Source organism: Aotus nancymaae, unplaced genomic scaffold (assembly GCF_030222135.1).
Source record: "Aotus nancymaae isolate 86718 unplaced genomic scaffold, 86718_ANA_hifiasm-v0.15.2.pri h1tg000014l, whole genome shotgun sequence".
Lineage (NCBI taxonomy): Eukaryota > Metazoa > Chordata > Mammalia > Primates > Aotidae > Aotus > Aotus nancymaae.
The window spans coordinates 39,717,379-39,833,061 of record NW_026988425.1 but is presented as its reverse complement, the minus strand read 5'-3'; the positions used below and the strand labels follow the sequence as shown (position 1 = coordinate 39,833,061).

Here is a 115,683-nt window from a genome sequence, read left to right as displayed (position 1 = left end):
GAGTCTCTTTGTTGCCAGGCTGGAGTGCAGTGGTGTGATCTGGGCTTACTGCAGTCTCTGCCTCTCAGGTTCAAGTGACTCTCCTGCTGCAGCCTCCCGAGTAGCTGGGATTACAGGTGCGCACCACCATACTCAGTTAATTTTTGTAGTTTTAGTAGACATGGGGTTTCACCACATTGGCCAGGATGGTCTCAATCTTCTGACCTCATGATCCACCTGCCTCGGCCTCCTAAAGTGTTGGGATTACTGGTGTGAGCCACCGCACCTGGACTTATTTTTGTGTCTTTATATGGTGGGAGTATACCCTGGTACCCCAGGATGAAGACTTGACCTGACCCATATATTTTTTTGATTACTTACAGATGACAAAAAATACCTTCATTGTGATTAGTTGCGAAAACAGTTTTATTTCAGTAAGTAAAATGTAGTCCTATGTAATCGTCAGAACATAATCAATAACTTATTCTTCTAGCTTGGGCTTGCTTCAAACTGCAAGCTGGCAGTGGAGAGGGTGATTCCTCTGATTTCAGCTTTCTTCTTATACTTCTCTGGAGCTGTGAGCTGCAAGTTAACTTCTCAGTGGGATTAAAGTGTAGACTGGAGGTACGAAAGGTGAGGTGAGGAGATGGGGTGGTTCTTCTTGGCTGACTGGCTTCATAATCCCTGGACCCCGACTCTCAGGCATTTGTATGATTTTTGGAGGTTCCCTACTGGGTTACCTCTCCTGTACTTCCCTTATATCTGATAAACCCATCTCAATTTAAAATGGTCTTCTGGGTGTGGAGGCTCATGCCTATCATTTCAGCACCAGAGGTGCCATTCGCTTGAGCCCAGGAGTTTGAGATCAGCCTGGGCAACCTGGTGAAACTCCTCTACTAATTAGCCAGGCATGGTGGTGTGCACTCTAGTCCCAGCTACTCGGGGCTGAGGTGGGAGGATTGCTTGAGCCTGGGAGGTCAAGGCTACAGTGAGCCTTGATTGTGCTACTGCACTCCAGCCTGAGTGACAAAGTCTTCCGTAATTCCTTCCTAGCCCCTGGTATCCAGCCTCTGTCCTGAGGTTTTTCTTTACCTTTGAGGGCTATTTTATGCTGGCTCTCTCCTGAGTGTCCCACATCTGGTCCTCAGGAAACAGTCCCACATTGCTAACCTGAAAAAACTGAAGTTCAGCAGACCTCTCTTGGCTCCCCACCTAAATGGTTGTAGGGAACACATTTCAAAGCTCTCTGAAAGGTTTCCTTGAAGTTCCTTTCACTGGGTTTCAAAGTAGAAGGTAGTAACTCCTTTGTCCAAAAAGGCTGAATTAAGCACTTAGAATTCTCTTTAAATAAATTTCTTCATTGGTCTCTATCCTGGACCCCTTCTGTATCGCTGATATGGCTGAGGATTCTAAAAGCTGACTAGACTTATATGTGAGGGCTGGGATCTAAAAAATAAAAGCTGGGCGTAGTGCCTCACACCTGTAATCCCAGCAATTTGGGAAGCTGAGGTGGGTGGATCATGAGGTCAGGGATTTGAGGCCAGCCTGGCCAATACAGTGAAACCCCGTCTCTACTAAAAATACAAAAATTAGCTAGGCGTGGTGGTGCGTGCCTGTAGTCCCAGCTACTCGGGTGGCTGAGGCAGAAGAATCACTTGACCCCGGGAGGCAGAGGTTGCAGTGAGGCGAGACTGTGTCACTACAGTCCAGCCTGGGTGACAGAGCGAGATTTGGTCTCGAATGAATGAATGAATGAATCATAAAAACTGAAAACTATGACCACATTCTTGGATATGTTTTCTTGGAGGTGTGTGTGACTGTTTTGGTAGTTTCCCAAAGCAGGAACAATCCCATTCTAATAGGCTGTTTTATTTACGTAGCTCTGCGAATAATCATCTATCAAATGTAAAAAGTATTTTCTTTGCCATCAAAAATGATTAAAATTAATTGAACTGAGTGGTGTTCTATGAATAAAAGTTCATTTTTTAAAAAGACAACTGGTAAAACAGGATACAGGAGAAAGGCCAGTTTCCTCAAGTGGGGACAATTAGAAGTCACTGAGAAGCGGCTGGGCGCCGTAATCCCAGCACTTGGGAGGCTGAGGCAGGAGAACTGCTTGAACCCAGGAGCCAGAAATTACAGTGAGCCAAGATCCTGTCACTGCACTCCAGCCTGGGCGACAGAGTGAGACTCTGTCTCAAAAAAATAAGTGACCGAGGAGGAAGAGGCCAGGTGGCAAATGGAACACAATCACCATGGGTGAACAGGACTAAGTCCATGTAGTATATGGTTCAGCTACCTCAGTGTGGAAAAGGTATAATTATGGCAGAAACTATGGTCCCTGTGTTACAGGGAAGCAACCTACAGAGAAGCAGCGGATCCCTAAGGGAGGAGAGAGAGGAAAAAATAAGTCTCAGAACAATTGTCCTATTAGGGATTGCTCTAGAGAGAGAAACCTCTGGGAACATACCCCTGTGAGGCAGCACAGCACAGCACAATGCTTTTAGAATTGTATGAGACTTGATATGCCCCATTTATTTTGGAAAGGAAAAAACTAAGATACAGAGAGATTATTTGTTAAAGGTACGTATTTATTTGGTAATAAAGATGCTGACAGTGTTGCTAGAATGTATTCCTTTAATAAAGATACTGTATAATGAAATACTACTTTTGCAGCAAATTTGTCTTAAATAGAATCCATACTAGGATATGGCCTGGATGTGGAATCACAGTGCTAATCATACACCATAAAGTACAGATATCTGAGACACCATTCACACGTATAATAATTTTAGCATTGGATTAGCTATCTAAAAGGTAATAACAAGCCATTTTCCGGTAACTTTGATTAGGTCAAACCTGCCCTTTTCTGATCCCACCACCACCACAAGAAAGGTTCTATAAGAGCACATATTGTGGAGTCAAATCCTCAAAAGTTTAAAAATTTTAGAACAGTTAAATAGATTTCATATTTATCAAAGAGACAACTCTTGGGGTCTGAATAGATGAACTACCTGGCGATTTAAAAGTATCACATCCTGCCTTCTGGCATTTTTCAATGTCTTGAGCTTAGACCAGTGTTCAAAATCTGCAGATGCAACATAGGCAATATATGTATGTAGTGAACTACCATGTTTTAGTCCAATAACCAAGATTTTCTTTTCTTTTTTTCTTTTTTCTTTTTTCTTTTTTTGAGATGGAGTTTTACTCTTGTTGCCTAGGCTGGAGGGCAATGACACGATCTTGGCTCACTGCCACCTCTGCCTCCCAGGTTCAAGTGATTTTCCTGCCTCAGCCTCCTGAGTAGCTGGGACTACCACACCCAGCTAATTTTTTTGTATTTTTAGTAGCACAGGGTTTCTCTGTGTTGGTCAGGCTGGTCTTGAACTCCCGACCTCAGGTGATCCGCCTGCCTCTGCCTCCCAAAGTGTTGGGATTATAGGCATGAGCCACCGTGCCCGGCCCCAAGTATCATTTTAATACAGCTTAGAGCTTGCTATGGTTTGTATATTTGTGTCCCTTTGTCTTAGTCTGTTTTTTGCTGCTATAACAGAATAACTGATACTGGGTACTTTACAAAGAATAGGAATTTATGCTGATACAATTTTAGAGATTGGAAGTCTAAGATCAAGGTGGAGGCAACTCGTGTGGGCCTTCTTACCGCATCTTCACATGGCAGAAAAAAGAAGGGCAAGAGAGGTGAAAGGAGGCTGATTTCACCCCTATTTATTCCACTTAGGGCAGGATCACCTTTTTGTTTTGTTTTTGAGATGAGTCTTGCTCTGTCACCAAGGCTGGAGTGCAGTGGTGTTATCTTGGTTCACTACAACCTCTGCCTCCAGGTTCAAGCAGTTCTCCTAGCTTAGCCTCCCACGTAGCTGGTACTGCAGCACATGCTACCACACCCTGCTAATTTTTTTTTTTTTTTTGGGCAGAGACAGGATTTCACCATGTTGGTCAGGCTGGTCTCAAACTCCTGACCTCAAGTGATCCACCCACCTCAACCTCCCAAAGTGCTAGGATTACAGGTTAAGCCATCTTGGCCAGCCAGATCACTTCTTAAAAGTCGCAGTTAAATTTAATGACGATTAAATTTCAACAAACATTTTGATGGAGACAAATATTCTAACAATAGCTCACTCCAAAATTCAAGTGGAAACTATCCTAGTATTATAGCGGGGGGGTGGCCTTTAGGAGGTAGTGAGGTCATGAGGGCTCCTCCCCATGAATGCAAATAAGGACTTCATAAAACAGGCTTCACACAGTTTGGCCCTGTTTGCCCTAAGGCCTTCCATCACATAAGGAAATAACATTTGTCCCCTTTTGTCTTTTTTCTTTCTTTTTTTTTTTTTAAAAGACGGGGTTTCATCATGTTGGTCAGGCTGGTCTTGAACTCCTGACCTCAGGTGATCGCCCACCTTGGCCTCCAAAGTGCTTGGATTACAGGCATGAGCCACCGCGCCCGGCCCCCTTTTGTCTTTCTATCCCTTCCACCATGTGAGGACACAGCATTTGTAAGGATACAGCATTCAAGGCACCATCTTGGAAGTAGAAATGGCCCTCACTAGACACTGAATCTGCCTACACCTTGATCCTGGACTTCTCATTTTCTAGAACTGTGAGAAATAGATTTCTGTTGTATACAATTGATATAGTTTGAATATATAATATTGTTTGAATGTATGTCTCCACCAAATTTCATGTTGAACAGTAATCCCCAATGGTGGAGGTGGGGCCAGGTGGTAGGTGTTTGGGTCATGAGGGGTGGATCCCTCAGGGCTTGGTGCCATCCTCTAGTGAATTCTCATGAGATCTGGTCGTTTAAAAGTGTGTGGCACCTCCTACTACACTCTTGCCCGTTGTACCATGTAAGATGTTTGCTCCCGCTTTGCCTTCTACCATGAGTAAAAGCTCCTTGAGGCCTCCCCAGAAGCTGAGCAGATGTTGGTGCCATGTTTCCTGTACAGCCTGCAGAACTATGAGCCACTGAAACCTCTTTTATTTATAAGTTTCCAAGTCTCAGGTATTTATAGAAATGCAAGAATAGCCTAACAGAACAATCTACCCAGTTTATAGTATTTTGTTACAGCAGCCCAAACAGACAGTTTTATAACTTGCCTCAGTGGTTAATCAGCATATGATTAATCCACTCCCAATGAAAACTTGTTTGAACTTTATTTATTTTTTCTTTTGAACTTTGGTTTGCTAATGATCAAAAACATAATTGTCAAACAGGCAGAATATTCCTGACACACACTTTCTCTCAACTCTAAAAGGTTATCTTATTTTTGTTTTCTTAAGGAAGCACCTTTCTGTAGCTTACATGAACTGACCAAAAAGGGAAAAAAAGTAGGGAATCATTAACACAGAGCTAGTAGCTAAGGCACATTGTTTGAGATCAGACATACATACTGCCTTAGAACACAGCCCCACATAGCTTGACTGACTACATGATACAGTTGATGCAAGTGGGCCTGGGCCTGAAACTAAACCTAATTCCTAGGAGGAAATGTTGGGAAACATTGGACCAGCATTCCTAACTTTAAACATGTGCACTATCACAAAGACACAATGTTTAACCCATGGAAATTTGTTGCTGATATTTTATACTTCATTTTATTTTCTCTTTGAGACAGCCTTGCTCTGTTGCCCAGGCTGGAGCGTAGTGGTGTAATCTCAGCTCACTGCAACCTCCGCCTCCCGGGTTCATGCAATTCTGTCTCAGCCTCCCGAGTAGCTGGGACTACAGGCATGCACCACCACACCTGGCTAATTTTTTTTATTTTTATTAGAGACGGGGTTTCACTGTGTTAGCCAGATGGTCTCAATCTCCTGACCTTGTGATTTGCCCGCCTCGGCCTGCCAAAGTGCTGGGATTACAGGCGTGAGCCACCGCACCTGGCTGCTGTATCATTTATAATACAAGAAAGTAGAGCAGCTGGATGTGGTGGCTCATGGCTGTAATGCCAGAACTGTGGGAGGCTAAGGTAGACAGATTGCTTGAGCCCAGAAGCTCAAAACCAGCCTGGGCAATATGGCAAAACCCACCCCCACAAAAAATACAATATTTAGCCAGGCACCGTAGCACATATCTGTAGTCCTAGCTACTAGGAAGGCTGAAGTGGGAGGATTGCTTAAGCCCAGGTGGTTGAGGCTGCAGCTGTGAGCATGGCACTGCACTCCAGCATGGGTGACAGAGTAAGACTCTGTCTCCCTAAAAAAAAAAAAAAAAAAGAAAAAGTAGAAAAGTAAGTAGAAACAACTGGCCTGGCATGGTGGCTTATGCCTGTAATCCCAGCACTTTGGGAGGCCAAGGCAGGTGGATCACTAGAGGCCAGAAGTTCAACACTGGCCTACCCAACATGGTGAAAACTCCCATCGCTACTAAAAATACAAAAAATTAGCTAGGCTTGGTAGCGGGCGCCTGTAATCCCAGCTACTTGGAAGACTGAGGCAGGAGAATCGCTTGACCCCGGGAGGCAGAGCTGCAGTGAGCCGAGATTGCACCATTGCACTCCAGCCTGGGCAACAAGAGTGAAAAGTTAAACACCATCTCAAAAAAAAAAAAAAAAAAAAACAGAAAAGTAGAAACAACTAAATCCCCTTCATAGAGGTTGAGTTAAATAAATTATGGCACATCTTGACAATGGAATAGTAAAGCAGCTCTTTGAACAAACAAATGAAAACAACCAAGGCTTTACTATAAAGCTATGGTAGTCAAGATAGTGAGTATTGGTGTAAGAACAGATATATAGATCAGTGAAACATAATGGCGTCCAGATATAGGCTCACACATATATGGTCAACTGATTTTTGACAAAGATAGTAAGGTAATTCAAGAAAGAATCATCTTTTCAGCAAACGGCGCTGGAACAACTGGACATCCATATGCAAAAAATAAAAATAGAGTCTTTGTTCTGAGACTTAAATAAAATAAATAAATAGAATCTCTGCATGGAACTGCAGGTGAAGAGAAAAAACTTTTAATAAAATTAAAAGATTTTTGGCCAGGCGCGGTGGCTCACGCCTATAATCCCAGCACTTTGGGAGGCCGAGGTGGGTGGATCACGAGGTCAAGAGATCGAGACCATCCTGGTCAACATGGTGAAACCCCATCTCTACTAAAAATACAAAAATTAGCTGGGCATGGTGGTGCGCGCCTGTAGTCCCAGCTACTCGGGAGGCTGAGGCAGGAGAGTTGCTTGAACCCAGGAGGCGGAGGTTGTGGTGAGCTGAGATCGCGCCATTGCACTCCAGCCTGGGTAACGAGTGAAACTCCGTCTCAAAAAAAAAAAAAGATTCTCAAACCTTGCCTTGTACCACTAAGTAAGGATGGAACAAAGATACAAATGTAAAACCTAAAATTGTAAAAACCTGTAAGAAAAACAGAAGGAAATCTTTGTGACTTTGGGTTAGGCAAAGATTTCTTACATATGACATAAAAAGCACAATCTGTTTTTTAAAATGATACATTGGGCTTTATCAACACTAAACCCTCTGTTTTTCAAAAGACACAAGAAAATAAAAAGACAAATTTGGAGAAAATATATACATACATATATAATAAGCAACTTATATTCCGAAGAACTAGATTTAACAAAAATGCAATTTTAAAAAATTTTTATTATACTTTAAGTTCTGGGGTACGTGTGCAGATTGTGCAGGTTTGTTACATGGGTATACACGTGCTATGGTGGTTTGCTGCATCCATCCCCCCCGCCATCTACATTAGCTATTTCTCCTGTTAGCCCTCCCCAATGCCCCCACCCGCTGCTATACCTCCTCTACCCTCCCCAACCCCTGACAGGCCCTGGTGTGTGATGTTCCCCTCCCTGTGTCCATGTGTTCTCACTGTTCAACTCCCAGTTATGAGTGAGAACATGCAGTGTTTGGTTTTCTGTTCTTGTGTCAGTTTGCTGAGAAGGGTGGTTTCTAGCTTCATCCATGTCCCTGCAAAGGACATGAACTTACCCTTTTTTATGGCTGCATAGTATCCCATGGTGTCTATGTGCCACATTTTCTTTATCCATTCTATCCTTGATGGGCATTTGGGTTGGTTCCAAGCCTTTGCTATTTTGAACAGCCTGGCCAACATGGTGAAACCCCATCTCTACTAAAAATGCAAAAATTAGCAAGGCTACAGGTGGCACACGCCTGTAGTCCCAGCGACTTGGGAGGCTGAGGCCCGAGAATTGCTTGAACCTGGGATGCGGAGGTTGCAGTGAGCCGAGATCCTGCCACTGCACTCCAACCTGGGTGACTGACAGAGACTCTATTTTAAATAAATAAATAAATAAATAAATAAAGTATCCTGGATGGGATCCTAGAACAAAAAAAGGACCTTAGGTAAAAACTAAGGAAGTTAGGATAAAGTGAAGACTTTAGTTATTCATAATATATCAAGATTGATTGGTTCATCAATCGTAACAAATGTACCACACAATGTAAGGTGTTGATAATAGGGAAAACTGTGTGTAGGGTATATGTCCACTCTATTAGTTTCACAATTTTTCTGTAAATCTAAAGCTGTTCTAAAAAATAAAATCTATTTTCAAAAAGCATTTGGGAAGGCCAGGAGCAGTGGCTCATGCCTGTAATCCCAGCACTTTGGGTGGCCGAGGTCAGGAGTTCGAGACCAGCTTGGTCAGCAGGGTGAAACACCATCTCTACCAAAAATAGAAAAATTAGCCAGGTGTGGTGGCACGCATATGTGATCCTAGCTACTTGGGAGGCTGAGGTGGAAGGATCACTTGAGTCCAGGAGGCAGAGGTTGGAGTGCTGGGATAGTGCCACTGCACTCCGGCCTGGGTGACGGAGTAAGACTCTATCCCTCCAACCCCCTAAAAAACAAAAAACAAACAAAAAAACCAAAAGCATTTGGGACACTTAGAGAATAATATCCAGCAAAATAAGTAATAAATAAACAGGCAAATAAGGAAATTATGGGAAGGAAAATAAGATAAAACCAGGGATAAGGTTAGAATACTAAAATGCATGCCTTTGCCACTACATCTTTGTTAGAGGTAGCTGTCAATGTGAGTCAGCTGAATTGAAAAAGCTTTGCAGATTTGTTTCTTAGAGCATCACCCAGGGCATTCCTCCCCTGAGGCTAGAGGGCAGCAGCAGGAAGTTGGAGGGAGCTGGGCCAGCTGCACAGAAGGTAATCTGTAAGTGATATTATATACCCCCGAGGCCTGAAAACATCACTAAAATTTCTATTTATCTGAGCCTCTTACCTGAGCTCTTCTCAGAGGGATTTGGCTAACCAGAACTACTTTGACAAACCACTTGGTTGGGGCGGATAAAACTCCCAAACCCACAGACCCACTTAGATGGCCTGTTAACTGCTGTCTAAGAAGTCTGGGTCTGGTTACCACAAGATCTTTGTTAGCTGGGGCACTGCTCCAGCAGTCCTCTCTCTGCTTTTCCATTCAAATAAATGTTGGACAGATTTTTAAAGAATTTTGTTTTGAAGGAGACCAAATTCCTGGTTTGAATGGAGAGCCAAATAATTAGCTTACTAAAGGCATCTACATGTTTATCAGCTCTTTGTACTACCAAAGTATAATTCAGTAAAAGCAATTCTAACAGTTACCAAAAAACAGGACATATCACTCTCCCTTGCTGATGGTCTCAAATGATTCAAGGGTACAGTTTAGACTATCAGCATATCCTTCAGGTGCCCATGCAAGGATATACTTTCTCTTAGCTGATAAGAACAGGGCACCAAAGAGTTGAGTTACATCTTCTGGCAAATGGACATACTTTGCACTGCTGATTATGTATAGATCCATACGTCTGATAATCAGCAAGTCAACTGAGGGGTGGGCAGGGTTGTTATCTTCTTATTTACACTAAGGAATCCAACCAAGACTAACCCATCACATCCACCTGGAGATGGGCCAACAGAGTCCTTGTGAACAATGCCAAGATCTTTTCTAGAAAACAGTTCTGGGCCTGGGCATGGTGGCTCACGCCTGTAATCCCAGCACTTTGGGAGGTCGAGGCAGGGGTGGATCATTAGGTCAGGAACTCAAGACCAGCCTGGCCAACACAGAGAAACTCTGTCTTTACTAAAAATACAAAAATTAGCAGGATGCAGTGGTGTGTGCCTATAGTCCCAGCTACTTGGGAGGCTGTGGCAGGAGAATCACTTGAACCAGGGAGGCAGAGGTTGTGGTGAGCCAAGATGACACCACTGCACTCTAGCCTGGGCAAGAGAATGAGACTCCATCTTTAAAAAAAAAACAGTTTGGGCTTGTTCTACAAAGGTAACTGAGCTTAAAATTCATCACCACAAAGGGGTTGCAAATAGCCTAAAATAATTTCAAGGTCCAGCGCGGTGGCTCCCACTCCGTCGCCCAGGCCAGAGTGCAGTGGCACTATCCCAGCACTCCAACCTCTGCCTCCTGGACTCAAGTGATCCTTCCACCTCAGCCTCCCAAGTAGCTAGGACCACATATGCGTGCCACCACACCTGGCTAATTTTTCTATTTTTGGTAGAGATGGTGTTTCACCCTGCTGACCAAGCTGGTCTCGAACTCCTGACCTTGGCCACCTAAAGTGCTGGGATTACAGGCATGAGCCACTGCTCCTGGCCTTCCCAAATGCTTTTTGAAAATAGATTTTATTTTTTAGAACAGCTTTAGATTTACAGAAAAATTGTGAAACAAATAGAGTGGTCATATACCCTACACACAGTTTTCCCTATTACACATCACTTTAAGAGGCTGAGGCAGGACTGTTTGAGCCCAGGAGCTGAAGACCAGCCTGGGGAACACATTGAGACCCTGTCTCTACAAGAAATTTAAGAAATGAGCTGGGCATGGTGGCACATGCCTGTGGTCCCAGCTACTCAGGAGGCTGAGATGGGAGGATTCCTTTGAGTCCAGAGGCTGAGGCTGCAGTGAGCCATGATCATGCCACTGCACTGCAGCCTGGGCGACAAAGCAAAAGCCTGTCTTGAAAAAGAAGAAAAGGCCAGGTGCGGTGGCTCATGCCTATAATCCCAGCACTTTGGGAAGCCGAGGCGGGTAGATCATGAGGTCAAGAGATAGAGACCATACTGGTCAACATGGTGAAACCCGTCTCTACTAAAAAAAAAATACAAAAAAATTAGCTGAGCATGGTGGCACACGCCTGTAGTCCCAGCTACTCGGGAGGCTGAGGCAGAAGAATTGCTTGATCCCAGGAGGCGGAGGTTGCGGTGAGCCGAGATTGCGCCATTGCACTCCAGCCTGGGTAACAAGAGCGAAACTCCGTCTCAAAAAAAAAAAGAAAAAGAAAAAAAGAAAAAGAAAAAAAGAAAAAAAAAAAAAGAAATCAAACCTGGGTTACAAATCATCTACTTTAGCTAAGGGGAGAAAATTTTCCACAAGCTAATTTTAATCACTGTAATGTCTTGGGGAGCTTCTAATATAAATGGACTGCTGTTCTGTCTCTTTCATAGGTTTGTATTGCTTCAGGATCCTCTTAATTATCCAAGTTTTCTAAGTAACTGCTTTGTCTTTGGATCCCTTCAAAAAGTGCAGAGACCTCATCCATACTCATTGCTGTATTTCATCTGCCACATATTCCGTGATGACAAACAATCTATAACACTGGACTGACTTTTAAAAGAAATTTAAAAGTTTTTTTTTTTTTTTTTTGGGATGGAGTCTAGCCCTGTCGCTGAGGCTGGGGTGCAGTGGCATGACCTCAGCTCCGGTAGCCTCCACCTCCTGAGTTCAAGCTGTTCTCTGCCTCAGCCTCTTGAGTAGCTGAGATTACAGGCGCCTGCCACAATGCCTGGCTAATTTTTGTATTTTTAGTAGAGACGGGGTTTCATCAACTTGGCAGGCTGGTCTTGAACTCCTGACCTTGTGATCCACTCGCCTCCACCTCCCAAGGTGCTGGGATTACAGGCGTGAGCCGTGCCCAGCCATTCAAAAGTATTTTATTGATATATAATATTTCTACATATATATGGGGTACATGTAATATTTTGTTTCATGCATAGGATACGTAACAATCAACTCAGGGTATTTAGGATATCTAGCACTTTGAGTATTTATTATTTCTATATGTTGCATACATTTCAGATCATCTCTTCTAGCTATTTTGAAATATGTAATACATTGTTAACCATTAGACTGACTTATCTTTGGAGCTATAGACCTGTATTACTAATATCATCATGGATATCTTACTTGAATGACTCTGATGTCTTTTTTTTTTTGAGATGGAGTCTCGCTCTGTCACCCAGGCTGGAGTGCAGTGGCGTGATCTCAGCTCACTGCAACCTCTGATTCCTGGGTTCAAGTGATTCTCCTGCCTCAACCTCCTGAGTAGCTGGGACTATAGGTGCGTGCCACCACGCCCAGCGTAGAGATTGTATTTTTAGTAGAGATGGGGTTTCACCGTGTTAGCCAGGATGGTCTGAATCTCCTGACCTCGTGATCTGCCTATCTTGGCCTCTCAAAGTGCTGGGATTATAGGCGTGAGCCACTGCACCCGGCCTCTTCGATGTCTTAATGTTATAAATATTCATTATTTCAGTTGAACACCCATTTCCCTAAAATCCTGCCAGAAACCTTGGAGGTAATTAAGATTCCTTCCTAATTACACTTTATGAATTAGGTCTTGAGGTTTTCCTTTTCGTATGTGGTGCCTGCCTCACTTCTTCATTAGGTGATTGCTAGTTTCCTGATTTACCGCTGGGTCTTGTTCTTCTCTAATCTATATCCTCCACAATAAAGTCAGAGTTTTTAGAAAATTTTCCTAAAAGTTAACTTTTTTGATTCTATAAATAAAAATTTACAAAGGATATACAGAGAAAAGTCTGCCCCTTGCCCCTGACTCTTAGTCACCTAATTTCTCTTCCCAAATGTACCCACAGCTACCAATTTTGGGGAAAATAATGTATTTCTAAAATGCATCTACTTCACATCTTTCTATGGCTTATCACTCTACACAAGATAATGTCCAAACTGAGAAGCACATAAGGCATTTCAGGATTTGGTCTGTTTAACTGTAGTAGGTTTACCTCTCATTTCTTTCTTCTAACAAGTCCCTCTGTATATCAGATTCCAGCCCCTGTAACAATTAGCTCTTCCCTAAACAGTCTACTTCCCTCTGTGATTTTTTTTTTTTTTTTGACGTGGAGTCTCACTCTGTTGCCTAGGCTGGAGTGCAGTGTTGCGATCTTGGCTCACTGCAACCTCTGCCTCCTGAGTTCAAACGATTCTCTTGCCTTAGCCTCCCGAGTAGCTAGGATTAGATGCCTGCCACTACTCCTGGCTAAATTTTGTATTTTCAGTAGAGATGGGGTTTCAGGCTGGTCTCAAACTCCTGATCTCTGGTGATCTGCCCACCTCAGCCTCCCAAACTGCAGGAATTACAGGCATGAGCCACTGTACCCTACCCCCTCTGTGATATTATATCTGCTCTTTCTCCTACCTGGAATGCCTTCCCCAAGTTCCCTACATCCCCCATGTAACCTGTTCCTTTCTTTTCTTTTTTTAAAATTTTTATATTTTTGAGAGGATCTCACTTTGTCACTCAGGCTGGAGTGCAGTGGCATGAACACCACTTACTGCAGCCTTGACATCCTGGCCTCAGATGATTCTCCCACCTCAGCCTCCTGAGTAGCTGGGACTACAGGCATGCACCACCATGCCTGGCTAATTTTTTGTAGAGATGAGGTCTCACAATGTTGCTCAGGCTGGTCTCGAACTCCTGAGCTCAAGTGATCCTCCTGCCTCGGCCTCCCAAAGTCCTGGGATTACAGGCGTAAGCCACCTTGCCTGGGCGGCCACCCTTTTTTGTGTGTAGAAAACATTATCTCTTAATACTTCTCCATAAACATATTCAAGTTAAAGCCTTGGCAGACCTCCATAGATAAAGGTTATACTGACCTCTCATGATGGCCTTTAGCAGCATGTATGTGTTATTTATTTATTTATTGAGAGGGAGTCTCGCTCCATTGCCCAGGCTGGAGTACAGTGGTGCGATCTAGGCTCACTTCAACCTCTACCTCCCGGGTTCAAGTGATTCTCCTGCCTCAGCCTCCTGAACAGCTAGGACTGCAGGCACATGCTACAACGCCTGGCTAATTTTTGTATTTTTATTAGAGACAAGGTTTCATCATGTTGGCCAAGATGGTTTGTTTATTTTTTAAGGGATAGGGTCTCACTCTGTCACCCAGGCTAGAGACACTGGCATAATCATAGCTCACTGCAACCTCTATCTCCTGAGCTCAATTGATCCTCCCGTTTCAGCCTTCAAAGTATCTAGAACTATAGGCACGCACAACCAGACCCAGCTAATTTTGAATTTATATATTTTCTGTAAAGATAGAATCTCACTACATTGCCTAGGCTTGTGTTTTTTTAAATTTAAATTAAATTTTTTTTTTTTATAAAGATGGGGGTTTCACCATGTTGGTCAGGCTGATCTTGAACTCCCGACCTCAGGTGATCCTCCCGCCTTGGCCTCCAAAGTGCTTGGATTACAGGTGTGAGCCACCACACCTGGCCTAGGCTTGTGTTTTTATTATAGTACCTGTAACCTGCTTTGTCTCTTATCAGAAGGCAGAACCATGTTCCTTTGTTTTTTAAGTGCCTAGGATCTAGCAAACAGCTCAATACATAGTGTCTGTTTAATAAAGATAAAATATTAGTTACAATGTAACTACAAGTAAGCTAAGGAAATATTAGGCAGTATTTTTTTTTTTTTTTGAGGCAGAGTGTTGTTCTTGTTACCCAGGCTGGATGGAGTGCAATGGCGCGATCTCGGCTCACCGCAACCTCCGCCTCCTGGGTTCAAGCAATTCTCGTGCCTCAGCCTCCCGCGTAGCTGGGACTACAGGCGTGCGACACCATGCCCAGCTCATTTTTGTATTTTTTAGTAGAGATGGGGTTTCACCTTGTTGACCAGGATGGTCTCGATCTCTTGACCTCGTGATCCACCCGCCTCGGCCTCCCAAAGTGCTGGGATTATAGGCATGAGCCACCGCGCCCGGCCCATATTAGGCTGTATTAATAGCAGTGTAGTACTCAGAAGTTTTAGTTCTGGAAATAAACACTGGAGAAGTGTAATATCCACCTGGCAGTGTAGAGTCTAGTAATGCTGTGATGACCTTGAGAAGAAAAGACTCCAAGGAGGCACTGCTCCCTTACAATGTCTAAAGGGCTAGAGAGGAAGCAGCTAACTACTAATCACACAGATCCTCCATGAGACAGGATATCACCACAGTGTTGGTATGTCTTCATTAGCGCTGAGACGTACTGTAACTTATTTGTACTAATAAAAGCTATAGTACTTAAGTTTGCAAACACTTTACTCCCCCGCCACCCCATTTTTTCTTTTTTTGAGATGTTTCACTCTTGTTCCCCAGGCTGGAGTGCAATGGTACAATCTAGGCTCACTGTAACCTCTGCCTCCAGGTTCAAGTGATTTTCCTGCCTCAGGCTCCTGAGTAGCTGGGATTATGGGCACATGCCACCACACCCAGCAAATTTTGTATTTTTAGTAGAAATGGGGTTTCTCCATGTTGGTGAGGCTGGTCTTAAACTCCTGACCTCAGGTGATCTACCTGCCTCAGCCTCCCAAAGGCCTGAGCCACAGTGCCTGGCCTGCTTTTTTTCCCACTTAAACTAGAAAGGAGTCAAGTTACTTCTATAGGCCAAGCGTGGTGCCTCATGTCTGCAGTCCTAGCACTTTTGGAGTCTGAGGTGGGAGGATCGCTTGAGGCCAGGAGTTCTAGACTGGTCTCCGTAATAGAGGGAGAAACCCATCTTTACCAAAAATGAAATTAAATAAAAATAGTTGGGTGTGATGGTGCGCACCGTTAGTCTTAGCTACTCTCGAGGCTAAAGTAAGAGGAATGCTTGAGCCCAAGAGTTTGAGGTTACAGTAAGCTGTGATCCAACCACTGAACATTAGCCTGGGCAACAGAACAAGTGCCTGTCTCTTAAACAAACAAAGAAAAAGTAACTTCTCTAATGTAACTCCTGCCCACTTATATTCCAGTAAATTTTACTGAGATGGGGTAGAGTTACAACAGATGTCAGGAAACTGGGTATAAGCCACAGTCTACCTTATCTCTGCTTCCTCCTGGTAGAATGTTGAGCATGTAAGTATTCTCTCTCCTGGATGGGTGGGGGATGGTGGAATATAGAGGACTGCCACTGTAGACAATGAGCTCTTTCAAGGTAGGGACCATGACTTTTCATTTTTTTAAAAATTGAAGTTTTCTATAGTGTCTGGCAGTTAACAAAAGCTTGAAGAATGAAGGAAGTGAACATTTGGGGATAGATCAATGGGAGAATGAAAGGAAGAGAGGGTGGAAGAAAATGTGACAAAAAATTTAAAAAGGTAATGAAGAGAAAAAACAAGGAGGCTTCTTAAGACAGTAGTCTTACAAACAGTGAATTGGATTCAGTTTTTAACTCAACATGAATGGAAAAGAAACAAAACCAAAACTAAAAACATTGAGCAATTAAAGCTGCTTCAGAGACTACGGGAAACTGGATAAGATGATGCCTAAGTTCCTATCCAATTTTTTGATCTATAATTCTAGGATTTATCTCCCCAACAATGCTTTTAAGTGTAAATGCCATTTAATGACTATTTATTAAATAGAATTACAGTCTACAATAGCACAAAGCAGAAACAAATAAACCGATGTTTCTACTAAAAAAAAAAAAAGGTTATGTTACTTTCTTGAGTTTTCATAGTTTCATGAAGAGATTGGTAAATGGATTTGCAAAATTTAGCTTCAGTTTGTTCCCTTGCAACATGCTCAGTGGTACAGAGCTGAGGTACTTTGCTATCATTTCCTTTTTTTTTTTTTTTTTTTCCCTAGGGGTACTATCTCTCCCAGCCTTGGGCATGAAAAGAGATGTTGTCAGAAAGATCTTTTTCTTTCAGGTTAGAAGAAATGGTGGAACTTTCCTGGGTTAAATTCTAGCCATAATGAAAACTTAAAGTAATTTAAGATGCTGTTTGGGGAGGCAAGGGAGTTTAAGGTTCCCTGGCCCCCATGGGAATCCAGAGAGCTACTTCTGCTTTACAGAGATCCCAAAATCCGCACTTGTAGAAACTCACAAGGCAAACAGATAAAAGTGAAAAAACCAGACACCAAAAGTTACAACAGTAACTACCACACCATCTGCTCCCCAAATACATCAGTAATCAAAGATTTCTAAACTTTTTTCCCTTAAAACAATGTGCAGTCCCCAATACAGTAGGAACTTGATTAAGGCTAGCTGGGACTGTTCCCTGTTTATCTGGTGCAATACTAAGATCAAAGGCAGAAACTTTTGCTTCCCCTGCAATAACTTCCTTGGAACAAAATATTGCCTAATGCATGTTTGATTTCAGAAACAGAGAGGAGAAAATCAGGAGAGTTGGGTAATTAATTTTTGTTGGGATTTAAAATGACATTTTTAGTTTTTTAGTTTTTTATACTCTTTTCATGAAGGTACTTTTTTTTTTTTTTTTTTTTTGCCCATTGACACTGGCCCAATGCTATGACATTGCAAAATTGAGAGAATATAACAAAACACTTGACTTTGCCTACTAATTAGAAGGTGAAATTGAGTAACGAACTCAAACATTTTATTTAAAATATGCAGACTTTATGCTGTGGTATGGTTCCCTTTATGTTTATGTAATGAACTAAGTATTACTAATTGCAAGTACAATAAGTATTTGTTGATCTGATTGATGTTACCTTAAGCCTCGTTCTCAGTCCGGTGAACGTAAAAATTTTACTGATAATCTAAAAGTATTAATTCCTATACACCAAAAGTTCTGCGTATCACCCCCCTCTTGGAATACACATTCACTTGCACATCTCCCCAGCCGGTTCTTCGCAACAGAGCTTGCTTTGGGGAGGAAATTTCAGGATAATCTCCAGAAGAAAACAACGACAGCACTCCTGGAGCCGTCGTGGGGCCCAGTAGCAACTTACCGGCTCAAAGCGAAAAGAGACAGCAGGTTGAGGTGGGGGGAGGGGGGAGGGGGCGAGGGGCGGGAAACTCCCATCACAGACGCAAGTGAAACTGCAGCTTCTAGATTCCAACCAAGAAAGATGAGAATCAAGGTTAGAAAGGAGTGGCAGGGCGGTGTCCCCTGCCTTGCTTTAATTCTCGCGGCCCTCGTAACAAGCTGCGGATCTGCATCACCCTAGCGGGCGTGATGACTCCAGTTCTTATCTACCCTCTGGAGTCACCCAGAGAGGGGGTCTTCTCCGATCCCCAAGTGGTAATTAGGGGAGATCACAGCGGGCAGAAACTCCGCCAGAGGAGAAAAGAGCCAGGGGACGACTGTCCGCTTCAACGTTCCAGGAAGCCCCTCCGCGTGCCAGTGGGCGGGCACCCAGGCCAGAGGATGCAGGGCGAGGAGGCGGGTACCGGTGCCACTCCCGGCGGCCCTCGCCCGCCCCGCCAGGGGGAGCGTCTGCGCCCGACGGCGGCAGCAGGGCCTAGGCGGGCGGCGCAGGGCGGTGGCTCGGCTCGGCGGCTGCCCTCCCGCGTCCCCACCCCCTCCCCGCCCGCCCCCGGCGCGGCCCTGCCCGCCCCCTCCGCCCCCTCCCGCGGCGCCATGCGCAGACTCAGTTCCTGGAGAAAGATGGCGACAGCCGAGAAGCAGAAACACGACGGGCGGGTGAAGATCGGCCACTACATTCTAGGGGACACACTGGGGGTCGGCACCTTCGGCAAAGTGAAGGGTGAGAATCCCCGGGGTTAGGCTCGGCCCCAGGTGGGGAGCCGCAAGACTTCCGCTTTCCGCACCTCTTCATCCTCCCCCGCCCCCTACGTCCCTCCTCTCCGGGGCTGGGTAGCCCCTGTCCGGGCTCCAGTGAGAGCTCTTTCCGGTTGCCGCGGGGTTGCGGCGCGGCCAGCCCTGGGCGGGTGGGGGTGGGGTGGGGACCAGTCGCCATGGCGACGGCGCCGCGGCCGGAGGGGCCAGTAGTTGCGAGGGGCGGGGTTGCGGAGGTGCAAACTTTCCCAGGTGGGGCAGGCGGGCGGCGAAGCGCGCTCTGGGTGTTGGGAGGGGGCGCTGGGCGCGATCCTCGGGGAGGCGGCCAACTGCGCGCCCGGGTTGTGCTCCCATGGCTCAGGGCCAGCCCATCGCTCCTTGGCGGTCCTCGGCGTTGTCCGTGTTTCCGTCGTCTGTAGGAGGCTGTCGATTACCGGCCCCTGCTGTTTCCCGAGTGTGAAATGTGTTTCCGCAAAAATAAGATTGCTTTTTGGGTAGCCTACATCATTTTCTTTTTAAAGGCCATCTCAGGTTTTCTTCTGAGCGGTTAATGAATATAAACTGGTTCAGTATTTGCGATGCATGGTTTACATTCTGAATGAGACTCTGCCTTTAGTGTTTCTGAATTATCAGGAGTTTCTCTGTGCGAAACTTGGTTGTTAGTGCAGATGTTGCCTCCAGATAGTATTCATTACTTTATTAATACAGTTCGTTTCCACTTATTTTCAAAGGTTTTTTGTATTTTAATAAACGATTTAAGTGCATATCATTTGAACTTGTGTTTAAAGAAAGATGTACTGGGTGCATTGTACACCATTCGGGTGATGGGTACACTAAAATCCCAGACTTCATCACTGTGCAGTTCATCTGTGTAACCAAAGGCCACTTGGACCCCTAAAGCTATTGAAGTTAAGAGAAAAGTGTGGACTCTTTCAAAACAATATTCTGGAAGTAAGCTTGTTCTACAGTCCACCAATTCTGGCAAAAAACGTTTAATTGCAGGCTTTGTGAGGTATGACTCTTTTTTTCTTTAAAATATTTGACTTAGTTATTATAAGGGATGTAGAGAAAGGAGGTTTGGAACTGATAAAAATGCATCATGCATTGGCTTTGGATAAATAATAGACTGACTTGCATATAGTAAGTTCTTGGTAAATACTGACTTGAAAGAAAAAAAGTTTGTGAAAGTCTGTATGATAACTTAACTGAGACTTGCTCTCCCAGAGCTAAATAAACATTTTCTGATTTTGTCTAGGGTTGGAAGAGAAGAACCTTTTCTTCTCTTGCCATTTTCTGAGTCATAGAATTGGAAAATTGCTGTATATCCCACAGGGAAGCAACTGCCTGAATCTTCTTATGAAAATCGGCAAGGCCGACAATGTCAGGAGGAAGTAAGAAGCAAAATGCCAGAATCTGGTAATAACAGCTGTTAGGACAGGTCCATATAAGGCCAGTAAGATGTTTTTGTGCCCTGGAAGTTTTAAATTTATTTTTGGCTATGATATTTCTTGTTAGCAATTACAAACTGCTTTTTAGTTTACAAGTATTTGTAAAAAAAAAAAAGTTAATTTTTGCCCCCACCCCTTCCCAGAGTTCGGATTAGATTAGGGTGTTCATTAATCCCCCTAATATAGACTTGAATGAAGCCAGGTATGGTTTTTTCCCCCTACAAGACAGAGTCTTGCTCTATCACTCAGGCTGGAGTGCCTTGTCATAATCTCGCTCACTGCAACCTCTACCTCCCGGGTTCAAGCAATTCTGCCTCAGACTCCGGAGTAGCTGGGATTACAGGGGCACACCACCATGCCCAGCTAATTTTTGTATTTTTAGTAGAGATGGGGTTTCACCATGTTGGCCAGGCTGGTCTTGAACTCCTGACCTCGTGATCTACCCACTGTGGCCTCCCAAAGTGCTGGTATTACAGGTGTGAGCCACTGTGCCCGGCCTGATCTATTTTATTTGCTAAGTGGTTTTTGGCATGGGAGGTAGTAAAGCAAGAAGAGATTTTTCATCCTCTGCATTTGATCTGTGGTATGGTTGTTACATGAATGTCTCCAGTGACTTTGCTGTTTCTTAACCTTCACTTCTCCACCCACATGTACTTCTCTTGGAGTACCATACTCTGTTAGAGTCAACAAACTCTCCAAATGTACAAAGGCCAATATTAGTCCAAGGATCATGAGTTTTATAGATATGTTTAGATTTGTTCATAATCACATTTGTTGATGTTGATCAGAATTTTTAACCTCTTAATTTTTAAGTTATTTAACAGTTGGGATGCTTTTTGCCAAAAGTAATAGAAAACCCAGCTTAACCTAGTAAAGAACTTACCTGTGGTTCTTTCTCCAGAGCAAGGAAGGTCAGCATACCTCTTAGGAGTCTTATTGTCTCATCCATTCCCTCTGGCTAGAAATGCCATGTGCCAATTGGCTTATGCTGGTGTTCATAAGCAGGCATTAGCAAGGGGGATGGCATTACCGTTGAAAGAATATGACCCACCCTTTGATGTGTCAGTGAGTGGGAGACATCTTTTTTTAAATTTTATTTTTAAAAATTTTCCATAAGTGATTGGGGTACAGCTGGTATATAATTACTTGAGTAAGTTCTTTAGTGGCGATTCGTGAGATTTTGGTGCACCCATCACCCGAGCAATATACGCTGCTTCATATTTGTAGTCTTTTATCCCTCGCTCCCCTCCTTCTTTTCTTTGCAAGTCTCCAAAGTCCATTGTGTCATTCTTATGCCTTTATGTCCTCATTGCTTAGCTCCCACTTGTCAGTGATGAGAACATACGATGTTGGTTTTCCATTCCTAGGTTACTTCACTTAGAATAATAGTCTCCAGTCTTACCCAGGTCACTGCAAATGCTGTTAATTCATTCCTTTTTATGGCTGCGTAGTATTCAATTGTGCATCTATATACCACAGTTTCTTTATCCATACATTGATTGATAGGCATTTGGGTTGGTTCCATGATTTTGCAGTTATCAATTGTGCTGCTATAAATATGCATGTGCATATTTGAAAGATACTTATCTTTTTCAAATAACGACTTCTTTTCCCCTGGGTAGATACCCAGTAGTGGGATTATTGGATCAAATGGTAGTTCTACTCTTAGTTATTTAAGGAATTCCACACTGTTTTCCATAGTGGCTGTACTAGTTTACATTCCCACCAGCAGTGTAGAAGTGTTCCCCGTTCACCCTTTTCAACAAATGGTGCTGGGATAATTGGCTAGCCACATGTAGGAGAATGAAACTGCATCCTCATCTCTCACCTTATACAAAAATCAACTCAAGATGGATTAAAGACTTAAACCTAAGAGCTGAAACTGTAAAAAAATTCTAGACGATAACATTGGAAAAGCCCTTCTAGACATGGGCTTAGGCAATGATTTCATGACCAAGAACCCAAAAGCAAATGAAGCAACAACAAAAATAAATAGCTGGGGCCTAATTAAACTAAAGAGCTTTTGCATGGCAAAAGGAACAATTAGCATAGTAAACAGACAACCCACAGAGTGGGAGAAAATCTTCCTTATCAGTATATCTGAAAAAGGACTAATATCCAGTATCTACAAATAACTCAAACAAATACTAAGAAAAAAACAGTGCCATCAAAAAGTGGGCTAAGGACATGAATAGACAGTTCTGAAAAGAAGATACACAAATGACTAACAAACATATGAGAAAATGCTCCGCATCATTAGTGATCAGGGAAATGCAAATCAAAACCGCAATGCGATACTACCTCACTCCTGCAAGAATGGCCATAGTAAAAAAAATCAAAAAGCAGTAGATGTTAGCATGGATGCGGTGAACAGGGATGACTTTTTTTTTTTTTTTGAGACAGAGTTTCGTTTTGTCACCCAGGCTGTAGTGCAATGGTGCCATCTCAGCTCACTGCAACCTCTGCCTCCTGGGTTCAAGTGATTGTCCTGCCTCAGCCTCCCTACTAGCTACGATTACAGACATGTGCCACCATGTCCTGCTAATTTTTGTATTTTTAGTAGAGATGGAGTTTCACTATGTTGGCCAGGCTGGTCATGAACTCCTGACCTTAGGTAATCTACCCACCTCAGCCTCCCAAAGTGCTGCGATTACAGGCATGAGCCATTCCTGGCTGGGAGACATCTTCTAAGTATTTTTGCATAGTGTCGGGGGACAGGATAGATACCTACACATAAATGGGTGTTGTTAGGAGAGAGAAAGGGGGACATGGATACTCAATGAACAGGCAGAAATGGCCACTATAGTGGTGATGTTGATAACAAACACAAACAGCCTTAATTATGCAAGAATTCTTGAAAATAATAGGGTTAGTCATATATTTAGACAATTTGGATTAAAGCTTTTAAAATTAGTTATGCATATTGGTATATTTAACATGAAAAGGGATCTAATAAAAGATATGATGTTGATATGCAGAAAAAGTCCCAGTTTGATATTCCATGCTTACAGGAAATTTAATTTTGCAGGGAGAGTAGGCTGGAAATCCAGAGTGATTGTTTCCTGTTACAGGCTAAAAAATTTGTTGTTACTTAGTGGTAGCATTTTGAGAAGAAAGTTTACAGAAAACTAGGATTATTTTGCGATTATGCTTGAATCATCTTTATTGTTTCCAAGGTATCTTTTCTTTTCCCCCTCTGGTTATCAAGATGTTAGGCTTCATGCCCTTGTGGTCTTCCCAAAAAAAGCATGGATGAGCAAAGAGTCATTGTATTAAAATGGCAGTTTTGTTAGTTTTTCTAGAGAAGATGATCTTTTTTGGTGGGCTGGGTGTGTCTTTGGCAAATGAGTTGTTTATATATATAAACTATTCAGTTGGTAAGTCTTTTCTTTTCTTTTTTTTTTTGAGATGGAGTTTTGCTCTTGTTTCCCAGGCTGGATTGCAATGGCATGATCTTGGCTCACTGCAAACCTCTGTCTCCTGGGTTCAAGCGATTCTCCAGCCTCAGCCTCCTAAGTAGCTGGGATTATAGGTGCCCACCACCATGCCTGGCTAATTTTTTTTTTCTTGTAATTTTAGTAGAGATGGGGTTTCATTACGTTGGCCAGGCTGGTCTCAAACTCCTGACCTCAGATGATCCGCCCACCTTGGCCTCCCAAAGTTCTGGGATTACAGGCATGAGCCACCGCGCCCAGCCTAAGTTGGTAAATATTTCTGTGTAAAACTGCAGTTTCAGCTAAATAGATAACTGTACACTGTGAATGAATTGTAGTATTTAAAAATTCCTTTAAGTAAAAAATATAAATCTGAACTAGTGCTATATATATCAGTGTGAATGAATCTTAATAATATAAGGTTAGAACTCAAAAGCAAGTTGTATAATATGTATAGTCTGATCTTATTTATATAAAATTTAAAAACATACAGAACCACTCATACAGTGCTGGTGGGAGTATAAATTGCTATCCTACCTCTATATGAGAATGTGACAGCATTTATTAAAATTAACCTAACAATTCAGCTTCTAGGAATTATTCTATAGATGTACTTGTGTATGAAATAATGGGTTATTCATTGCCATATTGTTGTAAATATTAATATAAAAGTTTCAAAGTAACCTTTCTAATAGTGTAATAGTTATGGTTTATTCATATAGTCAAATACCTTGCAAACATTAAGGAAGGAAAAGGGAGGAACTTTGTATATTTTAGAGAACAATTTCCAAGGTTTATTTTTAAGAGGAAAAAGAAGTGTGCTTAATATGCCTACCACTTATGTATAAAAGGAGGAGTAAATATGTATCTTAAGTGATATATATATATATATATATATATATATATATATATGGTTACATTAGTTGCTCAGTGTAGGGGACTAGGTTTAGGAGGACATTGAGTTGCACTGTAGATGCTTTTGTACTTTTGAATTGTGTATAGTGCAGTTATTTTGTTATCAAAATATATACGATTACATTTGTAAAAATAAACACAAAAATAATGTTACTATACTTTTTATGGATTCATACACATGTAAAAATATATAAGCATGTGGGAAACACAAACACCAAATTCAGGATAGTGGTTACTTCTGAGGACAGATGAAGGATAAGGGAATCTGGGAGGAGTCATGCAGGGCTCGAGTTGTATCTTCAATGTTTTATTGCTTAAGCTGATGGTGGCTCATGGGTGTTTGGAATGCCCTTGGTATGCTTGAAATGTTTTGTTTGCTTTCTTAAATTTCCATCTATAGCTTTTAAAGCTCACCCTTCCTCAGGATTAAGCTATTTCCTTAACACTTTTTTATTCGTTCAATTTTATAGTGGGAATGAAATGGTTAGGTGTCTAGAATAACTTCAGTAGATATTTCTATCTTTGCTGCATCTCTATCCTATTAAAATCCTCTCTTTCAAAGTATGATCTTGTTTCACTTCAGGATTATATGTCTAATTAGAAGAGCATTTGGTACAATGTTATGCAGTTACACAAAGTTCCCTTTCCATAGCAATAGCATGGTTGTTAGCTAATATTTAGTTGACTAATCTGCTATTCTTGTAAGGGAGACTTTGTGAATGCTGGTAACCTTTGCTCTGAGTGACATGCAAGTCTTCCATGGCCAAAATATCTGTGTTCCATTTCACTTAAAAGCAAAACCTTAGCACTGTTCTAAAACCCGACAGTCTAAAGTTTGAATTTTGAAAAAGGGGGGAAATCCCTTAGTAATGCGTATGCCTGACAAAGTCTATTTACTACATTCATTGATTTATTACGGAACAGCGTTTAGTTTGGCTACAACTGAGTTTACTCAGTGGGGAGAATATTTAGCCTGGTTTTGAGAAAACAGTTTAGTTTCTGATACCGTGCCAAGGCTTTTGTCCCTCTCACTGCACAGTGATGGTGGGGAGTATAGATAGATCAAAAGACTTGAAGTCAGAAGACCTGTCCCAACTGATCACAATAGCTTTACTTCCACAGCTTATAGAATCTTTTTTGTGCATCAGTTTCTTTCTCTGTAAAAGATAATACCTCCATCATAGGTTTATGCTCAAATGTGATAATATGAGTGTCTCCTAAGCTGTTAGATGCTATGTTTTAAAAAGTATTATGCTACTGAAGGCTGGTGTGTTGGCTCTCGCCTGTAATCCATCACTTTGGGAGGCTGAGGCGGACGGATCAAGAGATCAAGACTGTCATGGCCAACATAGTAAAACCCCGTTACAACTTTTTAGTAGTACTTAAAAAAAAAAAAAAATTAGCTGGGCGTGGTGGTGCGCCTGTAGTCCCAGCTACTCGGGAGGCTGAGGCAGGAGAATCGCTTGAACTCGGGAGGTGGAGGTTGCAGTAAACTGAGATTGTGCCACTACACTACAGCCTGGTGACAGAGTAAGACTCCGTCTCAAAAAAAAAATATATATTATGCTACTATGCTACTGAAATTTTGATATTGAGGTATGTTGGTAATTGGATTCAAGGCAAATATTTCTGTTCCTTTGAGTAAGGAAAACATAACAGATTATAATATGATGGCCTTCAATTACCAAGATTTTGCTGAGACGAAAGAGGAAGGAAAAGAATGGGTAAGGTAGAGGGGATATAATGCCTACCCTAAAAGAGAACATTTTAGAGTCATCAGTGTTGGGACATTATTTCAGAATCTTAGAGGGAAAAATTTGTTTCAAATTAGGATCAGAAATAAGTTATACAACATTTAAGAGGTTTCTTTACCATAGGATTTCTCAGAGCTTTAACGTGTTAATAAGCATAATGAGTCTACAAAAGGAACTCACTGTGCTTATTATTAACACATTAAATAATAAATGTGGCTGGGCGCAGTGGCTCACATCTGTAATCCCAGCACTTTGGGCGGCTGAGTTGGGCAGATCAAAAGGTTAGGAGTTTGAGACCAATATGGTGAAACACTGTGTCTGCTAAAAATACAAAAATTAACTGGGTGTGGTGGCGGGCCCCTGTAGGTAGCCCCAGCTACTCGGGAGGCTAAGGCAGGAGAATTGCTTGAACCCAGGAGGCAGAGGTTGCAGTGAGCCGAGATTGCACTTCTGCACTCCAGCCTGGGCAACAGAGTGAGACTCCATCTCAAAAGAAAAAAAAGTATACTTCCTACAGGATGGAAATATACATCCTTTCACAGACTTAATTGATTATGAAATCTTTTTCCATGGAGAGTTTTCAGTTCTAGTATTTTGTAGAACATACTTAAGAAACTTTATTCTAACAGTTTTATCATTTTTCTAGCCCATAGGAAATTAGAATCCCTATGCAGAACATTGGAGAGGAGATTTAAGAGTTGAATCCTGACAGGCTATGAAGACTGGGTTACAAATTCAAAAAGCAGAAAACCACAGGAACTAGAACATTCTAGGCTGGGAGCAAAAAGCCCTATCCAGCTAATAACACCCACGACACTCAGCTAATTTTTGTATTTTTAGTAGAGACAAGGTTTCACCATGTTGGCCAGGATGGTCTTGATCTCTTGACCTCGTGATTCACCCACCTTGGCCTCCCTACGTGCTGGGATTACAGGCGTGAGTCACTGTGCCTGGCCAGCATTTTTTTTTTCTGTTCTGTGAAGGATAACATTGGAATTTTGATAGAGATTGCATTGAACCTATAAATTGCTTGGGTAGTATGGATATTTTAGTAATATTAATTCTGCCAATCCATGACTATGCGATTTATTTCAATTTTTTTTGTGTCATCTTCAGTTACTTTCATTAATATTTTATAGTTTTCAGTATACGCATCTTTTACTTCCCTGGTTAAATTTTTTTGGGTGCTATTGTAAATTAGATTGTCCTTAATTTCTTTTTCAGACAGTTCATTTTTTGTGTGTAGGGACACTACTGATTTTTTTCTTTTTTAAAAAAGTTTATAGTTTTGGAACACATATGCAGGATGTGTAAGTATTTTACATAGGTAAACATGTGCCATTGTGGTTTCCTGCACTTATCAACCCATCACCTAGGTATTAACCCCTGCATGTATTAGCTATTTATCTTGATGCTCTCTCTCACCACCCCTGACAGGCCCCAGTGTGTGTTGTTCCCTCCCTGTGTCCATGTGTTCTCATTGTTCAGCTCCCACCTAAGTGAGAACATGCAGTGTTTAGTTTTTTTTTCCTGTGTTACTTCGCTGAGGATAATGGCTTCTAGCTACATTCATGTTGCTGCAGAGGACATGATCTTTTTCCTTTTTTTTTTTTTTTTGAGATGGAGTCTCACTGTCGCCCAGGCTGGAGTGCAGTGGTGCAGTCTTGACTCACTGCAACCTCTGCCTCCCAGGTTCAAGCGATTCTCCTGCCTCAGCCTCCTGAGTAGCCAGGATTACAGGTGCCTGCCACTATACCCAGCTAATTTTTTGTATTTTCAGTAGAGGTGGAGTTTTATCGTGTTGGCCAGGCTGGTCTTAAACTCCTGATCTTGTTATTCACCTGCCTTGGGCTCCCAAAGTGCTGGGATTACAGGTTCGAGCCACTGTGCCCAGTTGATCTTGTTCCTTTTTATGGCTGCATAGTATTCCATGGTGTATGTGTACCACATTTACTTTATCCAGACTGTTATTGATGGGCATTGAAACACTAGTGATTTTTGAGTGTTGATTTTATACCCTGCAACTTTACTAAGTTCATATATCAATTTTGACAGTTTCTTGCTAGAATAGTTAGGATTGTCTATATTTAAGGTTGTGTTATCAGTAATGTGGCAGTTTTACCTTGATTCCTTTTTGGATGCTTTTTATTTCTTATTCTTGCTTAGCTTCTCTGGCTTGGAATCTAGTACCATTTCTAATAGAAGTGGTAAGAGTGGGCATCCTTGTCTTACTCCTGGTCTTAGAGAAAACAGCTTTTCACTGTTGAGCATTTTAGCTGTAAGCTTGTCATATATGGCCTTTATTGCATTGAGGAACATTCCTTTTAATTTCTTGTGAATTTTTTTATCATGAAAGAATGTTGAATTTTGTCAAATGTTTTTTCTGCATCCTAAATAAAATGACCATATGGTTTTTGTTTTTCATTCTGTTAATATGGTTAATCATTTTTATTGATTTGTATATATTGAACCATCCTTGTATTCCAGGGTTAAATCCCACTTGATCACAGTGAATGATCTTTATAAATGAGTGGTTGAATATGGTTTGTAAGTATTTCGTTGCCAGTGTTTGCATCTATGCTGTGATATTGGTCTATAGTTTCTTTTTTTTTTCTTCTGATTATTGTATTCTTATTATTTTCTTTTAGTTTTCTTTTCTTGTGGCATCTTTGTCTGAATTTGGTATCAGGGTAATGCTGACCTCATAAAATGAGTTTGGGGCCGGGCGTGGTGGCTCACGCCTATAATCCCAGCACTTTGGGAGGCCAAGGCAGGTGGATCATGAGGTCAAGAGATCGAGACCATCCTGGTCAACAAGGTGAAACCCCGTCTCTACTAAAAATACAAAAATTAGCTGGGCATGGTGGCGCACGCCTGTAGTCCCAGCTACTCAGGAGGCTGAGGCAGGAGAATTGCCTGAACCCAGGAGGCGGAGGTTGCGGTGAGCCAAGATCACGCCATTGCACTCCAGCCTGGGTAACAAGAGTGAAACTCCGTCTCAAAAAAAAAAAAAAAAAAAATGAGTTTGGAAGTTTTGTCGCCTTTTCAATATTTTGAAGAGTTTGAAAAAGAGTGGTACTAGTTCTACTTTCAATATTTGGTAGAATTTAGCTGTGAAGCCATCTAGTTCTGGGCTTTTCTATGATGGGAAACTTTAAAAAAAATTATTATTATTATTATTATTATTTTGGGATGGAATCTTGCTCTGTTGCCAAGGCTGTAGTGCAGTGGCATGATCTCGGCTCCGTGGAACCTCTGCCTCCTGAGTTCAAGCAATTCTCCTGCCTCAGGCTCCCGAGTAGCTGGGACTACAGGCATGCACCACCATGCCTGGCTAATTTTTGTATTTTTTAGTAGAGACGGGGTTTCACCATATTGGCCAGGCTGGTTTTGAACTCCTGATCTCAAGTGATCAGCCCTCCTCGGCCTCCCAAAGTGCTGGGATTACAGATGTGAGCCACCATGCCTGTCCTATGATGGGAAACTTTTAATTACTGATTCAGTCTCTTTACTCGCTATTGATCTGTTCACATTTGCAATTTCTTTGTTATTCAGTCTTCTTCTTTTTTTTTTTTTTTTTTTTTTGAGATGGAGTCTTGCTCTGTTGCCCAGGCTGGAGTGCAGTGTCACAATCCCGGTTAACTGCAACCTCCGCTTTCTGGGTTTAAGCGATTCTCCTGCCTCAGCCTTCTAAGTAGGTGGGATTACATGTGTGTGCCACTACGCCTGGCTAATTCTTGTATTTTTAGTAGAGATGGGGTTTTGCCATGTTAGTCAGGCTGGTCTCGAACTCCCAACCTCAGGTGATCCACCTGCCTCGGCCTCCGAAAGTGCTGGGATTACAGGTGTGAGCCACTGTGCCTGGCCTGTTAGTCGGTCTTAGTAGGTTATATGTGTCTAGGAATTTATTCATTTTTTTCCTAAATGATCCAATTTGTTGGCATATAATTGTTCATAGTAGTCTTTTATGACCCTTTGTATTTCTGTGTTATCAATTATAATATCTCCCCTTTCATTTCTGATTTTATGTATTTGAGTCTTCTCTCTTTTTCTCTTAGTGTAGCTACAGGTTTGTCAATTTTGTTTAGCCTTTCAAAAAATCAACTTGGCTAATTTTGTATTTTTAGTAGAGATAGGGTTTCTCCATGTTGGTCAGGTTGGTCTTGAACTCCCAACCTCAGGTGATCTGCCTGCCTTGGCTTCCCAAAGTGCTGGGATTACAGATGTGGCCACTGTGCCTGGCCAGCTTTAACTATTTTTAATAGTTTTGTCTATTAACCTTTATACTAGATACATAATTGATTTACTCACCGCCATTACAGTATTAGTGTGTTTTGGGTTTGACAGTATACTTACGTTTTCCAGTGAGTTTCATAGGTTTTCGTGTTGCTCATTAGTGTCCTCTTTCTTCAGCTTAAAGAATTCCCTTTAGCATTTCTTTTCTTTTCCTTTTTTTTTTTTTTTTTTGGAGACAAAGTCTCGCTTTGTTGCCCAGGCTGGAGTGCAGTGGTGTGATCTCAGCTCATTGCAACCTCTGCCTCCTATGTTCAAGCGATCCTCCCACCTCAGCTTCCTGAGTAGCTAGGATTACAGGCAGGTACCACCACTCCCAGCTAATTTATTTTGTATTTTTAGTAGATACAGGGTTTCACTATGTTGGCCAGGCCAGTTTTGAACTCCTAATCTCAAGAGCTCTGCCTGCCTTGGCCTCCCAAAGTGCTGGGATTACAGGTGTGAGCCACCATGCCTGACCACTGTTTTTCATTCTGTATCTTTTTTCTTCCTCAGATTATATGATTTCCAGTGGCCTGTCTGCTGATTACTAATGGTTTCTTCTGCTTGATGTAGCCTGCAGTTGAACGCCTTTACTGAATTTTTCAGTTCAATTGTACTATTTCTCAGCTCTTTGATTACTGTTTGGTACTTCTTTAGAAAATCTAGTCTTCAACTGATGAATTTACTACATCCATTTCTAGGGTTGTGGTAACAGTGTCACAAACTCAATGACTTACAGCAACAGAAAGTTTTTCTTTCCCAGTATTGGAGGTCAGAAATTTGAAATTAAAGGGGCATCAGGGCCATGCTTCTTCTGAAGGCTCTAGTGGAGAATCTGTTTCTTGCCTCTTCCAGCTTCCTGTGGCTCCTGATGTTCCTTGGCTTGTGGTAGCGTAACTCCAGTCTCTGCCTCTGTCTTCACATGGCTGCACATGCTCGCTCTCTCTCTCTCTCTCTCTCTGTGTGTGTGTGTGTGTGTGTGTGTGTGTGTGTGTGTGTGTGTGTGTGTTTTCTCTCCTCTTCTTGTAAGGATACCAGGCATTAGATATGTTAAGATTTCATCTTCAAATCCTTCACTAACCACATCTGTAAAGATCCTATTTCCAGATAAGATAACAATCTGAGATTCTGGGTTGACATGGATTTTCTGGGGACATTATTTACTCCACTACACTTGTTTTTGTATTTTATATACTTTTAGTTTTCTGCTTTCTTTTTTAGTTTTTGAGTAACTTTTAAATTGGTTTGATAGAATGTGTTAATTAAATGTCTGGAATCCCAAGATACTGAAATTGATATGAGGCAGGTTTTCAGTAAACTGGATTTAGGAAAGAGGTTGTAGTAGCAGTACCTGGCACATAGTAGGTGCTGGTACTCAGATTATTTCTTGAATGAATGAATTTGTATGAACAAATGCATTTCTGGAATAATTCTTACTAGTATGAGGAATTCAGTCTATTCTTTTCAAAACTGTATATACATTAAGAATTTCTCTGATATTAACTTCTGTTTACGTTTTATTAAAAGAATGTATTTTACATGTCTTTAACTTCTGTTTATGTTTTATTAAAAGAATGTGTATTTTACATGTCTTTCTGAGGATTATCTTTTTTTTAAAAAAATAACATATTTCAATTACCATGTTTGGAAAAAGCATAACTTTTTGAGTCTGACCTGGGCTGAAGTTTTGGCTTTTCCACTCATTAGCTGTGTAACTTTGGGCAAGTTATTTCATCTTTCTGTGACTCAATTTCCTGTAAAATGTTGCTAATAATAACAAATCTCAGGTTGGTGAGGGTTTGTCAGTATGTTTGGGTACAAAGTGAGTACGTTGCAAATATTAACCAGTAAGTTTTATACCTTAATTATATATTGTGAAGCAACTAGATTTATGTTGTAAAAAATTGTTTCTGTTAAAAAAACCCTTGTTTATTAAACTCACATCAAATTAAGCTGTTTTTTTCCTCTGTGTTCTTCTATGACCAAACAAGTGTTCCTGTAGTAGGTGAAATCACTGTCAAGGATTGATGTTATGTGTATATATGTCAAATAGTAATCTGTTGAACATTAACCAAAGTCAGGAAATGAGTTGAACTTTGGAAGGTAGAAATCTGAGGATTGGTGGTAATGGTGATGGGGTACTGGTGGTGGAGCGGGTTGGAGGGATTGAAGCATATGGGAATGGGAGCTAGATACTTTAAAATGACAGCTGTTATTTACTTAACACTTAGGTACCTGGATAAAGGAATGTTAATGAATCTACACGGATAGGGAGCACCAATCAGAGCTGAGATAAAACTGGCTATCTGGCTGTGTGCTTTGGCTCACGCCTATAATACCAACACTTTGGGAAACCAAGGTGGGTGTAACATGAGGTCAGGCACTTGAGACCAGCCTGGCCAACATGGTGAAACCCCGTCTTTACTAAAAATGCAAAAAATTAGCCGGGCGTGGTGGCAGGTACTTGTAATCCCAGCTACTCGGGAGGCTGAGGCAGGAGAATCGCTTGAACCTAGGAAGCAGAGGTTGCAGTGAGCCAAGATCGCACCACTGCACTCCAGCCCTGGGGACAGTGCAATACTCTGTCTCAAAAACAAAAACAAAAGTAACAACAGAACACATCTGGCTATTCAGAGATTAAAACAAATAATTCAGGCTTATTAGATAAAGATGGGGGAACAGGTCTGGAAGCAGTGGAAAATACCCTAAATAATAATAGCTGCCATTTATTTATCGATCACTTCCTATGTGCCAGGCATTGTGGAAAGTGCTTTACAAACACTATTTCATGTATTTATTATAGTCACCCTTATGGAGCATGTGGTATTCTTATTTTACAGATGAGTAAATAGAAGGTTGAAGTTTTTGTTAACTTGCCCAAGTCAAACATCTAGTAAGTACCTTCAAACAGGAATAAAACCGAGGTCTGTGCAACTATAAAATCTATGCTTTGTGTGCCTATTGCTTTCACATGTGCAACTGGAATTAGGGGTCTAACCCTAGTCAACCCTACTCCCAAAAAAGGTGAATCTACTAATACTTGTAATTGTTTTTTCCCCTTTGGAATTTTTTTTTAACTGATAAGAATACAAAACAGCAAGTAAAATTCAAAAAGGATTACAGTGGAATAACTTTTTATTTTAGCATATTATCATTTTTATATAAATTTTTTTGTGTAGCTAAAAAATGTAAAATGTATATAAAATTTATTTTTCATGTTTATAAGAACACTTTCCGTAGTCTTCCTATGAGAGTCTGTTAGGTTGGGATAACAGCGTATTAAACTGTTCTCTGAAATTGGTCGCCTTTTGTTCTTACATAATACACTGTAATGAACATATTTATGCACATTTTTTCGTCGGCTTTAAAATCAAATTCTTAGAAGGAAAACTACAGATTAAAAGCAATCAAGATCTTACATGTAATGTGTGTGTGTGTGCGCGCGCGTGTGCGTGTGTGTATGAATTTGAATTATATCTTGACATTGCTGTCAGGGCACTGCCCCTCTTCCTGCCACTGTGATACAATCATATTTTTGTGATTTCTTCTATTACTTCAAAAGGGAAGAAGTTATACCACTGTACTTTAAAATAATTAATTTGTAATTTGATGAAATGCTTAAGTATTAGAAAAAAGTTTTATGGTATACCTTGATTGGTTATGGATTTTGTTCTGTTTATTGTGCCTTCTTTTGGGTTGGGGGGCTTGTGTTATTTACAGGTGGATTCATATTCTGCTCCCTATTACTCGTGAGTTAAATTATACTCAATTCCCTTTTCTGTAGTTACCACCTTCCCTCCTATTCTTGCTGATTTCTTCCTCATTTTTTGTTATATGTTCTATAAAATTTGCCATCACATTATTTATTGCTACAACCTACTGTTTTCTAAATGATTTTAATTGTATTGTTGTAAAATTGTTCTTGCTCTGCTCTGATTTCATACCTCCTATGTTTTCTTATTACTCTGAAAATAGTTAATAAATTTTGCTAATACATTCTTGTATTTCATAGATGAGTTTAATTTCTATTCATTTTTGTTTTGGTCTTTTGTGTTAGAAGACTTTTTGCTTTTTCTTACTTTACTGTTATTTTTGTCATCATCACAGGCTGGGAAGATCCCATAGCCCAGGCTGCTTTTGGTCAATATTGTTTTCCCCAGCAGCATTAACTAGCATGTAGGAGATACTCAGTACATAATGCCAAAAGAATGAATTTGAGAGAATGCTTTGAATTCCTATTCCAGTTGCTTCTTAAATGACAGAATATATGTCCAGAGTTTTTGATAAGCTCCATAGTTTCTTAAAGTTAATTGGGGTTGAAATTCAGTTGAGCAGGGTTTCACAGGAGATTGGTTGGTTTATGATGGTTTGGGAGTTCAGGCCCAAATGGATTCTGTCTTACTGTTCTTTACAAGTCTGAGTCCATCAGTATTGTCCAGTATTATGGCTATCTCCCAGTCCTGTTTCAGCTGAGCAGCTATCAAGAGAAAGTCTGTGCCAAGCCAGAGCAAGGAGATTCTTGGAGAATGTTCTAAGAAAGAAGGTACTACCTGAAGCAAGCTTTAACAGTCAAGTTTGCTGCTCTTAATCATATCTAATTAGTACTGGAGATTGAACAAAGCCTTACTAGAAATTAGAATGTGCTTCAGTTCCACAGTTGATTTCAGCTGTGATTATAGTGTTGTCTTCCTTCTTTCTCTTAGGCATTTCATACTATACCCCCATCCTCCTAATATAGTTCTATCATACTTTGAAAACAACCTATATTTGTTTTTTTCATAATTGTGGCTGTGTAAATACTATTTGCTAAGTCAGTATCTATGACTATGTTTTCTTACAAAACTTTAATTTTTACCGGCATTCATAAATTGTCTCATTTTTTTGTTTGCTTAATTTATTTTACCTCAGGCTTAGTTTCTCACATCTTCCAGTGCCTTTGTTAAATCTCTCTCAATCTGATAGTGTATATTTCTAAACTTGTTAGATTATCTCCCCTCCTACTCCCAGAAATAACTCTCTTGGATTCTCTGTCACATTCTTTCTGGATTTGTTGCCTTCTACTTTGCTTCACCATTTTGAGATTCTCTTAGATTTTTTCCTATATTGGATCCCTTCTTTGTTGGATTCCATGCCATCTTTCTTGAGTTTCTTCCTGATTTTGATGGAATGTATATTCTCTGGTAGGTTCCTGAAAAAACTTACACAAAGGTTAAATTTTTGGAAATTTAGCCTCATGACTATCTAAATTCTACTGGTGCCGATCATAACTCTGAAAGACACACTCCCTAATGCCATGATCCCAAATGTTGAGATAAAAAGATAAAAAATCTCTAAAAATCAGAATCCCTAAATTCTAAAAATCTCATACATCTAAAATCCTGAAAATCACAATCATGAAAGATTAAAATCCCAAATGTTGAAGTGCCGTAAGCCAAAACCCGAGGAAGGGATGAGTGCATATCTGGTTGTATGAAATATAGTTGCATCATTTTAGTTGCATCATGTTAGGTGGAACGATTGCCTTTTTATTGTATTTATTTGGAAATTAAGTATGGTTTAAGGAGTTGCATATGGGTGCTGAATTGACGAAGGGTGGATTTGTGGATTTAATTTTAGGTGTCAACTTGACTGGATTAAGGAATACCTAGAAATTTGTTAAAGCATTATTTTGGGTTTGTCTGTGAGGAGATTAGTATGTGAGTCTGAGTGGGCTACGTGGGGAAGATCTGCCTCAATGTTGGTGGTCACCATTGAATCTGCTGGGGGCCCAGAGAGAAGAAATTGTTGCCTTTCTGAGAGCTGGAATGGACTTTTCTTCTGCTGTATTGGAAATCAGAACTCCAGGCTTGCTGGCCTTTGGACTTGAGGACATACACCAGCAGCCCCTTGGGTCCTGGGCTTTCAGCCTCAGACTGAGACCTGGTTTGGCCTGCTTCTGAGGCCTTTGGACTGAGCCAAGCTACTAGCATGCCAGGGTCTACAGCTTGAAAATGGCCTGTTGTGGAATTTCTCAGCCACTATAATTGCATGAGCCAATTCCCCTAATAAATCACTTCTTATATATCTCTCTGTGTGTGTGTATCTATCTATCTATCTATCTATCTATCTATCTATCTATCTATCTATGTTATCTGTCTATCTTATTGGTTCTGTTTCTTTGGAGAATGCTGACTAATACAGGTTTGGTGTTGAGAAAGCCAAATCTCATTCCTTCTTACTGTATTCCTTACAGCACAATGGAAGAGAACTGTGAAATTGTTCCGTTGCCCAAAGGTTGTGATAAATTAAGTATACCAGGCTACTTAATGATGAAAGAGAAAAGTTTAAAAGCTAATTATTATTGGCATTATGAAAACAAAAAATCACTTAATTTCAATGGCCAAGCAATAACCAGACTTCCGAATGGTCAGCATATGCTTATAAAATTTTTAGACTACAACCACTCTCTAAACACAAGTGAATGTTTTGAAGATCACAGAAGTGAATATGTAGGTGAAAAATGTAAGAAATCTCCCCTGCCAAATTTTCAGTCAGGTATGACTTCTGCCCTTTCACACACAGTACCATTTGCATCATTTCTAATACTGCAGGTATAAATTCTATAAAGGCTTTTAGAGAATTCTAACTCATTTTATGCATTTTTTTGCATATTTGACTCCATAAAAGTGCATATCACTGTGAATTAATGTGTAGGCATTGTGCATATACATAAAAATGTTGAAACTTGCTCAGTAAATGAAGAGATGTCCTTTTTGTTCATCTGTATTTGTGAAAGATAAAATTTCTCAAGATCTTAGCTCTTTGGGTGACTGTCTTGCAGTTTTTGTGCAAGTGGTAGTGACCCATTGCAGCATTCGATTGATCTTGTCAGAAGATTCAGGTTGTCTGGTATTTCAGATGAGCGCAGTTACAAATCTGGGTGCACCTAATTACCAACCATAGTGATATGTGTCTATGCATTTTGCTTTTTAATCCATGTCTTCATGAATACAGTTTATCTGTTCCTGTTATACCTATGCAACTGTCGTTAGTACATCTGAGTGTTTATGCTTGCAAAAGTATGTTATTAGTGCCTATTTTATTGTGTGAAGGGGTCTATTAACTGTTCTGTTGTGTTTTTATGTTTCTCAAATAAATCTTTTAAAAATGGAAATAGGCCGGGCGTGGTGGCTTACGCCTGTAATCCAAGCACTTTGGAGACCAAGGTGGGCGGATCACCTGAGGTCGGGAGTTCAAGACCAGCCTGAACAACATGGTGAAACCCCATCTTAAAAAAAAAAAAAATGGAAATAAGTGTCTTTTAGAAAACTTTTTACAAATTATTTTTTCCAGAATCTTATTTTTAGGATTTTGTTATTTTGGGTTTGTGATTTTTGGAATTTTAGATTTTAGGGATTTTGATCTTTTGGGATTTCAACATTTGTGTTTATGGCATTTGGGATTGTGTCTTTTGGGATTATGGCCTAAACCCAAATTCTGTCACCTCTGAATGTCTGGTGATAGCGTTTAAAATGGAAAGATAAAATGACTTTATTTTTTATTTTTAATTGCAATTTAAAAAAATAGAGGCTGGGCATAGTGGCTCACATTTGTAATCCTAGCACTTTGGAAAGTTGAACCTGGTGGATTCCTTGAAGAGCAGTTTGAGACTATCCTGAGCAATATGGTGAAACATCAATTCTACAAAAAATGCAAAAAAATTAGCTGGGTGTGGTGGGGCCTGACTGTAGTCCCAGGTACTTGGGAGGCTGAGATGGGAGGATCACCTGAGCCTGGGGAGGTTAAGGCTGCGGTGAGCCATGATTGTGACACTGCACTCCACCCTGGGTGATAGAGTGACACTCTGTCTCAAAAAAAAAAAAAAAAAAAAATTAAAAAATAGAGAAGCCAAAAAAACTAGAAACCACATGCACATGAACCAGAATTTAAAAGGTATAAGAAGTTATGGATGGGGAAATGTGTCTATGGCATGAGAGAATCTTTTGGAATGATGGAACTGTTCTGTATCTGACTATATAATACTGGTTACACCAATTTCCATATGTTTTAAAATCCATAGAAATGATACTAAAATAAAAATTTCAATCTATATGTCTGATACTTTAAAAGGTGAAAAATTAAAAGAATTTGAAAGTACAAAAAGGTCTACAGCAAAAAAGAAGTCTCCTTGCTTGCTTGCTTGCTTTAGTCTTCTAGCTTTCTTTTCTGGAAGAAACCACTATTACCAATTTCTTATGTATTCTCTTATGTAATCACTCTTAAACATCTGAACATTTGGGGTGAATCCAGCAAAAGAGAAAAGAACTTACATTTGTTTAGCTATTTTCTGAGAATGCTAAATAACTACTCTTAGAATATGTCTAAATATATTATTACTTTTATTTTTTTGAGACAGTCTCAATCATTGTCCGGTGGTGCGATTTGGGCTCACTGCAACCTCTGCCTCCCAAGTTCAAGTGATTCTCCTGCCTCACCTCCCAAGTAGCTGGGATTACTGGCTTTTTTTTTTTTTTTTTTTTTTTTTTTTACTTTTTTTTTTTGCAACAGAGTCTCAATCTTTATCACTCAGGCTGGAGTGCAGTGGTGCAATCTGGGCTCACTACAGCCTCTGCCTCCCGGGTTCAAGTGATTCTCCTGCCTTGTCTCCAAGTAGCTGGGATTACAGGCAGCTAATTTTTGTAATTTTTAGTAGAGATGGGGTTTCAACATGTTGGCCAGCTCTGGTTTTGAACTCCTGACCTCAAGTAATCCACCACCTGGGCCTCCCAAAGTGCTGGGATTACAGGCGTGAGCCACCGTACCCAGCCAGAATATGTATAAATATATTATTAATCATACTTAGTACTAATTTATTAAAATTACTTCCTTTACAGTTGGCAAACATGAATTAACTGGGCATAAAGTGGCTGTGAAGATACTCAATCGACAGAAGATTCGGAGCCTTGATGTGGTGGGAAAAATTCGCAGAGAAATTCAGAACCTCAAGCTTTTCAGGCATCCTCATATAATTAAACTGTAAGCTCTGTTTATATTAAATATAGACCAGTCATCTTTTCATCTTTTTTGTTAACCTACTTAATGTGACAAGCGAGAAAAATGACTGATACTTTTTGTTTCATGAGGGTTTTGAAAAGTTTCTTCCTAGGCCACGTGCAGTGTATGCCTGTAATCCCAGCATTTTGGGAGGCCGAGGTGGGCAGATCACCTGAGGTCAGGAGTTCGAGAGTAGCCTGGCCAACATGGTGAAACCCCATCTCTACTAAAAATACAAAAATTAGCTGTGTGTGGTGGTGGGCACCTGTAATCTCAGCTAATCAGGAGGCTGAGGCAGGAGAATTGCTTGAACCTGGGAGGTAGAGGTTGCAATGAGCTGAGATCACGCCTTTGCACTCCAGCCTGGGCAACAAGAACGAAACTCTGTCTCAAAAAAAAACGAAGTTTCTTCCTTTGCATGTAGTCTTCTAACCCTCCTGATCGTCATTTAATCCTGTGTTCATGTTTTGCCCTTGTGCTTATCAGCTATTATTTTCTCATTCTTTCCTGTCTTCTGGAAAGATGCCCTTTTGATAATAATGTTTGGCGCCCCATTACTGTAAAATCAACAGTGATCTGCTAGTAAAAACTTTTGACCTTCAAATGCCCACATGATGTCAGTTAGCCTCACTAGCGAGAATGCAGTAGAAAGGGTTTTTCCCCGTTCTGCTTATACCTGACCATACAGATAACAAAATTTTAGGAATCTAATATTTCAAAAGAGCAGTAATCTTACTGTTGTTTTATAGTTGTCGGTTGTAGAGTCTATAAATAACATATTTCCTGCTCAACTTCTGTTTTGTTATGCAGGCAATAATTTAAAGCTGCTGAACTGGCTGACTCAAATTTGTTTCACTCTCACCTCTTCTCATTTGTTGAGGTTCCATGGTTTTAAATACCATCCATATTCTGACCACTCCTAAATGTACATCTCTTGCTTTAAGATCTCTTCTTACTCCAGACTCAAAATGCTCACTGCTGACTTTACATTTCCATTTGGATGTCCGCAAGGCATTTGAAACTCTACTGGGCCCAAAATGAAATATTACTCTCCCAAACCTGCTCTTCCCACAGTTTTCACCATCTCAGCTAACAGCCAGTTACCCAGGGCTAAAACTTAGGAACCATTTTTAACTTCCCTGTTTCTTTCACATCTCTTCCTTCAAAATCAAGCTAGCATGTGACTGCTTCTCAGTTCCTTTATCACTGTCAACCTGGACTTAGCCACCTTTATCTGTCTTATGAAATCCTGAAGTAACCTCCTGTATCTACCTTTACTGTCGACAGTTAATTCTTTACACTGCTGCCATAGTTTTCCTTTTAATATGCCAGATCACATGACTGCTTAAAACAAATACGATAGCTTTTTTCTTTTTTTTTTCCTTTTTTTCTTTTTAGCCCCTCTCTAAGACAACGATAGCTTTTTTCATCTTCCTTGGAGTAAAAGCCAGAGCCTTATGGCTTATAAAATTCTGTGTCCTCTGGCCTGCAGTTAACACCTTTGATTCTACATCCTATTTTTCTCTCCCAGCTTACTCTGCTGTGCCCTTACTATTCCTCGAACATGCCAAGCAGGCTTCTACCTGGGGACATTTGTAGCTGCTGTTTTCTCTCCCTGGTTCACCTTTCTCCTAGTTAATGGCATAATTTGTTTCCATTCTTCTTTTAGGATCAGCTCAAATGTTACTTTATTAGAAGGCTTCCTTGAGCACTCTGTATAAAAACATTCCCCTTAGTTTGCTTTATTTTTCTTCATAGCATGTTCTACCATCTGAGATACTGCTTATTTATTTAGTGTCTGTTTCCTGGCTTCTGGAACATGAACTCCATGAGAGCAGATAATTTTTTGTTCCCTGCAGTTTTTCTAGCTCCTAGCATGGTACCTGGTATACTATAGGTGCTTAGTAAATATTTATTGAATGAATGAATATACATGTTTTAATATTCGTAGACAATTTTTTCTCTCACCAGGTACCAGGTCATCAGTACACCATCTGATATTTTCATGGTGATGGAATATGTCTCAGGAGGAGAGCTATTTGATTATATCTGTAAGAATGGAAGGGTAAGCTGTTCTGATTTAATTCTGTATGTATTTTGTAACTCTCCTTTATCCTTTACTAGCACCAGAATGTCAGCAAGCAATTTTAAGAGGTCTATTTAATAACCAGTTCCCTTAGTCATATATTTGTTTAGAATCATAAGCCATTTAGAACTAGAAAGGATCTTAAAGATTACCTCCTTAGCCTGTTTATACAGATATGGATACTGAGCCTTATGGTTGGTATGTTTGCTCATAGTAACGTGATTTATTAATGACAGAATTGGCTTGAGATCTCAGAACTCATAATCCTCAGACTTATGCTTCCTCAGGGTATACAAATACTTGGAATATGTATCTTAATGTAATTAATACTTAGAAAATATATTATTACTTAACAATCTAGGCCTTGCTAGTCAATCCTAGCCACATTTAAATTGCATTCATTTTTTTGGTTTCAGAAATCTAATGTACCTGGAGTAGTAAGAACAGGCTCCATGAAGGAGGTAGGAATTAGATATAAAGAACTTAGAGCTGGAAGGAACTTTAGAAGACATTTTGAACACTACCTTAAGTTACAGATAGAAACCTCAACACTGCCCTCTGCCCATACTTTTTCTCATACCCAGGTTATGTGGTATGCAAAAGCCCGTTTGTGGGAGAGCTGTATCTAGCCCTGAAAAGAAAGCTTTTCTCACTCCCAGTCTTAAGTTACTTACATTACTCATTCATTTGTTCTATATAGCATGTCTGTTTACTTTCAACAGAATCAAACTTTATTAACTAAGTTAATTTTGATTTTACTATTTCTTAACATGATTAATTTCTATTTCAGGTACTCCCCTTCTTCACTCCCGTTTCTCCTCACCAAAAAAAAAAAAAATAAAAAAATAAAAAAAATGTTCTGTCTGGAGAAATGGAAAACAGGCACAACTGATATACTTTTTTTCTTATCTTTTCTGTTTTTCATTTCGTGGTTTTACCTTGTGGGTATTTCTTCAGTTTTACCAGTTGAATATTAAAATTTCAGTGACCATATTTTCTATTTCAAAACTTTATCTTCTGAAATTTTCATTTCTTTAGTCTGCTGTTATTTGCTCCACAGATGTAATAACCTAGTCTGAGGATGACATTTAAAAAAAAAGTTTTCCTCTGTTCCATCTTGTTCTGTACCTTCTGTGCTCTCTGCTCCTCATTTTTTTCTGTTCATTTTTGTCTTTGATGCATGGCCCTTTTTCAGATATTTGGTGATTCTTGGCTGTCCACTTAATATTTAAGAATAAGATACTAAATGTCAGGCTCATGTGGGTAGAACTTATTGATTGCTAGGTTTTCCTGTATCTTGAATAGGTAGGGACTTGTCCATTTTATTACTGTACATCAAATGCTAATAATAGCCAATATGTTTTCTTGTATCAGATATTTCAGAAGAAACCTTCCCATATCCTTAAAATCCTTAGCTTAGCTGGTAGTGCTCCAGGAGCTGAGTGTGGGAAAAGAGATGCAAGTCTCAGTAGTTAGTATGTTGACTTCTCTTAGCCCCCATGTTTTCCTCAGCATGGCTTATATCTGCCTTAGTGTCCTTGAGAGCAGAGCTGGTTTAGCCTTACTAGAGGAAATTATAGGTCTTATTCCCCAGTATGGGTGAGTTTAAAAGCTTCTTACTTCAAGTACTTGTCCTGTTTTCAGCCCCCTATGTTTGTAATTTCTAAGGCTTCCCAGGGCTTTGTGTGCAGACATTTATTTCTTAGTGGCTTCTATCCCTGTAGGCTTAGGTTTCAACTTTTTCTTGTAGGGTTAGTCTTTATTACTGTTTATCTATTGTCCTCCTTGGTGACTCCTCTTGATTACTGTTGTATCTTTTGTTCTTTTTGTCTTTATATGCCTCTTTTATTGCTGATGTCATTTTAGTGATGTTTCAAGAATTGGAGACAAAAGATTTCATCTGCTGTGTTTAATGGGAAATGTATTTTGACTTTTCTGATCTTCCTTTATAGACATCCCTTTCTCCATCCTTTGTAATTGTATTTGTTATGAATATAGTATAATTTTCATTTTTGTAGCCTTTCTAGTTACTTTACTTTTTATATTTTGTTTAATCAAATTTTCTCTTATTTTTTCATATTTGAACAGATAGCCTTTTTTTCCCCATGAACCTACAAATCTTCTAGAAATAAAAGTATTAGATTGCTAAGGGATTAGTATTTTTCTAGAGGAACAGAATCTTATAATACTTTTTTATTTCAAAATAAATTACTGATTTGTCTCTTCTCCCAGACTATCCATGCCCTTTAAGATGTAAGTCTGGTATTAGAATGCTAATTTGTGACCTGTGTTAGAGAATTGCATATTTTAGAGTCCTTCGCCTAGAGGATTAGTAGCTTATTTATTAAAAATGATTTCTTGGGAGCAGGCATGTCCAAATAATGGTTGTTATTTATGTTGAAAACAGTGATAAGAATATATGGATACATAGAGAAGTTAAAAAAAACATACTTCAGGCTGGGTGCAGTGGTACATGCCTGTAATCCCAGCACTTTGGGATGCTGAAGTGGGTAGATCGCCTGAGCCTCAGGTGTTTGAGACCAGCCTGGGCAACATGGCAAAGTCCTGTCTCTATCAAAACTACAAAAATTAGCCAGGCATGGTGGCATGCACCTGTGGTCCCAGCTACTCAGGAGGCTATGTTGGTAGGATCACTGGAGCCCAGGGAAGTCTAGGCTGCAGTGAGCCGTGATGGCACCACTGCACTCCCGCCTGGCTGACAGCGAGATCTGGTCTCAAAATATAGATAAAAAATTTAAAACCAAAAAATGTAGTTTCTACATAACGATGTTTTTTTTTTTTTTTTTTTCCAGCAAGCATATTAAAGATAAAATGTTATGATATTTTATTAAATGAATTAAGGTATTTCTTGTTAAAATGTCTTATACTTGAGGACATATAACAACATAGTTGCTTGCTAGTTTATGAACAGTGCTTAATTACTTCCTAATGGTCTAAAATAGTATCCCCCCACCCCAACTTTACTTACTATACCCGTATTTTGCTTTTTCTTCAAAACAGTATCACTTCTTCAGACTATATTTATTTGTCTATTTTTGCCAATTAGAATAGGGCCTCTGTTTTATTTATTGCTATGTAATGAATTTCTAAAACAATGTATAGCACATTGAAGGTATTCAGTAAATGTTTGTTAAAAGATTGAAAGATTAAGCATTTCCACCTTTAAGAGAAAATATGTCAAGTTTCAAGTAGATGTTGAAATTATTTGAAGTAACTCATGAGATATAGAGGAAGGCAAGCTAATGTAGTCATATGCAAATGACAATATTAGAAACTTGAATTACTGATTTGGATTCCAAGACCATCTTAGCATTTCTGCTTGGTGCTGTAAGTGTCTCCTCCCCATGGCAAAAGTATCTCATAAGTGAAGTTCATTTGGAAGATTTTCATGTATTTTGACAATTTTATAGCTTGGAGAATTATAGATAGGACAATTTACTTTGAAAGACACACCTTTAAAATGCGTCTCTACTTTTCTTAGCTGGATGAAAAAGAAAGTCGACGTCTGTTCCAGCAGATCCTTTCTGGTGTGGATTATTGTCACAGGCATATGGTGGTCCATAGAGATTTGAAACCTGAAAATGTCCTGCTTGATGCACACATGAATGCAAAGATAGCCGATTTTGGTGAGGATAATTTTATTGTGTCCTATGTTCATTTCTGATGGCCTTATTTTCAATAAACCTATGTAGAATTATTCAGATAACTGTAAAAAATTACATAAAGTAATAGACTGAGTATATCAAAGTATCCTATTTTGTCTATGAACATACAAAAAGAAGAAATGCTAAGAAATCTCATGTTCTTAGCTTTAAATGTCTTTATTATTATTATTATTTTATAGAGACAGGGTTTCGCTTTGTCACCCAGGCTGGAGGGCAGTGATGTGATCATAGCTCACTGCAGCCCCAAACTACTGGGCCAGGTGACCCTCCTGCCTCAGCCTCCTGAGTAGCTGGGACTGCAGGCGTGCACTACCATGCCAGGCTAAGTTTTATATTTTGTAGAGATGGGTTCTTGCTATGTTGCCAAGGCTGCTTTTGAACTCCTGGCCTCAAATGATCCTTCTGCCACAGCTTCCCAAAGTATTGAGATTACAAGATGTATACCACTGCACCTGGCTCTTAAAATATCTTTAAAATTAAATTTTAAACAACTTAAGTTGGTAGCATTAGAGAGACCATTCGAAAAGAGAGTATTTGTGAAGGAGAAGGTAGCAGCCTTATTTCCAATATGTTCAGAAAAATCAAGTATGGAAAAGAAGAAAAGTGAGTGGAATTATTTAAACTTTGAAAGCCAGAAGGTGAACTATGTGAATTTTAATTATTTAAAATTATTTGAAACAATTTTTTAATTAAAACAAATTTTTATTTAAAATTATTTAAAAATGTTTTAAATGATAGTAAACTATAATTTGTTTGAAGAACATTTTGATTGTTAAAAATGAATTTATTTTGGCTGGGCATGGTGGCTCACGCCTGTAATCCTAGCACTTTGGGAGGCTGAGGCGGGTGGATCACCTGAGGTCAGGAGTTTGAGACTAGACTGGCCAACATGGTGAAACACCATCTGTATTAAAAATATGAAATTAGCCAGGCATGGTGGCCTACACCTGTAGTCCCAGCTACTTGGGAGGCTGATGCAGGAGAATCGCTGGAATCTGCGAGGCGGAGGTTGCGCAGTGAGCTGAGATCGAACCACTGTACTCCAGCCTGGGCTATAGAGTGAGACTCTATAAAAAAAAAAATTTATTTGTTCTATGTTTCCTATATGAATTGCCATTGACCTTACTAAATCTAAGAACAAAAGGAATCTCTGTAATTCTTTTCTTTAGGTTGGTTTTAGTTCAAATCAGATAACTTCTGTTTTTGAGACAAACTCTCACTCTGTCACCCAGGCTGGAGTGCAGTGGTATGATTTCTGCTCACTGCACTCTCCGTCCCCCAGGCTCAAGTGAGTCTCCCACTTCCACCTCCCAAGTAGCTGGGACCACAGATGCGTGCCACTATACCCAGCTAAGTTTTTTGTGATTTTTGGTAGAGATGGGATTTCACCATGTTGGCCAAGGCCGGTCTTGAACGCCTGAGCTCAAGTGATCCACCTGTCTCAGCCTCCCAAAGTGCTAGGATTACAGGTGTGAGCCACCATGGCTGGCCCAGAGAACATTCTTTTAAATATTTTCCTAGTTTTGACTACATCTATATATCTCTGTCTAATCTATTTAAATGTTTAGAGATTAACTGAAAAATGCCAATCAAACCTGAGCTGGTTGTTTTGGTGTTTTGTTTTTTTTTTTAGTGACTGGCTAAATTATTTGAATTTCTTATTCCTCAGTTGATTATTTTTATAGGGCGTGTTTTTGAGGGAGCAGCGGTTTCTTTTTGGAGTAAAACTATGAGGGAACTTTGAAATTCAAAATTATTTTTTTTAAGGAATCAGAACAGGCTTAATAGGAACTTTGAATTTTAATCCTTCTATTCATCTGTTACAGATTACTTTCCCTAGCAATTTCTGTATTAATAAAATTTAAGTCTGGGCGTGATGGCTCAGCCCTGTAATCTTAGCATTTTGGGAGGCTGAGGCGGGTGGATCACGACGTCAGGAGTTCAAGTACAGACTGACCAACATGGAGAAACCCCGTCTCTACTGAAAATACAAAAATTAGCTGGGCAGGGTGCTGTGTGCCTTTTATCCCAGCTACTCAGGAGGCTGAGGCAGGAGAATCGCTTGGACCTGGGAGGTGGAGGTTGCAGTGAGCCGAGAGCATGCCATTGCACTTTAGTCTGGGTGACAGAGCGAGACTCTGTGTAAAAAAATAAAATAAAATAAAATAACCAAAGAAACCTTAAACATGCAACGTTTTTTCTAATAAGCAAAATAACCAATAGCTTAATATCTTTGCATTAAACTCTAACAATGCATTAACTTTAAATGTTGAAAGAGATTACACATTTTAGAGCATAATGGCAGAATATTTTGCTACAGTAGACCATAGGATTTTGTTGAAGCAAATAACAAAATGATGATTTATCATTTTAATGTAAACTCAATTTTATTGTTTAATGGGGTTTTAATTTTTGTCTTTGGGAAATCTTTTGAGTAGCTGATTTTGTGCACTTTCAGGTCTTTCAAACATGATGTCAGATGGTGAATTTTTAAGAACAAGTTGTGGCTCACCCAACTATGCTGCACCAGAAGTAATTTCAGGAAGGTAGTATTTGATACCCTGCCACCCTCAATACAAATTGTCTTTTTCTCCTAGATTTTGTTAGTCTATAGTTCATATTTAATTCTAATGAAAGGAAAGAAATATAAGGCTTATTCTTTTCTTAACCACGTTATAAGAGAATGAGGGTTAAGGACTACAAGTCAACATTATGTTAGAGTTGTTAGAAGAGAGTACATTACTTTTTTTCCCTGGTAGAAGAAATGGAAAGTTTAAAGCTAGGGTGTTTAAAAGGTAGGTAAGACCCTGGAAACTTGAATAATACAGAAATATCTAGTAGGTAGAAGTGGTTTACTATTTTCTTCGAGGAAAAATTCAACATGTAATACGTAGCTTTAATTTTTTACATAGATGGCATTTTGTAGTACCTTTAAGTTTCATGATAAAATGTCTTGGGGAATTGGGTTGAAGTAATCTTTAGACTTGATTTATGATGAATCTTTGTTCTTTAAACCTTTTAGAAACTGCAATATTATAAGAATTTTAAACTCAGTTTACTAACCACCAACATTCAGAACATGAAGATATTTGTACAGTATAGCTTTTTGAATAGTTTGTAAAATAGGAGAATTTAATATTTGTAAGAGTAACTCTCTGTTCTTCACTGTACTACTGAAATTGAAAACAGAAGCTCAAGTTTGCTAGTTTTTATAATGAACTTCAATAATGTTTTACCAAACCATGCTTATTTGTGTGAGTATTCAGCATCTTGATTAATTCAGAATGCAGAAATACTGTAGTATTTTCTTTCTGTTTTCATAAGCTTGTTGGCCTAGACTGCCCAAAGAAATGAGATTTGTGTAAAAACATGGCTATGAGTGAGACAGGAGTACCTAATTTTAGATTTGTCAAGTTTCATCTTTTTAAAAATATTAATGTCAAAAATTATTTTAAAAATTAAAAAAAATTTTATTGTCTATCTTCTTTTAGTTAGAAAATAATTCAGGACATGGAGACTGTGGAAAGTGTTATTTAAATAAATAAAAAGAAATGTTGTAACTGTGCATATATGCAGTGAGTTATTACTGAAATTTATTTTTCTAATTTGGATAAGGTCTTTCTTCAAGTTCTCAGTATATGAGAACTTTTACTTTCTTCTTTTTTCTTTTTTCTTTTTTTTTGAGATGGACTCTTGCTGTCACCAGGCTGGAGTGCAGTGTCAAGATTTCAGCTCACTGCAACCTCTGCCTCCTGGGTTCATGTGATTCTCCTGCCTCAGCCTCCTAAGTATCTGGGACTACAGGCACGCACCACTATGCCCAGCTAATTTTTGTATTTTTTTGGTAGAGATGGTGTTTCACCATGTTGGCCAGGATGGTGTTGATCTCTTGACCTTGTGATCTGCCCTCCTCAGCCTCCCAAAGTGCTGGGATTACAGTTGTGAGCCACCGGGCCCAGCGTGTTAACTTTTACTTTCAAAAGGATATTTATTGATCAGTTCAGCAATATATAAATTTAAAGAGATCCTTTTCCTGAATCTAGACTTTGAATTGGTGGTCTAACTAGTCTGCAGCTAGTTAAGGCAGTTGACTAGAGTGCACTGCAAATAGGATTTAAAAATCTTCTGTGAACCGCTTGGCTTTCTTCCACAGCCTCAGGATCCTTTCACCTTGGTGTAAGGGGTCTTGGGTTATTGGGATTGTGGGTTCAGAGTCCATTACTAAAGAATATTCTCAGTTAATGAAATACCACTTAATCTCTTCTCTGTAACAAAAACCAATGGTTTTAAATTGAATTGTGATATGTTTGTTCAAGTTTTGGCCCTAGTAAATAGTAAGAACAGAATTTTAGCCACGGTGTGTAATTTACAAAACTTCTTGACTTTTGTTTTCAAAGATAATACTGTTAGAATTAAGTGTAGCATGTAAGTAGTGGCTATAGAAACCAAATTCTGCTTATGAATTCTTTATGAAATATCCATATTTGAAATTTTTGATTAACAGATTCTTAGGTTAAAATGGTTCTTTAATCCAATTGTTATATTTCCTGTTACAGATTGTATGCGGGCCCAGAGGTAGATATATGGAGCAGTGGGGTTATTCTCTATGCTTTATTATGTGGAACCCTTCCATTTGATGATGACCATGTGCCAACTCTTTTTAAGAAGATATGTGATGGGATCTTCTATACCCCTCAATATTTAAATCCTTCTGTGATTAGCCTTTTGAAACATATGCTGCAGGTGGATCCCATGAAGAGGGCCACAATCAAAGATATCAGGTAATAAAGCAATTTGGAAGTTATCAGATCTAATAGTATCCATGATAAAAGTTAAGTGAAAAAAAAAGTTGTAGAACAGAATATATAGTGTAATCCTGTTTTTATGTGAAAAAATAGAGTGCATAGACATTTTATTTTGGTATTAAAAATACATAGTAAACTGGTTACCTGAGGGAAGATTAGTAAGAGGGAGGAGCTTTCATTTTTTACTTACACATTTTTGTTTTGAAATTACATATAATATGTAATATATTTAAAATATGATAATATTACATGTTAATATAATAACAGTGAACATTATATTACTTTTTAAATTAACAAGCTAATGAAAGGCTGGTGCAGTGGCTCACACCTGTAATCTGAGCACTTTGGGAGGCCGAGGGAGGAGGATCATGTGAGCTCAAGAGTTTGAGACCAGCCTGGATAACATAGTGAGGCCCCGTGTGTGTGTGTGTGTACATCTTTCATTTTTATTTATTTATTTTTTTGACACAAGGTCTTGCCCTGTCACCCAGGCTGGAGTGCAGTGGTGTGATCATAGCTCATTGTAGCCTGTAACTGCTAGGCCACGTGATCCTTCCATCTTAGCCTCCCTAGTAGCTGGGACTACGGCATCCACCACCATGCCTAGCTGCCTTTTTTTTTTTTTTTTTTGTAGTGACAAGGTCTCACTATTTTTGCCCACGTTGGTCTTGAACTCCTGGCCTCAAGTAATCCTCATACCTTTTCTTCCCAGTGTTGGGATTACAGGTGTGAGCCAGTATGCCTGGTGTTAGGATTAATACTTTTCAGTAGTAAATTTGTGGTTTGCTATTTGATTTCCTATCTCATGAATTATTGTATTTTTTTTCCTTTTTTTTTAAATCCCAAGGAATGAGAAAACTTTAATTTAATTGACATGTTTTTCCTAGTAGCATACATTCAATTATATGCAAAATTCCTGTTTTGTAGGTAAAAGTCAGTATTACCAGTTTCATCTGGTTCAACCTAGTAGTTTAAATAAGACAAAAATGATGACAAATTTTCTTCTCAAATTTGGGTGAGCCATTTCTGATGAAGACTTAAACAATTTTACTGCAAGCTTTGTTTCTTCTTTTTTTTTCCTGCATGGAAATTTTGCTCTCTTTGGTCTTCTAACGGCTAGACTGCACATTTATCTGAGAAGGAAGAAAGAAATCAGATATGGATCTAGAAATAGTAAATACGAAAGCAGCATGAGTGTAATGAAGAAGAAGGGAAGATTATATGTAGAACTTGAAGCTTGATTACTTTCCACTTACTACACATGTTTTAGACTAGCTAAAAAAGAGACCATGCATGTCAGGGCATGATTTTACCACCAAAGTGAAAGGATACATCATTCTCTAAAATTTATATTTTAAAATTACCTAGGTAACAAATGTTTTTGCTTGTGTTTTACGTATTTTCTTCCAATTAAAATGTAATACGTGACAATTGAAAAAGACTTAGAAAAACATCAAAAAAATAGAGAAGAGAATAAAAATTACCTTTAATCCCATGACCCAGAAGATAACAATTGTTCTTTTGTTTTTTATTTTTTCCTCTCTGGATCTTTTTTTCTTTTTTTTTTTTTTTCCAGTTTTAGCATAATGTTTGACATAGTGCAGGTCAAACATATTCTTAAATATATGAAGTTAGGGAATTAGAATAGGAAATCATTCAGGGCATGGCCTTTCCAGTCACGTAGAACTGAGTTGCAGTCCTGGTTCTGTCACTTACTGTCTTTGTGACCTTGAGCATGTTCTTTGATGTTTTTTTTTAACCTCAGTTCCTTCATTTAAAACAAGGAGATACTATTATCTTCATATAATTGTTTTGAGAATAAGGGGAGATAACATATATGAAGTGTGTAGCATAAAACTTAGCACACAGTAAGTACTCAATAGTTGTCTACTATTTTTCTTGTTGTTATATTATTTGCACTTAACATTATATCAAAAGAGTATTATAATGAAGCTACTTAATATATTATCTTTCTGAGCTGGAAATAAGCTGTTCTTTGTCATTGTCATTTGTCCCATAATTTTTCCCCCCATTGGTACATCAGTGCATTCTCCCTCTTTTTTTTTTGAGTTGGCGTCTCGCTTTGTTGCCCAGGATGGAGTGCAGTGGTGCAGTCTTGGCTCACTGCAACCTCTCCCTGCCGGGTTCAAGTGATTCTTCTGCCTTAACCTCCCGAGTAGCTGGGATTACAGACATGCACCACCATACCTGGCTAATTTTTGTATTTTTAGTTGAGACAGGGTTTCACTATGTTGACCGGGCTGCTCTTGAACTCCTGACCTCATGATCCGCCTGCCTCGGCCTCTCAAAGAGCTGGGATTACAGGCGTGAGCCACCGTGCCTGGCACATTCTCCCTCTTAAAACTGGAGGAAAACTGGAGCATTTCCCTCAACATACACGATGAAGTGTGAGCAGAAGAGGAAAATTTCAGTGGAAAAAGTGATAATAATATAGTATGCGTATAAATATATATGAATTCATATTCTAAATTCCCCAAAACTATTACTCTCAGTCTCTGCTCTATTCAAAATCCTTCTCCTGATCTGCCATTTTCTCTCAGGGAACATGAATGGTTTAAACAGGACCTTCCAAAATATCTCTTTCCTGAGGATCCATCATATAGTTCAACCATGATTGATGATGAAGCCTTAAAAGAAGTATGTGAAAAGTTTGAGTGCTCAGAAGAGGAAGTTCTCAGCTGTCTTTATAACAGAAATCACCAGGACCCTTTGGCAGTTGCTTACCATCTCATAATAGATAACAGGAGAATAATGAATGAAGCCAAAGATTTCTATCTGGCGACAAGCCCACCTGATTCTTTTCTTGATGATCACCACCTGACTCGTCCCCATCCTGAAAGAGTACCATTCTTGGTTGCTGAAACACCAAGGGCACGCCACACCCTTGATGAATTAAATCCACAGAAATCCAAACACCAAGGTGTAAGGAAAGCAAAATGGCATTTAGGAATTAGAAGTCAAAGTCGACCAAATGATATTATGGCAGAAGTCTGTAGAGCAATTAAACAATTGGATTATGAATGGAAGGTAAGAAAGAAGTAACATATTGATTATTAGCATATTTGGCAAACCCATAGTCTATAAAATGTTTTATAGAAGAACTACTTTTGACTTTGTTTTTGTTATACCATGTGCTAGGTTGTAAACCCCTATTATTTGCGTGTACGAAGGAAGAATCCTGTGACGAGCACTTATTCCAAAATGAGTCTACAGTTATACCAAGTGGATAGTAGAACTTACCTACTGGATTTCCGTAGTATTGATGGTATGTACATCACACAAACAACGTACATTACACCTTGTTACTAACTTGGTATTTTATTCTTTGATTCTTTTGAAGCTTCTTGACTTGTTCCTAGTGATTCAGTTGCAAAGGAATAGAAAATGTGACTTCTTGTGCCTTTGCAGTATTAACATTTATGAATCTTACTATTTTTGTAATCTTAATAGCATGCTGTCCTTTTAAGATTATCAACTTGTAAAATCCTTAAAGCTAGGTGCAGTCTGATCGTAAGGTGATAGTTTTCTGCTGCATTTGTTTTTTTGGTGTGGTTCATTTTGGAAAGAGAAAATGTTTTATTTAGAAATAAATACGGACTTTCCTATGAGTTTTTATTATTAAATAAGTTTTCAGCATTGGCCATTTCAATTGCATTGAGATACGGTGTTGAATGTAGGTGTGGTGGCTCATGCCTGTAACAGTCCAGCACTTTGAGAGGCCGAGGTGGGAGGATCGCTTGACTCCAGGAATTTGAGACCAGCCTTAGCAACATAGTGAGACTCTGTCTCTACAAAATATTTATTTAAAAAATACAGTATCACCTTTGCTTATGGAAGGTTGCATAGAATTATTAGATAAGGTTCACCTATGAATTTTTTTCTTCTTTATAAATTCAAAGATAGTACACACATAGTAGCAGAAAGACACAGGTTTGAGCCATGATATATTGGCCAAACCGGTTTGTCTGGTTATCTTTAGGTTTCTTGTAGTATGGATCTGCTAACATATACTAATGCAGTCTGAAATATGGAATGGGTTTTATTTTTCTTGTACTTGGATCAAATTTGCAACCTTAGATTTACTAGTACTTCGGTATACCAATTGAATACCATTTTTGTTTTTGTATTGTGTTCCCAACCTTAGTTTTTCTTTGATTTTTATTTATTGGAATTGTTGCTTTTTTATGAAATGCTAAATGAAATATGAATGGAAAGTGGAAAGTAAAAAGCACTGAGCTGAGAGGAGAGTTGGGTTCTAGACTAACCTTTTTGTTCATTTGTTACCTTGGGTAAATCACTTCTCTGGGTTTGTTTTCTTATCAATAAAGTGAGGGGTTGGATGAGATGGTTTCCAGTATACCTTCCAAATTTTAAGTGCATTGATTCTATGATTTTAATATATAGGGATTAATTTTTTTGCTATAGAATAATATTTATTAATCCTTAGATTGTTAGTTTGTTGGGTTTCTTAACCTTGGATTGCAACTGATGAGTAACTATACTGTGCCCAACCTTGATTAGCCATCTTGAGAATACATACTGTATGTAAAAAAGGTGAATGGTGTAATACAGGCCCATTGCCTCTATTTTAGAAGGTATTTAGAATAAACATACTCTTGATAGCTGGCCAGTAGCCCCACTTAACGAAGCAAATTCAGTATTGTTATAAAAATTTGGGGGGTAAGGTCATAGACTATAATAAATTGAAATTCTTTTTACCCAGATGAAATTACAGAAGCCAAATCAGGGACTGCTACTCCACAGAGATCGGGATCAGTTAGCAACTATCGATCTTGCCAGAGGAGTGATTCAGATGCTGAGGCTCAAGGAAAATCCTCAGAAGTTTCTCTTACCTCATCTGTGACCTCACTTGACTCTTCTCCTGTTGACCTAACTCCGAGACCTGGAAGTCATACAATAGAATTTTTTGAGATGTGTGCAAATCTAATTAAAATTCTTGCACAATAAACCTAAAACTTTGCTTATTTCTTTGGTAGCAATAAGCATGCATAATAAGTTGTAGCCAAATGCTTCCATCTATAATCAAGTTATACATAATTATAACTGAGGACTAGCATTTTGGAATGCAATTTGCACAGGGATTGGAACATGATTAATAGTTAAAAGCCTAATATGCAGAAATCAATTAAGATCATTTTGTTGTTCATTGTGCAGTATATGTATAGCATAATATATAGGTCTCTCAGGCTCACTTGATTTTTGGCTATTTTATATTTAGTGTACACAGGGCTTTGAAATTATTAATTTACATAAAGCCTTCATATATTATTACATGTTATATATTTGCTTCATAAATTTATTCAATAAATATTTGCCTAGAATTCTCAGAGACCCTTATAGGTGATTTTGTTTTCTGGGCTCTTTAACTACTTAAATAGCTGGTATCTTCCAGCAGTAGTAACAATCTGGATAACTTCTTCCATATCCCCCCTCCTTTTTTTTTTGAGATGGAGTCTCACTCTGTCACCTAGGCTGGAGTGCAATGGCATGGTCTTGGCTCACTGCAGCCTCCACCTCCTGGATTCAAGTGATTCTCCTGCCTCAGCCTCCTGAGTAGCTGGGACTATAGGTGTGTGCCACCACACCTGGCTAATTTTTTGTATTTTTGGTAGAGAGGATGTTTTACTGTGTTGGCCAGGCTGGTCTCAAACTCCTGGCTTTGGGATCTACCCACGTCAGCCTCCCAAAGTGCTGGGATTATAGGTGCAAGCCACCGCACCCAGCCTCCATATCCCCTTTTAAAATTCTGTAGTGTATGGTAAGTCATATCAGATATCAAACCTAATTTAAATTTTATTTTAGCTTTACAAGTCCAAAAACAGAATTTATATATTCAGATACTTTAGCACTAATTTTAATCCTAAAATTTTCCCACTATATTCTGTACACAAAATGTTCTTTTTGTTACAAGAGCTGAGTTGCATATACTGTAAATAAATTATTTTTGCCAACTTCTTAAATTCCTCTGGTTCATCATGTCAGTCAGTATTGGGTATATGCAAACATTGCCAGTTATTTGATTATGTATCTTTTAAATTGATTCAGTGCATAAAGACTATCTCTTAAAATCTTGAAGTGCTCGGCTATGACTCCCCCCACCAAATTTTATTATGAAGATTTTTAAAAACAGAAAAATTGAAAAACTGGAGGGTAAGCACATGTATGTCTACCGTTAAGATTCAGCAGTTGTTAATGTTCTGTTATTTTATTCTCTATACCTATATATGTATAAAGATACAACTAGTTATGCATATATATGCATATATGTATGTGTGTATGTATATATGCTTTTTTTTCCCCTGAACCATTTGGATGTTACAGACATACTTATCACTATGAAAATACTTCAAGCATTTCCTAAAGATAATGATATTCTCCTAAAAAAACCATAATGCTACTGTGAAATTAATAATTCTCCAATATCATCTAATGAAGCCATATTTAAATGTCTGAAGTTATCCTCCGAAGTTCTTTATAGCTGATTATTTCAAACCAGGATCCAATTAAAGTTTACATATGACATTTGGTTAAAACTCTTTAGTTGGATATAACATTATTATTATTTTGATAAAATGTGGAGCAAATCAATTCTATTGATAAACGGTCACATTTGTTTTGGACTTTATTTTTTAAAAAATAAGCATTATGGGAACTGTGTAAAGGTATTTGATCTTCCTAAGGTCTCTGATTTACACTGATATTTTCTTTTTCTCATTCTTAGTAATAGCATCACACAATAGATGTAAATGAAGATTTAGTCACCTGAGATACAATTGGTATCATGTGTATGCTAATAAATTAATATTGTATCACTCATATTTGCCTTATGCTAACTTTAAGAAATTGATTTTTTTTGTATTAATCATTTTCCCATTGCAACAGAGCTATATTTTTTCTATTTTAAGAATCATATTTTAGGATGATTTTTAGCAAGTACAGTAAGGACCTGTGTAACCAGATGATGATGAACTCATGTGTCATGATAGCTTGCATAAATGGTGACTCTAGTAGATTTGACTCAAGCACTTGTAAAATCATGCACTGAATTCAGAAGAAAAATCTTGCTGCTTTTTGTCCAGGGCTTGTTCTATTCAACTTCTAGTTTGAAAGCTGTACAAAGTAATAGAAGTTCCATTTAAATATGAGTTCAAAAGTGTATTTATAACTTGTATGTGGCCCTCTCTTTAGGAGATTCTAATTTTATTTAGGGTCTCTAAATGCAGCAAATGTTCCTGATGTTAACAGAAGACTGTATTTTTAAAGTTTCAAATTTGTATATAGAATTAAGTAATGGTTCTATATAAGCTGTTGTGGGGAGAGGGGAAGAAAAGAAGGAACCAATTAAATAGGACTTTCTAAAAATTGTTAATTTTGTAAACTTTGCCTATAAGTTATTGTGATTCCTTTTAGTTACTGTGTTTTATTTTGAAAATATTTAAATATTGCACTTGTATAAATAGTATGATAAATGCACAGACAATTGCAGTAAATTCTTTTTAAGCTAGGGTATTTGAAATGACAACCTTTGGTTAAGTGTGTCAAGACTGCAACAGAATTTTCACAAAATTTTGTCGTTTGCAAATTCTTACTAATATTGAAGTGGTAAGGGAATCAATGCAAATGATTTTTAATCTTTTTTAAATTATCTTTTCAGCAATTTATATTTTTTGTGACTTTATGCAACCATATTTTTACTTTGTCTTGACAACTGAAAGATGTATAAGGTTTTTTTTTTTTTTTGCCAGAAATGTACTGTATACATAGTTTTAAATATAACAGATTTTACTGATATGTAAAAATTTTGCCATTAAAATAATTGATTTCTCACTGAGAAGAACTTTTCTACCAGGATGGGGCATATGGGAGCTTAATATATCACATCTAATTTAAAATAATTTTACTGAAATAAACTCCATTGCTTTTACTTTATTTTTTTTCTTGAGATGCTTTTGTAGTTTTTCAGAGTTTTAGATTATTTTATACAAAATCCTTTTCTTCTCTGCCCAGCACTGCTCTTTTTGATGTTGTAGTGACACCATTCACATTGAATTAATGCTTGGTAGCCTGTGGCTAGATGTAGAACTCCATGCATCTGTGTTCTGACTGGCACCTTTAGAACTTTAGAATGAAAGAAAAGTGTGTGTTGTCCAAATCTTTTTTTCCCTTAATTCCTTCCCCCATCTTCCCACCCATAATAGAAATTTTATTTCCATTGCGAGTTCTGACAAGAATGAAATTCCACATACAACTTAACTGTAATTTGTTGGTAGGTAGAAGTTAATATTTGTGGTTCATGTATATTTTGACCAAAGTATATTTAAGTATATAATTTCAATTTCTTGATTTAGAAATATGATATAATAAAGAAAAACTTCATTTATCATCTTTTACAATGTACTTACGTGTTTTGAACCTCTGGAAAAACTCAGTGAAAAAAAAAAAGGCTAAGTATCTGTGCACCTTTCTTTTTAACAATGTACTGGCTGGGCACAGTGGCTCACACTTGTAATTCCAGCACTCTAGGAGGCCGAGGTGGGTGGATCATCTGAGGTCAGGAGTTCAAGACCAGCCTGGCTAACATGGTGAAACCCCACCTCTACTGAAAATAGAAAAATTAGCTGGGTGTGGTGGTGGACGCTTGTAGTCCTACCTACTTGAGAGGCTGCGGCACGAGAACTGCTTGAACTCAGGAGGTGGAGGTTGCAGTAAGCTGAGATCATGCTACTGCACTCTAGTCTGGGCGATAGAGTGAGACTCTGTCTCAAAAAAACCCCATCAAAACAACAACAAAAAAACAATGTACCTAGAAATATAAAATATAGTACCTGACCACATTTAAGTTCTCAAACATTGTGATTTTTGTCTTGACCACCTGAGTCTTGATGTTACCTAAAAACCAACCACTTGAACAAAACATTAAGATAGCTACAACAAAAGCCAAAGCAACTATCATTTATCAGTGGGTAACCTTTGATTTAGTTAGAATCCTACTACTGTTAGAATTCAATTAGTATTAAATATTGTATCCATGTGGGATTGTTAGGTAGGGGCTTGTGCTAGATTGTTGACACTGTTATCTTTAAGACAACAAAAGAAAACTGCTAAAGAGTGTTAGGAATAGTATATAAGGTGGTATTTTTAGGGAACGTATAAATTGCTACAGGTATTTACCTTGGCTATACAAAAATTGTCCAAGAAAGTCTTGTTTGAAAAATCAGGGTATTTATTAAACTCCTATTTATTGTAAATAAACTGTTCTCTTTGCTGTAAATGCCAATAAATTATGATAAATTTCAAGGATTTTGAAAAATGATCATGTTGTCTTAAGACAGCATTAAGACATTGTATTAAACATATTAGGTGAATCAAAACCATAGACCAATCAGAGTTAGTAGAGAAGTGGTGGGTGAAGTATAAAAACTTAGCGGGAGCTACCCTTTAACAGAGTAGAGGGGATCAGGGTTAGGTTATTTGAGAGATTTAGCGAAGACCCTACTAGTTAAGGGCACAGCTTCAAGCACCATTTAGTCACTCTGCAAACTTTATTCCTTCTTATGGCTACTATGAACTAATGGTATAGTAAGTAACCATAAGATAAATCCTGCTCTGGGCATCTTGTTAGGGAGGTACATGTTTTCTTTTTTTAAGACTTTAGATGTGTACAGAAAAGTGTACAAATAAGTACTTGGCTTAATTTTCAGTGTTTCAGGTATACAGGGAACATAGCCATGTAAACCTCTAGACAGATTAAGAAACACTGCCACCAACTTACATGTCTTATAATTAATATCAGAAATGATATACTGTCACATCTGCCCTCTTCTGTAGGTAGCACAGACCAACCCTGGTACAGTGTAGGAAGGCAGTGCATAAGGATGTGAATGCCAGGAGTGAATGCCATCTTGGAGGCTGGCTACCACAGTCATGCATTGATCGTTTTCAAATACTACTGGTTCACTTATGCAGCCTGCACAAATATTGATGTATTTAAGCAAACAATGTAAATAAAAGTCACAACTGATAATCTCTCCACTGATAACAGAAAATTCTGGAGATAATTGGGAAGCTACCAAGATTATTATGGTGAATACCATTTTTTCCAAAATCATATTTTTTTTTGCCCCAAATCTTGAATTTTATCATTGGCAACACTGTCAATTGTTTTCTTTTTCCGTCCCTCCCTCTTTCTCTTTCTTTCCTGTTTTTTTTGAAGTTACAGGTTCCCTTTGTTCCTTTTCAAGAAAGGTTTGTCAAATACCCAAGTCTGAATTAACCAGTGTGTCACTCACCTTAGTAAAATTTGTGTTCCAGGAAAAAAGTATCTACTTCAGTTTATAATGCCATCTCACAATAGCTCTTCTTTGATATGTCCTACTTCAGTATGCAGCAGAAGTGCCTCGTGAGGACTTCCAAGTTTTTACAAAGAGTATTAAGAAGTGTCAGGGTGGTTATAATAAAAAGTAACTTTTACAAATTCATCAGGGATATTCTCTGGTGACAGCATTCATTTTTCCTTTTTTTTTTTTTTTGAGAGTGCGCCTCGCTCTGTCGTCCAGCCTGCACCGCAGTGGCGCAATCTTGGCTCACTGCAACCTCCGCCTCCGGGGTTCGAGTGATTCTCTTGCCTCAGCCTCCTGAGTAGCTGGAATTACAGGTGCACGTGCCATCACGCCCGGCTAATTTTTCTATTTTTTAGTAGAGATGGGGTTTCACCATGTTGGCCAGGCTAGTCTGGAACCTCGGCCTCCCAAACTGCTAGGATTAGAGGCGTGAGCCACTGCACCAGGCCTATTTTTCTTACTGTGGGCGTGTGGTGATGAAGAAGGGCTCCCAGTAAGGTTTGGTGTCATTACTGTAATTCCTGCGGAGGTGCCAGTAGCTTTTTCCACCATCAGTGCAAACATCAGCATTGTGCAGAGGGCAAATCACGTGTTCCTATTCGTATGAAAATAATTTTGGCTTTTAAAGGGTGTCAGTGACCCTCAGGACTGTCGTTGGTCGACAACAATGGTTCTCAACGGGCAGGGTGCTGGGGATGATTTTTCTTCCAGGGGAAATTTCAACCATTGGCTGTCACAGCTATGGTTGTGACATCCCGTGGACAGAGACCAGAGATACTGCTAAGCACCCTGCAATGCACAGGACACCCAGTCCCCCAACAAAGCATTATGTAGTTTGAAATGTTAACGGCGCTTAGGCTGAGAAAGCATGGCTTTACAAAAATGGGTCTTCTTTTGGGCAAGAGTTGGATAAATTAACAGTTTTGCTTACCTTTGTTACATGTGCTCATTTATTTTCAAGACATGACCCACAGCTACGTTCAGGCGGTAATTCTGCCTTTCCAGTCCAACTCACTTGTTACTTCCCACGTGAAGCCTGCGGTTCAACTTCCAGCCTCCCTGACTAGCTTCCCTGCCCCGCCGCCTCGAGCCCTTTATAACCGAGTTTGGCCTTGCTGCGTCTGGCCGACCTCATCAGCTATGCTATAAACCCCTTTGGGGCAGGAGCGTATCCTAATCCTTTGAATCACCCATCGTTTTCTCCTCATCTTGTTCTCCACTGACTGGACGCGACGCAGCAGGGTACCGCGGGGGCCGCCCCTCTCAGTGCGCTCCTCAGCCGGAGCAGTCTCATTTTCCCGCGCTCCCGCGCTGAGGTCACTCAGGCCTGCTGCTAGATGCACTACTACAAATCCCAGAAGGTCATGCGGTGGGAGCGGCCGCGGTGACTTCTGGGATTTGTGGTCCCGGAGAGGGGATTGGCGGAGGAGAAAGACTAAGAGTCGTCTTTCCTTTGCCCGATTCTGTGGACTGCTCGGACGCCCCGCGGTGGGCCAAACCCGTTTCTTAGGAAACCAGGCATCCAGGGCAGGCAGGTAGGAAGTTGGACGTGATAATTTCCGCTTCCAGTGGGTAGGAATGTAAACACGGGGCCTTGGGAGGCATTATCAGGTAACTAGGGCTGCCCGGTCGGCGGTGGAAGCTGAGGAAGTGGAGGAAAACGAGGCGGGTGGGTGCCGAGATTAGGGGAGAAAGGACCTTCGGAAATAGGAGTTGAAACCCGACAGGATCCGGCAGAGCCTGGACACTAGGTTTGGTCTCCAGGGACAAGCAAGTCTGGGGGTCGGGCCCGCTGTGGCACCTTCGCGGGGCGGCGCGGCCGCGACCTTCCCTGCGCGGTGGGAGGGGCGGGACGGAGCCGGCCGCCCCCCGCTGGAGAGGTGACTGCGGCCCCGGGCGGGCTTTGCACGTGCAGGTGACGTCCGCTGCAGCCTTTCTGAGCATTTTTATTATTGTTGACCAATGAAGGGAAAGTCGCTAATGCTGGTTATTCTCTTTCGATGGCGTTTTTGGGTAGATCGTTTCTTTGATTCCTCACCTCCGAATACCTCCTTTCAACCAGAAGGATGCTGTTGTGATTTCCTCCTGACCTTGTTCATGTAGTGGTTTTTCCCTTTGGGTGCTGCATCCTCAGACACAGTCAAGACCAGCCCTCCCTGGCGGCTGGGTAAAATGTCAAGCCATCAACAGTTATTGAGCGCCTGCTATAGGGATCATCGTACCAGTACAGGAATTTAGAATACAGCGTCGTTGTTTAGAATTGTTCTGCCATTCATGAAATAGAATCCTGTATAAAAGGTTGAATTTGTCTGGTTTCATGAGTTTAACATAAAACCGATGTGATTGTGGTTTACCCACATGGTTTCTTATTCTGGTGAAAAAATGTTAAATCTAGGATGTTGACACCTCCTGCTTCTAACTAGACTCAGGAAAGCCTCCTTCATTAAGAAGTTTTAATTTCATGTTCAGATAGTCATAGAGGAACAATAAACTCGTACGGCTTAAGATATCTGAATCAACAGAGTGTTAAATTTTCCCTTGCAAAAAGTGTTTTGTGTATGTTCTAGGATTCATACACCTTTTTAAGCCTAGCTAGGTTTTATTCTTCAACGCTTAAGTCCCCCAGGAAGCCTCAAGTGTCCCTTCTCTGATGCCATGGGATCCTTTGTTTACTCTTGTAGCACTTACCGTGTCTTGAAATTGACTGTACTCTTGTGGTTTCCAGACACTTTTGAAAAAAATATAAAACTTTGCTAATGGCCTTGATAACAGATTCATGCTTTTACACCCTAGTGGGCCCTTGATACTACTGTTTGGTATTTCTATTTATCTCTTGTTGCTTTTTCTTATCTCCGCATTGACTAATTTAGAGCTTTCCCATTTTTCTCAAGAACTCAGATCTGTTATTTTCCTTTTACTTTGAGCAGATGACTAGCCTCTGTTTCCTGGAGAAATGGGAAGCTTGGGACATGAAATTCCTCATTTTTCTTTCCCTCCATCCCTGAACTTGCCTGTATGTTTCACTCAATATTAACTCTTTTCTTTTTGTCTGAGAGGAATGTAATGTTGTCCCCCTCTTTCAGGTTAAACTTGTTGAATTTTTAGTGCCATCAGCCCTCCCACACCCTCATAACCTCATTCTGTCCTGTCCTCTGCAGCCTCTGATCTCTAGAAGATCTCAAGGGTTCTGTGGAAGAGAATGGCTCAAACACCTGAGGCAACAGTGTGTGTGGTTTTTTCAGATGTGGTTGAGAACCACCATCTTGGGCCTTAACCTATACTTGTTCCTGGCATTTATAACAGTGATTTGGGTTGAAAGATGCGGAGGGTAATCGGAGTCTGAATGACTTACTAATTTTTTTAAATGTGTGGGTCTGTTTTTCACTTTCTCCTTTCCTCCCCACCCTATCACAGCCCCTCATATAATATACAGATCTGATCAATGGATTTTTTTTTTTTTTTACTTTTTTTCCCTTGATCAATGATTTTATTATAATTTGCCTCCACTAAATACACTGGGTTTCCTTTCATATTAGTAGGGTCCTCACAGTGCCTGGGGCCTCAGATTATGAATAAAGAAATAAAGTTTCATTTGGAATCTTGAAGCCAGAAAACGTAGTCATCATTCTTGTTACTATTAGGGATAATTATAAATACAAGACTTTTATCTTGTCTTATACTGATATCTTGTGAGTCTTTCCTGATGATCTGTATCCTCTCAGGTTGTCCTCACTGTGTGCCTTCTAACTTCTGTTCCATAGTAGCCACACTTCCGTTTTCAGCCATCTTCCCCTACGATACTTACAGTCATCTCCAAACATGGGAAACTTGTTCTCCTCTATTATGATTGTCCTGGGGAGACAGTTTACATTGTCCTTATTCCCAAGCATAGTTTATAATCCATTACTCCTCCAGGTTTACAAAAAAATCTCAGTTCCTGTGGAAAGCATGTGGTTCACCTAATATCAGCCTATATATTTCTTGATTGCTGTGATTTATTGGCACTTTCTCACATTCATTAAGAACTCAGACATATGACTCACAATTTTCTTACCTCTCCAAATTCTGCCATTATCATGGGTCTTTCATGTAAATGACCTCACAGCCACCCTCACTTTTTTTCTCACCTTCCTTCTGGTTATTACAGTAATCATTTTATTGTGCTTCACGTTATTGCGTTTCATAGATACTGGGTTTTTGCACGTTGCAAGTGCACGGTAACCCTGTGTCAAGTAAGTCCTTCAGTGCCATTTGTCCAGTAGCATGTGTGTATTTAGTGTCTCTGTGCTACACTTTGGTAATTCTTGAAATATTTCGGGAGGATGGTGGGAAAAAGAAAAAAAATATGAAATATTTCAAACTTTTTTATTATTGCTATATCTGTTATGGTGATCTGTAATCAATGATTTTTGGTGTTAACAATTATAATCATTTTGGGGTGCCATGAACCATGTCCATATGAGATGGTGAATGCAATAAATTTTTATTTTGAGTGCTGTACCACCAACTGGCTAATCCCGTCACTCTTCTTCTCCTTGGGTTTCCCCATTTCCTGAGACACAACAATATTGAAATTAGGCCAGTTAATGCTACAGTGCCCTCTAAGTGTTCAAGTGAAAGGCAGAGGTACACATCTCTCATTTTAAATCAAAAGCTAGAAATGATTTTTTGTTTTGTTTTGTTTTTTTAGATGGAGTCTCACTCTGTTTCCAGGCTGGAGTGCAGTGGCCTGGAAACACTCGGCTCACTGCAACCTCCACCTCCTGGGTTCAAGTGATACTCCTGCCTCAGCCTCCTGAGTAGCTGGGATTACAGATGTGTGCCACCATGCCCAGCTAATTTTTGTAGTTTTAGTAGAGATGGAGTTTCACCATGTTGGCCAGGATGGTCTCAATCTCTTGACCTTGCGATCTGCCCACCTCAGCCTCCCAAAGTGCTGGGATTACAGGCATGAGCCACCATGTCTGGCCTAGAAATGATTTTAGGAAGACATGTCGAAAGGCAATATAGGCTGAAAGCTAGGCCTCTTGCACCAGTTAGCCAAGTGGTGAATGAAAGGAAAAGTTTTTCAATGAAATTGAAAGTGCTACTTCAGTAAACACATAAATGTTAAGAAAGCAAAACAGCTTTATTGCTGATACGGAGAAGCTTTGAGTGGTCTATATAGAGCAAACCAGCCACAATATTCCCTTAAGCAGGAGCCTAATTTAGAGCAAGGCTCTAACTCTCTTCAGTTCTGTGAATGCTGAGAGAGGTGAAGAAGCTGCCAAAGCAAAGTTCGAAATTGTAAGAGGTTCATTTATGAGGTTTAAGAAGCCATTTTCATAACATGAAAATGCAAAGTAAAGCAACAAATGCTGTTGTTATCCAGAAAAGATCTAGCTAAGATAATTGATGAAGTTGGCTATACTAAACAAGATTTTCAGTGTAGATGAAACAGCCTTCTATTGGAATAATATGCTCTCTGGGACTTTCATAGCTGCAGAGAAGTCAATGCCTGGCTTTAAAGCATCAGAAGACAGGGTGACTCCTTTGTGAGGGCTAATGTAACTGGAACTTTAAATTGAAGTCAGTGTCTATTTACCATTCTTAAAATTCTATTGCCCTTGAGAATTATACTAAATGTACTTTGCTTGTGTTCTATAAATGGAACAGCAAAGCCTGGATGATGGCAGACCTGTTTACAGCATGTTTTACTGAATATTTTAAGCCCACTGTTGAGACCTGCTCATGAAGAAAAGATTCCTTTCATAATATTAGTGCATCAGAGAGTTCTGAGGGAGATGTACAAGGAGATTTATGTTTTCATGGTTGTTAACACAGTGTCTATTCCGCAGCCCATGGCTCAAGGAGTAATTTTGACTTTCAAGTCTTACTATTTAAGAAATACATTTTGTAAGACTATGGCTACCGTAGATAGTGATTCTTTTGATTCATTTGGGCAAAGTCAATTGAAAACTTTCTGGAAAGGATTCTAATTCTAGATAACTGTTAAGAATATTTGTGATTCATGGGAGGTGGTCAAAATATCAACATTAATAGGAATTTGGAAGAAGTTGATTCCAACCTTCATAGATAACTTTGAGGGGTTCAAGACTTCAGTGGAGGAAATAACTGCAGATGTGGTGGAAATAGCAAGAGAGCTCAAATTAGAAGTGGAGCCTGAAGATGTGACTGAGTTCCTGCAATCTCATGATAAAATTTAAAACGATGAAGACTTATTCTTAGGGATGAGCAAAGAAAGTGGTTTCTTGAGATGCAATCTACTGCTGGTGAAGATGCTGTTAACACTGTTGAAATGACAGCAAAGGATTTAGAGTACATTACATAAACTTAGTTGATAAAGCAGTGGCAGGGTTTGACAGTATCGACTCCAATTTTGAAAGAAGTTCTTCTATGGGTAAAATGCTACCAAATAGGATTGCATGCTACAGGAAATGTTTTTTGTGAAAGGTAGAGTCAGTTGATGCAGCAAACTTTATTACTTCATTGCTGTCTTTTTATATTTTTGAGACAGAGTTTTACCCTGTCTCCCAGGGTGCCAGGGTGGAGTCCATTGCGTGATCATGGCTCACTGCAACTTCAACCTCCTGGGCTCAGGTGATCTTCCTGCCTCAGTCTCCTCAGTAGGTGGGATTACATACAGATGTGTACCATCATGCCTGACTAGTTTTTTAAAAAAAAATTTTGTAGAGGTGAGGTTTTTCTGGTCTCGAACTCCTGGGTTCAAGCTCTCCACCTGCCTCGGCCTCCCAAACTGCTAGGATTACAGCTGTGAGCCAACATGCCTGGACATTGTTGTCTTGTTTCAAGAAATTGTCACAGCCACCCTAGCCTTCAATAACCACCACCCTGATCAGTCAGCAGCCATCAACATTGAGGAAAAACTCTCCATCAGTAAAAAAAATTAGGACTTACTGAGGGTTCAGATGATCATTAGCATTTCTTAGCAATAAAACATATATATATATTTTAATGGAATGCTTCACGAATTTGCGTGTCATCCTTGCGCAGGGGCCATGCTAATCTTCTCTGTATTGTTCCAGTTTTAGTATATGTGCTGCCGAAGCGAGCACAGCAATAAAATATTTTTAAATTAAGGCATATAATTTTTTTTTGTTTGTTTTTTTGAGACTGGAGTGCAGTAACGTGATCTCAGCTCACTGCAACTTCTGCCTCCTGGGTTCAAGCGATTCTTCTGCCTCAGCCTCCTGAGTAGTGGGATTACAGGTGCGCACCACCACGTCCAGCTAAATTGTGTATTTTTAGTAGAGAAATATTAAAATGAGTTTCACCATGTTAGTCAGGCTAGTTTCGAACTCCTGACCTTGTGATCTGCCCACCTCGGCCTCTCAAAGTGCTGGGACTACAGGCATGAGCCACCGCACCTGGCAAGGCATGTACATTTTAAAATATATGATGCTACAACACTTAATAGACTATAGTATAATATAAACATAAATTTTATATGCATAGGGAAACCAAAACATTGTGTGACCCACTTTTTGTCATTATTTGCTTTATTGCAGTGGTCTGGAACTGACTGTGCAACAACTCTGAGGTAGGCCTGTACTTACATATCACTTAACCATGTGCGTCAGTAACAAAGATTTTGATACCTGCTCGAACTTATTCACGATTTCATTTCTTTTCCTCCCATACTCCCACAGTGCCCATTCTTTGGTAGTTTCATAAATCCCTCTGGTTCATTTCATTTCTTTTCTTTTTTTGGTTCATTGCTTTTTTTCTCTGTTTCTCTAGTTGATCATTTGATCAAAATCTCCTTTTTATACAATTTATATACAATTCCTGGTGTTTCTCAGTATCTTGAAAACCGTCTATACAACTAGTAAATTTTTGGATCCCTCCGTTAATCTCTTCTCTAAATAAATATTCGTTGAATTATTTCAGGATTTCCTTTAACTTTGTTTTATCAATTATCCTCTCTTTATTTCTTACATTTGTATATCATTGAAGATTTACAGAGCAGTTCAACATCTATTATTTTTAAATTTACCCAATAATTTTGTGAGTTAAGTCATTTACCAAGTTTGAATCTTTTAAAACCTTTTTATCATGGAAAATTTTAACGCATATGAAAGGAAAGAGAAAAGTACGATGAACACTATATACTCATCACTCAACTTCATTAGTTATCAATTAAAAGCAATCTAACTTCACCTATATTTTCCCTTCCACTGCACTCCCAACCTCCTATTACTTTGAAACAATTCCTAGATGTCATATAATTTCATATGGAATATTTCAGTTTGTATTCCTAAAAGCTAAGGGTTCTTTTTATAAACATAACTACAATACCATTATCACACCAAAGAAATAATGGCAGTAATTGGCTGGGGGCATAGGCTCATGCCTGTAATCCTAGCACTTTGGGAGACTGAGGTTGGCAGATCACCTGAGGTCAGGAGTTTGAGACCAGCCTGACTAAAAAAGTGAAACCCCTTTTCTACTAAAAATACAAAAAATTAGCCAGGCATGGTGGCGTGTACCTGTAATCCCGGCTGCTTGGAAGAATCGCTTGAACCCAGGAGGTAGAGGTTGCAGTGAGCCGAGGTTGTGCCATTGTACTCCAGCCAGAGAAATAAGAGTGAAACTCCATCTCTCTCTTTTTTTCTTTTATTTACTAGCTTGCTTTTGAAACTCCATCTCAAAAATAAAAAAATTAAAAAAAATAATTTTTTAATATCATCAAATATCAAATCAGTGTTCTCATTCCTCCTATTTCATAAATGTTTCCTTCTGGCCAGGTGGGTGGCTCACTCCTGTAATCCCAGTGCTTTGGGAGGCTAAGGCGGGCGGATCATCTGAGGTCAGGAGTTCAAGATCAGCCTGGCTAACATGGTGAAACACCGTCTCAGCTAAAAGTACAAAAAATTAGCCAGGCGTGGTGATGTGCGCCTGTAATCCCAGCTACTTGGGAGGCTGAGGCAGGAAAATCACTCGAACCCAGGAGGCGGAGGTTGCAGTGAGCTGAGATCGCGCCATTGCACTCTAGCTTGGGCAACAAGTGTGAAACTTTGTCTCAAAAAACAAAAAACAACAACAAAAAACCCAGGTTTTCTTCTCATTGGCTTTTTTGAATCAGGAGTGAAATAAGTTTCACACATTATGTTGGTATGTCTCTTTTTTTTTTTTTTTTTTTTTTTTTTTTTGAGACAGAGTCTCTCTCTATTGCCAGGCTGGAGTGCAGTGCCGCTATCCCAGCTCACTGCAACTTCCGTTTTCTGGTTTCAAGCAATTCTGCCTCAGCCTCCCAAGTAGCTGGGACTGCAGACACGCACCGTCACGCCTGGCTAAATTTTTTTTGTATTTTTAGTAGAGACGGGGTTTCACCCTGTTGGCTAGGATGGTCCTCGGTCTCTTGACCTCGTGATCCGCTCGCCTTGGCCTCCCAAAGTGCTGGGATTACAGGCGTGAGCCACTGCACCCGGCCGGTTAATATGTCTCTTTACCGTCTCTTAATCTAGGGGTTACCTCCCTTTCTCTTCTTTTTCTCCTGGCAGTTTATTTCTTGAAGAAACTAGCTTTATTTTTCTTTAGTTTTTGTTTTTTGCTATGTGCATCTCTGATGTGTTACTGAGTATGCTTCACTTTATCCCATATTTCTTATAAAATGATAGAGACCTGATTTAATTCAGAGTTAAGTTTTGTAGGAGTACTTAGTTCATGGGTGGCGTGCCACTTCCATCAGGAGATGTGTGATGTTCATTTTTCTTTCTTAGCGATGTTAGTGGGCATTGATGATTATTGCCTAGAACCACTAATTAGAAAAATGGTGATAGTCTACTCCAATTATTTTTTCTTTCCCTATTGGTTGGAGTACTTCTATAAGAGACTGAGTTAATTTTAAAGCTGTTTCTTTGTAATTTTCCAGAATGGCTTCCTTTGGGTGGAAGAGGAAAATTGGCGAGAAGGTCTCAAAGGTCACTTCCCAGCAGTTTGAAGCTGAAGCTGCTGATGAGAAGGATGTAGTCGACAACGATGAAGGGAACTGGCTTCATGCCATTAAACGTAGGAAAGAAATTCTTGAAGGCTGTGCTGAGAAAAGTAAACAGCTGAAGGACGAAGGAGCCAGTTTGGCTGAAAATAAAAGGTATGTATTTAGAGTTTTTTTAAATGGAGAACAGCTTGCATTTTCTAGCTCACTGTCAGTAATGGGATGAAGATTCCAAATTTGATAAATTCATGTTTTTAAAATATATTCAAGGTGCTAAATCAATCAAAGAAATAAAGTGTTTCAAAGTCACCTAAGAAATGAAAGTCTGTAAAATAGTTTCCAGGATGCTAATTATGTCTGCTTTGCCATCATTTTTGTTGTGCCTAAAGTGATTGGTCAGTAAAAGGTGGTCTTACCACTTTCTGCATATGATATTATGTACCAGGTAAATTAGGCATTTCCTGAATAGCTTTGAGGGCACATACATAAAAAAATAGGTGTTTAGTTATTCTTTGCCATTTACTTCTTATATACTTCAGTAAATATGACTTGGTTTACAGGAATTTGATAATAGCTTCATTTATTTTTAGCCCTTCCTTACCTAAGTTGTTTTACTGTTCCTATATGCACCTGTCTCTTTTCTCTTTTTTCCTTTTCTCTTTTTCTTACTTTTTAATTCCTTTTCTCCGTTTTCTGCTTAGATTTTTAAGAGGGGCCAAAAATCATTTTTCAGTAGTCAGTGGGGAAAAGACAAATTTTTTAGTAGATTCTGTTCAGAAAACTGAATTACTACATAGAGGAAAACAAAAGTGGATCTGTATCTAATACGATGTAAAAAGATAGAACCTAGAGGGATTAAAAATTTGTGAAAGGTAAAACTATGTAGTTAAATGAAGAAAATATAGAATGGTATCTTTATAATCTTTGGTGGAAAAGGCCTTTTTTTAATTTAGAAAAAATTTCAAATCTATTAAAGAACAGTACAACTGGCTGGGTACAGTAGCTCATACTACTAATCCCAGCACTTTGGGAGGCCAAGGTGGGAGGATTGCTTGAGCTCAGGGGTTTGAGGCCAAGGTGAGTTTTGTTATCTGAAATAAAAAACTGAACAGTTATACTAGTCTGGGTCCTTCTAGAAACATATGCCAAGACTAGATTAAACATGCAAAGATTTCATTAGGAGAATCACTGTATGAGAGAACATGGGGTGGGAACTGAGTGTGGGAGAGCTATGCTTGCTTGTCTAACCCCCAGTGGAGGGGAGAGGGAGGGGAGGTTGGATGGAAATGTCTTAGGCTGTCATGTAATTTAAAGAAATTTGTACAATACCTTGGAAGGTCTTCAAGTCAGAGTTGTCCCTCATCGGAGTCCCATGCCCCTCAGGAATAGCTGTTCTTATTTCTGCTACTTTCAGTTAATGTGGAGAAAAGCCGTTGAGATATTTATTCTTGCTGATATGTGGCCATGGATTTCAGAGTGTAGCGGCTGAGGTCAGCTGGAGGTCTATGCAAGATAATGGAATGACATCATTAAAGTTTTGAAGGGAAGTAAAATTGCCAACATAGAATTCTTTGTATCACAAAAATAATCTTTCAGAAATGAAAGCAAAATGACTTTGTCAGACAAACAAAAGCTAAGATAGCCCATTACCAGTAGGCCTGCACTTCAAGAAATATTAAAAGAAATTCTCTAGGTGGAGGGAAAATCATACCAGACAGAAATCTGTATCTAAGTAAATAATGAAAGGGTTCTAGAAGTAGTAAACATAACATGTGGGTAAGTATGAAGACTGATATAAAAAAATGTTAAATTCTTTAAAAAGATAATTGACATTAAATAACATCAACATTTTGCAAAGTTATATAGCAGTAAAATATATAACAATTGTAATAGAAAGCATGAAGGGATAAATGGAATTATATTGCTATTAGGCTGTTATGTTGTATACAAATGGATTGTTATTCCAACTAGACCCTAGAGGAACCATTAAAAAATAATAAAAGGCTTGTAAGCCAATAATGGAGGTAAAATAAAGCAATTGGAAACTGAATTCTTTTTTCAAAAAAGCACCATTTGTAGTATTATTACCAACTCTAAAATTATCTGGAAAAAAATTCAGCAAAACATGTATAACAACTACTTGTTGGGCCAGGCATGGTGGCTCACTCCTATAATCCCAGCACTTTGGGAGGCCAAGGCAGGCAGATCATGAGGTCAGGAGATTGAGATCAGCCTGACCAACATGGTGAAACCCCATCTCTACTAAAAATACAAAAACTAGCCAGGCATGGTGGTGTGCACCTGTAATCCCAGCTATTCAGGAGGCCGACTCAGAAGAATCGCTTGAACCCAGAAGGTGGAGGTTGCAGTGATCTGAGATTGCGCCACTGCACTCCAGCCTGGGTGACAGAGTGAGACTCTGCCTCAAAAAACAAAACAAAACAAAGAACTGTTATGTTGAAAACTACAAAATGTTGCTGATATTTTAAAAGACCTAAATAAATCAGTAAATATACACTGTGTTTGTGTTAGTTTGTCTTGCACTGCTATAAACAAATACTTGAGACAGGGTAATTTATAAAGAAAACAGGTTTAATTGGCTCATGGTTCTGCGGGCTGTATAGGAAGCATAATGCTGGCATCTGCTCAGCTTCTGGAGAGGTCTCAGGAAAGCTATAATCATGGCAGAAGGCAAAGAGGGGAGCCAGGCTTCACATGGCTGGAGCAGGTGGAAGAGAGAGAGTGGTGGGAGTGCTACACACTTTTAAGCAACCAGATCTTGCAATAACTCACTATCATGAGAACTGTACCAAGAGGGAAATCTGTCCCCGTGCTCCAATCACCTCCCATCAGGCCCCACCTTTAACATTGGGGATTACAATTTGACATGAGATTTGGGTGGGGATACAGATCCATGGTTTGGATCTGTATCAGTCTGAATCAATGCTCATATTTTGGAAGACTGTATTTTGTTGATATATCAGTTCTCCCAAAATTGATCTGTAAACTCAATGCAATTCCAATCAAAAATCCCAGCAAGCTTTCTTTTGAGATAATTGACAAGCTTATTCTAAAATTCATATGGAAAAGCAAAGACTCTGAACTAGCCAAAATAATTTTATGAAATAAAACATACTTAGGGAACTTACATTACTTAATTTCACCCCTTACTGCATTTTTGAATGTCATACCTTTATAGCACTAGTGTAAAGATAGACATACGTGGATCAATGAAAATAATATGTGATATAGAAATGACTCACATGAATGTGGTCAGTTGATACAAATGAAAACTTTTGGTTTTTTTTTTTGAGACGGAGTCTCGCTCTTGTTACCCAGGCTGGAGTGCAATGGCGCGATCTCGGCTCACCGCAACCTCCGCCTCCTGGGTTCAGGCAATTCTCCTGCCTCAGCCTCCTGAGTAGCTGGGATTACAGGCACGCGCCACCGTGCCCAGCTAATTTTTTTGTATTAGTAGAGACGGGGTTTCACAGTGTTGACCAGGATGGTCTCGATCTCTTGACCTCGTGATCCACCCGCCTCGGCCTCCCAAAGTGCTGGGATTACAGGCTTGAGCCACCGCGCCCGGCCCGAAAACTTTTGGTTTTTAAAAGGTGTAATTGAGAACATGAGAAGTCAGACCACAGACTGGGAGAAAATATTTCCAGTGCATGTATCTGACATAGGACTTGTTTTCAGAATATAGAAGAACTCTTATAACTCAGTAGGAAGAAAACAAACTATTCATGTAAAGAATGGGTAAAAAGTTGGAGTAGATGCTTCACAAAAGTAGATATATGAATTGCCAAGAAGCATACAAAAAGCTGTTCAACATTATTAGTCATCAAGAAATTTCAAATTAAAACCACAATGAGATACTATTACTTAGCTACTAGAATGCTAACATTTTTGAAAAGATTGACAATATCAAGTATTGGCAAAGATGTGGAGCAAGTGAAACTTTTTACATTGCTCATGAAAATATAAAATAGCTTTACCTCCTTGGCAAACTGGCTGTTTCAAATAGTTATTTCATTTCATTTCATTGTTTTTCAGTTTTGAGATGCCCAGGCTGGGCTGCAGAGGCATGATCTCTGTTCATGGCAACCTTCATCTTCTGGGTACGAGCAATTCTCCTACCTCAGCCCCCTGAGTAGTTGGAATTACAGACACGTACCACCACACTCATCTAATTTTTGTATTTTCATCACATAGGCCAGCCTTGTCTCGAACTTCTGACCTCCAGTGATCTGCCTGCTTCATCTTCCCAAAGTGCTGGGATTAAAGGCGTGAGCCACTGTGCCTGGCCTGTTTCACATAAAGTTAAATATACACTTTTCTGTACAATCTCACAGTTTTATTCCTAGATACTAACTCAAAAGAAATGAAACATATATCCCAACAAAGACTGTTCCAACAATGTTTCTAGCAGCTTTATTCATCATGTCCGTGAACTGGGACAATGTAATGCCCACCAGCAGGTGAATGAATGAATAAATTGCTGTATATCCATACAATAGTATTCTACTGAACAATAAAAAGAAATGATTGACATCTCGAAAACTTTATGCTAAGAGAAAGAAGTCAGGAAGAGTACATACCGTCTGATTCCAATTTTATAACTCTGTCTAAAGACAAATTAATCTATAGTGACAGAAAAAATCAATAGTTGTCTGGCGTCATCAGTTGGGGTAGGTTTCCTGAGAAAGGGGCATAGAGAACTTTTTAGATTGACAAAAATGTTCTTTATTGTGATGGTTGTGGTTATATTTACATGAGTGTATACATTTCTTAAAACTCATCAAAAAGTATGCTTAAAGGGGGTACATTTTTTGGTATTTTAATTACACACCAGTAAATTTGATTAAAAAAACAAAGTTGAGTGCTTGTCAAATGTAAAATAATTCTACATTTGTTTCATATATCTTTATGTTCATGATGTATTTGTGTTATGAATTTTTTGTTATTTTGCAAGGTAATTGATAGATAAGATAATTTAGATTTCAGTAAAATTTCGAATCTGGATATTATGTATTTTGGGGTCTTGATTATTTTATCACCCTGTCAGTCTTCTCAGCCTTCTTTAGTAACTCTTGTGCACCACTTGTAGGATAGTAGCAGAAGTCAGCAGTCTTTTTTTTTTTTTTTTTGAGATGGAGTCTTGCTTCATTGTTCAGGTGGCTGGACTGCGGTGGCATGATCTTGGCTCGCTGCAACTCTGCCTCTCAGGTTCAAGTGATTCTCGTGCTTCAGCCTCCCAAGTAACTGGGACTGCAGGTGTGCGCCACCACACCTGGCTAATGTTTTGTATTTTTAGTAGAGATGAGGTTTTGCCATGTCTAGGCTGGTCTTGAACTCCTGAGCTCAGGGCCCACTTCAGCCTCCCGAAGTGTTGGGATTACAGGTGTAAGCCACCATGTTCAACCTTGAGTGGTTTTTAAATTCAGAAGTTTTACCTTAAAGTATTCATGATTCTTTTAAACAAAAATCTGGTTTACTCTTCTACCCAGCCCCCAAGTAATTTTGGTGCTTAATAGAGACAGTTTAGTGAGTACAGTGGTTAAGAGTGTAGATTTTGAAGTCAGATTACCTCCATTTGAATCCCAACTTTATCATTTCTATCTACATAAACTTTGGGCAGTCATTCTTTGTCAATTTCTACCTCATAGGTCAAATGGTGATACATATCTCATAGAATTTTGAAAGATTGAAGAGCAAAATCCATGTGAAAGAGCATGCCACCTAGCACCCAACAAGCACCAAGTGAATGTACTTTAGATATAATATTTTAGGATTTTATGTATTATTGGTATATTTCCTGTAGTAGTAATTTTTTTTTGTAAGTTGTTTTATTCAAATGTCTTTTTCTAGAATTAATACAAACTGAGTTATACCTTCTTAAGAGTCACCGTGTTGGTCTCAACTTTGAAATGTTGGCTTTTAAAGTTTCAGCCACTAGATGGTGATATTTGACTGTCTAGCTAACTGGCCTAATTTTTCTGTTAGAATCAGCGTGTATGTGTATGAAGCAGGGATATAAATTAGAATTTACCGTGCATTTTGTTTTTTGTCTAGAAAAGTATACCTACCAATGTAAATTTGAGGGTGATCTTGCTGTGTGATCCACATTCTACAGATTACCCGCATCAGTATATTTAATAACAATGGTTTGCCTCATGTTGTGTGGACAAAAATAGATACAATCCGTGTAGAATGATTTTATTTTCTTACCAACACATCTTCCAACCTTACTGTATTTGTGCCCATACTATCTGTCATCATTCCATTGTAATGAAGTGCACTGCTCTTATAAAAGGCCTACCACTCCACTTTACTCTAGACCCCTTCCCTTTGTGCCTTCTCAGGATCACAATCTAAAATTGTCCTCTCATTTTTATATCTTCTGTTTCTCCTTTTCTCTCAGTTTCTTCTCACTGGCATGCAAACATACCCTGGTAACATCCATTTAAAAAGCTTCTCCCCAAAAGCTGTGCCATTTCTCTGCTGGCCCTGGACTACAAACTCCATTTCTTGATGAACCATCCAGTAAGATTTCTGTACCCATGAATCCACTGAAACTGCTTTTGTAAAGGTTATCAATGACCTCCATGTTGTCAAATCCAGTCATCACTTCTCTATTCTCATTTATGTGCTTCTCATCATTCAGCATAGGTGACCATGCTCTTCTTAAATACACGGCTCTCTCATCTTCTGCACCGCCATGCTATCATGCTTTTCCTTGTCTCCATGTCCACTCCTTTTTAATCTTTGCTTGTTCCTTTCCTTTTGCTGTCCAGATCAACAATCATCTGTGTTTATTTCTGGAGCTGTTGCCAGCTTAACACAGGCCTTGTATTTATTCTTCTTTCTTCCTGCCTTACTTCTGTTATTCCCTAACTCTTGATTCTCTGGGATCCTACCCACTCAACAAAGATTTAGCCAGTAAACTTTGGCCTCAGGCTCTGTTTTCCAGGGAACCCAAATTATCCCGGATTTCTTTTTTTTTTTTTCCACTCATTATACCAAGTCTAAATTGAGTTAATTTTCTCTTTTTAGCATATTGTAAATCTTTTTTCCCTTTTCTGTTTTCACTGCTGCTCTCCTTTTCTATGGTTATCTCATACCTAAATTACTTCGGTTGTCTTATGTCTAGCCTCCCTGTATACATTTTTATACCCTTACAGTCTATTCTTCTCCTTAGGGCCTAACTGATCTTTTAAAAATGTAAGTCAATAATTCATGTCTCACTGTTGCATACAAATTCTATGAATTCTCTATCACAGATACAATTAAATCCATATGCATAACTATGGCTTATTGTATTCTCTGTGATCATAGCTTCAGTCCACCTCTCTGACCTGTCACTTCCCTTCCTCTCTGGTTTTATTTCATTTCCACAAAACATGGTTTGGTCCTGCCCCAGGTTCTTCCCTTTGCCTGGAATGCACTTTCTCCAGATTTTCAGTTGTCTAACTACTTTTTGTCACTCAGGTCTCAGCTTGAATGTGTTCCTAGGAAGACTTTTCCTGGTCACCCATTCTGAGTAGCCACTTGGTCACTCCCTATCACATTCTTCATTTGTCTTTTATCATGGCACTTGTATTTTAACTTGTTGTCTTTCTATCCCTGTCCCCTTCTAATACGCATACACTTTAGAAAGTAAGATCTAGAAGGATAACAGGGACCTTTTATATCTTGTTGAATGTTGTATCCTTAGTACTTATTAAAAGAATTCTACCTGTTCCAGAGTAGGGGCCCAGTAAATATTTATAAAGTGAATAAGCTGTTAACTATATAGCTCATTAAATTTAAAGCCACAGTAAATTAGAAATGTAATTGGGAGTAAAGTAGCTAAACACTGTGACATTTCTATCTGGTAAATGAGTGTGCTATCTAACTTATTTAGCTTGATCGCCAGCTGTTCTTTACCTCAGTGTAGGGAATTATCTCATCCTGCCCTATTGTAGTCCATGGAACTATTCCCTTTGCTTCCTTCCTTGTGCTAGTTCAGTTGCATACTGTTAAGGTTGTCCTTAAACTGGCGGAATCAGACTTTGGTCATTTATTAACCAAAGTGACTTTAAACCAAGTTTTTATCTTTTAATACTTCCTATCCAACAGCTGCAGTAGGGCTGTGTCTGTTCAGTCTGTTCCAAACTGAAGTTGAATTAAGAGATATGCTGTAGAAGTTATGAGAGACTATTGATTTGTTCGGTGCCAAATTTCCTGTGATCTAAAAATGGAGGAACTAAGTGGTGCCACCCTTTGTTTGCAGGCCAAGAGAAGTAAACCAAAGAGAAATGAGAAGGGGGAAGAATTGAACAAGCTGATGATAGTGAAGTAAATGCCCACCATTTCTTGCTTTGTTGAGCCAGTGGAAAACAGCTCAGTTGTTCCTTTAAACCTTTATATGCTTTGTTGGCAACAAAGCACATTTCATTGAGTGATGCCCCTGCTAGCAGCAGTGGTTATGTTTTCAAAATCAAAGGCAGTGCAATGGAGAAGAGAGAACATTTTTCTTTTTTTCTCAAATCTGTGAGCCTGTGTTTGCGTGTGTGTGTTTATGTGTGTTTGTATGTATATGGACACATGCATACCTGCCTAATAAAAAGAAATAACTAGTGATGCTCATTGTCACCTTGAACCTCTTAGTTTATTTTGTACTTGGGACAACTTAAGCTCAGGAACATAAGCAGCTTTGTGGAGTTGGGATGGGATAAGTGCTAGTGGTATTTTGGGGAAAATTGCTGAGAACAGGATGGCTTTATTGTGCAGGCTTGCTCTTTGCCTTGAAGAATGTTAACATCTCTGACCTTCTGCCACTAGTGCCTCCAAGTCACAGTGATGACCACAAATGCCTTTTATGGGGCGGTAACTTCCTCTGGTTGAGTTGGGCAGTAAGTAGGACTGGAAGTAAAAAGTAAATTTGACAAATATGATAAGCTTTTAGTAGTGGTTGGGCCAAGTAGATCTAGGGTTGGGAAACTACAGCCTATTATTGTAAATAAAGTTTCATTGGGACACAGCCATGTCCATTTTTTAATTCATTGTTTACGGCTGACTTTTGGGATACGGTAGTAGAGTTGAATAGTTGTGACAGACTGTATGGTTCACAAAGCCTAAAATATTTACTATATGGACCTTTACTGTGTCACACCTTGCTCTAGAGACCAAAGACCTTCAGCCCCTTCCTCAAAAGCTTCAAAGACTCCTGAAACATCAAACATCCAAGGTCTTAAGTTCCCTCCACTATACCATGAGTTCTAATGCCTTTGTTTTTTTTAACCCATACTCACATTTCCATAGTCTTGGAATTTCATATAATTTCTATATGTGAAATAACGAATGGAACAAAGTAAGAATTAACGTTTTTACCACTTTTGTCTTAGGATAGAATTTGTTTTTATTACCATTTTTTTCCCCTGATATGTAAACAGCGTGCTACATCTGTCCCCTCTTTTCATGCTTTTTGTGCTTCTCTCTGCTGGCTTCAGGACTTGGAGAAGGTAGGACAAATGAGGTAGATAGAATCTGTTATATTAGGCTGGGTGTGTTACTCATGCCTGTAATCCCAGCACGTTGGGAGGCTGAGGTGGGCAGATCACCTGAGGTCGGGAGTTCAAGAACAACCTGACCAACATGGAGAAACCCCATCTCTACAAAAATACAAAAATTAGCCGGGTATGGTGGTGTATGCCTGAACCCGGGAGGCGGAGGTTGCAGTGAGCCCAGATTGCACCACTGTACTCCAGTCTGGGTGACAAAGTGAGACTCTGTCTCAAAAAAAAAAAAAAGAATCTGTTATGTTAGTAACTTCTACATTCCCAGAAATGTTCTGGGTGCTGTAGAGCATATAAACAAATCTACCCTTTGGTTCCTGAACTCATTTGAGATGAGGAGACAAAAATACAAGGAGAATTAGAGCAGAATTGAATGGGAGATATACTTGGTGTAGTTACAGAAAGTGTTGGTCTTGTATTTCTAAGAGCTAGCTTTAAATCTTGTCTTTTGCAGGACTTGGACAGTCCTGTAGCTGCCCTCAACCATTGGTTCCTTGTCAATAAAGTGAGAACAAGTAATGCCAAACTTGAGGCCAGGCATGGTGGCTCACCCCTATAATCTCAGCATTTTTGGAGGCCAAGGCAGGAGAACTGATTGAGCCAGGAGTTTGAGACCAGCCTGGGCAATATAGCAAGATCCTGTCTCTACAAAAAATAAAAATAAAAAAATTAGCTGGGCATAGTGGCATATGCCTATAGTCCTAGCTACTTGGGAGGCCAAGGTGGGAAAACCCCTTGAGCCCAGAAGTTCAAGGCTGCAGTGAGCTATGATCATGCCAGTGCAATGGAGCAAGACCATGTCTCTCAAAAAATTTTTTTAAAAAGCAAATTAATATAAAATTTATATTCATTTACTTTAGTAAGTGAATTAACTTTTTGGGAAAATAAGTGTATGTTAAATAATTTTATTGAAAGTGCTTTGTAAAACATAAAATACTTTAGAAATGTAAGTGTTATGTGGTCTGAAGTGCTACTCATAGTTAGCGGGCTAGAGCCACTGGAGGAGTTCTTCATGAAGAATGGAACATTTTAATTTGGTCTTAGAGGAAGAGCCTTTCAATAGATGAAGAGGGGTAGGAAGGCAGTCTTAGATGTGTAATATGGTTTGGCTCTGTGTCCCCACCCAGATCTCACCTTGAACTGTAATAATCCCCATGTGTTAAGGATGGGGCCAGGTGGAGATAATTGAATCATGGGGGCAGTTTCTGCTATACTGTTCTCATGCCACTGAATTCTCACAAGATCTGATGGTTTTATAAGGGGCTTCCTCGTTTGCTCAGCACTCATTTCTCTCTCCTGCCTCTATGTGAAGAAGGACATATTTGCTTCCTCTTCTGCCATGATTGTAAGTTTCCTGAGGCCTCTCGGCCCTGTGGAACTGAGTCAATTAAAACGTCTTTCTTTTAGAAATTTCCTAGTCTTGGGCAGTTCTTTATAGCAGCGTGAAAATGGACTAATACAGATGTGTGTATGTATGTGCAGCAGAGGAGCCATACTAACAAAGGCATTATATGTGGATAGGGACTGTAAGTGGAGCACAGGTATGAATAGGGAGTGGTAGAAAAAAGATTGGACAGTCTTTTCCTCCTAATGCTGGAGGAAAGACATTTGCTACTATTAAGTCTTGAAGAATTTACTACTGTTGCCTTTGTTAGAAAATTGTGAGTGTAAGGATTGTTATGAAGGAATACATTAATAAATTAATTACCAAAGTTTTTTCCTGTTGCATCTGTAATAACATTTGGAAATATTGTGTCGAGAGGCTTGGTATCATCCACAGTATGCCTAAAGAAGCACAAGCACTTTATTTATAGGTGATACAGTTACTGCTTTCAGAGGTTATATCATTAAAGCTTAATAGATAATGGCACCAAGGGACTAAATTTCTTCAATGTTGCATATACTTTTATTATAATCAGAAATGGGTGTTAAATTACAGTAAGTATTGTTTAGTGCCATGTACTTTTTTCTTTCTTATCTGTTACATATGAACCCATTTCTAAGTTTTTCTGAGCATGCACTACATGATCATGTGGATTTTGTACTTTAATAAGTTGCTGGACTTAATTTGTTAATCCTTTATTTTGGATTTTTATATATATTTCATGGACTAGAAAGTAGTCTATACAACTATTGAATTGAAAATACATGACTATGTCTCCTGAAAGTAGTCTGAGAATAGAATGGTGTTTTCCTGGGCCTGGAGGATGGGGCAATGAGGAATTATTGTTTAATGGGTACAGAGTTTCAGTTTGAGAAAATGAAAAAGTTCTGGAGATGAATGGTGATGGTGGTTGCACAAAAATGTGAATGTACTATATGTACTTAATGCTACTAAATGCCTCTAAACTGTACACTTAAGTGGTTAAGATGGTAAATTTTATATTTTACTACAAAATTTACTTTCAACAGTTTTAAAAAAGTCTAAAAAAAGGACATTCTGAAAATATGATATTAATATAACTTTAACAACCACAGATATCGAGAGGCAATTCAGAAGTGGGATGAAGCACTACAGTTAACTCCAAATGATGCTACGCTATACGAGATGAAATCACAGGTAATAATTATGAAGAATTTCACTTTGATTATGAAATTGTGCTATGTTTTTTCGGTGAGTGAGCAATGATGAACCAAAATAGCATTTTCTCCCATTTCCTTTTTCAAATACAATTTCTTTGGGAAAAAAGTTTTCACCATTATTTATGGCTCCGTATTATGCATAAAATTAGAAATTCATTTGCCTTCACAATGAAGTTAACTGTTATTTCGGCCTAAGCACTGTAAGATAGAAACAGATGGATACCTTTTATAAAGTCATTGGTGGCCGGGTGCCATGGTTCATGTCTATAATACCAGCAATTTGAGAGGCCGAGGTGGGTGGATCACTTGAGGTCAGGAGTTCAAGACCATCCTGGCCAACATGCTGAAACCTTGCCTCTACTAAAAATACAAATATTAACCGGGTGTGGTGGCATATTCCTGTAGTCCCAGCTACTTGAGAGGCTGAGGCAGGAGAATCACTTGAACGTGGGAGGCGGAGGTTACAGTGAGTCAAGATGGTGCCACTGCTCTCCAGCCTGGGTGACAGTGCGAGACTCCATCTCAAAAAAATAAATAAAAAATAAATGCAAAGTCATTGGTGATCTCTTAGATGAAAAGCATCTGCTTTCCTTGTGAATTAATTGTAGTAGACTTAACAAGATAACTTAGTTTTCGTAAAAATGAGGATGGATTGGGTTCTAGATGCGCTAATTCTAAAAATGGCTTAATCCTTAGCAAAAGGTTAGCATAGATGCAATTCTTATTAATAGTTTAAAAATAACATTTGTATTTTAAAAATATGTTTCTAGTATTTTGTAGAAAAGTCTGTAAAGAAAACCTCTGAGCACTTGAATAGGTTATCCAAGTGATTTTAAAAGTCTCACACAGAGCGTTAAACATATTTTTGACAGGGAATTGTTTCAATTCAGCCTTAATCTGCACACCTAACAGATCTTTTTCAAATGATGATCTCAAATATAGGACACACCCTTTGTCACCTCTGACTTTAGTTTATCTAGGAAAAACCCAAATAAATTATGCCAACTGAATCAAGTAATATGAGGACCTTCATTTGGATTCCTTTAATTTTCAATCTTAAATATGTATATATTAGTGACAGATTTGTGGCAAACTACATGAAGAGTTGTTTAACCTGATAATGCTGTTTGTGTCATAAATCTTTTAAAGTGTTAATGGTCCTAAAGATTATAGATAAAGTCCCAGCCCTTTTCCATAGACTACAATGGAGGGTGCTAGAACTCTCTGGTAACCCTAACTTTCCCTAACTCTAACCCTAGCTTTCTGGTATATATGGTTTGAAATGTCCAGTAGTGAGAAGGCCTAGGGAATATTTTAAATAATTTTTTTTTTGAGATGGAGTTTTGCCCTTGTTGCCCAGGATGGAGTGCGATGGCGTGATATTGACTCACTGCAACCTCTGCCTCCAGGGTTCAAGTGATTCTCCTGTCTCAGTCTCCCAAGTAGCTGGGATTACAGGCATGCACCATCATGCCTGGTTAATTTTGTGTTTTTAGTAGAGATGGGGTTTCTCCATGTTGGTCAGGCTGATCTCAAACTCCCGATCTCAGGTGATCCGTCCGTTTTGGCCTCCCAAAGTGCTGGGATTACAGGTGTGAGCCACTGTGCCCAGCCATTTAAATAATTTTTATAACAGAAAGATGTTCATTAGGGACAGGATGGTTGGTTGAACAAATTAATTCACCTAGTTTAATAGCAATACCTGGGGTTCCCTGAAAGCCACACCGTAAATAGAATAAATAGAAGTGGAATTGGGAGTTCAAAATACCTCTGAGCCATCATGGTTAGAATATGACCACTTGGTTTTGACCAGATGGACATAGGATTCAATAACTGGAAAGGGAATAGTTTATATTTTCATAGTTATTTCAGGGTGAAAAGAGAACTGTAATTTTTTACCCTGAGTGGCAGAGTAGGGGGTGAAAATCACCAAAATGCTATTTTTACTGGACTAAAAATGTGTCTTAAAAAAATGAAAAGGGTTTTTTATGTAGTTGCTGGTTTATGAATATAATTACTGATAGTTTTTTTGGTCTTTTGTTTGCTTATAGGTGCTAATGTCTCTTCATGAAATGTTCCCAGCAGTACATGCAGCAGAAATGGCTGTCCAGCGAAATCCACATTCATGGGAGTCTTGGCAAACTTTGGGACGTGCTCAACTTGGATTAGGAGAGATAATCCTGGTGAGGAAGTTAGATTATTATAATGCATAAATTTTAATATATATATATATATGACGGAGTCTTGCTCTGTCACCCAGGGTGGAGTGCAGTGGTATAATCTCAACTCATGACAACCTCTACCTTCTGGGTTCAAGTGATTCTCCTGCCTCAGCCTTCCGAGTAGCTGGGACTACAGGCATGCACCACCCTGCCCGGCTGATGTTTTTGTTTTTTTAGTAGAGATGGGGTTTCACCGTGTTGGTCAGGCTGGTCTTGAACTCCGGACCTCAAATGATCTGCCTGCCTCGGGCTCTCAAAGTGCTGGGATTATAGTCATGAGCCACCGCGCCTAGCCTATTTTGACATATTTTTGATGAACTGAACCCAAAAGTGAATATTTATCAACTCTATATAAAAAATAATTAGAAAATTACTTCTTAAAGGTATTAATCTTCAGAGGTATTACTAAACATCTTTTTAGTTATAAACACTAATTATATCATAATCAGAATATTTTTCTGATTAAGTTTTTTGACATTATGGAAATTAAAAAAAAATTAACAAAACATTGGCATTTTTGTCTTAGTTCTTAGGATTATTAAATTTGCCACATTATAAAGTGGTATTAATATCACTATGGAGACAAAACTACTAATAGATTATACAGGGGAAGGAAGATAGTATAGAATATGGGAGAATAATGATGATGAACATTTAGACTGAAAAGTTGCTAGGCTTACTGAGGGGATAAAGAGGAAAAGTAGAAATGTGTGCAAATGAACTACTCATTGTGTAGAGTCTGTAAACTGGTACTTAACGCATCTCTCAACTTGTCTGGACTATACCTTGTTAGTAGCAGAAGCTAACTAGGTAAGAATTAAGTCCTCTTGTTTTTCTTTTGGCAGGGCCATAAACACCTGATAGCTAAGAAAATTTAACTTCCTAAAAGTAGTTGCAAATCTAATATACAGTGCCAAATTTCCATCTTGTTTTTAAGTAAATTAAGATTTTTAAAATAGTTTTATTAGTTTTTTACAGTTCAAAATAAAACGTTTTAAAAGTTTCTTGCAAGACTAAAATTACTGATAAATTCAAGATTTAAATTTACTAACAGTGGTTTCAGTAAATTGTGGATGACTTAGATTTTTTCTGACATTCTTATAAATGTATGATTACTTCTACTTACCAAAAAAGCTGTTTGTCAAATTCTCAGAAATAGTAAGGAATTTCAATGAGAAAACAATTGATTGGCTAAAGTAAGTTAATAATAATCTAAATGAGATTCACAGTGATAGAAACCATTTTAACCAAGTGCTATTTTTTTCTTGTTACTTAGCATTGTCAACTTTTCTTTTTTTACCTGAAGACTTAAATCATACCAGAATTGGAAAAAAGAGTTCAAGGAATTTAGTTTTCTAACAAATTAACAGGAGAAAAAAAACCTTATCATGTAATACTTTTTCCCTGTCTCCCTTATTAAAAATTTATAAATCACTATCTCTTGCTTATAGTGTCTATGGTAATAGAACAAATCTCTATGACATAATATTTAGTAAAGGTTGTCCTTTATAAAGAAAGAAAATATACTGTAGTTGAGACAACAGAGATACTTTGAATCATCCAATAAAAGTAATTTAATATTTAAATTTTTTTGAATAACAGTCCCAGTTGAACTTTTTTTTTTTCTGTTGATATGGCTCTATCCATTAATACTGTGAAATTCTTAGAAGAATTGAAAGTATTTTTTTCAACATTTATATGTAATTTTTAGAGATCTTCTCTGTTTTTATGTAGATTTAAGCTGTTCTCTTAAAAGACTAGAATGGTAAAAAGAAAAGATGACTCAAAATGTCATAATGAAGGGACACTGTAAAATATATTGAAAGCAAGCTAGAATTTCTAACATCTAACAATTCTTACTATATATACATATTGACTAAAACTAGAAAATTACATATATAAATAGCACAGGGAGTAAATTAAAAGTCAATAGTTGGGTATATCTCCATGAATAATTATTTAAATTTTGTGAGTTGGATGTGAACATTGGAAAAATGTTTATAGGAGATATATGTATATATGTGAGATATATGTATATGTATATATATGAGATATATGTATATGTATATATACACATATACATAGTATATATGTGTATATATACATATGTATGTATTTGTGTCTTCATATAGAAGACTGAGAATGAGATTTTAAGACGTGGATGAAGGAATAAGGAAGCTGAAGAGAATGGTTCTGGGAGTTAAAAGTTCTGTATGAGGGAATGGGGATGGTGAGAAAGGAATGCATAAGGGTTTTATCCTGAAGAAGAAGGTAGAAAGGAAAGGAGATTGGGAAAAGTAACAAATACCAGGAGGTAACAGTGTCAGGAGGGATTCTTCTGTTAGCTTTCCAGGGTTCTTAGCCCTCAATGCTGGAACTACCTTTGTGGCTTCCCTCGTTCAGACTCTGTGTAATTCATTGCCAGTTTTTGCTTTTCTTCATGCCAATGTGTGATAAATACTAATTTTGTTTACTAATGTTTTCTAAGTCTCATTTTAGTCAATGGTTTTAATATTTTGCATGAGCACATCTTTAATTAGAAATTTTAGTTGCATCATTTGATTCTTTTTATTGTTTCACTTTTGTAATGATAATTATCCCTAAAGTAATGGGATGGACAAGCGATCACTTCCAGACTAAAGGAAGATGATTGAGGTTTTTAAAAATTTCACTTGAGGGCCTGGGAATGCTGACTCATGTCTGTAATCCCAGCACTTTGGGAGGATGAGGCAGAAGGATTGCTTGAGGCCAGGAGTTTGGACTAACCTGGGTAACATAGCGAGACCCTATATTTACAAAAAAAAAAAAAAAAAAAAAATTTGGCCACCACACCTGGCCCAATGCATGTAAATCTTTAGTGCCTAGAATGTAGTAAACACTCAATGAATGCTAACATTGTTAGGATCTAGACTGTTAACTTCAAAGATATCCGCTCCTTGTGCCTTTGTGATTGTGGGTTAGCCCAGGAAATCCCCAAATGTACATGTTTACTGGTCTGCAGAAGCTGACAATGTATTTGCTTTATCTTGACCCCTATTATGAGAACTCCCACTTTAATGGCTTTTAGTCCATTGGTGTATTATCAATCACTTTCTTTCACACTTCTCTAATTTTTTTTCCCAGTGTTTAGGGCAGTACCCTAGCTTTCATCTTTTGTGTTCTAATATATTAAAATAATACATTAGGATGTGTATGTGTATAGTATACACACACACACACACACACACAGAGGATTGTATTAAACATACTAATTTTTAAAAACAAAACAGAAAACTCTGACCTTATTTTCTAGGCAATTCGAAGTTTTCAAGTAGCCCTTCATATCTATCCAATGAACCCTGAAATATGGAAAGAAGACCTCTCTTGGGCAAGAACGCTCCAGGAGCAGCAGAAGGTAGCACAGAGGATTAAAAAAAGTGAAGCACCAGCTGAAGTAACACACTTTTTACCAAAGTCAATTCCAGACTATGATTTTGAAAGTGATGAGATTGTTGCTGTTTGTGCGGCTATTGCTGAGAAAGAGAAGACAGTTTCCGCAAATAAAACAATGGTCATTGTGTCCGCCTCTGGGGCGGTAGAGACTGTAACTGAAAAGGAAGATGGTGCTACACCACCAGATGGCTCTGTTTTTATCAAAGCCCGATGAAGCAGTATGCATAGGATTATTTGAATCTGTCTTTTTGATTGCCACTTGAATTTTTGACATAGAGACACATACTCTGGAGATAGATAGCAGAACTCCTGGTTGCAAAATAAGTTTTTCAGATGAGGCATATAAAAACTAAAAAGGCAGGATTCTTGTATAGTGTTTGGAATATGCTTTAATAAGTTATGATTTATATTTCTCAAGGTTAAAATTCTGAGTAAAATGTTTTTGTGATTATTAAACTTAGTTTAATCTGAATATGTAAATGAATACATTTGAAAGACAACTTGAAAAGTGTATTCTTGAATAGTGAATAACTTGGCCAATGATACTGAAATGCTGTCTCAACTTTTGTTTTATGATAGTGTGTGATTTCCCTCTCTCAGAGAAATATACTGCTCTTACTATTTACTCTCTTTTTCTTCCTTCATTGGAGTAAGTCTGTCAGAAAGCTTGAGTATTTTTGACATTCATTTTGATTCAAAGTTGTCATTTGGTTATATGTAGAATTTGAAAGTTTGGCTGAAAATGCATGCAAATATGTACATTCTGAACATTTTCTGAAGTTTCTCTTAATTCTGATTTGTGTTTTTGTTTTGACTTTGAAGTATAACAATGATAGTTGTCTCCTTCAGTACTTGTTAGAAGTGTGAAGTATTGATAAATATGAGAATGATGGTTTTATTTTTTAATTGTTACAGTAAGTAATCCTTAACCACAAATGAGTCATTTTTAAAATATGTATTTTTAAATGAATGGCTTTTACAGATAGGTTAATACAACTGTACTGCTATATTATCCCAGTTGAAACCAATACTTTATTTTCTTTATTTTACAAAGCTTTAAAAACCCTGGAAACAACTTATTTCTTGCTTGTATGTTTCCATCTGATGATTGGGAATTACTTTTCTAGATAACTTTTTTTGAAACTACTCAGTGAAATAAAAAATAATTATTAAAATAGCTAATTATATCTTTCTAAAAATAAAAAAGTAGCACTGTTATTAGCATGCCAGTGAGTAAATAAGCACAAAATACATAGAAAATTTAATGTGATTTATAGTACAGTCTCATGAGTATGAGAAACCTTTATTAAAGAAATATTTTATTGAAAGGCCACAATCACATTCACAAACCAATACTGTCATTGCTAATCTGAACTATTATTTTTATACTATATATTGTAGTACAATAATATAGACCTGTTGGATTCTGTTACTTCTGACACTCAGGAAGATATTATTGGTGTAAAATTAATTTTATCTTTGTTAGGAATGAAAGTAGCCCACTTTGTGTTAAACATCTTACTACTATTGGAGCATGTGAGTAATGATCTACATTTTTTATGAAGTTGGTTTTTAAAACTTTTGTTTTATTGGAATGCATATCTCTTTTCTGAGTTGGAGAAATTAGCACTTGCCTTGAAAATAATATTCTTTCCCTAAGTTATATCATCAGAAAATTAGCTCTGGCTAGAGAGGTTAGTTTCAGAGTGCTCAAAAAAATACATTAATTATGTATTTTTTGAGAATAAAGAACATTCTCAAAAAGTAAATATGTATCTAGAGAAGTGAGTACTCAACATTTGGTATATCGTTTTGAGTAATGGATGTTTGTTTACTGTGTAATTTGTGAATAAATATTTTCTTCTGCCTTTTGAAGATTTTTTCCTACTATTTTGTATTGTTAGCTTTTGAAAAATTAGATTGATCTCCTTAATATCTTTCTTATATGAACATAATATATTTAAAGTACCTTGCATGGTGCCCCGCACATGAAGTAATACTAGCTATTTCAGTAAATGCTAGCTATGTCTATGAAGAACTTGAATTAGTTTGGTTATATTTAGTCTCAATTTCCTCTGATTTTAAAAAAAGGAGAACTTTTTTTGTAATCCTTTCCTTATCTGAAAGTAAGAAGTCACTGCTTCCAGTATTATAGGAGAGAGAGTGGGATTTTTTTCTTGAGAGGATCTGTAGCTTAAGCTCAAAAGAGGCAAGACTCAGGATGGAATGCATGTGGTCATTAGGCCCTGTTAAAGAACTTGTATTTCCTCTGTATTGGCATAGTAAGCCAAGTTAGTGTCTTTCTTACCCAGATGTAAGACTGTAAGATATAAAATAGTTTAGACGTAAGATAGAGGAGAAAAAGGGACAGTGAGTTATGGAGAAGGAAGGCAGCTAATTTCTGCAGACCCCCAAAAATGCTTATTTTAGCTCATACTCTTCTATGCATGAAGAGAAAAATGCGCCCATGATTTTACAAGGATGTGAATAATGATATACAAACATTGACTAAGCTTGTTAATTTTAATAACAAATCTTTATGAATCTGAAGAGAAATAATTGATGTTCATGATAGTGATATAGATGTTTAATATACTTTGAAATAACACTATTCAGTGTTCAAGTTCTATTGAATATAATTTATATTATTATTGTTTGGAAATTGTATGGCATAGACAAACATTAGTCAGAACACTACACATCCAGACCATGCCTCATAACCCAAGAATCATGTATCATTCTCTGGAAAATAGGCTCTTTGGTTATAGAGTATTTATCTTAAATATATTAACAGGCACTACATAAACATTGAAAAGTCATCCAAGTTATAGATCACATTGAAAAGCTATGCAAGTTATAGATCACAGAAGCCAGATCTACTGTAACTGGGGCCTACATAGAAATTTTTTTTTTAGATGGAGTCTCACTCTGTTGCTCAGGCTAGAGTGCAGTGGCGTGATCTCCGCTCACTGCAACCTCTGCCTCCCGGGTTCAAGCAATTCTCTGCCTCAGCCTCCTGAGTAGCTGGGATTATAGGTGTCCACCACCACGCCTGGCTAATTTTTTGTATTTTTAGTAGAGATGGGGTTTCACCATCTTGGTCAGGCTGGTCTTGAACTCCTGACCTCGTGATCCACCTGTTTTGGCCTCCCAAAGTGCTGGGATTATAGGCGTGAGCCACTGCACCTGGGCCCGACATACAAAATTTTATGGCAGTGATTTCAGTATGACAATCTTTTGAATTGATGCTGTATGGTAAAACTATAATGAAGATTTTTAAAAGCTTTGTCTCAGAAATGAAGAGTTTTAATGATTATAACTGAAAACTATAGCCCTTTTAGTTATTTGAAAATTGCATAATGATTCAAAAGCTTGTTTCACTGCCTTTCCCAGTGCTAAGAAAATTAACAATCATTTCTTTTAATTTCCTTGAGTCAGAAGTCCTCCTAGATTGACTCTGGACCAGCCATTCTGACATATGATTTCATGATACATGTATTAATATCTAAATGAGTTGGGAGTTGACATAAAAACCATAGTTCCATAGTAATTGTCTTAAAATCAATGGATATCTTAAATGTGTTTTTTTGTTCCTTAGAGGTTATTAAACTGATGTATTTTATAACAAAGACTTGAGACTGAGAAAGTTTTTTTAACCAATAATAAGATATAGAAATATATAAATTATAAAAAGTAAATGAAATAAAGGAGGTTATCTGTAGAGTAATTTATCTTAGTCACTTGCAATTAAATATAGTTACTTTGGAAGAGGAAACATGGCCCTAAAGCTAGTGTAGCATGAATCATGCCCTAATAGGCGTTATATATGAAGTTCACCTTATTTATGTGCCATTGTGGAACAACATTTGAGAAATGCTGATCTACACTTTGGTGAGAAAGCAGGGGGTGAGGATGGCGTCCTCTCACAGTGCCTCTTAGGCTATCCATTTACCGAGGAATTGTGATCTCTTCCTCTCACTTCCCCGGGAAAGGAGGCAGTTTAAGATACAGAACTGGTCATGCTAGCCTCTTTTTCCCTTTTTGTGGATTTGTCATGCCTGCAGAGAACCTATGTTTTGGTCTCTTGCCACTCACATTGTGAACCTTGCAGTGTAGGTTCTTTGCCTCTGCAAAGGGAGACCGTGCTTGTGCAGAACTGCCCATGCCTTAGTGAGCAGGTCTCTCTAATTTTGAGTTCAATATCTGGTGACTATTGTTGGCATAAACTTAAAGTACGTCCTCTAACCTAGCCTTTTTCAGCAATAAGCGCAATATATTGAATCTCCATTTGTCTTTCTCTCAAGTTTCAAGGTCAGGAGAGGACAGGAACATTATTTTATGTCTCCCTTAAACCTTAACAAAGATTAGTGCAGATTATATTTCAAAGTAAGCATGAGATATATTAAAAATCAAATATGGGAATTCTATACTAATTTTAAATTTTTTTAAATAATGGAAATTCTATTGAAATTGAGTAGTGTCAACTACAAGGCAACCAGTAAACATTTTTTCAGGGTATTTAAAAGGTCTGCTGACTTGGAATTGTGACAGACCACATTGTTGACTTTAGATTGAATTGAAAGGGAAGAAAGTGAAATGAATTAGGATATCCTCTGTTTACCCCTATTAACTTTCTTAAATGAGTATAATTTAGAAATAATAAAATGCAAATATTTTAAGATTATATTTTGAAGAGTTTTGACAAATGTGAAAACCCACTTCACTACCACTACCATTCTAATGTAGTGTATGTCCACCACCCAAAAAGTTCTCTAAAGCCCTATTGCAGTTCTCTAAAGTCCCCTCCACCCAACAGCCATCCCTAGTCAACTACTTATCTGCTTCTGTGACTATACATTAGATTTGACTTCAGAATTCTAGAATTTGAAATAAATAGGCTGTGTAATATGCACTCTTTGTGTGTCTGGCTTTTTTTCCCCCTATAATAATGCTTTTGAAACCCATCCATGTTGAGATTAATCCATGTTATTGTGTATATCAGTATTAAGTTCCTTTTTATTGCTGAATAGTATTCTAATATATGGATATACCACAGTTTGTTTAGCAGTTCACCTATTGATGGACATTTAGGTTGTTTCAAGTTTTGACCTATTATGAATAAAGCTGTTATGTATATAAATCACAGTTCTGCGTGTGGACATATGTGTTCATTTGTCTCATGTAAATACATAGGATTGGAATTGCTGAGTCTTATGACCAATTTATGCATCACTTTAAAGGAAACTGCCAAACGGTTTTCCAAAGTATCTGTACCATTTGGCATTTCTACCAGCAATGTATTAATTTGAGTTACTCCTTATCCTTGTCAATGATTGGTATTGTCAGTCTTTTAAATGTTAGCCACTTTAGTAACAATTAACAATGTATTAGTATTTCATCGTGGTTTTAATATCCATTTCCCTAATGATGTTGAGCATATTTTCAGAGGCTTATCTGACATTTCTATATCTTTTTTGGAAAGTACCCATTCAAATATTTTGCCCATTTTAAATTTATGTTATCATATTATTGAGTTGTAAGAGTTTTTCCTTTTTACTGGATAGAAGTCCTTCATGAGCTGTAAGTATTGTGCATAATATCGTCTCATCTGCAGCTTGCTGCTTTTGTTTTCATAATGATACCTTTTAAAGAGCAGAAGTTTTAATCTTGATGATGTTAAATTTGTAAGTTTTTTTCTTTTATGGTTGTGCTTTTTGTGTGCTAAGAAATCTGTCCTTACCCCCAGATCACAAAGATTTTCTGTTTTCTGCTAGAAGTATTATAGGCTTAACTTTTATGATTAGGTTCATGATTGATTTCATGTTAATTTTGTTGTTGTTACTTATATTTTCACCTGGGCCCTGACTTTTTGTTTTGTTTTAAGCTTAAATTATTTTATTTTTTTAGAGACGAGATCCTGCTATGTTGCCCAGGCTGGAGTGCAGTGGCTATTCACAGGTGCGATCCCACTACTGATCGGCATCGGAGTTTTGACCTGCTCTGTTTCTGACCTGGGCCAGTTCCCCCCTCCTTAGGCAACCTGGTGGTCTCCTGCTCCTGGGAGGTCACCATATTGATGCCGAACTTAGTGCAGACACCCAATTGGCATAGTACACTACAGCCCAGAACTCCTGGGCTCAAGCGGATCCTCCCACCTCAGCCTCCCGAGTAGCTGGGACTACAAGCATGCACCACCGCACCTGGCAATTGTCTTATTTTTTAACTTTTATTTTAGGTTTAGGGGTACATGTGAAGGTTTGTTATAAAGATAAACATGCGTCATGAGGGTTTGTTGTACATATTATTACATCATCCAGGTATTAAACTTAATACCCAATAGTTATCTTTTCTGCTCCTCTCCCCTCTCCCATCTTCCCCGCTGAAGTAGACCCCATTTTCTCCTCTTTCCTTCATTGTTTTTATAAGTTCTTATCATTTAGCTCCCATTTATAAGTGAGAACATGTAGTATTTGGTTTTCTGATCCTGTGTTAGTTTGCTCCATCAGTGTTCCCATGAAAGACATGGTCTCATTCTCTGTTATGGATGCATAACATCCCATGCTGTACATGAACCACATTTTCTTTAGCCAGTCTGTCATTGATGTGCATTTAGGTTGATTCCAAATCTTTGCTATTGTGAACAGTGTTCCAGTGACCATTTGTGTGCATGTGTCTTTATGGTAGAATGCTTTATATTCCTCTGGTTATATACCCAGTAAAGGGATTGCTGGGTAGAATGGTAGTTCTGCTTTTAGTTCTTTGAGGAATTGCCATACTGCTTTCCACAGTGGTTGAACTAATTTACACTCCCCCCAACAGTGTATAAGGGTTCCCTTTTCTATGCAACCTCGCCAGCCAGCATCTGTTATTTTTTAACTTTTTAATAATAGACATTCTGACTGATGTGAGATGGTATCTCATGGTTTTAATTTGCATTTCTCTAATGATCAGTAATATAGAGTTTTTTAAAATATGCTTCTTGGTTGCATGTATGTCTTCTTTTGAAAAGTGTCTGTTCATGTCCTTTGCCCACTTTTTAATGGGGTTGTTTTTCTCCTCTAAAATTTTTTAAGTTCCTTATAGATGCTGAGTATTAGACCTTTGTCAGATGCATAGTTTGCAAATATTTTCTCCCATTCTGTAGGTTGTCTGTTTACTCTGTTGGTAGTTTCTTTTGCTGTGCAGATGCTCTTAAATTTAATTACATACCATTTGCCAATTTTTGCTTTTGTTGCAATTGCTTTTGGTGTCTTTGTCATGAAATCTTTGCCCATTCCTAGTTCCAGGATGATATTGCCTAGATCGTCTTCCAGGGTTTTTATAGTTTTGGGTTTTACATGTACTTTAATCTATCTTGAGATGATTTTTGTATATGGTATAAAGAAGGGGTCCAGCTTCAATCTTCTGCATATGTCTAGCCAGTTATCCCAGTACCATTTATTGAATTGGGAGTCTTTTTCCCATTGCTTCTTTTTATCAGCTTTGTCAAAGATCAGATGGTCATAGATGTGCAGCCTTATTTCTGGACTCTCTATTCTGTTCCATTGGTCTATGTGCCTGTTTTTATACCAGTACCATGCTGTTTTGGTCACTGTAGCCTTGTATTATGGTTTGAAGTCAATTTAAGTGATTCCTTCAGCTTTGTTCTTTTTGCTTAGGATTGCCTTGGCTATTTGGGCTCTTTTTTTGGTTCCATGTAAATTTTAAAATAATTTTTTCTAGTTATTTGAAGAATGCCATTGGTAGTTTGATAGGAATAGCATTCAATCTGTAAATTGCTTTGGGTAGTATAGCCATTTTAATGATATTGATTCTTCCTATCCATGAGCATGGGATGTTTTTCTATTTGTTGGTGTCTTCTCTGATTTCTTTGAGCAGTGTTTTGTAATTCTCATTGTAGAGATCATTCATATCTCTGGTTATCTGTATTCCTAGGTATTTTAGTTTATTTTTGCAGCAATTGTGAATAGGATCACCTTTCTGATTTGGCTGTCAGTTTGGTTGTTGGTGGTGTATAGGAATACTAGTGATTTTTGTACAATGATTTTGTATCCTGAAACTTTGCTGAAGTTGTTTGTCAGCTGAAGGAGCTTTTGGTCTGAGACTACGGGGTTTTCTATATATAGAATCATGTCATCTGCAAACAGAGATAATTTGATTTTCTCTCTTCCTATTTGAATGCCCTTTATTTCATTCTATTGCCTGATTGCTGTGGCCTGGGCTTCTAATACCATATTGAATAAAAGGGATGAGAGAAGGCATCCTTGTCTTGTGCCAGTTTTCAAGGGGAATGCTTCCAGCTTTTGCCCATTTAGTATAATGTCTGTGGGTTTGTCATAGATGGCTCTTAGTATTTTGAGCTTTGTTCTTTCAATACCTAATTTATTGAGAGTTTTTAACATGAAGGAATGTTGAATTTTATCAAAAGTTTTTTCTACATTTGTTGACATAATCATGTGGTTTTTGTTTTTAGTTCTGTTTATGTGATGAATCACATTTATTGATCTTCATATGTTGAACCAACCTTGCATCCTGTGGATGAAGCCTACTTTATCATGGTGTATTAGCTTTTTGCTGGATTTGGTTTGCAAGTATTTTGTTGAGGATTTTGCATTGATGTTCATCAAGGATATTGATTGGCCTGAAGTTTTCTTTTTTTGTTGTGTCTCTTCCAGGTTTTGGTATCAAGCTGATGATGGCCTCATAGAATAAGTTGGGGAGAAGTTCTTCCTCCTAAATTTTTTAGAATAGTTTCTGTAGGGATGGTACCAGCTCTTCTTTGTACATCTGGTAGAATTTAGCTGTGAATCCATCAGGTCCTGAGCTTTTTTTGGTTGGTAGGCTATTTATTACTGATTCAATTTCAGAGCTTGTTATTGGTCGTTCAGGGAATTGAATTCTTTTTGGCTCAGTCTTGGGAAGGTGTATCTGTCCAGGAATTTATCCATCTTTTCTAAGTTTTCTAGTTTGTGTGCGTAGCAGTGTTCATAGTAGTTTCTGGTGGTGGTTTTTATTTCTGTCAGGTCAATAGTAACATTCCCTTCATCATTTCTAATTGTGTTTATTTGGATCTTCTCTCTTACTTAGTGTAGCTTGTGGCTTATCTGTTTTATATTTTTTCCTAAAAAACCAACTCCTGGATTCATTGATCTTTTGAAATGTTTTTGAATTCTTGATTTTCAGCTCTAATTTTTGTTATTTCTTGTCTTCTGCTACCTTTGGGGTTGATTTGTTCTTGCTTCTCTATTTCTTGCAGTTGTGAAGTTAGGTTATTAATTTGAGATCTTTCTAACTTTTTGATTTGGACATTTAGTGCTATGTATTTCCCTCTTAATACTGCCTTAGCTGTTCCAGAGACTCTGATATGTTGTATCTTTGTTCTCATTATTTTCAAAGAGCTTCTTGATTTCTGTCTTAGTTTTATTACTTACCCAAAAGTCATTCAGGACCAAGTTGTTTAATTTCCATGTAATTGTATGGTTTTGAGCGATTTTCATTGTGTTGACTTCTATTATTATTGCACTGTAGTCCAAGAGTATGTTTGGTTTGACTTTAATTCTTTTACATTTGTTGAAGATTGTTTTTGTGTCCAATTATGTGGTTTATTTTAGAGTGTGTGCCATGTGGCGATGAGAAGATGTATATTCTATTGTTTTTGAATGGAGACTTCTGTAAAGATCTATCAGATCCATTTGGTCCAGTGCTAAATTTAGGTCCTGAATATCTTTGTTAATTTTCTGCCTTGATGATCTGTCTAACACTGTCAGTGGAGTGTTGAAGTCTTTCGCTATTATTATGTGGGAGTCTATGTCTCTTTGTAGGTCTCTAAGAATTTGTTTTATGCATCTGGGTGTTCCTGTGTTGGGTGCATATATATTTAGGATATTTAGGTCTTCTTGTTGAATCAAACCCTTTACAGTTAAGGTAATGCTCTTTCTTGTATTTTTTGGTTTGAAATCTGTTTTGTCTGAAAGTAGGATTGCAACTCTTGCTTTTTTCTGTTTTCCATTTGCTTGGTAGATTTTTCTCCATCCCTTTATTTTTAGTCTATGAGTATCATTACGTGTGTGTGATGGGTCTCTTGAAGACAGCATACCATTGGGTCTTGCTTTTTTATCTGGCTTGCCACTGTGCCTTTTAAGTCAGACATTTAGCCTATTTACTTTCAAGGTTAGTATTTATATGTGTGGATTTGATCCTCTCATTGTGCTGTTAGCTGGTTATTATGTTGGCTTGTTTGTGTGGTTGCTTTACAGTGACACTGGTCTCTGTTTCTGTTTTTGTACTAGCTGCTAGTGGTCTTTTCTTTCTATATTTAGTGTTACTTTTCAAGATCTTTTGTAGGTAGGTCTGGTGGAAATGAAGTCCCTCAACATTGGCTTATCTGAAAAGGATTTTATTTCTCCTTCACTTAGGAAGCTTAGTTTGGCTGGATATGGAATTCTTGGTTAAATATTTTTTTCTTTAAAAATGTTGAATACAGGGCCCCAATCTCTTCTGGCTTGTAATCTTTCAGTTTAGAGGTCTGCTGTTAGCCTGATGGAGATCCCTTTGTAGGTAACCTGAACTGTCTCTCCATCTGCCTTTAACATTCTTTCATTTCAGAAATGCCTTGGAAAATCTAATGATTTTGTGTCTTGGGGATGATCTTCTTGTGCAGAATCTTGTAGCAGTTTTCTGTATTTCCTAAATTTGATGGTTGATCTCCCTAGCAAGGATGAGAAAGTTGATAGACAGTGTCCTGGGATATATTTTCCAATTTGTTTGCTTTCCCTCCCTCTTGGTCAGGAATGCTAGTGATTCATAGATTTGGCCTTTTTACATAATCCCATACTTCTTGGAAGTTTTGTTCATTCCTTTGTATTCTTTTTTCTTTATTTTTGTCTGACTATCTTATTTCAGAGAACCAGTCTTCAAGTTCTGAGATTCTTTCCTCAGTTTGGTTTATTCTGCTGTTAATACTTGTGATTGCATTGTGAAATTCTTGTATTGTGTTATTCAGCTCTGTCAGACCTGTTAGGTTCTTTTTGATACCAGCTATTTTGTCCTCAGCTCCTGTATCACTTTATTGTAATTCTTATTTTCCTTGGATTGGGCTTTGCCATCCTTCTGAATCTTGATGATCTTTGTTTCTATCCATATTCTGAATTCTATTTCTGTCATTCCAGCCAGTTCAGCCTGGTTAAGAACTCTTGTTGGAGAACTGGTGCAGTTGTTTTGAGGACACCCTGGCCATTGGAGTTACTGGAGTTCTTGCACTGGTTCTTTCTCATCTCTGCATGTGGGTGCTTCTTTAACTGCAGTGTAGATTGAGTAAAGTCAATAGGCGTCTTTTCTGGATGTTTTCACTGGGCTGAAGCTTTCTGTAGGGTCTTTATTTGAAACTGACTTCTTGTCTCTGGTTTCAGAGTGGGGGTATATTAGTGAGGTATTTTTGGTGTTAAAGCTTATGAGTGTGATCCAGCAGGTGACACTTAGGCTTACTGGTAAGTTGGTACACTCTTACTCAGTTTTATGGCTCCCCTATGGTTCCTCAAAGTTGCAGCCATGTTCCCTCTCAGTGCTCTGAAAGTATAGGCTCTTCTCTCCCTTGAGTTCTGGCTGTAGTTTACAACTTGGCACTCCTGGGCTGCGCATTGCAGCTCTGGGGGCAATCTCAGCATTTACGTTCCTTCCCTATCATAGAGGCAGCAGAGGAAGAGATCTTAGTAGTGGTTGTGGCCCAGGGTCATTTGCTTTACTCCTGAGGGCTCCCCTCCAGAGAAATGCAGGCCAGGAGTTACTCAGTGCAGTCAACCCAAGCCAGGGGTTCCCTGTCTGGTGAAGAGCCATGGGGGCTGTGCGCGACCTATGGGAGAGGGTCTGGCCTCCTCTCGTTGGGTTGACTGCACCTTGTTGGAGGTGTGGATGAGGAACTTAGGGTCTTTGCTCCTTCATTAGTCCAAGGGTGGCAAGGACAGTTTCACTGCAAAGGCAGTGGCAGAGAGGCTTTCAGCTACCCCTGGAGGCTCTGTCCACAGTGTTGCTGAATTGGTACTGGCTTGATAGTTCTGGGCAGGGGGTGGCTGGAGGCCCAGGCCTGGAAGATCTACTTTTTAGTTTTCAGTGACTCAGTCTTACCCATGTTTTAAGTTTAGTCCTAAATATTTTACATTTTTGATGCAACTATAAGGAGTCTTTTTAAATTTTCATCTTCCAATTTTGATAACTATTACATAGAAATACAATTGACTTGTGTATATTGACCTTATAGCCTATAGCCTTGATGAATTCATTTATTAGTTACATTAACTATTTTATAGATTCCTTGGGATGCTCTACACATAAAACCTGTCTTTGTGAATAAAGACAGTTTTCCTTCTTCTTTTCCAAACTGTGTATCTTTTATATCTTTCTCTTGCCTTATTGCACTTGCTAGAACTTCCAACACACACAAACTGTGAGAATAAGCATTCTTTATTTACAACTCTTTAGTCTTTCACCATTAAGTGTGAAGATCAATGTAGATTTTTTATACATTATTTTTAATTAAATTGAGAAAGTTCCCTTCCAAATTTATACATTTTTTTAAATTAAATTGAGAAAGTTCCCTTCCAAGTCTATTGAAAACTTGTTTATTATGAGTGGGTGTTGAATTTTGTTACTTGTAGTTCCTGCATCTATGAGATAATATTTCTCTCTTATTATCTTTGTATGGTAAGTTACATTTATTTTTCAAGTGTTAAATCAACTGCATTTCTGGGATAAAGCCTACCTACTCATGATGATTATTCCTTTTAGATATTACTTGATTACATTTGTTAACATTTTGTGAAGATTTTTGTGTCTGTGTTCATGAGGGATATTAGTTGATAGCTTCCTATTTTTGTAATATCTTTGTCTAGTTTTCAAGTCATGATAATGCTAAACTCAAAAGATGTTGACAAGTATTTTCACTTACTCTTTTCAATATAGTTTCTATAGATTTGGTGTCATGTCTTTCTATAATGTTTAAAAGAACTCACAAATAAAATGATTGAAAGCCTAGAGTTGTTTTGGGGGTAAATTTTTTAATTACAAATTCAGTTTTAAAAGTAGCTATTATGTAAATATCACAAATTATATCACATTTGATAGTGTGATTTGATTAAATCAGGATCAAAAAAGGTCCATTCATTGCATCTATCGATATGTCTTTTCATCCTTTATAATCTATGGGTTCCCTTCCTCTTTTTTTTTTTTCTAACTTATCTTTAAAGGAACTGGCTTATTTGTCCTTTAGAATTTTCCACATTTTATATTTTGCCTATGGCATTGTACCTGATGTCATTATTGTTTTTTTCTGTTCCTATATTTCCTCTTAATTGGACTTAGATCTAGAGGCGTGATCAGATTTGTTCAATTTTTTTGGCAAGAATACATCAAGGGTGGCTGTGGGTACATCATTAGAAGTTAAATATTTCTTGCTATTTCCCTTTCTAATGTCAGCAGCCATTGACTATGACTTTCTAGATCCATTATTTCATTAGTGGCTACAAACTCGTGATAATTCTGTTACTCTTTTGATACTAGAAAACTTAAAAAAAAAACTTTCCCTCTTCAATTATTTTCTTAGGCTGGAAAAACTACAGAGTAAAGGCTGTTTATATAATAAAGGCTTTGTTCTTTTCTTTCTTATCACTTTTCAAAATAATTAGTTTGCTCCTTAGAATCCTCCAAAGGTGACCATTGAGGTATTTTGTTTTGTTGTATCGTTATAAAGTAATACATTGTTTCAATTCATAATTCATAATTTGACACATTTTAATCTCTATAGTTACTGTTTTTATTGATGGCATATACATCCTGAACTTTAGCAGATAATACTAAGTTCAGTTTTCAAACTGCTTTTTTCAATTTTATACTCCCAAGAACAGTATGATTTTTGAAGCATACTTGGTATTTTCATACTTATATATTTTGCAAATATTATTGGAGTATAAGGGTATATTATTGTGGTTTCACTGCTGTTTCTTCATTTTTAAAAATTTAGGACATTAAGTACTGATATTGTACTACAGATGAGTATAACTTAGCTCTCTTGTATTTCCCCAATATATTTACTACTTTTGCCTTAATTCTCAGTATAATTATAATTTAGGTTTCAATCTATAATTATGGTGATGATGATGATGATTATTATTGAATTTTAGAGATAGGGTCTTGCTCTGTTGCCCAGGCTGGAGTCCAATGGCACCATCGTGGCTCACTGTAACCTCAGATTCATGGATCAGGAGATCTGCCTGTCTCGGTCTCCCAAGTAGCTAGGACTACAAGCATGTTCCACCATGCCTGGCTAATTTTTAATATTTTTTTTGTAGAAATGGGGTCTCTCACTGTGTTGCCCAGACTGGTCTTGAACTCTGCAAGTGAGACCATTTGTATTTGGTTTTCTGTTTCTGAGTTAGTTTACTTAGGACAGTGGTCTTTAGCTCCATTCATGTTACTGCAGAGGACATGATTTCATTCTTTTTTATGGCTACACAAAAGGAGTTTGTGCAAGCAATCCTGCCTCAGACCCCCAAAGCTTTAGGATTGCAGGCATGAGCCCTTGTACCTGCCTGTATATTCGTTATTTGATATGACTTTTAATTATTACACATAATTTAGTTCATCTTGTATATTATGTTTATTTTGCCTTTCTTCCACCTCTCTTTGTTTTTCATGGAGTCAGTAATTGCCTTTTGTTTATTCATTAGTTTCCTATGTATATAAATTACTAGTTTTTTTAATAGATATATAATATTCTCCTCAATATTGCCAAACATCAAATAATCTGTAAATTTTCCTTCTCTCTCTCTTTTGTTTAACCTTAGAGACACCTTAGAGCCTTCCCTCCTGCCTCAGTCTGGTTTCACTGTGCTCATGGCTTGTTGCAGAGCTGTTGCCTTGACTTGTCTTTCATTGTTCTTGGAATTCTTTTTGCTTCTCCTTTGTATTGAATCCTGTTTCACCCCGTCTCAAGAAAAAGAAATACTTACCTAATTGTTCAGATTTTAGTGTGTAGAGTTGCTGTGGTTAAACGTTCTTAGGAAAAAAGTATGACTGGTGTTCTCTTCTGTCTCTTCCATGGTGGGAAGTGGGGTGGATGGCCTGATAAGGTAAAGGGAATGGATAAATGATTGAATGGTAGCCATGTTGTTAGCAGGACCAGAGGCCCAGCTATCTTTCTGTCTTCCTTTCTGCCAAGGTACTTCCAGTTTGGGGCTAAAGCACCAGCTGTAACCCAGAGAAACCCCACAGTAAGCAATGAGACCAAATGCTCTCTCTTGCTGTAAGTCTCTTATTTTCTCGGATCCATTTCTCCTGTGTCTCGATGACAATCTTGAGATCATAATTGCAGCATCTTAGACTCAGGCTTGGATGTGGGGAAAAGGGCTTGAGGTGCGGGCAGTATTGGAAGAAAGCAAACATGGTTTTGTTCTGAGACTAGTACAAGTAGTTAAGGAAAAATGAATGTTTGTGTAATGCAGATTTTTCTGTATTAACATATGAGGCCATATGCAGAGCTAACAGTAAATATTACCGTGCCTTGACTTTTCCATGCCCCTTTTGTATTAGTGCCCCTAAGAGAAAACTTGTGGAGAGGGCTAGCTATGATTTGGGTAAGAACTCTTGAATTCTGTGGTCCCTTGGTCAAAGTACAATTTTAGTTTATATTTTATCATTTTATTTTAGATTTGGGGGGTACATGTGCTTGTTACATGGGTATATTGCATACTGGTGGGGATTGGGCTTTAGTGTACCCAATGTCCAAATAGTGAACATGGTACCCAGAAGGTTATTCTTCAACCCTTGCTCCCCCCAGCATCTGTTGTTCCATCTTTATGACCATGGGTACCATAAGTGAGAACATGCAGTATTTGGTTTTCTGTTTCTAAGTTAGTTCACTTAGGACAGTGGTCTCTACCTCCATTCTTGTTGGTGCAAAGGACATGGACATGATTTCATTCTTCTTTTTGGCTGCACCAAGTACCATTTTTTTTCTTTTTTGGGACGGAGTCTCACAGGCTGGAGTGCAGTGGCCGATCTTGGATCACTGCAACCTCCGTCTCCCAGGTTCAAGTGATTCTTCTGCCTCAGCCTCCCAAGGTAGTTGGGTGCACATCACCATGCCTGGTTGATTTTTGTATTTTTTTTTTTTTTGGGACAGAGTCTCACTGTGTCGCCCAGGCTGGAGTGCAGTCACATGATCTCAGCTCACTGCAACCTCTGCTTCCTGGGTTCAAGCAATTCTCCTACCTCAGCCTCCCAAGTAACTGGGACTACAGGTGCCCACCACCACGCGTGGCTGAGTTTTGTATTTTTAGTAGAGATGGGATTTCACTTGTTGGCCAGGCTGGTCTTGAACTCCTGACCTCGTGATCCACCTGTCTCGGCTTCCCAAAGTGCTGGGATTACAGGCATGAGCCACCGTGCCCAGCCAATTTTTGTATTTTTAGTAGAGACAGGGTTTCACCATGTTGACCATCCTGGTCTGGAACTCTTGACCTCAAGTGATCCACCTGCCTTGGCTGCCCAAAGTGCTGGGATTACAGGCGGGAGCCACTGCGCTTGGCCTAAAGTACCATTTTAATAGTCCTGCAAATCAATTTTTTCTAACACTTGATCTAATTGGTTATATTATCTCAAAGATTACAAGATAGTGTTAAAATTACCTTCTTGTCTGTTATATCCTTTTTAGAACAGAGAGGATTTACTAGTAACCAATTAGACAATCAGAAGTTTCCTGTGTAGAAAATTTGAAGTTCTCTAAATGGTCTGGAACAAGTGTCCCATAGAAAGAACAAAAAGTAATCTTTGCATTGCATAGCTGTTATTTACAAACATGGAATAGATGACTGAGCAATGCTGAAATTCATTTTGCTTTGTTGCTATTTTAAGAATAAACCAGACTCAACAATAAAAAAGACACTTGCCTCCAAAATTCATTTGTTGAAGCCCCAACCCCCATTGTGACTATATTTGGAGAGAGGGTCTTTAAGGGGGTTATTAAAGTTAAATGAGATCATAAGGGTGGGACCCTAATCCAGTATGATTGATGTCCTTATAAGGAGAGAGAGAGACATCAGGGATGTGCTCACTTCAAAATAAATGTCTGTTGTTTAAGCCACCCCTCTGTGGTATTTTGTTATGGCAGCCTTAGGTGACTAATGCAGATACATAACTCACTTAAAAAAATGAACAAAAATTTGCATTTAAAAATGTGAAAATGGCCAGGCATGGTGGCTCATGCCTGCAATCCCAGCACTTTGGGAAGCCATGGTGGGCAGACTGCTTGAGTCTAGAAGTTTGATTTTTTTTTTTTTTTTTTTCTTTTTAGAGCCTAGGAGTTTGAGACCAGCCATGGCTAACATGGCAAAACCTTGTCTCTCCTAAAAATACAAAATATAGCCGGGCATGGTAGTTCACACCTGTAATTCCAGCTAGTCTGGAGGCTGAGGCATGAGAATTTCTTGAACCTGGGAGGTGGAGGTTGCAGTGAGCTGAGATCATGCCACTGTACTCCAGTCTGGGTGACAGAGCAAGACTCTGTCTCAAAAAAAAAAAAAAAAAAAAAAAAGGCAGTTTTAAACATTGCAAAATTTAAAATATGCTAATTTTTAGTGATAATTATTTTAGTCCTTTATATGTCACAAGTTAAGCATAACATTCTCTCCTCCACCATCCATACAAACTGGAGGCTTTGAGTAAAGTGTCATTCTTTACTAAGTGCATTCAAGACTTTGTACTTTTCTTGCAATATTTCTTTAAAATTATTTCACAATAAATTGAAAAAATAAGTGCGGTGGCTCATGCCTGTAATCCCAGCACTTTGGGTGGGTGAAGCGGGTGGATCACCTGAAGTTGGGAGCTCAAGACTACCCTGACCAACATGGAAAAACCCCATCTCTACTAAAAACACAAAAGTAGCCAGGCGTGGTGGCACATGTCTGTAATCCCAGCTACTCGGGAGGCTGAGGCAGGAGAATCGCTTGAACCGGGGAGGCGAAGGTTGTGGTGAGCTGAGATTGTGCCATTGCACTCCAGCCTGGGCAACAAGAGTGAAGCTCTGTCTCAAAATAAATAAATACAAAAGGTATAGATGGTGACCTGAAACAACAACAACAAAAACCCCCACAAGTTTTCCCAAATTGAGGATGTACAACTCAGATTGAATGTATATATTTATTATAATCTCCAAAATAATTTCACTTGGTACAACTGCTTCTTAAAACCATATCAATATCAGGCTCAGAATTTAATTACAACAAGCAATTCACAAAAAACACTTTGAGCAACAAAACATGCTTAATATTTCTTTGAGAAAGATCTTTCACATATGTGTACAGCATCACTGCAAGTTACACAACACTGTTACAAGGTGACCATTAAGTGCCCTGATTCTGCACTTCTGACATACATGAAAGGCTAATGTAACCACATTTGGGAATCCTTCTACATCTCAAAATAAAGCTCTTTATGATGCAACTTGCCGTCCTTTTAAATTTTAAAAGATACTCTTGGTCATTCCGTAGGAAAATAAAACTACACACACTTTGAGAGAAGCTGCTTAGATTTAAAACATTTATTTTAGACACTTCAGTTATGGGTTATTCATTATAGACTTTTAAAAATTTATGTTATGTTTAAGAAAGTACCAATTAGTGAGGGGAAAAGTTGAAAATATTTACCAGCATGTTAGGTTCTCCAGAAATCAGAGTTTTCTGGACAAATACATGTAATATCACTAAACAATTTTCACTATGTATTTTATACATAGCCTAGAAAGAATATTTTGGACTGTAATTTTCACATCTTAAATACTATTTTTTCTTTATCTCTTTGATAATACTAAACTCTCTTAAAAATTTGAATCTATTTTATAGATAACAATCTAACTATGAATTTTCAACTTTGACTCGAACTTGTTCATGAAAATAACATCTGCAACTTCAGCTGGTTATACTGGAAGGAGAGGGATTGCGATAATTTTATTATACCTTGTATTAACAATAAACCTTCTCACAGAGAAGAAAATACTTTAAATACCTTAAATCATATTTACAACAATAAAAATTCACATTTCATGCTTTAGTGAGACACTTAAATCATCCATTAGGCAGTCCTCATAGTTTATTGGAATAGAGCCTTTCTAATATCTGGGCCTCTGCTGTGCGCCAAATACGAAGCTCTGGATGCTATGAAAGCAGCCAAACTTCTGCCATCCTCCTATCCAGCAGAAAAACTGAGGATAGATCTTCCCAGGCTTCAAGTTGTGACCACAGTCCCCTGTCATACTGGGGTAGCAACCGATGTGCTGCGGGCCTCAGGACCCATGTGAATCAACTTGATTGTTTGAAAAGTGCTCAAAAGCCAGGATGTTCTCTAATGTGAGTTGTAGGATGAAGATAGCCCTTCTGAGCACAGCTAAATGTGACATGTATGTGTCTATTGCACAGGATTTTATAAGGGTCCAGAAACAGTATTGTATTTCTTTCCTTACCTATTATATACATTTTTCTGATAAGTTCAGTGTTTCACTGGGAAATGTGACTTGCAGGGAGCTCTCCCTAGGGACAGGCCCAGCCCTGCTGCTCCCACCAACCTTATCCACCAGTAGGACACTCTCTGAGTCCTGACCCTGTGAAGAGTCCGAGGTCTCTGATATTCGCAAAGTCCTCAGTGAGGTGGTATCTTCCTGGGCCAGGCCCATGCCGGGCACACCTGGAAGCAAATTCCTGCCTCCAAGGCCATTTTCACTGAGGTCTGGCAGTGAGAGGTCTGGCAGGAAGGTCTGAGATGTGCTGCTGATCTCCTTCAGCTCCCGGGAGAGGAAGGAGCGAGAGTGGCCTGACATGGCAGAAGATGTCCTTCGACTGTCTGAGCAGTGCTGTCCGGAGCGCGCTCTGCGGGACCCGCCAATGCGGCAGAAGAGGCATTTGATCTTCTCTATTGCTTTACTGAGCACTGTCTTTCTCAAGAGGATATATATCCAGGGGTCCAGGATGGGGTTCACAGAAGCAATTCGGATGGCCTGCAAATCTGGATTTTTACTGACTTCTCGCTCCAAACTTGGCTGATATAACTGGTTGACGAATACTCGCACCTGCATAAGTGAGATTCCCCACATTTAGATTTCAATGATTAATCAATTGGGAAAAACATATAAATGCTACATCTACCTTAGCAAGATTAGGAAGCTGCCTTCCTTTCTGGTAATAAATTCCAGGAAAAGAGAAGGCTACATCATAAGCCTCAGAAAAACCAGCCACGGACTGGGCATGGTGGCTCATGCCTGTAATCCTAGCTCTTTGGGAGGCTGAGGCAGGTGGATCACTTGAGGTCACGAGTTCGAGACAAGGATGAGCAACATAGTGAAACCCCATGTCTACTAAAAATACAAAAATTAGCCAGGCATGTTGGTTCATGCCTATAATCCCAGCACTTTGGGAGGCCAAGGCGGGCGGATCACTTGAGGTCAGGAGTTTGAGACCATCCTGTCCAACATGGTGAAACCCCATCTCTATTAAAAATACAAAAATTAGCCAGGTGTGGTGGCATGCGCCTGTAATACCAGCTACTCATGAGGCTAAGGCAGGAGAATCGTTTGAACCAGGAGAGAGAGGTTGCAGTGAGCTGAGATGGTGCCACTGCACTCCAGCCAGGGTGACAGAGCAAGAATCTGTCTGAAAAAGAAAGAAAAACCAGCCACTGCAAAAATGCACTTACATGTTCTGAGTTAGTATAGCTTTAATATTTTTGTAACTATCTTATGATTATCTTCCCTAGAGCAAAGACAGTATACAAAAATGCAATGTGAGTGCAGGTAACATATGTATAAAGTATTCTTGAGAAGGATTTTATCGACTTTATTTCTGTAAGTGCTTTTCAGTTTTTGTAATTCTAATGAAGTAACTTCTCTCCAAAGCTACTGATTTCTCTTATCCCAGGTATTTCACATAATTTAAAGGAAACTCACTTTATAAGTCAATTTACCATCTAATCATCAGAACAAGGCTAAGATTCTTTAGTTTAATCTAGAAAGAATATGGTGAAAACTTTTACACCAACAGCAGGATCTCCTGTCATTCAGAATGACCAGAGAATAGTTTTTATTTTCTCTATGATTCTTTTCCCCAGTTATAATAATCATGATGGATGAGTGGGAATTTGCCAAATTCAGAAGGAAGGACATAACATTTTAAATAGAGGTAGCTCCATGTGCAAAGTCATGGAGGAATGAAATGATATATCAACATTTGGGAACTTCAAATGATTCAGCGAATGGAGCATGAATTTGTGTATCATTTTATTCCTTAGAAGAAAATGGCATTTGTTAAATGTACATGTATATATTTTTTGAGACAGGGTCTCGCTCTGTTGCCCAGGCTGGAGTGCATTGCTCACTGCAGCCTTGACCTCCCAGGCTCCAGCAATCCTCCTGCCACAGCCTCCTGAGTAGCTGGGACTACAGGTGTGTGCCACGATGCCGGGCTAATTGTTATTATTTTGGTAGAGATGAGGTCTCTTTATGTTGCCTAGGCTGATCTTGAACTCTTGAGCTCAAGCGATCTGCCCGCCACAGTCTCCCAAAGTACTAAGATTACAGGAGTCAGCCACTATGCTCAGCGTCAAATTTACTCTTAAAGTATTATTATTTTTTTGACTAGATACTACTTCTAATTCCACTAGGATAATTTATATAAAAATCTCATCTGTAATTCACATAGAAATAGTAGTATAGAAATAAAGATAATTGCCATCTATCTTTAGTGATTATTTAGTAATTACTTCTTGCCTTTAGTAATTATTTTAGGAAGAAATAGAAATGCAGTTCTACCTCATTGATCCAGCATCGTCCAGGAATGAGTTTAATATAAGCTTAATTTTGCAGATTAATGAAAATGTATTTCTTTGAATATTTTAAATTTCCTTCTTTCATTCAAATTGTTGAAAATCTTTCTGAAGTATTCCAACCCAAATACTGTTACATCCAGTAAGTGCCAAAGGAAAGCAGGCAAGAGAAGAGGTTGAGTCTCACAGTCAAGGAACATACATAAAAACCATTAAAAGGAGCAACAAAAACTCACAAAAGCATAGCTGGAGCCATTTAAGTAGGGGCAAATATCTCTAACAAGACTTGAGGACACTGCCGCCTTACTATATACAGCGTAACAGTGAATGTCTCATGGTGTATGATTCACCTAGAACAGGGATAGTTTAGTTGAGGCTGATGTCAGTTCACAATGGAAAAGGCGATTCATTGACCATTTGCATGCGTTCCTATGGCACTTACTAGATGTAACAGTATTTGGGTTGGAATAATTCAGAAAGATTTTCAACAATTTGAATAAAAGAAGGAAGTTTAAAATATTCCCAAAAATACATTTCATTAATCTGCAAAATCACACATATATTAAACTTATTCCTGGTCGATGCTGGATCAATGAGGTAGAACTGCATTTCTATTTCTTCTTTAACTGGAATTTAGATCTTAATTAGCTGCAGGTCTATGATCCTCTATCACAAGATTTTTGTTCATTTCATTTGTTATTGCTTTGTTGTTATTTACTTGTTTTGTTTTGAGAACTTAAACTAACTGCAAAATCTGACCTAAACTTATTTTGGCAGCTAAAACCGAACTGAACAGACTGTGAAGCCATTTAGTTCAATTTATTCCACTTAGAGTAATATTCCTACGTTCTGGTCCAAGGGTACTATTCCAGTTCTGAAGGGAATGTTACATATTTTGCAGTATATTATTGATTACTTTTCTAAAAGCCAAGAAATTCTGAATTCTGAAACTCATCTTCCCCTAAATATTTTGGATAAGGAATCTTGGAGAATAAAATAGTCAAATGCCTCTAACCAAGATGAAGTTAATATCTTGATATTTGGAATACAGCTAAATCAAGAATGAAACTAGAATGAACAGCATTATGTGAGATCATCTCTTAAAATACTTTTAGAAACTATGCTGGGATAAATGATAATATTAAGGCAAAGCATACTTGATTTAAAAAATATCTTTACAAAAACTAGTAAAAAAAGCATCTTGCTTTCTTCCTTCCATAAGCTCTCAGGTCTTCAGCTATGCCTGGAAACTCAGCAGTTCCCTCAACTCTACAGGCCTTTTCTCAGATGAGGTGTTTGTTTCTGAGACCCAGAGGTTTTGAGGAATTTATGATGTCCCCAGCCCTGTTGGTGGCAGAGTCTAGTCTGGACCTTCACGTTGCATTTCATGATCTACCAATCTGGGTTTCTGTCTAATGATTATTTCCTGACAATGGAATTATTGGTAAAAAGCATGAGGTCTATATTTTACTCACATTACACACTATGTTCCCAAGGGTAGAAGAAACGATGGATTTAAATCTGTTAGTATCAAGTCCTGTGTGTTGTCTCTACAAGACCTACGGCCTGGTTTATGCGAACTTGAGCCTTTAAGCCACTAGGTGGCAGTGTTGCTCCACTTGATAGTTTCTGGTCCTCGCCCTCCCTAACAAGCACTGTGTAAAGCCATTTCCGAGTATCACAGAACAGAATTTTGGTTAAGTCTCACCTTGACGTTTCTGAGATTTTTAATATTGGAAATGTTTTATTGCTGGTTGCTTCTCCTACCATTACCTCAAAGGAAACATGGCTACTACTGAAAGGAAGAAAATTTTTGAACAGTTAAAATGGAATGGAATTTATAGCTATTTAAAGAAGTACAAGTTAGCATTTTATTTTAAAATTTCTGTGACCTTTTAGAAAAGTCGGAATGTGGTAAAACAATCAATAATAAGTTTTCATAATCAAAGGTGATGAGAAGCAAGGAAAGAATAATTTCTGTGCCTCATCTCATCCACAGCAGCAATGGATTTTTGACTAGTATAGAAGGGAATGAAAGGAGGCTATATTAAAAGTATGCTCTATTTTAGAGTTCCATGGGGGAGGAAAAGCTTATAATTAATACAAGCCACTGAACCTGGTCATTCAATGTCTTTTCAATAAAGGGGAGTTCACAGGGAGCAAAAGTATGAGTTTAAAAAGCAAAAGTCCAAATTCAGGAAAAAACATCCTGATAAGTTGGTCAAATTGAAAAGAATCAGTATGAGTTTTACTTTGCAACATATCTCAATGGAGACTTACTTCAAGTAGGAAAGAAAAAAGGCAAAATGAACAAAAACTCCATGCATTTTGCAATGTTTGAAAACATATAGCAACCTCTGCATCACTTTAAATAGGCTACTTGATTTACTGTTTCCAAGAGGGCAGGGAGAACCCCAGTTGAGATGGGAATGTCTGGAGTAGTGCTTCGATGTTATGTGAGGAGGTGAAAGCACTTTTCGGAATTCTTGTCCAACAGGCCCTATATGTTACATGAATAAACAAGTTCAGGCAGTTTTCAGTGTTGGAAGAATATGTTGCTGATAAAACAGATCCTCTGAGTCAGGATGGAAAAAAAAACGCTTAACATACTAAGGCCAGGCGCGATGGTTCACTTCTGTAATCCCAGCACTTTGAGAGGCCGAGGCGGGCAGATCACGTGAGGTCGGGAGTTCGAGACCAGCCTGACCAAAATGGAGAAAACCCGTCTCTACTAAAAATACAAAATTAGCCGGGCATGGTGGTGCATGCCTGTAATCCCAGCTACTTGGGAGGCTAAGGGCAGGAGAATCACTTGAACCTGGGAGGCAGAGGTTATGGGTAAGCTAAGACCGTGCCATTGCATTCTAGCCTGGACAACAAGAGCGAAACTCCATCTCAAAAAAAAAAAAAAGAAAAGAAAAGAAATAAAACAACTCATTGAATACAAACCAACACATTCCTTTCTTCCAAGTTTAAGTCTTTTTTTTTAAATAGCTGCTGATGTGTACATGTGGTTTGTTGTTAATATTGGCATATCATAGTATTCTAAACTATCTATTTTATTTTATTTTAGACAAGGTCTCACTCTGTCACCCAGGCTGGAGTCCTGTGGTACAAACATAGCTCACTGCAGCCTCAACCTCCTGGGCTCAAGTGATCCTCCAGACTCAACCTTCCAAGTAGCTGGGACCACAGGCACATGTCACCACTCCCAGCTAATTTTTAAAATTATGTTATTCATGCTTTTTTAGGATGATTAGAGATTAGGATTCAGGAGCAGTGGAACATAACTTGGAGAAAATGCAATAAGTTCAGAAGAAAATGTGGTGACAAGAAAGCTGTAAGGAGGCTATATGCTGTAGACATAAATGCCTGAGCTTTGGAATCAAACAAGCCTCTGTTCAAATACTGGCTCTGCTCCAGGAGCAGAGTTTGACATACGTACGAATTACTAAAGTGCTTAGTACAGTGCCAAGCGTATAACACATACGTTGACTCTCATTACTTTTTTTAACCCATATGCGGAAGCTTGCCTGGTGTGGAATAAATCAATAATTTGAAAACTGTAGCTTAGAGGTAGCTTTGGGATATGGTTAATAATATGCTATCAAAAACTCGTACTTCCTACTTAATAATCTATTTGCAGGGAATGTTGAAGAAAGAATGTTGAACTCTTGATTAGACAGATTTATAAATTGACTGTCAAAACAGTAGTGCTGGCTGGGCGCGGTGGCTCACGCCTATAATCCCAGCACTCTGAGAGGCCGAGGCGGGTGGATCACGAGGTCAAGAGATCGAGACCATCCTGGTCAACAAGGTGAAACCCCGTCTCTACTAAAAATACAAAAAATTAGCTGGGCATGGTGGCGCACGCCTGTAGTCCCAGCTACTCGGGAGGCTGAGGGAGGGTTCTGCTTGAACCCGGGAGGCAGAGGTTGCGGTGAGCCGTGATCGCGCCATTGCACTCCAGCCTGGGTAACAAGAGCGAAACTCCGCCTCAAAAAAACAAAACAAAACAAAAACAGTAGTGCTTTCCAGTAAGTGACAAGATCTGTAGCTGGATTTGAGTGTGTGCTACTTGTTCTGTTCCAAGCACATAAAAGGAATTATCTGTGTGTGCTCAGTTATCCTGCTGCCTTGTGAAGAGTCCAAAACTGACATAGCTGTTACTAGAAGTTCTTATCACTTTCTTTTTTCAAGTAAAGAATAATGGAAAGAGTTCTTGACTGCATGGTGGTATAGGAGAGCTTGGTTCTTACTCCTTCTAGGCCACTAACTGGCCATTGGTAGAAGGCAAGTTAAATCTCTACAGGCTTTATAGGTCAACTTCTATACTGAATGTTTCTGAAGTTTGTTTTTTTTTTTTTAGCTCTCATTTTGAATATTCTAGTAGGAGACTACAAGAATCACTTCAGTGCTGAGAAAAAAAAATCTTGTTAGGAGATATTCAATACAAACAAATGGACAGGTCAGCAAAACATGGGGAAATGAGCATTAGACTAGGACTCACTTATAGCTACCCTGTAAGTTGCAGAATGATATAAATCTTTCATTTGCAGCTGGGGAAACTGAGGTGTAGAAGAGAGAGTGAAAATACTGGTCAGCCCTACTTTGTCCTTAGAGCTTTTCAAGATACAAATGAAATGCCAGATGTGGAAATAACTTACTTTTATGTTACTCAATAGTCTTCACATTACTACTACTGGGTCTGCAATTTCATGATATGACTTAAAACCTGCTTCTAGGCATCAACAGTTTTTTAAACTTAGCTAAATTTATTTGAACGAATCCAGTCTTTTGTAGATTCTGTTGTAGTCATATCCACATTTATGGCATTTCTCTTGTATGTATAGATGTGCTTTGTACTCATCTGACATCCTGTCAGTTGTTTTATGACTCCACTTCCAGTTTGCCTACAGTAAACAAAAGTATATCTATTTACAAAGTTTTCATCTGTCCTTATAAACTTGTGCTGATCAAAAATACTGGTGAAAGCTTTATAGAGACAACTTGTTTATAGTAAGGAACCAAATAAACACTCACAGGAAGTATTTTCCTAAGGACCTAAGTTTTACCTCACCAAGGCAGAAGATTAATCAAATTAGCCATTCTGCTCCTAGCTAAGATGAATATTTGTTACTTCAGAGCAAAAAAATTAAAAGAAACAAGTAAGCAATAAATAACAGTCTTGGGTTGCCTGTGCATGGGGGAAAATGCCCTTCCAAACCCTATAATGTAACTGTTTAGCCCTGAGGCAAAGTTTGTTATAATCATCATCTTAATATTCATTAGTAACTGCAAAATTAGGCACTAGTAATTCATCTAGCTACAGCATTTAACACCAGGACCTTAGGAGGCTGTCTTGCTTGCATAGTTTTGAAGGATGAAATCCTTTTTGTTTATCGTAAGTGTAGACTCTCACTTCTCCAGCCTCTCCTATATTAAAAAAACAAAACAAAACCCTGAGACTGGTTATAAATAGAATGGACAAAATGACAAGAACCACCTACCCACTACATCTTGTCATGT

At 38.5% G+C, this 115,683-nt stretch overlaps 3 protein-coding genes and 1 non-coding gene across 7 annotated transcripts in view; 2 read left to right on the top strand and 2 right to left on the bottom strand.

The window, feature by feature from the left end:
- The first annotated feature begins 18,385 nt into the window (after positions 1-18,385).
- PRKAA1 (protein kinase AMP-activated catalytic subunit alpha 1) lies at positions 18,386-58,585 on the top strand. Of its 2 annotated transcripts, none has more exons than XM_021671852.2 (9): positions 18,386-18,694; positions 39,426-39,567; positions 41,557-41,650; positions 45,174-45,318; positions 47,816-47,903; positions 49,914-50,138; positions 52,724-53,210; positions 53,322-53,448; positions 54,907-58,585. In XM_021671852.2, the coding sequence occupies exons 1-9, from the start codon at positions 18,568-18,570 to the stop codon at positions 55,149-55,151; spliced, it is 1,680 nt and encodes a 559-aa protein (XP_021527527.1). In that variant the 5' UTR covers positions 18,386-18,567; the 3' UTR covers positions 55,152-58,585. The 2 variants fall into 2 exon arrangements, with proteins under 2 accessions (XP_021527527.1, XP_064232006.1); XM_064375936.1 differs by lacking the exon at positions 18,386-18,694 and adding an exon at positions 33,398-33,445.
- A 3,372-nt stretch (positions 58,586-61,957) lies between these two features.
- TTC33 (tetratricopeptide repeat domain 33) lies at positions 61,958-93,444 on the top strand. Of its 3 annotated transcripts, none has more exons than XM_012460051.2 (6): positions 61,958-62,079; positions 68,074-68,105; positions 70,440-70,658; positions 82,541-82,622; positions 84,697-84,828; positions 88,160-93,444. In XM_012460051.2, exons 3-6 carry the CDS (start codon positions 70,441-70,443, stop codon positions 88,511-88,513), a joined length of 786 nt encoding a protein of 261 aa, XP_012315474.1. In that variant the 5' UTR covers positions 61,958-62,079; positions 68,074-68,105; position 70,440; the 3' UTR covers positions 88,514-93,444. The 3 variants fall into 3 exon arrangements, with proteins under 3 accessions (XP_012315474.1, XP_012315473.1, XP_064232005.1); XM_064375935.1 differs by lacking the exon at positions 61,958-62,079 and adding an exon at positions 67,918-67,940; XM_012460050.2 differs by lacking the exon at positions 68,074-68,105.
- On the bottom strand, positions 67,514-67,620 carry LOC135274937 (U6 spliceosomal RNA). The gene has a single exon (XR_010342681.1). It is a non-coding gene; the product is annotated as a U6 spliceosomal RNA (small nuclear RNA).
- Positions 93,445-106,471: 13,027 nt separating the features above from the next.
- The window catches only part of PTGER4 (prostaglandin E receptor 4), a 14,042-nt gene continuing 4,830 nt past the window's right edge, over positions 106,472-115,683 (bottom strand). Inside the window, exon 3 of the mRNA XM_012460049.2 lies at positions 106,472-108,406. Within this exon, the coding sequence (XP_012315472.1) occupies positions 107,807-108,406 (600 nt within the window). The 3' untranslated portion in view covers positions 106,472-107,806. The remainder of the gene's footprint in view (positions 108,407-115,683) is intronic.

What these genes read in the sequence shown, in the direction of transcription:
- PRKAA1 (XM_021671852.2), top strand. Translation starts at nt 18,568, where the DNA reads ATGCGCAGACTCAGTTCCTGGAGAAAGATGGCGACAGCCGAGAAGCAG. An exon ending in TGCAAAGATAGCCGATTTTG is followed by an intron (nt 45,319 to 47,815) that starts GTGAGGATAATT and finishes GTGCACTTTCAG; the next exon opens with GTCTTTCAAACATGATGTCA. An exon ending in GGATTTCCGTAGTATTGATG is followed by an intron (nt 53,449 to 54,906) that starts GTATGTACATCA and finishes CTTTTTACCCAG; the next exon opens with ATGAAATTACAGAAGCCAAA.
- TTC33 (XM_012460050.2), top strand. Translation starts at nt 70,441, where the DNA reads ATGGCTTCCTTTGGGTGGAAGAGGAAAATTGGCGAGAAGGTCTCAAAG. An exon ending in AGTTTGGCTGAAAATAAAAG is followed by an intron (nt 70,659 to 82,540) that starts GTATGTATTTAG and finishes TAACAACCACAG; the next exon opens with ATATCGAGAGGCAATTCAGA. An exon ending in GATTAGGAGAGATAATCCTG is followed by an intron (nt 84,829 to 88,159) that starts GTGAGGAAGTTA and finishes CTTATTTTCTAG; the next exon opens with GCAATTCGAAGTTTTCAAGT.